This window comes from Schistocerca piceifrons, chromosome 7 (assembly GCF_021461385.2).
Source record: "Schistocerca piceifrons isolate TAMUIC-IGC-003096 chromosome 7, iqSchPice1.1, whole genome shotgun sequence".
In the NCBI taxonomy this organism is placed as follows: domain Eukaryota; kingdom Metazoa; phylum Arthropoda; class Insecta; order Orthoptera; family Acrididae; genus Schistocerca; species Schistocerca piceifrons.
Window position 1 is genome coordinate 536429229 of NC_060144.1, and position 144179 is coordinate 536573407.

Here is a 144179-nt window from a genome sequence, read left to right on the forward strand (position 1 = left end):
GAATGTTATAATATTCTTCTTCTTTTGTTCCGGTAGGCTGTGTTCAGTAAGTCTGCTTCGGCAGCACTGTCTTCGATAGTATCTGCCAGATTTCGAGACAAAGTTTCGTTATGGAAACCGTTATAAGCATCTCGCATTGAAGTCCGCGCTAAATTTCGAGCTTCTGTAAAAGATCGGCAATATTGAGGGTTTTGCGTCTGTTTAAATTTAGCATGTTTATTTCGTTGTTGCTGCAACAGTGTTCTGACCCGTTTTGTGCACCAAGGAGGATCGTCTCCGTCGTTTGTTATATTAATTTGGTATAAATCTCTCGATTACTGCCGATAGTATTTCTCTGAATTCAAGCCACAGCTGGTCTAGACTTACATTATTAATTTGGAAGGAGTGGAGATTGTCTCTCAGGAATGCGTCAAGTGAATTTTTATCTGCTTTTATGAATAGGTATATTTTTCGCTTATTTTTCGAGAATTTGGGGATTACAATATTCAGTTTCGCTACGACAACCCTGTCTACACTAATCCCTGTATCGGTTTTGAAGCTCGTTATTAACTCAGGATTATTTGATGCTAAGAGGTCATGTGTGTTTTCACAACCGTTTACTATTCGCGTGGGGTTATAAACTAATTGCTCGAAATAATTTTCAGAGAATGCGTTTGGCACAGTTTCGGATGATATTTTATGCGTACCTCTGGAATTAAACATGTGTTTTCGCCAACATATCGAGGGTAAATTAAAGTCACCACCAACTATAATCGTTTTAATCGGGAACGTGGATGAAATCAGACTCAAGTTTTCTTTGAACCTCTCAGCAACGGTATCATCTGAATTTGGAGGTTGGTAAAAGGTCCCAATTATTATTTTATTCCGGTAGCCAACAATGACCTCTGCCCATAATAACTAACAATTAGTATCTACTACAATTTCGCGACAAGTTACACTACTTCTTACAGCAACAAACACGCCTCCGCCAACCGTGTTCAGCCTATCCTTTCGGAACACCGTTAGGTTCTTGGCAAAAAATTCGGCTCAGCTTATGTCCGGCTTTAGCCAGCTTTCGGTGCCTATAACGATTTGAGCCTCAGTGCTATGGTACTTTCTCAACACAGCGACGACGATTTACAACTGTTATACCGATGGTTCCTGTATCTACGCCCTTTTCCTGTTCGGCCTGTACCCTTTGTGACTGAAGCCCTTCTTGTGTTTTCCCGAGACCCTCTAGCCTATAAAACCGCCGAGTCCACGCCACACAGCCCCTGGTACCCATGCAGCCGCCTCCTGCGTATAGTGGACACATGACTTATTCAGAGGAACCCGAAACCCAACCACCCTTTGGCGGAAGTCAAGGAATCTGCAGCCTACACGGTCGCAGAACCGTCTGAGCCTCTCATGCAGACCCTCCACTCGGCTCTGTGCCAGAGGTCCGCGATCGGTCCTGTCGACTATGCTGCATATGGTCAGCTCTGATTTCATCTCGCAAGCAAGACTGGCAGCCTTTACCACTTCTGTTATCCGCTCGAAACCAGAGAGAATCTCTTCTGATCCAAAGTGACACACATCATTGGTACCGACGTGAGCAGGCATCCTTTGCTCTTCATGGCATCCGGGAGGACCCTTTTCGCACCTGGAATGACACCACCCGGTATGCACACGGACTGCACGTTGGTTTTCTTACCTTTCTTGTCAACCAAGTCCCTAAGGGGCCCCATAACGTACCTCACATTTGAGCTCCCGACTACCCATAACCCCACCCGGATCTGGCAGGCTGAGTGGTTTTCCCTGAAACAGGATAAGTGACAGCATCTGGCTCAGCGACAGTGTCAGCCACAAACAGCACCTGGAACCTGTTTGTCAAACAGCAGAGGCCTTACGTGCGGCCGCCTGGGAAGTCTTTCGCCGCCTGCTTCGCCCCGGGACGACCTCCCACTCGACAACAGGTGGGGGGTCAACCTCAGAGCGTTTCTGGATGAGGTATCGAATATATTTCTTCCCCCTACTTATACCTCCCGAGGAGATCACGAATGTAAAATTAGAGAGATTCGAGAGCGCTCGGAGGCTTTTCGGCAGTCGTTCTACCCGCGAACCATACGCGACTGGAACAGGAAAGGGAGGTAATGACAGTGGCACGTAAAGTGCCCTCCGCCACACACCGTTGCGTGTCTTGCGGAGTATAAATGTAGATGTAGATGTAGTGCGAGCACTTGGTCACCGGTGAGGACTGATCGGAGGACTCGGACTTGCTGTACGACCGTTGGATCCCCACGGCCGGCCAACAACAGTGGCCCATCCACTGCAGCCTCAAGCTGTGTAACCGAAGCCATCACAGCCTGAAGATGAGAGCGAAGTGTCACCAACTCAAGAGGTATTACGTCGCAGAAGGATAATTTCTTCACTTACTCGTCACCGATGCGCAGATTGGGATTATCAGATAAATGATTAAAGCACAGTGGAATCAGCATCTAAATCTATGTGATTCCTCTGTAGTTCATACTTTAGTGCTTGGTAAAGAGTTTGAAGAAACCCTTTCTCTACCGTTACACTCTCGAATAGCACGAGGGTCAAATGAACTCCATGCGAGCTCTCATTTCTCTTATTTTGTTATGGTGGTCTTTACTCCCTATGCAGGTGATGGTCAGAAAAGGTATTTTCGCGTTGTGAACACTAAGTTGGTGATAGAAATTTCGTGAAAAGATACGGGATACGCCTTTGTTTTAATGACTGCCAACCCAACAGCCGTATCAGTTCCGTGACACTATCTTCCATTTTTCTAGAAAATTGAAAACTAGATGCCCGTTATTGAACTCTTCGACGTCCCGTGTCAACCCTATTTGGTAAAGATCCCATACGGCGCCGCAATAGTGCAGATGAGGACAGGAAGGAGCAATGTAGCAGTCTTTTAGTAGATCTGTTGCCCGTTCTATGCGTTTTATAAACAAAACGTGGTCATTGGATCGCCTTCCTCGCAACATTTTCTACGTGACCGTTACAACTGTGGTTCTGTGTAATAGAAGTCCACAGGCATTTAGCTGAATTGGCAACCTTGAAATATGGGTGATTTATCGTGTAACCTCCCTGTTATGCCTCGCGCTGTTGGATGCTTCGTAAAAATGGTGATCACCAAGTTTTTCGTCAATGTCCTCGATCAAGTTACAAAAGTGTCTGCGGTGTCTCACGGAATGAGGGCCACAGACGCTGCTGAAGGTGATCCGTCTGTCGGAAGAGGAGGTTAAGATCGGCAAACCCCTTTGTGCTGTTCGACAGGAGTGAGCTGCGTGCCTTCACGTCTTCACCATCTCCATTCACTCTTCATCTCGAACGTGACACCACACTCTACACACACACGCATTACAGTCACCTAAATATATGACACACAAATAAAAAATGGCTCTAATAGTTCCAAAAGGAAAGGTGAAAGTGTGCACGAAGGACGAGAGAACCTATACAGTTAAGCAGTTTGGGAATTACCAGCCAATCATGCCTCTTTTAGTGCTGTACTCGTGTGGATAGCCTCACACTTTATTATTTCGTCCATGCAGATACCTCTTTTAAATAATTTTCTTGTTGATTCAGATCTTCTGGCGACTTTCTAGATAGTAAACGACAGAATCATCTGCAATGAATGTGAGAGGGTTGCTCACATTGCCTGCTAAATAGTTTGAATAGATTATGAATAGCAGAAGGCGTATAACACTCACGTGGTGTAACCGACGACTTTCTATCAGTCACTACGAACTGTGATCATTCCGACAGGAGACCACAAATCCAGCGCTAAAATTGCGACGATACTACAAATATGATTAGAAGTCACTTGCGATGAATGTCATCGTAAGTATTCTAGAAATCATGAAAACTGGAATCAATTTTAGATCCCCTGTTGACAGCCGTCATTACTTCTCGTGAATAAAGAACCAGTTACGTTTCACAAGAACGATATTTTCTTAATCCATGCTAAGTATGTGTCAGGTACTGAACGGAACAGATATTGGCAAGGATCGGGATAATGTGATTACAGTGTCTTTTAGAATTGGATAACTGCAGCATCTACTAATAGAAAAGGATGTAGCATACCCATATGTTGACGCTGCCAAATGTGTATACTATTCTGTTTCTCTTCTTTATTCAGGTCATTGTCTGTCTTTCCTATGTTTATCCTTTTGCTACCACCGTCTGCTTCACGCATAACTATTTTTGAATGCCTTAACAGACGTAGTGTTAACCTTTTCTTTTACAACACTGCACCATAACAGAGAAAGTGGTCCCGTCATGGGAAAGCAACGTATATCACTGTTTTACGGGGAGCTGTGCATGTAATATATAGGAATAAACGTGCCTACTTCCCACAACTGTCACATAATGTTACTCCTTTTTCACGATTTGATCTTGATGTATAACTAATGGCTATAGAAATCAGACTACAAATTCTTTTCTTAAGAGTTTTCTAGCTGTTAAAAAGAAACGCAGAGAAAATGCAATAATACTGAATCTAAATCGTTTCTGTACCAACTTCATTAAGTGGTTTATCTAATGGATCTGCGGTCCTCAGACTACCAAGGCAAAGAACTGATGAAGTTTGAGACAAGCATAAGAAGTAAATTTGCCCTACTTTCCTGTTGTTCAATAAAATAAATTCAGAAATAAATATAGCTTTTCAGGATATTGTTCTGAGAAAGCTCAAGATTCTATTAGCTAGTACACCACATACGTATATAGCTTTGATCTGGAAAGGCCACGAATTTTTAATCATCGCTATGTATTAAAATTAATTTGGCCATGGGAGAATACTACATTTGCATTTCTTTCAACCAACAAATGAAATAATTAAATATTCTAATAGCATAATACACAGATTAAAATGTCTTGAGACACTTTTTCTTGTACCTTTCTACCAGCAAATGATCTGTCGGGTGTGATCGTATTGTCAGGACTGGCTCTCCCAAGGTTGTCTGTAGTTCTAACAGAATGTTGTCTACCCCGGGGGCCTTGTTTCGAATCAGGTCTTTCCGTGCTCTGTCAAACTATTCACGCAGTATCGTATCTTCCATTTTATCTTCATCTACATCCTTTTCCATTTCCATAATATTCCCCTCAAGTACATCGCCCTTGTATAGACCCTCTACATACTCCCTCTAACTTTCTGCTTTCTCTTCTTTGCTTAGAACTGGGTTTCCATCAAAGCTCTTAATATTCATGCAAGTTGTTCTCCTTTCTCCAAAAGTCTCTTTAATTTTCCTGTAGGCAGTATCTATCTTACCCCTAGTGAGATAAGCCTCTACATCCTTACATTTGTCCTCTAGCCATCCCTTCTTAGCCATTTTGCACTCCCTGTCGATCTTATTTTTGAGACGTTTGTATTCCTTTTTGCATGCTTCATTTACTGCATTTTTATATTTTCTCCTTTCATCAATTAAATTCAATATTTCTTCTGTTACCCAAGGATTTCTACTTGCCCTCGTCTTTTTACATACTTGATCTTCTGCTGCCTTCACTACTTCATCTCTCAAAGCTACCCATTCTTCTTCTACTGTATTTCTTTCCCCTGTTCCTGTCAATTGTTCCCTTATGCTCTCCCTGAAACTCTGTACGACCTCTGGTTCTTTCAGTTTATCCAGGTACCATCTCCTTAAATTCCCACCTTTTTGCAGTTTCTTCAGTTTTAATCTACAGCTCATAACCAATAGATTGTTGTCAGAGTCCACATCTGGCCCTGGAAATGTCTTACAATTTAAAGCCTGGTTCCTAAATCTTTGTCTTTTCATTATATAATCAATCTGAAACCTGTCACTATCTCCAGGCTTCTTCCATGTATACAACCTTCTTTTATGTTTCTTGAACCAAGTGTTAGCTATGAATAAGTTGTGCTCTGTGCGAAATTCTACCAGACGGCTTCCTCTTTCATTTCTTACCCCCAATCCATACTCAACTACTATGTTTCCTTCTCTCCCTTTTCCTAGCACCGAATTCCAGTCACCCATGACTATTAAATTTTCGTCTCCCTTCACAATCTGAATAATTTCTTTTATTTCATCGAACATTTCTTCAATTTCTTCGTCATCTGCAGAGCTAGTTGGCATGTAAACTTGTACTACTGTAGTAGGCGTGGACTTCGTGTCTATCTTGGCCAAAATAATGCGTTCACTATGCTGTTTGTAGTAGCTTACCCGCACTCCTATTTTGTTATTCATTATTAAACCGACTCCTGCATTACCCCTATTTCATTTTGTATTTATAACCCTGAATTCACCTGACCAAAATTCTTGTTCCTCCTGCCAGCGAACTTCGCTAATTCCTACTATATCTAATTTTAACCTGTCCATTTCCCTTTTTAAATTTTCTAACCTACCTGCCCGTTTAAGGGACCTGACATTCCACGCTCCGATCCGTAGAACGCCAGTATTCTTTCTCCTGAAAACGACGTCCTCTTGAGTAGTCCCCGCCCGGAGATCGGAATGGGGGACTATTTTACCTCCGGAATATTTTACCCAAGAGGACGCTATCATCATTTAACCATACAGTAAAGCTGCATGCCCTCGGGAAAATATACTGCTGTAGTTTCCCCTTGCTTTCAGCCGTTCGCAGTACCAGCACAGCAAGGCCGTTTTGGTTTGTGTTACAAGGCCAGATCAGTCATCCAGACTGTTGCCCCTGCAAGTACTGAAAAGGCTGCTGCCCCTCTTCACGCACCACACGTTTGTCTGGCCTCTCAACAGATACCCCTCCGTTGTGGTTGCACCTACGGTACGGCTATCTGTATCGCTGAGGCACGCAAGCCTCCCCACCAATGGCAAGGTCCATGGTCCACTTTAAGCAACAATATTCGGAAGCGCCAGCAGTCGAACTAGGGAAGCCAGCACATGCATCTATATTGCTTACGTAGCTCACGTGAGATGGCAAATGACCAGCGGAGTTTGTGCATAGCAGGCAGCAGAACGACAGATCAACGAACGAGCAGATGGGCAATGATTCGAAGGGAAACAACGACCAACGCTCTTCGCACATCAGTTGTCAATGTGAAACATCCCCTTAGAAAAATTTATAAATGACTGTGCTGGTAAACCTCTTACGTTACTTGATTTTCAAACAGCTGCGCAAAACTGAACATACTCAGACATTTCTCTCTTTACTTATGCTGATCAACACTAAACTGGCACACAATATTATTTTTAGCGCAACGCAATCTGACTTTCAATAATCCCTATAAAAGTATGGCCATGACTAACAATAACCTATACCTTTCATGAATCACTTACCTCATAAAAATCTTCGTTACTCGAACTACTGCAATACGGCGAGCGCCAATACTGCCAGGTAAATAAAAGATTCTAACTATTGAAGGCACTAACTACTGATAGGCATAGCTAGCAAATGAAAGATTTTGATGGAGAACAAACAATATATTTACCTTAATAGTGTTCAAAACTCATTATATATATATATATATATATATATATATATATATATATATATATATATATATATATATATATAAGTTTATGACATCCAGTCTTACAGATTTCCTTTTTCTGATGGACACGTGTTCAGATCGTCCGCTCTCAAAACTCTGCCATCTCTCCCCCACATCCACCACTGCTGGCGGCTCACCTCCAAGTGCGCAACGCTACGCGTTGTTCACATCCAACTGCCCAACACTACAATAGCAAAATTCCAACAATGGAAATCAGCCACAGACTGCACACAGCACAGTCGGTGATTTTCATACAGTGCGGTACGTGGCGTTACCAACATAAGAACCTAAACAGCCTACTTACATATGCTCCAAGAATTGTCAGCATACTGAACTCACGTGCGTGACTTATCTGACGATGTGGAGGAGGACGACAGGGCAATAACTAGCACGCCAGCGTAGAGGTAAAACAGTGGAAAGCCGGCACGTTTGTCGACATTGGTCACGTTTCTGCCCAACGTGAGAAGCGTAGATCAACGACTGAAGAGTCAGTCGCGGCCTGGAAACTTCACGACATTGGCAAAAACACCAAAAAACGGGTGTAAGGGGGTCCTTTAGGGAGGCCCTTCGAGAGGAGAAAGAAGACACGAAGGAACGTCCCCTGGACGGACGGACCGATGGTTTGTCAGCGGATGTCAACTGCTTAGCCACTATGGTGCTCGATAGAAGGAGGTGTCGATACCGCGCCAATAGGTCAACGCAGAAGATGCCTCACCAAATGGGTCACCTGTGAACCAAGGGGTTGATGCACTGCCAGCAGACACTGAGTCTGAGGGTCGCTGGTTCGATTTCGAGACGGAGCACACCGCGCTACGTCGTAGCTGCTTGTTTATAACGCAGCGAGCGAATCCTCAAGGAGAAATACGCTGACGGGGCTGCAATACGTTAAAAATTCTTAGATTTCTACCTGCCGAAGTGTCAAATGCAGCGACAAGTATCTAGATACCATGCTTAAAATCGCAAAAACTAGCATGGCGATATCATTTATTAACCAGTATAGTGTAAACAGTCGAAACTGACCCCTAATTTCACAACTGAGGCGCATTTTTCAATATATTAGTCTGTCACAGTTGCTGACGGGGGTGCAATATGTTAATAATTCTTAGATTTCTACCTCAAGGAGAAGATGACGCCGCCACCACAGTGTACTGAAAGAATGACTAAAGCCGTCGGTACACGGACCGTGCATCCGAACGTTGAGCGTTGAGCGTGCCGAGTTTCTGATGTCATAGCGTGGAATAGCACACTCGTGAGTCTTTCCGAACGTGCAGAGCAATATCTAGCATGTCAGATATTCTGAGCGTGAGTCTGAGCGTTGACGAATCAGGTGGCACAACGCCACCTACATCACACGCACGGCATCTCCGTTCAGCACGGAGTTGTGAGGCGCCATATTGGCATTCATTTCAAGCTTATACGTATATATGCCATTTCTGAGCACCAGCAAATTGAGACTCACTCGAAAACACGTTATAACTGTGTGATTCATTGGTGTAAAATAATGAGAAACATCATATTCGTGGCAAAAGAATTATTGTAACTTGGGTATTATGGGATAATGCCATTTGAAGGCAAGGACACACTGAGGATCCACCAGAAACGCTTTGTTCTTGGTACAATTTGTTATAATTAAATTTCAATTAGTAACATAGCTACGATTAAATCGTTTGGCAATTAGCAACATGCTAATATTGGCGCCACTATACGGGTTGTCGGTACAGGGTAGTGAGTAGCATGACTGATTCATGAACGACTTGAATGAGATATTCGGGGTTCGCGTCTCCAACCCCACACACCAAATTTTTTCCTAACATTCGCGTTTTTAATAGTTTCTGATGCTTTATTATTAGTTTAATGTAAGTATTTACGATAATATTTGATGTTATTTAAATAGAAGTTCACATTTTTTGAGCAGTGAGTTTGTTCGATTGGCTTAATCTACAGGACAGCTTGCGCTACTTGTATAAAGATATTTAGCTACTTTTCCTTTTACGCTTCGTAATTCACACGTTGCAAGGATTCCGCTACTAGGTAGGAACAGTGATCAAGTAATGATGACCTTGGCGTTATTCTATAATGTGGGAATGATGAAATAATGTTTATCTTATGTGGAGAGCTATTGCAAATTTGGATCGCGGCGTTTGTAATGGAACGTTTGTAAGTCTGTGTGCTTATTGGTTGGACATGGTACTTTCCTTTTCGTCTTAAAACGTGTACATGGACATTGAAGTTTTTGTTTGTGTATATTACATATAGAACAACGTGACTAGCATATGGACAATGGAGGACATGTGCGTTTTAGTAGAGCTAACGTGGGAATTTTACGCGTGCCCATTTAGCAAACAGTGTGATTTACAAACTAGAAACATCCCGCAACTGCCGCTGGAGATCATTGTGATCGCGTATACCACGTTGGGGCCCACTTACCGTATGCACAAGTCGCATCGTTTCAGAGCGTTCACCAGCACATTGGATTCAGCACGTTCTATGTTGACGTTCGACGGCACGGTCCGTGTGCCGACTGCTTAAAGGCCGGTTCCCACTAGGGTTGCCGCACGTCAAAACCGCGCGTCAGCGGCGTGGTTGCCATGGAAATGGCGTCAGCGGCAAGGCGGGGCGGGCTCTGCGTCGCGGTTTGACCATGTCGAACCGCTTCCGCTGCCGCGTGCCGCGCTCCAGGTGCGCGCCGCCAATCACACAACGCGCTGAGCGTGACGTCAGGTACGGATCCCCGGGCCACTCGAACTTTCGCCGAACCGCTGGCGCGGACGCGGCGCCAGCTATGAAATACTTATCCAAGGAAACTATTCGGTAGAAAAATTTGATTATTGGTCATGTTACAGCCTGATATCTTCTCTCGATAAAGGACCGAATTTCTTTTCGTTATTCGTCGTGGTTACTTGCTGTATCGCATTTACGTAAACGTTTACACGAAATTTGAATGAGTGTGCAGAGGTAAAAACGCATTGCGTGGACTTTGCGTACAGTTCATTTTAGGTAATATATTATTGCATATGAAATTTAGTCAACATATCGAAATTGTTTTTAAAGGTGAGAGCAGATCGATAGCTATCACCGTTCTCGAGATATTGAATGATATGTCGGCGGACGGGCTGTGCCGTGACCGCGCGCGTGTTGCTCGCAGCGCGACCGGTACTTCGCCCTGCTCGTCGTAAGCCGTGTGGTTGTATCAACCGCAAATTTCGTAAACGGTTCAAGAAATCTAAACGTGGTTTTTTTTTGCAAACGATAACTTGTGAAAAGTCATGTAATTCGTCGCATGATAAATATCCTAAATCTGTTTATCTACCGAGATGTGAAAGTAATTACAGTTTTTCAGAAGGGACTGATGAATTGTTTTAAACAGCATTTAATAGCATGTGGAATGAGAAGTTAAACCGAAACTAATTTGCTGGTATGTCATAAAATATAATTTACTAAATATCTACAGCTATTGATTATTTCCTTTGGTAAGTAACAAACTTTTTTTTCTTTATCCAGTGAACTTTACTGATTCAATGCGCCTTTCGCCTTTTAATTTAAGGCATCTTCGGTGGAATCTAGAATGATTCAGTTTTGTTTTGATGTGTGATACTTGCACATTATAAAACAGTTCACATCTTTTTTTACGTGAATGACTGATGACTTACAGTGAATCGAGTTTTTGGCGGACATATACGTTTCGCCTCACCTGGTCACATGCTGGAGGTTGAACTAAAACTGAGATTATGGAACATAAGCACATTTTCATGTTTGTTCTTTTTTCTTCTGTCACTAGCTGTAGACGTTTTACCGAAAACTCTGATTTGAAGTCGTAACTACAGTGTGTTCACCTCATGTCCCTTCCTTTCTGGTTTGTTTATGTACACGTTGCCAATCTGCAGAATTATATGCTGAAAACTAATGTTTGTTTATTTTTGTTCTCTTTATATCTGTATGTATGTGTGGCTAGCCAGTGATAATTATAGAAAGTTGAAAGTAAATCCAGTAGTTGTCAGACAGTGGTTGAAAGATTTGGTGTTCAGCTGATTTCAGTTTTGGTTTAAATGTTTTGTGGAGGAGCGCATGGAAGAGTAAGTTCACTGCTTACAGTAATAGATAAAATAGTAGAACAGCATTTCAACAGATGATTATTATCAGAATACTATCACCCAACCCCTTTGTCCTCACTCTTTGATGCCCCATAATACGTCCTGCCAACTAACCCCTATTGTTGTCAAGGTTGTGCCGTAATTTCCTCTTCCTCCTCTATTTAGTTCCGTACTTCTTCTTTAGTCACACGATCCTCGTATCTAATATTCAGCATTCTTATTGATCACCACGTTTTGAAAGCGTCCATTGTCTGCTTGACAGAACTGTTCATCGTCCACATTTCACTTACATACAAGGCTGCACTCCACACAAATACCTTTGTAAAATAGTATCCAACGATTAGAATTTATATTCGATGTGAACAAATTTTCTTTTTCAGAACGCTTTCCTTGCTATTGACAGTCTTCAGTCAGGTTTGCGTCTGCACCAGGAAATACCTTACAATTTAAAATCTGGTTTCGAAAACTCTGTTCCAAATTTATATTATTCTTTCGTGATTCTTAAGCAAGGTGCTGGCGATGATTACATTATGCTCTGTGGGAAATTCTATCAGGTGGCTTCCACTTTCATCCCTTCCACCTAGCCTTTGTGTTCTTTCTGTTTTCGTGTACCTGCTACCGTATCACATTTTAAACTTTTGTCTCGCTTAACTATCTGAATAATCTCTTTTATCATACATTGTTTCAATGTGTTAGGGGATAGTGAACAATCATGAACGGTGGTCATGAAATCTGTTTATGTTGAAATGAGAAAACATGAATAATGAAATATGTGAAAGAGTACATTGTACAGAAAGTGAAAAATTGGTATGTCTTCACACAACTTTGTCTTTCCTTCATGTGGGTGTAAGATACAGTTAATCAAACGCACCGGGCGTTTCAGTGGGTCCCGCCCCGTACCTCAGTGGCTGTCCGTCATTGGCTACCGCTAGCGTCTGCCGCTTCCAGGTGGGAACGCCAATTCCGCGAGCCGCCGCGTCAAAGCGGAAAACGCTTGCCGCTGCCGTTGCCGCACGCCGCGCTGCCGCGCTCTAGTGGGAACCGGCCGTAAGCCACCGGCGCGCCGCAGTTTCACGAGCCGTCGCCGCATCAGCGGTCGCTGCAATCTGCACGCTACTACTCCGCCGATGAGCAGTCGTGAGGAATTGAGCGAGTTGAAAGGTGTGGTATTACTGTGTTTGTTTAAAGGGTCTTACATATCAATAAAGGACCGTTAGTGGAAGCACCAATTTTTCACTCACACCTCACCCACTGAGCCAAGGAAAGCACACGTTTCACAGCCCAGAAAACGTCGCTTCCCTCCCACCATGCCTGACAAAGTAATGACCTTTGCTCCCCTCTGTCACAGACGCTCAGTATCTATTGTCATTAAACCCCAGCCCGCTACACTTCTGTCAGTCTTCACCAGCTGCGACTCTGCGTTATTTCCCCATAAGCCTTATTCTGTGCCAAGTTATTAGCATTCCATGCTACAGCTATTCTAGAGGGAGTAATTAGGAATTGGATAAATTTCATTACAAATCAGAGTAAATCAGAATTACAATAAAAAAGATATTCTTGTGTGAATGAATTTTTGAAACAAACATTATTGTTTGATATCATACTGACGATTAGGCCTTTACTGGAGAGAAACCATCTCCTTTTGGGAAAGGTAAAGCCATTAAATTAGCCGTCCCATTTTTAGAGGAATCTACTCAACAGCAGAATTCATACGCCTTCACATGTGCATTCTTGACAATCCGTTCTAGTGGCTGCACGGGGTCCATTAATGTGCTTCACGCTGTTCGTTGCCCACCAGGCTTTCTGGAAGGTGTCCATTCTTAAGTGAGACGGGGGCATCGTCCCACGCACGCCCCATGTATTTGTAGAACGCCTCTAGTGTCCACGTCTCGGTCGCTCGCCGCATGCAGTCACTCTGGGCCGCTGGTGTTTTGATTCGGTGGAAATAGCCCCATCGGAGGTATCACAGTGTATTTCAGGAAGTAATTACTCACGTATTGCTTTATGAAACAATCGTGCTTCTAAGCAAATTATGCTTCTCTTTAAATGGTTGTTCTGTACATATTTGGCTGAGTACCGCAGAAGTCTTTTCCTGGTTACAGCAGAAAATACACAACATGCGTGTTTGAGAGATCGCGTCGCAAACAGGTAAGTGTTGTAGAGCTCCTGCCCAACACTCGCTACGCAATACAAAGGATACCTCGTTTTGTAAGGGTTCTCTTTGGCTCCCTATCGCCGGCTGGTGTGGGCGAGCGGTTCTAGGCGCTACAATCTGGAACCGCGCGACCGCTACGGTCGCAGGTTCGAATCCTGACTCGGGCATGGATGTGTGTGACGTCCTGACCTCAGAAGTTAACTCCCATAGCGCTCAGAGCCATTTGAACCATTTTTTTGGCACCCTATCAGGTCACATAAGGTTGTGTGACTCTCGTGTTTCACTCCATGAATTTTATTTTCTTCTGTCACTCGATTTCCTGCTCTTTCTTTAGACGTTTCGTTTGCAAACAGCACTTGCCATCTCCCGGTAAATGCTCCATAATCACCAGGTCGTCTTATACTGCTTTCTGTTCCCACCTGCAGCACGGACTTCCTGCCGTAACTTCCGGTCCTCAATCCTCCTTACTTCCCACATCACATACACCCCGTAACCCCTCACCGTCCGTCAGCTCCGGCATTGCTAGAGTCTTCAGTCTTCTGACTGGTTTGAGGCGGCCTGTAACAAATTACTATCCCACGCTAACCTCTTCGTCGCAGAGTAGCATTTGTACCATATATTTTAGGTTATTTGTTGGAGGTATTGAAATCTCTGTTTTTCTATACAGTTTTTACCGACCCTCATTGTTGTTGCAAAAGGAGTGGACCACGAGAACGCAGCGAATATAGTCAGATGGGAGCTAATCTCCTACCTAACTGACAGACTGAAGATGCTCTTCGAATTCTCAACCACCATGCTCCCAAGTTCATCATCCAAATCTTCTCTGAAGACGCACCAAAACTGCAGTTTAACTTTTGAGTGCCAAATCACACTCATGTCACATCCCCTCCCCGCTTTTCTTCCCCCCCCCCTTCCCCCCCCCCCAAACCATCCATGGAAATCTAGCAACACTAATCTAGGGATCTCATCCTTCCGCAACATCTGCGATCAATCCTTTTTAGTCTAATAAATGTAGATCTAAACCGCCTCTCACCAAACCTGAATTGAAAGCACCAATTTGTCTTATCGACTCACCACTTCATCCAAACAACAACTGACTACATACCACTCTCACGGCTGACAACATCATCCGTTTCATTCCCACTGTCTTCAAACTATTCACCCATATGTGTCTCTCCATATGCTCCATTACCTCGGCTACCAGATTTCCGTTTCATTTAAATTCCTGTTTTCTCGGCTAGATCCCCTCATCTAGTACTTTTCACACACCACTTCTCACAGTGTAACTAGATCCCTCCCATTACGACAGCCCTCATAAATTACACCTAACAGCCTGTTTTCAATACTTATAACTCCAACGTCTGCTCCCTATGCTCATCCTTCACCTAAGCACCTTCATATCATCCCATCTACTCATTACCTGCAACTGACCATCAAGTAAGAACTCGGATCAGCATGTTCTTCTGCAACACATAACCACTAACCAGCTCATTACACAGGTTCATTTACACTGAATTAGCATCGCCTTGTATTTAATAAGAAATCATCGTTACCAACCATGAATATTTTTTAATGCGTCCTCAACATCTGAAAGCCTGCACCCTGGAGAGCGGCTATATCGCTACCGCCAATAAAGAGGAAATTTATTTTAGAATTAGTTATACAGTAATATTCGAAACTGCAGTCGCATTAGTTATAAAATAAAATATTTTACATCCGTAAGCGGAAACGACGTTAGACAACTCCTTGAAGGTAGTGCAATGTGGATTCTCTCAAAATCAAATATTTAACGTGAAGTAGCTTGAGAATTTCCAAGAGGCCGAAATTATTTAATTACTAAATAACGAAATAAATTGTTCATTCCAAAATAAAATGAGAGACAACTCCGAAATATGATTTCCTTGTAGAGCTTTATTGAATCTATCGTTGTTTTCTTTCAGTACTACGATTGCAAGCGACGAGGACAGACGCGGCACGTGTATATGTTCAGACTCTATTGTTGCTGAGTAAACACACGAACATGACGATTTGTTGTTCTCAGAGCACACGTGTATTGGCTACCAGCTGCTACTACACTACTGGCCATTAAAACTGCTACACCAGGAAGAAATGCAGATGATAAACGGGAATTCAGTGGACAAATATATTATACTAGAACTGACATGTGATTTCATTTCCACTCAATTTGGGTGCATAGATCCAGAGAAATCAGTACCCAGAACACCCACCTCTGGCCGTAATAACGGCCTTGATACGCCTGAGCATTGAATCAAACAGAGCTTGGATGGCGTGTACAGGTACAGCTGCCCATGCACCTTCAACACGATACCACAGTTCATCAGGAGTAATGACTGGCGTGTTGTAACGAGCCAGTTGCTCGGCCACCATTCACCAAATGTTTTCAGTTGGTGAGAGATCTGGAGAATGTGCTGGCCAGGGCAGCACTCGAACATTTTTTTGTATCCAGAAAGGCCCGTGCAGGACCTGTGACATGCGGTCGTGCATTATCCTGCTGAAATGTAGGGTTTCGCAGGGATCGCATGAAGGGTAGAGTCATGGGTCGCAACACATCTGAAATGTAACATCCACCGTTCAAAGTGCCGTCAATGCGAACAAGAGGTGACCGAGACGTGTAACCAATGGCACCCCATACCATCACGCCGGGTGATACGCCAGTATTGCGATGACGAATACACGCTTCCAATTAGCGTTCACCGCGATGTCGCCAAACACGGATGCAATCATCATGATGCTCTAAACAGAACCTGGATTCATCCGAAAAAATGACGTTTTTCCATTCGTGCACCCAGGTTCGTCGTTGAGTACACCATCGCAGGCGCTCCTCTCTGTGATGGAGCGTCAAGGGTAACCGCATCCATAGTATTCGTGCTGATAGTCGATGCTGCTGCTAACGTCGTCGAACTGTTCGTGCAGATGGTTGTTCTCTTGCAAACGTCACCATCTGTTGACTCAGGGATCTAGACATGGCTGCACGATCCGTGCGGATAAGATGCCTGTCATCTCGACTGCTAGTGATACGAGGTCGTTGGGATCCAGCACGGCGTTCCGTAATACCCTCCTGAACCATATTCTGCTAACAGTCACTGGATCTCGACCAACGATAGCATCAGTGTCGCGATACGATAAACTGCAATCGCGATAGGCTGCAATCCGACCTTTATCAAAGTCGGAAACGTGATGTTACGCATTTCACCTCCTTACACGAGGCATGACAACGACGTTTCACTAGGCAACGCCGGTCAACTGCTGTTTGTGTATGAGAAATCGGTTGGAAAGTTTCCTCATGTCAGCACATTGTAGGTGTCGCCACCAGCGCCAACCTTGTGTGAATGCTCTGAGAAGCTAATCATTTTCATATCACAGCATCTTCTGCCTGTCGGTTAAATTTCGCGTCTCTAAAACGTCATCTTCGTGGTGTAGCAATTTTCATGGCCAGTAGTGTAAGACTTTCTTAGACTCAAAACTGGTAACGACACATTATGGCCGAAGCAGGGAGATATAAGAAGTAGATTGCCACAGGAGAGGAAATTTCTGTCGAAGCAAGGAAGGGGTCAGAAGTACATTGTCACAAGAGAAGTGGTTTGACTTCACTAAAGGATCGTTACTGGTGTAATTCATTCATGTGGAACTGAGACAGATGTTCCAGAAAGTGTAAACTAGAAGCGAGCACAGTGAAACTTGTATCGTTGGTCGAATGGTGTTATCCAAGAAGTTTTGAATTCAAAGGGACAGAAAAAGTAGGAAATGAAGTCCTAAACAACGTAGGTGAAGGAGAAGCTCCATGGGAAGCCTTTACCACAAGAAAGGACAGGTTAATGGCACGCCTGTTAAGGTTTTCAAGAATAATTAACTGTGGCGCACGAAGGGGCAGTGGAAGGGTGGACATAGTAAATACAAACACTTCAGCAAGGAAATGAAATAGGGTACTTCGCCAAATTGTCAAAGTTCAAATATGGCCGAGACCAACGAGAAACACAGGCCACGGCTCTTACGTCACGAAGATAGGCCTGAGCTCGCTCGCTCGCTCAACTCAGCATATAAACTACGCTTATACACCTGTTAACTCGTAGCTAGGTGTGTACGTACAAACGAGGATTGCATCTTCTACTGGAATCCGCTCTTATGTAATCTTACAGTTACTAGTCCCACAATGATCGGAAGTCCATAGGCCTACTTATAATACGTGTACTGGGGTACAACCAAATTAAAATGATGCCAAAATGATTATCAGTTGCGCAATGCACCACTTCATGTACGAAATGAGGACTGTTCAGCAGAAGAGACTACATGCTATAGGAAAAACCGTTATACTGTTTATATCGAGTATTGAGCTTCAATTTAATTCTGTTGTAGTTCTTGATCAGTAAGACTTCATAATAGCAGAGTCCAGTTGAAGATGCAATTCTCGATAGTATGTAAACGCCCATCTGCAAGTTAACAGATTTAGAAACACTTTTTGTCTGCCAAGCTGAGAGAGCGAGCGAGTTCACGACTACCTTCGTGACGCATGCGCCGCGGCCTGTCTTTCTCGTTGGCCTCGAATATGGGCGTGCTAAAACATTTTCGTTTAGTCGAAACCGCAGTTATCCAGTATTAAAAGCAACAGTGATCACATTTCCTGAGCCTTTACAATACCTGTTCCGTTCACTAGCTGACACATAGCACGAATTCAGGAAATATCGTTCTTGTGAAAAATAGCTCGTTCTTTGTTCACGAGAAGTAATAAGGACTGTCAACAGACGAAGTAAAATTGATTCTATTTACCTTGATTTCGGAAATACTTATGACATCGATCATCATAAGTGATTTCTAATAACATAGTCTGCCTTTTGCAGTATCGTGACATTTGCACCACTTTGGTCTTATGTCAGAACGATCACAGTTTGTAGTAACTGATGCTAAGGCATTGGGTTCAAATGGCCCTGAGCACTATGGGACTTAACATCTTAGGTCATCAGTCCCCTAGAACTTAGAACTACTTAAACCTAACTAACATAAGGACATCACACACATCCATGCCCGAGGCAGGATTCGAACCTGCGACCGTAGCACTCTCACGGTTCCGTAATGCATTGGGCTCCCCAAGGAAGTGTTATATAGCCACTGCTATTCCTAATCTATTTTATCTATTTAGGAGACAATTTTAGTGACCATCTTTCATTCATTGCAATGATGCTGTCGTTTACTATCTATAAAAACACAGAAGATCAGAACCAATAGCACAATGATTCAGACAAGATATCTGTATGGTGCGAAAAGTGGCAACTGACTAAATACCACATTAGTACGGTACTAAAAGGAGAAAGTCATACGGCATGGTTGGGTCGTAGTTCGCAAGCTGCTTGATTGTGAAGGTTTTTCTCGTCCTTCGTTCACATTGACACTTGTTCTTTGAGAACTGTGAGAGCCATTCGTTAACTGCGTGTCATATATGTAGATCACTATAATTGGGGGTGTTTGTAGTGTGAGACATTGAAGAGAAGTTTGTAGTATAATACAGGATATTGACGAAAACGGTGGTGGTCAGCATTTTTACGCCACCACCACTTCTCACCTATGACGGAATGGGAAAAGGGAAGCAGCCGACAACGTTTGACGTAACACGGAGGTTACCCATCAAGTGCCGGTCACACCAGGCTCAAAAAAATGATTCACATGGCTCTGAGCACTATCGGACTTAACTTCTGAGGTCATCAGTCCCCTAGAACTTACAGCTACTTACACCTAACTAACCTAGGGATATCACACACATCCATGCCCGAGACAGGATTCGAACCTGCAACCGTAGCGGTCGCTCGGTTCCAGACTGCAGCGCCTAGAACCGCTCGGCCACTCCGGCCGGCGGTCACTCCAGGCATTGCTTAACTTCGGTGATCTCGTGGGAACCGGCGTATTCAACGGGGCAGGGTAGTTGAGTCTCATGAGTTTTAAAATGAATCTCTTAACTTCAGTCAGACGGTTATTACGCATATTTAAAAATTCTCAATTCAGCTAGATGCCTAAGAATTGCAACAACACAAAACTTAAACTTGAATGATCACATAGAAAATGTTGTTTCGAAAGCGAACCAAAGACTGCGTTTCATTAACAAGACACGTAGAACAGACAACAAATATACAACAGAGACTACACACATTATGCTCGTCCGTGGTCTTCTGGAATATTGCTGCGCCGTATCACTTCCTTACTAGATATGATGGACGGGGGACATCGAGAACTTCAAAAGAGAGGAGCTCGTTTTTATCGTCGGGAAAAATGGAAGAGACTATCACGGGAATGGTACGAGCCCTAGATTGGCAGTCATAAAAACGAAGGCGTGTCTTTTTTACGAAATTTCAATCATGAACATTCTCTGAATGCAGAAATATTTTTCTGACTTCCATCTTTATAGGGAAAAATTACCATCTTATGAAAATTATAGTATTCAGGATCATATGGAAAGATTTAAGTGTTCATTTGTCCCACGTGCTGTTCTAGAGTAGAACGACAGAGAAAGTGTTTCTATGAGCCCTGTACGAAGCACTGAAGTGTGAATTGACAAAAAGTCATGTAGATGTAGATATTGATTCCGCTGGGCTTTTACCATTTTCTCCGAAAATTCCTATCTACCCTTCGATGAAGTCTTTGGTACGATGAAGAACCTGAGGCAACATAGGATCTTCTGTTTTGGGAACGATGACTTTTAATACATGTTGTTTCCAGTAAATGTGATGTTTTTCGCAAATTAATACTTCAGATCAGGTATTCTTGTGAATATACTGGTCACACTTGTCTGTTGCATGGTATTTTTTCTTCAACTACATGCGCGTCAGCGATCTTTACATCCGTTTAAGGTTCAAACGAAGGTTGTAAACACATACAGGGTTTTCGCAGATTATATTTTTCAGGAGTGATAGGACAGAAACGTCCCCGTACTTTGAAAGTCGGTTTAAGGCGCTCTGACAGGGCTAGTTCTCTAGCTGGAGCAGGCGATCCCTTTCTGCCACAACGCAATAACCAATAACAGTGATCCTAGTGCAGTTCCGTTGTGACACGTGCCTGCACAAGGTGTTACGTACAGGGGCGAGTATGCGCTAACAAGCACCGCTTGTGATTACTCAGCTGCCAGCTACCTGCACGAGCCTCTTTTGACGGACTCATGTAGATACAGCACAAGTATCCTACGGAACTGTAAGGATGTTTGTACAGGTGAACTCTTAGTTTTTATCGCGCTATGCGTATTGCCCTGAAATGGCTCTATAAAAATTCATGTAAATGTAAGTCAAATAGCTATCTATCTGTATCTCTCTCTCCCCTACTTTTTGGACACCATCTGTCTATAGCCCCAACTGTGCTCCAGAAACCACCCCGCGACATCATCATTTCCTCTATTATTCGGGAATGACGCGTGAAAACGGCTAACGCTAAGCCCTCGTTTGAGGGCTAACATCCCTGATATTCTCAAAAAATGGTTCAAATGGCTCTGAGCACCATGGGACTTAACTTCTGAAGTCATCAGTCCCCTAGAACTTAGAACTACTTAAATCTAACTAACCTAAGGACATCACACACACCCATGCCCGAGGCAGGATTCGAACCAGTGACCGTATCGGTCGCTCGGTTCCAGACTGTAGCGCCTAGAACCGCACGGCCACTCCGGCCGGCTCCCACATGCTAAAATTATACTGCTTATATAAGTAGTTTTTTCTTATTTTTCCATTGTACTGCTAGTGCATATACCATTGTACACAAAATTTCGAAATTCTTATTCCAGCACTTCACCAAATATTGTTCTTTTTGCTGATGATAACAATATATGTGGAACAAATCAAAACGTTTAGTGTATAGAAAAATTTATGATTTACGATACCAGAAACATACGTGCACACCAGATTTCTGTCTCTTAGAAAATTTTTGTAAGGTTTTTTTTTGTAACAAAATCTTACGAGTTCAATAGTTATTCATATTCAAAATATCCGTGTTTAAGAATATTCCAATGTAAAAACATGTTTCATCCCCAAATCCAGTGCAATAACTTTGCAGCAGTGGTATTTCTATAATCTATAATGTACGAGGTGCATTCAAGTTCTAAGGCCTCCGATTTTTTTTTCTCCGGACTGGAAAGAGAGATAAACATGCACAGTGTTTTAAAATGAGGCCGCATTCATTGTCAATACGTCCCAGAGATGGCAGCACCGTACGGCAGATGGAATTTTACCGCCAGCGGCGAGAATGAGAACTGTTTTAAATACTTAAAATGGCGACGTTTTCCTTACTTGAACAGCGTGCAATCATTCGTTTTCTGAATTTGCGTGATGTGAAACCAATTGAAATTCATTGAAAGTTGAAGGAGACATGTGGTGATGGAGTTTTGGATCTGTCAAAAGTTGCGTTCGTGGGTGCAACAGTTTCAGAAAGGCTGAACATCGTGTGACAACAAACCGAAACAACCTCGAGCCCACACAAGCCGGTCTGACGACATGATCGAGAAAGTGGAGAGTATTGTTTTGGGGATCGCCGAATAACTGTTGAACAGATCGCCTCCAGAGGTGGCATTTCTGTGGGTTCTGTGCACACAATCCTGCATGATGACCTGAAAATGGGAAAAGTGTCATCCAGGTGGGTGCCACGAATGCTGACAGATGACCACAAGGCTGCCCGTGTGGCATGTTGCCAAGCAATGTTGACGCACAACGACAGCACGAATGGGACTTTCTTTTCGTCGGTTGTGACAGTGGATGAGACGTGGATACCATTTTTCAATCCAGAAACAAAGCGCCAGTCAGCTCAATGGAAGCACACAGATTCACCGCCACCAAAAAAATTTCGGGTAACCGCCAGTGCTGAAAAAATGATGGTGTTCATGTTCTGGGACAGAGAGGGCGCAATCCTTACCCATTGCGTTCCAAAGGGCACTACGGTAACAGGTGCAGCCTACGAAAATGTTTTGATGAACAAATTCCTTCCTGCACTGCAACAAAAACGTCCGGGAAGGGCTGTGCGTGTGCTGTTTCACCATGACAACGCACCCGCACATCGAGCTAACGTTACGCAACAGTTTCTTCGTGATAACAACTTTTAAGTGATTCCTCATGCTCCCTACTCACCTGACCTGGCTTCTAGTGACTTTTGGCTTTTTCCAACAATGAAAGGCACTCTCCGTGGCCGCACATTTACCAGCCATGCTGCTATTGCCTCAGCGATTTTCCAGTGGTCAAAACAGACTCCTAAAGAAGCCTTCGCCGCTGCCATTGATTCATTGCATCAACGTTGTGAAAAATGTGTACGTCTGCAGGGCGATTACGTCGAGAAGTAACGCCAGTTTCATCGATTTCGGGTGAGTAGCTAATTTTAGAAAAAAATCGGAGGCCTTAGAACTTGAATGCACCTCGTATACTTTTACTAAGGTCACATGTCAGTTTGTTAATAATTAAAATAAGAAAATGTTTCACCATTTTCCGATTGTACAGACTTTGGTGAAACGAAGTTACTTCCCTGCGCATTGTATCTTTTTGTCTTTTTTGTTACTATATCAAATGTAATAGTTTTTTATTTTACCATTATGTAAGTCCTGTAACACGCGCTTCTACTCAGGTGTTTCGGTCAGAGAGTGAAAAAATGTAACAGGACATAGGGAATGCTGTACTAAAGAAATTGAGATATGGAACCTGGGGTTGGAGAAGGCATTTTTAGTAGATATGGACTTTGTCTAGCATTTTTGTCTTCCAGCGTATTTGCAACTAACATGCGTTCAGGTACTGTGCTGTTTATTCACATGTACATTATTTATTTTCTGCAAGAAAACGAGGCTAAGGAGCCTACTTACTAGGAAGTCATGATGCAGGTTTTGTTTACTTTACTAAAGTGCGCGTCATTTACGACGGCGGCCGAGTTTAGGTTCGTTCTGTGCATCTGACGTCACAAAACACAGTTAGCCAATGAACAGAGAACAACGTTGCCAGAGCTCGACTGCAGTGCAGAGCACGGACGAGTGTCTTCAGTTTTAGAAATGTTCTGTTATAACTAAAGTAATCGAACAAAAGCAATGTCTTCATAGCAGACTTTCTATATAAGAAAGTTTGGAAAACGCTTTATTTATACCAATTGCTTCATATTCTATTGATTAATTAAACCAAACAAGCAATAAGCCTCCTAATTCAGGCGACAGCAAGGAAATTCATTCTCACTAACCGTTTTGTCGCAATAAAGAACAGTGGTAATTGTTTATTTCCTATTGTACTTCGACGAAACGTGAGTAATTCTTAGTCATACCAACAGTGTTTGTCGGTATTTTGCGTGATTGATTAAGGTCTTCCAGGAATTCAATTGAATGACGAGCTGCGGTATTTTTTGAAATTTCTAGTGGCAAGTAAAATCGACCATATGGAAAGTATATGCTGTGGACTTTTACCTTTGCAAACTCTTCAAAATTTCGTGCAATGGTTTACTACATTTAATGCTGCACAATAACTGCGTTGAACATCGAAACAAAATTAAGTCATTTATGGGAGGAAGGTACCAGTCAAGAAGATCTGTAAAAATCAAGTTTTTGGGCCAAATAGTTTTTGTGAAATCGAATGATAAGTGTGTCAAAGGAGTCGGAACACCATGTGTCTGCACAGGCGAGCAGTGCAGTGATGACAAAATCGCGCACAGTGCTGAATGCGGGGAGCACGTCTCTGTAGCAGCGAAAGGGTTAACGCCGCAATCTCCCGCGTTTGGGCGGGCACGCGCGAGCCGCTAAGATAAAATAATTGAACTATAGTCCATAAGGTGGCTCTGTTGTATTGTCCCATGACAGAACGTGCTATGAATCGACGATCGACCCATTTATTACTGAGTGCTGTTCTGAGACTTATGGTACAACACGGTGGAGCAGTACCGTTACAGCTTCGCAGAACTCAGTGACTTGCACCTTGTGTATGAGGAAGTACTCTGCCATGCTCTAGCCGCTGAAAGGCTATACAAGGAACGATTTCCTAAGAGGCATCATCCGTCACGACGAGTGTTTATTTCTCTTGATCGACGAATGCGGGACACTGGCTCGTTGGAAAGAACCAACGAGGGACATGGCAACATCAGGACCATTCGCACACCTGGTTTGGAAGAGGAGGTGCTGGAATTTGTTGCAGCGGACGCCACTACAGGCACTCGTATTGGGCGTGAAATGGGCGCTGCACATACTAGCGTGTTGTGAGTACTCCACGAACAACAGTCACACCCATATCACCCACAACGAATGCATGCACTGCTTGTGACTGACTCTTCAGCAAGGGCCGCACTGTGCCAGTGGTTGCTCCGAAAATCGACCAGATTTCCTCCCGATTTTGCTGTTTCCTGACGAAGCCTCTAAACCCTCAGGCTGTAGAGAATCACACCACCAAGTACGTGAATATCTGGCCGGCAATCTCACTGGGGCATGCCTTCTACCTGGCCGTCTAAATGGCCAGCTGTACCTATGTTGGAGCACAGAGTTCTACCTGAGTTGTTGGAGAACGTATCCTTGGCTGTTCCTGAGGGGATATGGATACAACGTAACGACGCACCACCTCACGTCGTTGTGGATGTCAAAAAGCATCCAGGTGCTGCATTTTCCTGTCACTGGACTGGAAAAGGAGGTCCTAATCCATGGCGTGCCAGGTCACCTGACTGAATTCCCATAATTATTTTCTATGAGGATATCTAAAGTCACTTATGTCAGACACCCCAGTGGATCCAAAGATGGAGTTAGTTGCCAGAATTGTAGCTGCCTGTGATGTTTTTCGAAAGACACCAGGGATACATGTCAGGGTGCGTCAGAATATTGTTCGTTGATGTCCTGCTTGAATTGTGGTTGATGACCGTTGGTTTCAGCACATTTTGTACTATAAATTCCAAATGGTACGTTCATTGTATCAATGGTGGCATTTGCAGTTAACTGTAACTAATGTAAATAAAAAAGTACACAATAATAAGACTTTATTCCTATTACCTCCTTAAGATGGCTTCCCAGACCCCGGGTTCACTATCCTAAATTGTTCAGTGGAGCTCACTCTATGTCCTGTAAAAGTTTTTCACTCTCTTACGGAAACACCTGTAAATGGGAGTCGCATACAGGCAAGTAGTAAATTGGAAAACGTATGTGTCATTTCTCAGTCTGTAACGAGCCATCAAATTGGGCATGTCTTAGAGTGCGTAATACCAAGCCCGATGGTCAGTTGTTGTGTACTTCTTACGTTTAGTATTTGACTTTAATTACTGTCGTCATCCGTCACTCATGAGGCGAACTTACTTACCTTCTAGGTTGGCCGTGAAAACCGCAGTTTGTCTTTGGCCTAGCCAATCGGCCACCACTTCATCTTCGGTCCACGTATTCGCATCCCATCTGATCACAACGAGCCATCTCAGCCGTGGTCTTCGACTCTGGATGTTACGTCTGATGTCTTCTTACACCAACTGCTTGGTGATGTGCCCTTCTCGACTCATTCCGTGCCTATACCAGTTCTGTCTCCTCTCTTTAATCGCAGACATGATGTCCTGCCATTTGCACAGTTCTTGTAATTCACGGGTTTTCCTTTTTCTCCACTCATCTCAGTCCTTCACTACTCCAAAAACCTGTCTCATAAAAGGGCGAGCAAACCTTGACCTGTTTCCTGCCAGGATTCTTGCCGTTATTTCCTGGCCTATCTCGTTCCTTTCATTGAGTGCTGCACTAAGACATATGAACTGTTTTACCTCTTTAATGATTTTTGGCAGCCATATACTCGTATAGTGCTCTGTCATCCTCCTCCCTATTCAGTACAAGTGCGGCGGCACGGTTCCTCTCTGGGATTAAGGCAGCACCTACCTATGACCTCGTCACACAATATCGCCGGCAGGAAAGCCGAGCAGAGACTTACCGTACTGCGACTCGCACCAAGCAGTATAAAACGTAATTATTCTAAATATCCGGAAGAGATCTTAAATTTGAATGAAAGGTGGAAATACTGGCAAACTGCTGATTTATTCTGAAGCTGCGAATTACCAGTTCACTGCCAAGCCCGTGCTGATCCTAACACAGTCATGCACAAACCCTTTCACTCACGTTAGCAAGTTTATGGAACGTAATTCCCGTAATCTGAACAGCTACTGAGCACAGATTGTTCATAAACGAAAACGCTCGTCACACTATTAAGTTTATCGGTGTCTAATTCACTCAAGTTTTTGGTCACTGACCTGCTCAATATGCCACGTGGAATTACTGTCTTTTCTCATACACAAAATTACTTTAAAAATCTGTACCTTCTTGGAAACGCACCGGAATATATATGCCTTCACCTTAAAGCACTTTTGTAGCATGTAGCACAACTAAAGCTGGGAAACTATAGGTTCCTTATAGGCTCATACTACACACTATCGTACCATTGAAAGACTAGGATCCACCTACTTCAGACTTCTGTAAGCACTCTGTATCTCCAAGAGAAAAGATGCGCGAACAATACTCCGTTCTAATTGGTCAGTTTTTCCTAAGGCCGATAGAAGAAATATGATTCTTCCGCGTTAGTCCGCGCTTTTCATGATTAACCAATCAACAAATAACACGCGTTCGAACTGTACTTTTTCCCGAAATAAATATTTAACATTCATATGTATTATTTATACATTACGTTATTAGCTATTTTAAATAGCACTGAAAATAACTTTCCTTTTACCATAAACTTATTTACATATTATGATACAAAATTCCCCGTCGTCTGAATTCACACTGTCTTAAAAATTTCTCACGCTAGGTCGTACAGCGTTTGTCAGTATAACAATGATCTTAATATACACTTTAGACCACATTCACGTATCATTCACATGACCAAAAACATACACAAAACTGTACAAACATAAAGAAACAGAAAAACCTTCAGTAAATAAACTAAACAATTCACGAAAACATTCTCTTGAGTGTTTTTTGAAAGTCTCTGTCCGCCACTGTACTCTGGTGGCTGAAAATTAGAACTATGTACTCGACTGAACCTGTGTCAGACCTTCTGTCACTGTGCATGCATGATTCATTCTCCTGATACACAGGCCCCAGACAGAAGCGAAGTTTATGAAGTTTTTTCCAAAAATTTCAGAATTATACAAAATTATCGATCCTGGCTTCAAATTTTAAATCTTTCTAAAACTCTCATTCTTATAAACCAAAATTACAAATTCCTTACTCCAGACTTTGCAGTCTACGACTAATCTAACCTAACTTTTTAATTTATTTATGGAAAATAATTTCTTACTTGACAAAACTGATAAAAATTTTCAAAAGAGATTTAGAGGATTTTAATAACTTTTTCGTGAAAGTCTTTTGAAGTTACCTTTTTTTGCTTTTTTATTTAAAGGCACTGCAATTTGTGTCCTTCCATTTAATAACGATATTTTATCTAACTTAGCACAAGCACATCACAATATTCGTCACTCACATTCCCCACGTTTTTGACTATGGCACCTTTGCACTGTAGCATCCATAACATTTCTCCATTCTCCCCACATCTGTCCTTCCATGGTTCTCATGCAACTTTGTCCCTGAAACCTTATTTCTGTCCAAGAATACTTTCTTTACATACATCATAATACACTATTATTTATTATTGCAAGAAATTACTTACAAATTTTATATTTCATTTAACTTGATTTCAAATGGAAGTGAATTAACAGAGTATTGCTTTGTTTAATTATCAAGACCTAATAAGTTTTTTTTAACTGGTTGCTATTCAAGGCAAATCTTAAACACTTTGTTTCCTTTAACGCAACTGGAGAAAATTTGATTGTGAAAAACACATTTCACACAAAGCAATTATTTAGAAACATTTTATAACAGAAAGTTATCACTTTTATGCAGTGTCTCTTTGCATCACTTCTTCTCCATATTTTTCTACCACTAATGAACAGAACTAAAAAAATTTATTTACAATAATAATAATAATAATAATAATAATAATAATACAATAATAATTTTATAACACCCCACCTGTCAGATATCTGGTTTTGGCGTGTGTTCACCCCTGGTAATTGACTAACAGATCAACAGAGTGTGCAAAACTGCCGCAATATCGGATAACGCAAAGAAAGTAAGAAGGCCCTGTGACTCCTGATTGAACTGCAGTGGCACTGTTGACATTAATTGATTCAGAATTGATCACTTTTAAGGGGCTCCGGAACGCCCTATACTTGCAATGTTAAAATAACGCTTATAAATTACGTCTTTCCTCACAAAGTATTTGAGGTAGGAAGTTGAACTTTTTACAGATTATTTATTGGAATATGGGCTACAACTTAACACAGGGATTTTACAAAATTTTAGTTCAGTTATTAAAGATGATTTTTTTTCAATTGCAATGAAAATTCACAACTTTTTTTGCAAATTTTTATTTATATATTCAAAAATATACAGTTTTTTGGAAAAAGGCTGAGTTAAATTATGCAGAAGGTACTGTGTAACATTTACTGAAAGTTTGAAACAAATATGTTTGGAAGATCCTTAGAAAACATGTAATTAGTATGAGAAAATAAAAGTTTTGGGAATCGAGCGACAAAGATTGGATTAACTTCTTAGTGCATTCCAGGTCCATAGGGTGGATTATCTTCATCCTCTGCAAACTCCTCCTCCAGCTTCCTCTTGTTCCTCCTCCTGTTTACTCTTGCTTGCATTTCTTGACTCTTCACAGCCTTGTCTGCAGCCCGAAGGCATTCCTTGTCTAAAGCAAGCATCGCTCGAAGTTGTGTTCGTAGATTTTGCTACCATTTTCTTCAGTTGCAGTTACTGCAACACTGTTCCAAAAGGTGGTCATGTATGAACACTTATCACATTTCAGTTGTATTTCACTAGCAAGTCCTATGTGCTTTATTATGGAGAGTTCCAGACCAACTTCACTACAATGAATACATCTTACACAGTTTGAAAAAATTCCTTTGAGAACCGACATATCAAATATTTCATTCTCATCAGATTCGCCCATAAAACATTCATAGTTTTCACTCATTGAACCAAGCTTCTTCTGTGAAGTATTTTCTTTCCCACTTTGACTGCTATGGGCAGGTGTACTTGAGAGGTTAGGTTCACTCACTTGGTTATCGTCTTTATTGTTTACAGTAAAAACACATACCTTTGGCTTTCCAACATTTCTCCTTTACTTAAAAGCCTTCAGAGGATGTCTAATAACTTTACCTTTACTCATTATTATACTTCAACAAAACAGAGACTCAAGAAACAGAATTAATTACGAATATTTTCGAGATAACGACAGAGTAAATAAACATGAAACAATCGACAATCACACCAGCGATATGAATGGAACCATCACAGGTTAGCCACAACACATACTTTATCACACATCACTAAAATGTACCTGATGAACACGGACGTTAATAATAACACCATTTGACAGCAGTTTAGCAGCGCCACAGTGGGTCACACCCATGTAGAACACATTTCAAAAAAAATTAAAAAATAGTTGTAGTCTTCAGAATTGAATAAATTATATATCTATTAAAAGGTAATAGTCTGCAGATTCAGAAAACGCAAAAAAGTAAAAATTAAACTTTTCATGATTTTGAGCCTTTCCGGAGCCCCTTAATTAAAGAGGGGTGCACATTGATGTTATGTGCAGCTATTGAACACCAGATGCAATTGTTGAACATAAAATTAATTAAGAAAGTGACTTTGTATTTCAACTACTTGATTGAAAACAGATGCAGTCGATTATCACAAATTTATTTTAACTCACGACCTTCAATCATCACATTACATGACTCTCCTACCAGGCCGTGGTAATAAATTGCGTTTGCATGGAGTGAAGCTCGATAACTCAAAAGTAATTCCTATCGACTGACCCAGGCGTAATGCGAAGTGCAAGAACAATTCTACAGTACACGGCCCATCAAACCCTCGTGGAAACTATTCTGACGTGATCCAACAAATTAATCAGTGGCCGTAGCGGGCGCCATATCACCGAGTACAGCATGGCAGAGTGGCGTCGTTGTGTGGACGTCAGCCAACCTCGTGGTGCTGCAAGGATGCACTCGTTTATTCACTCCTAGCTATCTTGCTCAGTACATAGCTGAACCAAAACTTTCTATACACAAGCTCAATCGTTCCATTTGCTAAGTCCAAAACTGCAGAGATGCTCACTCTTTCTCAGGCAAGCTGAGTAAAGAATGCAACGTCTGCACTCTAGACAAGCTGGGAACGGAAGACCTCTACTGAGACTTCTGCCAGTCCACTCTTTGCCTCAGTTTCCCCTCCAGCAAAATCACTTACGCCAATTGCAGCGCAAGTCACGATAATTATGCATCACTTCCCAGCGCCAACCAATGCCTGCTCTGGGAAGTGAACAAATTCCCACAAAGTTTCCCTTCCTCTCAACTTCTTCTATTTAGCTCCCCCCAGGCCACCCATCAAGGTTAGTGTCTGCACAAACACCAAGTTTTCCAGAATTCTGACTCCCAGGAGAGTACTTCAAATTCCTTGGTCCTATGTTTCCATCGGAGGCTGGCATATTTCAAGCTGTCGCTCTCCATCTGATTTACTTTAGGCTCTGCGGACCGTGAATTCAGTATGAAGTTGCTATAGTCACGAACACGCATATTTTGACCTCTGTTGACCGCTCCACCATAGCTTTGCGCAGCTTTGTTGTATGTTTCACAGAAAACGGGATGTCGGACATTTATGAACAGGCGTGCAAGTTCTCTGTCTGTTTCCCGGTACACCAGCACGGAATAGGGGTCAACCACCCACTCACAGTCACTCATCGTAAGGCGGCTGGAGGCCACACTGCATTACTGCTTTCTCAGAGCTTGAGCTGCCCTAAGCTGCCAATTGTTGCTTCCCTTCGCCATTCCCCAGCTGGTCACTGTCACCCTAAATGCTTCCCTGGGGTAAACTAGCGTCCAGTAAATCGACTCATTTCCACAAAGTTTTCATGTCATGTGAATTACTTTAAAACCATCACCTGACATTAATTATTCCAATACGTCCATGCTATACCCTTTACAAGATGCATGTGCCTTGTGAGTCATTTTTTTTTCAGCCCTACTGTTCGCTCAACATGAGTTAGGTGGTCTTTAATGACTTCATGTAAGGGGCATAGTTCTTGCCATCTTACAATTTACTATAATGTCCACATTCATTCACATTACTTTCTTCTTCTGCTTTCTTCATTTGGGTCATCTAAGAACCACACACTAATTTGAGTGTTTCCTTCTTTGTTGTTTTTTTTTCTTCTTCCAGTATTCTTTCATCTATTCACTGTGTCCTTTTTCTCTCCTTGGACCATTTTGACCCTCTCTTCTTCCCCCTGTTGCCTTGAAATCCTTCCATTTTTACACTTTCCTCTAGAACATCTGTCTTTCTGGTGCATCATTTTTACTTATGTTGGTTCTTTCCAATGCTTTCCTAACGTCTTAAATCCAGGCTATTGCTGAATCCTTGTCCAAAGGTATTTTAAAATCTGCTTGGTTAACCTGTTGCTGTTCATTCTGTGTAAGTGTCCCAAAAATAGCAGTCGCCTCTTTTGTAGTGTTTCATTTATGTTTTCTATCTTGTGAAAAAAACGTATTCATTGCTGTTTAATTTCCATACCTCTGTATTTTTTGGTGGCCCTAGTATTTTTCGAATGATTTTTTCATTCTTTTGTGTAATTTGTATTTTTGTAGTGGTGTATCTGCAAATTTTTAGACAGACACCTTTTGTTGGAGACATTCTTAGTTATTCCATAATCTCTCTCCATTTTATGTAGTCTTTCTTCTACAGCGAATTTTTCTAAACCTTTTCTTGGACAATTTCTCCCAAATATTTAAATTTGTTTACCCTCTTTATATAGTCAATATCTGTTGCTAAGGTTTCTGGAGCATTTTTTAAATATTTGTCATAATTTTTTTTCTACAGATATTCTTAAACCTGCTTTGTTGTTTATTTCTCCTAAGAGACTGATTTGTATTTCAGCACTTGTTAGGTTTTCAGAAAGACTGCCAAAATCATTCAGAAATGCTAACAGTGTATTTAAATACCTTTGTTTTTAGTTCCCAGTCTGATTGGTGACAGCTTCTGTTCTTTTAGTGTTTGTTTCCATTCTCTTACTACTTTCTCTGGCACGCACTTAAAGAGGAGTGGAGATAGGACTTGCCATACACCTGTTTTTATGTTGAATGCCTTCGATATTTCACCCAAAACATTACTTTTTATTTGGTGTCTGTGAGCATTTCACGAACACGGTTTGATAATTTAGATTTGATGCCAAATTCTCCGATCACTTTATCTAGGGTTTCCCTATCAACCGACTCAAATGCCTTTTTAAAATCTAGAAATGTTACAACATTATCTTTGGAATTTGTAAGTCTGTGACGAATTATGGGCGTTAGGTTGAAAATCTGTTCTGAACTAGATCTGTCCTTTCTAAATCCACTCTGATACTCTTCCTAATGGCTATCAACTGTTGCTTCTACCTTTTTTAGTAGTATCGTTGAAAATATTTTATAACCCACTGGCAACAAAGATATAACTGTGTAGTTATATACATTTTGCTGATCACATTTCTTGTGCAAGGGATGGATGAGAGCCACTTTCCAGTCTTCTGGTATCTTTTCATTTTCCCATATTTCTTCAAACATGAGCGTTTAATAAGTTCAGCTGTAATAGAGTCTTCTCCACTGGCTCTGTTGTTTTTCATGGTACTTATTACTTCAGCTGCAGGTGGTGAATCTGCTTCTGTATTTTCATGGAGATCTGGAAATTCTAGCCTACAGTTTGCTGCTTCACAGTTCAATATTTTTTCAAAGTACATTCTTAGTATTTCACAATTGTGGCTGTTGCTTAGGCGTACTATACTATTCACACCTGTGAAGCAAATACTTGGAGCTTGGTAGGCCTTTAGATGACTTTTAAACATTTGATAGAAATTCTGGAAGTTATTTTTTACAAAGTTGTTTTGTATGTCAAGAAGTTGTGATCTCTCAAAAGATCTTTTAGCACTCTTTATTATTCTTGCTCTTTCTTTCCTTTGCACTCTAAATTCATAAAGGAGTTCAGGATTCGGAGAACATTTCCGTTTCTTACTCTGTTTTGTTCTTTCTGTAACTGCTTCTTCACAGATTTCATTCCACCAGACTTTCTTCTTCATTTTCGTTGTTCCAAATACAGATTTCGCTGTCATGTTGATTTCTTTCGATAATTCTTCCCATTTTCCTGATTTAGTTACTTTAATTTCATCCTGAAAATGTTTTATTACCTCTTTGGTGATGTTGAGACTGTCTGCATTATATTTAATTAATATTTGCTGTCTCTTTTGGTTTTTATTGGGGAGAATATTCAGTTTAAGTTTAGTCAAGTAATGATCAAAATCAAATGCCCTATATCTTGCTACTTTTAGATTTATTATTTCTTTAAAATTGCTGTAAAAAATATTCACGTGATCTAACTGGAACTCTCCTAACATTGCATTCGGAGAGATCCATGTTTTTGCCTTTGTTGGTAATTTCTTGAAGAAGTTTAACATTATCTTAAACTGAAATGTTCTACAAAGACTGATTAGTCTTGTGCCATTTTTGTTTGTTCTTTCATTGGCTGGATAATATCCTACTAATTTTTGGAACGATTTTTCCCTTCCTATTTGTACATTAAAATCCCCCAACTGTGTAACAACATTTGATTTTGGAATTTTTGATATTTCTTCTCCTAAAAGTTCCCAAAATGCCGTTACTTTACTCGGATTTTTCTTATTGTTGTCATTAACTGGTGCATGACAATTAACAATGCTATACTGTTTATTTTTGCATTTAACTATGAGAAGAGATAGTCTTTGAGAAGTGGATTTGAATGATGTAAATTCTTATGAACACAGAAAGCAGTACCATGTATTGTCAAGCTATTCATGATATTTATTCCTGGTTTACCCTTAATAATTCTGTGGTTTTTGTTTCTGTAACATTTTCATCCTATACTCTTGTTTCTTGAACTGCTAAAATTTGTATTTCATGCTTATCTAAGAATTTCAAGTTCTTTTTGATCACCAATTTTTAGTAATAAGATTACTTTCAGGGTGCCTGCAAAGACTTTCTTTTCAAACTTGAGTATGGAAAGAAACCAAGGATGCTCCAACTCATCCTCAATGCAGATGATGGGACTCCCCAGAACTCTAAGTCCTGATGCATTGCATAAAGCAAAGGTGTAATCCTTTTCCGAGTTATCAACTTGGGTAGTGTTTTCTTCTGGCAGACTTTCCATTCTGCAATGGAAATTGTCCATTGTACATGGTAGGAAATAAATTCCAAAGTAAGATCGGATTGTTAGTTCGAAATGATTATTTTTGGTGATTTTCTCCATTAGGTTCCTCCTATCTCTCTGCCATTGGGAGTTTTGATTCCTCTTCCACCTTTGAGACTGTTTACCAGGCTTCACCTGTAACCCTAGACAGGGGTCCTCACAGAGTACTATCATCCAGAGCCAGATGAACACAGATTTTTTTATGAGGTGTTACTCCCCCACCCCTTCCTCCTTCCTCACCGCTTGGGAGATGAGGCACTGGCCTTGGTACCAGGAGTAGTGGAGTTCATATTCCTTTCATAATAAATGTTTTTCAACTTTATCCACGTATATTTTTCGTCACATTTGTCAGAGTTGCATTACCTATGTGGCTACTGTATATCATCTTTCTTCATTACAACACGTCTTTTCCTTACCAGTACACTTTAGGGTTCATCATGAAAATTTCCTTTATTATCTGCACTTGTCTCATCCAGTTGCTTTCATTTCCCTATATTAACATAATTATGTTGTAGCTCCATTCCATTACAATTTGACCCCTATTTCTCCATCCATAAAACTTAATTCCTCATAAGACACTATAAATCCGTCTGAAGCTCTCAAACACTTTACCTTCATGGATATAGAAGAGAATTAAAGATGACAGTTTCGGCTCATAATGACAGAAAAGGAAGATTAACAATACGAAAAGAAACTGAAGTAGCACTGTCAGTAACTCGAGCACCTGGTGTTCGTCAAACACCTAGCATTGCATATTTAGCAATGATCTCTGAAGCCTCCAAGTTTAGCTGATATCTAACACTTGACTAATTTATCTTTTCAAGCTGATAACATTTCTTAAGCCCAATTGTTTCATCTCCTCAATATCCAACCCCACATCAGCCCCAAACTAATTGTAGCCCTCTAAATCCTCCATCCTTCTACAATATCTATTTGGTATTCTGGCTACTTCTTCTTTGGTCAAATTATTCTCCCAAAAAAATGTTACCACTACATCTTACCCATTTATTTCAAAAGTTACTATATTTTCATCAAAATTAAATATTTATACATATATCAGGAATTATAAGGAAGTTATGGGGTACTTGCATACCAATTATTTTTACTGGCAACAGAACATAATGTTTAATAGGTTTTCTAAAACGGTTCAATGGCTCTAAGCACTATGGGACTTAAGAGCTGTGTTCATCAGTCCCCTAAACTTAGAACTACTTAAACCTAACCAACCTAAGAACATGACACAAATCCATGCCCGAGGCAGGATTCGAACCGGCGACTGTAGCAGCTGTGTGGTTCTGGACTGAAGCGTCTAGAACTGTGGGCGTCATAGGTTTTCTAACTTCTCCTGTAGCTACAATTGTCTGCACCCCCATTACTGGCATTATTACAAGTTCATTTCTATTGGCAACGATTCGAGCCAACTTTTACTCACAGCACATAAATCACTGCCACCATCTGCTAATCATTGTACTTTTTTGTAACACACTTGCAGACTAATTGCTGTCTGACTCACCAACTTCCTTTCATTGATAGTATCAGAACGCTCCTCCAACAAATCATTCACAACCTCTCTTCTATCGAAAACTTCCTTGTTTCCAGAAATTACATAGATATTTGCAGAATTACCCACAACACTTTTCTCTCACCTACTAACTATTCTGGGCGCTGAAGACCTTGCTGTCGTGCGCCCAAAAACCCCACTACTACCACTACTACTACTAACTATTCTGTCCACAAACGACAGCTCAAAAATTTTTTCCGGCGTTTCGCCATTCTCCCTTTCCTCTCTCTCTCCTCCTTTTTTCCACAATTAGTTGGCTCACCCACATTTTGGTCACCATTTTCCTGCCTCTTCCATAGAACGTCACGTACGTCATCATTTATAGACTCTAGAATTTCTTGTACACTGACATCACTAATCTCCTGTAATACTGCAACTTCTGTACTTTCTTCTTCCCCAGAACATGACTCGACTTCAACTTGGTTGCTAAAGACTTCCTGGAAATCAGATTATGTCACATATTCCGGTAATTCATCAACCATGTCGTCTGCAATTGTTTTTTTGTTTATGTGTGTCCAAAAAAATCCCCAAAACCTCTGTTAAATGTACAGATTTTTATGTTGCTCGTTCCGTCTGTTGTTACTACCTTCCGCTGCTCCTCACTTATAATCCCTGTCTGTTTAGTTCTAGCCGGCTGAAGTGGCCGTGCGGTTCTAGGCGCTACAGTCTGGAGCCGAGCGACCTCTATGGTCGCAGTTTCGAGTCATGCCTCGGGTATGGATGTGTGTGATGTCCTTAGGTTAGTTACGTTTAATTAGTTCTAAGTTCTAGGCGACTGATGATCTCAGAAGTTAAGTCGCATAGTGCTCAGAGCCATCTGAACCATTTGTTTAGTTCCAGTATGTACAAAGGGTTTGGCTGGCGGGTTCAAACTACTACTTCCTGTCTTGTAAACGCTAATACTTTCACAGACGGCATTTAGTTTAATGGATTCTGTGATTCTGTACCATTTATCACGTTTAACCCCATTTGCTGTCGCCTTGGCACATCATCCTCTCGTACCGGAGAATACGATCGATAATTGTGCACCTCCTCTCCATTATTTCGCCTATCATTTGCTGGATACCGCCATCACCTGGTACACGCCAAATCTGTTAACGTTTACATTCTGCCGCGGTTCTGCATCATTTGCTGGTCTACCATTACGATTCGCATGCTCCTCCTCATGCAACAACTTCTTAACTCTCTCCAAATAACTTACGAATTTAAGAACGTATCCCTCGGACGTACAAATAATTTTGTTTCGACAGTTCATGGGCAGTTTACGCTCCAGGCCCATAACAATTTGTTCTGGCTCGATTTTATTGTTTAAACATGACAAATTGGTCATGCATTTTAACGCAAATTTCCTTACACTTTTCTATCAGGGATTAAACTTTTCCCCAACCCAGAAGCTATTTAGCAACTACATTTGTGTTTGCTTGCCCCAATATTCTTTAAAAATGCCTCTTTAAATTTGTGTATAATAAAGTACTGTTCAGTTGCAATAATCCTCCAAATTCTTGCCCCTTCCAAACATTTAGACGTAATAAACCCTATTTTTGTCTATCTGACCACAAAGCTACGTAGAACAATTGCAGAGTCATTCCAAAATTCTTTTGGAAGTACATTTCCTGTCGGATCAAAACATAAAAACTGCCTGTTAGCAACATATGATATATCAGGCGATTCTGCTAGAAAACTACACCCACTACTATCAGTTCCATGTCTGGGGTTAGTCTGAACTTGGCATAATCTACTTCTGTGCTCATGCAACTTATTTTCCACCTCTTCTACCTGATCAGTTAGATGAATAACATTTTCTTTAGACACAGCCACTCGGTCAGACACAGTTTTTCCTTCGTTCATACATTTGGCATATTTAGAACTGATTTTACGTTCTAACAACGTGTTATCGTTTACACATATGGACCCTACCGCCTCTATTTTGACCTCTACTTTCTGCACTCTTTCTTTTACTAAATCTACCTCTCTTTGTTTCCAACGGCAACTTTTTTCAGTGCGTCGGTCAGTTCACTTTTTACTATTATAATGGATTGTTATACTTAACTTGAAAAATTATGCCATCCACTTTACTTTCTAACAACTTTAAATCATTTTTGCACATTTCTTTTAAAACCGAAGTCTGCTTTTCTAGTTTCTCATCAAAATCCATAGTTTGATTTTCAAGTTTTTCTTTAAAATCACTAATTTTCTTTTCAATTTTCTGCCCAATTGTTTCAGATAAATTAGTATGTCCATCTTTTACAGAACCCATTAATGCTGCAAACATTTCTTGCGTACTTCCAGGTTCTATTTTCTGCATTACTGTTCCATGTTTACTTGTTTCCACCGGTACTGTATCAAATTTGGTATCAACATTTGACACATTTGTTTCAGTAACACTCCCCACACTGTCATCACGCAATTGGTTGTTACCGATTTCATGCCTAATGTCGCTTTCAGGATTTACATTAATCTCACTAGTTACATTAACTGACGTACTTGAAGCAGATTCTACTCTACTGTCCGTAAATAACAAAGAAATATCCTCAAAAACTTCTTTTACCTTCGCTTCGTTACAGGATCATTTAGTAATCGCGAAAGCGTTACGGAGATGATAGACAAACTCCAGTGGAAGACTCTGCAGGAGAGACGCTTAGTAGCTCGGTACGGGCTTTTGTTGAAGTTTCGAGAACATACCTTTACCGAGGAGTCAAGCAGTATATTGCTCCCTCCTACGTATATTTCGCGAAGAGACCATGAGGATAAAATCAGAGGGATTAGAGCCGACACAGAGGCAATCCTATTTTTCAACGAACAATACGAGACTGGAATAGAAGGGAGAACCGATAGAGGTACTCAAGGTACCCTCCACCACACACCGTCAGGAGGCTTGCGGAGTATGGATGTAGATGTATATGTAGAACATCTACTCCTTCTCTCCGTCTAGGCATGCTAGTTTGTGAAGCACTTACATTGAATGAGAGTCCTACCACTTCGTTCGTATTTACAAAATCGTTATTAGTTTACATGTTACTCAGTTTTCCTGCACACCCACACAACAAATGTAACCAACTTAGCTTATCTTTCATTGAATGCTGCAGCCTCGGCGTGCAGAAACTGCGAGTCCGACCTCCTTCGTCTGCCGTACCAGTTTCAGGTTCCCCACTTGTCGTGTAAGTTGGCAGCGCTACCCCGCCGTACTGCTGCTTGTTGACACCGCTAAGACGCCGTCTGCTACTTCGATGCGCTCCAGTTGTTGTTGTGCCGGCGCCCCTGTTGTTATTGTGCCGGCTTAGCATCTTCTTTCTTGTATGTCCCTCCAGCGACTCGAAACGTGTTCCGTTCCAAATTCCGCGTGTAACGACTAACAAAATTTTTCGTTATCGTTCACTTTACGGTCTTTCAGTAAATTTGCCTTAACTACGGATTCAATGTACTACGGCTTATTAACTGTTTTCCCGGCCGATGCACCATGTACGCCGGCCGCGGTGGTCTGGCGGTTCAGGCGCTCAGTCCGGAATTGCACGACTGCTACGGTCGCAGGTTCGAATCCTGCCTCGGGCATGGATGTGTGTGATGTCCTTAGGTTCGTTAGGTTTAAGTAGTTCTAAGTTCTAGGGGGCTGATGACCACAGCAGTTAAGTCCCGTAGTGCTCAGAGCCACCATGTACAGTGGCGCGGTACCTTTCTGGGATTAAACCAACACCTACCTGTCGCAGCAAATCGCCGGTAGGAAAGCCGAGCACAAACCTACCGTACCGCGACTCGCAGCAGGCTGCATGCAGCTATTCAAAAAATAGGGAAAAGTTCTTAATTTTGAATGAAAGGTGGAAATACAGGCAAATTGCTGGTTTATCCTGAAGCTGAGAATTACAAGTTCACTGCCAAACCCGTGCTGATCCTAACACAGTACAAACCGTTTCATTCACGTTAGCAAGTTTATGGTTACATATTTCCCGAAATCTGAACAGTTACAAAGCGCAGAGTGTTCTTAAATGAAAATGCTCCTCACACTAGGAAGTTTATCGATGTCTAATCCGATCAAGTTTTTGGTCACCGATCTGCTCAATATGCAACGCGGAATTACTGTCTTTCGTCATACACCAAATTACCTTAAAAAATCCGTTCTTTCTAAAAAAAACGCACCGGAATATATATACCTTCACATTAAAGCACTTTTGAGGCATGTAGCACAACTAAAACCGGCAAACTGTAACTTCCTTCGGAGCTCGTACTACACACGACCGAACCATTGAAAGGCTGGGCTCCGACTACTTCAGACTGCTGTAAGCATTCCATATTTCCGAGGGAAAAGACTTGCGAAGAATACTCCGTTTTGAATGGTCAGTTTTTTTAAGCCCAATACAAAAACATTATTCTCCCGCGTTAGTCCGCGCTTTTCATGACTAACCAATCAACAAGTGATGCACTTTCGAAATGTACTTTCTGCCGAAATAAATATTTATCAATCTGATATTTTATTTACACCTTACTTTATTCACCATTTTCATTAGCACTCGAATTAACTTCCGTTTTACCACAAACTTACTTAACATATTATGATACAAAATTCCTCGTCGTCTGCATTAACACTGTATTAAAAATTTATCACGGTAGTTTGTACAGCATTTATCGGTATAACAATGATCTACATATTTATTTTAGGCCACATTCATGCATCATTTACACAACTTAAAACATATACAAAACTGTGCATTCATAGTCCGCAGCTCGTGGTCGTGCGAAAGCGTTCTCGCTGCCCGCGCCCGGGTTTCCGGGATCGATTCCCGGCGGGGTCAGGGATTTTCTCTGCCTCGTGATGAAGGGGTGTTGTGTGATGTCCTTAGGTTGGTTTGGTTTAAGTAGTTCTAAGTTCTAGGGGACTGATGACCATAGTGTTAAATCCCATAGTGCTCAGAGCCATTTGAACCATTTTGTACAAACATAAAGAAACAGAAAAAACTTCAAGAAATACACTGAACTATTCACAACATAATTCTTTTGACGTGTGTCTTGATTGTCTCTGTCCGCTACTGTACTCTGGTGGCTGAAAATTAGAACTACGTTCTCGACTGAACCCACTTCAGACCATCTCTCACGCTGCACACATGAGTCATATTCCCGATACACAGGCTCCAGACGGGAGCGATGTAAAGGCGTCACGTGTCAAGAAGTATTTGCTCTCAACCGACTTTATCTTCAAACCTACTCTCATTGCCTCTTCCACTAACATTTTTGCCATCTAAAACAGATGCTTCTCGTTCTTTTCTTCTAATACTATATCATCCGCATAGCGCTGGGTATTGAGCCCTCTGTCCAGTTGAATTCCGTCTTCAGGCTTCTTACCTTTCTCAATGCTCCTTCCAGAATTGGATTAAGCAGAAGTCCTCAACTTGAACTTCTCCGGCGACTTTCCATACACTTGGTTGTGTTAATTCTATTAGTTTTCTGAGAAACCCGCAATTTCCAGTTCCTGTGACACTGCCTGCGTGTTTACACTATCATAAACTTTTTGTAAGTCCACTAACAGAAAGTGAACGTCTCCGCGAAATTTCAAGCTTCTAAATAAGAATTTCCTGATTAAATGTAGCTCGTCTACCGTCGACTTTCATTCTCAAAACCCCGCTTGTTGGAACTCAATTTTCTTTTCGTCGTACGGTGTTAGCCGTTTCAATAACCACATGCTTACGATTTTACTCGCTGGTCATAGTACGGTAATTCGTCTACAGTCAGTGCATCGCATTCGCTCTCCTATCTTAAATATTGGGCAGATAACAGACTGCATCCAGTCTGCCCGGTAGCCTCCCTGTCGTCGAAATTGTGACATTTTAGGTTATATAGTCTCTCTTGTAGAATATCTGTTCCCACTTTCAGCACCTATGCAGGTATTCCGTCTATTCCGGGCACCTTTCCTTTATTCAACATTTTTGTGACTTCTATCCGTTTTATGATCGGTATTTCATTCGCCGCTGCTGGTACTGCCACTCTAGCTTGTCTGTATAACTCTTCTTCTTTTTCCGATGCTGCTGTCGCAACTCTGTCGATGATTTCATCCAAATTCAGGAGATTTTCGAAATAGTTTTTCCATTCATGCACAGCTTTCACTTCATCTCTTAACATCTGCCCTGCTTCGCATTTGGCCACATTTATCATTGCGCTATATCATTTCTTGAAGAACCTGCCTGTCCTGTAGAAACATATTGTATTATCTACTGTTCGATCCATTTCTGCCCCTGTTATCTTGCTGATTATATACTCTCGCTTTTCGTTTTGGATGACTTTTCATGATTATCTTGCTTCTTCCATGTATCCCGTCCTTGTTCTTTTATCTTGTTCGTTTGTCAGGAATTACACTTTATCTGTATTTCTCTTGTCCACTGTATCTCTACAGCTACCATTTAACCATGTCCTGTTACTTCTTCTCTCCAATGGGTTCATCACCTTATCTGTGGCGTGTTTGACTTCAATCTTGACACTGGACAGTAACTTTTCTATATCATCTCTTCCGTCTTCCAGGACAATAAACCTGTTTCAGATTCCAATTACCCTTCTGCTCTTAATATGATCCTCTTTCTGTAGATATGCGTTTCTTTTTCGGCTGCTTCTCTTCTCGTGAAAGGATGGCCTGCTAAAACTGCAGGAGAAGGGAAGCAGACCAGAATATAAACGTAGGTGTACTTATTATACAAATATTAATGTTAATTAATGCAACCTGTGAACTTTGTGAACTTCTCCTAGTTTATGTCGTATATCTGTGTACGTTTCTGGTGTTTATTCATACAGCAATGCTGCTCATCTAAAATGATTTTGGTGTTAATGAAATGATCGTATGACACGGGCCGGGTAACCCGCCTCTACGCCCAGACCTACACGACTATTCTGCAATTCACAATTAACTGACTTCCGCAAGGCGTTCGATACAGTTCCCCACAGTCCTTTAACGAACAAAGTAAGAGCATATGGACTATCAGACCAATTGTGTGATTGGATTGAAGAGTTCCTAGATAACAGAACGCAGCATGTCATTCTCAGTGGAGAGAAGTCTTCCGAAGTAAGAGTGATTTCAGGTGTGCCGCAGGGGAGTCTCGTAGGACCGTTGCTATTCACAACATACATAAATGACCTTGTGGATGACATCGGAAGTTCACTGAGGCTTTTTGCGGATGATTCTGTGGTATATCGAGAGGTAGTAACAATGGAAAATTGTACTGAAATGTAGGAGGATCTGCAGCGAATTGACGCATTGTGCAGGGAATGACAGTTGAATCTCAATGTAGACAAGTGTAATGTGCTGCGAATACATAGAAAGAAATATCCCATATCATTTAGCTACAATATAGCAGGTCAGCAACTGGAAGCAGTTAATTCCATAAATTATTTGGGAGCACGCATTAGGAGTGATTTAAAATGGAATGTTCACATAAAGTTGATCGTCAGTAAAGCAGATGCCAGACTGAGATTCATTGGAAGAATCCTAAGGAAATGCAATCAGAAAACATAGGAAGTAGGTTACAGTACGCTTGTTCGCCCACTGCTTGAATACTGCTCAGCAGTGTGGGATCCGTACCAGACAGGGTTGACAGAAGAGATAGAGAGGATCCAACGGAGAGCAGCGCGCTTCGTTACAGGATCATTTAGTAATCGCCAAAGATGATAGATAAACTCCAGTGGAAGACTCTGCAAGAGAGACGCTCAGTAGCTCGGTACGGGCTTTTGTTGAAGTTTCGAGAACAACCCTTCACCGAGGAGTCAAGCAGTATATTGCTCCCTCCTACGTATATCTCGCGAAGAGACGATGAGGATAAAATCAGAGAGGTTAGAGCCCACACAGAGGCATACCGACAATCCTTCTTTCCACGAACAATACGAGACTGGAACAGAAGGGAGAACCGATAGAGGTACTCAAGGTACCCTCCGCCACACACCGTCAGGTGGCTTGCGGAGTATGGATGTAGATGTAGATGTAGATGTAGAGCTGTCTGCCCCCAGATGGTCCATCGGACGACCTTCACAATTTTTCTCTATCAAGAACATAATAGATTTTGTATAAACAGTGCGCTGCTACGAATATTAATTTTTTATTTGAGCTATAGGCCTATTCCAGCAATACATATATCATCAGCTAATATGTATTAGAGCATTTTACAAATTTGGGAGCATTGATTCTATGACGTGTGAGTTACTTATCCATAATATGATTTTACATACATTTACAAATGGGTCTTAGTTCAAATAAAAAGAATAATAATCATATCAGCGTAACTGGTTATACAAAATGTGTGAAGTTCATCCAAGACATTTATTGTGCAGTACGACTACAGGATTACAGATTATTCCTCTGCCATTTAATTAGCGAACAGGGCAAAGGAAAATCGAGCACTTAAACTCTGATTTTTCTTACTTTATTACACTAATTATATGTTCCTGCGTAGGTGCGCACTAGCAGAATAATTACTCATCCAGAAGAGATAGTTGGTGACTGAAATTTCGTGAAAAGATCCCGCCGCAACGTTAAACACCTTTTTTCACTCCAATTCGGTGTCTCATATCCATGTCATTTTGTCGTCTACTCCACGACAGTACAACACGAGTACCCATGATTTGAGCTTTTTCATGTCTTCCGTCAGTCGTATCTGATACGGATCCCATACCTCACAGCAATAATCCAGAAGAGGCCGGACAAATGTAGGGTCAGCTGTATCTTTAATTGACCTAAGGGTCCCACGTTTAAATTTTTATGACGCACCATGTAAACAGAACCTCACGGAATATTTTCAGTAACCATGTGGATGCCCCCACATATTTCATTGACTCTAACTGCCACTTTTCGCAGCATACAGGTATGTTGTATAAATCATCTTGCAATTGGTTATGATCTTCTGATGTGTTTACTAGGCGTTAACCGTCAACATCATCTACAAACTATCTTAGAACGCTGCTCAAATTCTCTCGTAACTCAATTATATGAATTGGCTAGAGCGGAAGTCCTTCTTCTTTGGGTTGCCCTAGTTATTACATCAGTTTTACACGGTGATTTGTCTGCAGCAACCGTGAATTGTTTGACAGGAAATCACGAATCCAGTAGGGAAACTGAAACGACACTACTCGAAACAGACAAGATTTCGCAGATTATTCCGATGATACCATGATCTATATCACGGGCTGTCCGTCAAATGGCTTCGGTTTTCACAGGATTTGTGAACTGGGCCTTTCTATGGTTGCGACCGGACGCCGAGTATCTCCACACTGACATCTGCGTTGAATCCAGAGCACTATGAAGGCACCACGGACGCTTCTGAGATTTCGAATGTGCAGATAATGGACAGATCTTTCCCACACAACGACTCCCCAGAAGCCTGGATTACAGGAGAACGCCTCCATTCCCAGCAGCGTCGTACCCCGGGTGGACCGGGGCCCTCTGCTTTGGAGTCGAGTGGAGAATCTAAACCGGAGGCTACGTCGACTCTGTGACGAAAATGGTTGTAGATTCCTCGACGTGCGCTATGGGGTGGAAGGTTGTAGGACGCCTCTCGATAGACCAGGGGTGCACTACACACAGGAAGCAGCTACATGGGTAGCACAGTACCTGCACATGTTTTCTTTTTTTTAGATTAGGTTCCTCCCCACAGGAGAGAAACCGTTGGTCTGAAAAATTACCAGTTCATGACACTGATGTGGGTGTGCCAACTTTAAAAATTGTTAGTTCGCCTAAATAGGTCATTCCGAAGGATATAAATGTGCTAAATTTCATGTTAGTAACTTGGCGAGGTGTCTGTAGCAAGATCCCCGAGCTACTCTCCGAAATAAATAGTAGCAACGCCAATATTCTATTAGGTACCGAAAGCTGGTTGAAACCAAACATAAATAGCAGTGAAATTCTGACAATGCTTAGGAAGGATAGGACTGATGCTATGGGAGGTGGTGTGTTCATTGCAATTAAAAGCTCTTTAAACGCAGTTCAGATCTATACTGGGTCGGACTGTGAGATGGTCTGTATAAAGCTGTCAAACAAACAAAGATTGACCATTGTATAAGGATGTTTTTATAGACCACCAGCATCCGGAACAAACGACGCAGAACGTTTCAAATTATGTATTAGTTATAGGTGCAGACATTAATCTGGCATCCATTGATTGGGAAAATCACATGTTTATCACAGGGGGTGGAAGCAAAGACTTGTGCGAAGTTATTCTAGAAGCGCTCTCAACATACAACATTGAGCAATTGGTCAGAAAACCAACTCGAAATGGGAACATATTAGATATCTTGGCGACAAACAGACCTGATCTTTTTGAGGAAGTTAATCTAGAAGAAGGCATTAGCGACCGTAATGACGTTGTGACTTCTATGTCAGTGGAAGCTGCAAAACAACGAAAGAAACAGCGTAGAGTTTTCTTGTATGGAAAAGGAAATAAAAGTGTCATTAATGAATGTCTTCATAATCAGCTACAAACGTTCGTCACGAGACACAAAGGTATTGAGCAGCCTTTGTCAGAATTTAAAGGTATGGTCCACCACATGCTAGACAAGTATTTGCCTAGCAAAAATATAGGGGAGGGAAAGGATATACCTTGGTACAACAAACATATTACGACTTACATGGATATGGTGTCGGTTCTTTCGGACATGTCAGAAAGAATAGACACCATATCCGTATATGTACGTAGTTCTGGCAAATCCGATTCAAATGGCTGTGAGCACTATGGGACTTAACGTCTGTGGTCATCGGTCCCCTAGAACTTAGAACTACTTAAACCTAACTAACCTAAGGACATCACACACATTCATGCCCGAGGCAGTATTCGAACCTGCGACCACAGCAGTCGCGCGGTTCCGGACTGAGCGCCTAGAACAGCAAATCCGGCCATGACCTTCCTCTTCTGTGCAGATGCACACATATTACCCGAACTCTTATGGGACTTGGTAAGAATGTCTTCCACGAGTAGTGAGTGTGTTGCGTAGGGACACCTAGAATGTAGTCTTGTAACACCCCACCAGTCACTTTTCGGGTTTCGGTGTGTGTTCACCCCAGGTAACTGACTAACAGATCAACAGAGAGTGCAAAACTGCCGCAATGTCGGATAACGCAAAGAAAGTAATAAGGCCCTGTGACTCCTGATTGAACTGCGGTGGCAGTGTTGACATTAATTGATTCAGAATTGATCCCTTTTAATTATAAAGGGGTGCACATTGACGTTATAGTCAGCTATTGAACACCTCATGCAAATGTTGAACATAAAATTAATGAAGAAAGTGACTTGTGATTTCAAATACTTTATTGAAAACAGATGCAGTCGATTAGCACAGATTTATTTTAACTCACGACCTTCATTCATCACATTACATGACTCTCCTAACAGGCAGTGGTAATAAATTGCGTTTGCGTTGAGTAAAGCGCGATAAATCGTAAGTAATTCCTATCGACTGATCCAGGCGCAATGCGAAGTGCGAGAAGAATCCTACAATACACGACCCATGAAACCCTCATTGAAACTTTGCCGAATAGATCCAACAAATTACTCAGTGGCCGGAGCGGACGCAATATCACCGAATTCAGCGTGGCAGTGCGGCATCGTTATGCGGACGTCAGCCGACCTCATGCTGCTGCAAGGCTGCGCTCATCTATTCACTTCTAGCTATCTTGCTCAGTACATAGCTGAACGAAAACTTTCTATCTCATAGCTCAATCGTTCCATTTGCTAAGTCCTAAACTGCAGAGATGCTCACTCTCTCTCTGGCAAGCTGAGTAAAGAACGCCACGTCCACACACCAGGGAAGCTGGGAATGGAAGACTACTACGGGGACTTCTGCCAGTCTGCTCTTTGCCTCGGTTTCCCCTCCAGCAAAATCACTTACGCCAATTGCAGCGCAAGTCACGTTAATTATGAGTCGCTTCCCAGTGCCGACTAATGCCTGCACTGGGAAGTGAACAAATTCCCACAAAATTTCCCTTCCTCTCAACTTCTGCTATTTAGCTCCTCCCAGGCCACCCATCAAGGTTATCGTCTGCACAAACACCAATTTTTCCGGAATTCTGACTCCCAGGAGAGTACTTCAAATTCCTTGGTCCTATGTTCCCATTGGAGGCTGGCGTATTTCATTCTGTCACTCTTCACCTGATTTACTTCAGACTCTGCAGACTGTGAATTCAGTGTGAAGTTGCTGTAGTCACAAACACGCATATTTTGGCCTCTGTTGACCACTCCACTGTAGCCTTGCACGGATCACTCACATGTTTCACTGAAAACGGGACAATGGACATTTATCAACAGGCGTACAAGTTCTCCATCTGCTTCCCGGCACACCAGCACGGGGTCAACCCCCCCCCCCCCCCCCTCACTGGCACTTTATCTTAAGGAAGCTGGAGGCCGCGCCCCATTACCGCTTTCTCAAGAGTCTGAGCCGCCCTAAGCTGCCTATTTTCGCTTTCCTTTGCTGCACCCCAGCTGCACACCATGGTCAATGCTGAATACTTCCTGGAATGAACTAGCCTCTAGTAAATCGACGCGTTTCCACAAAGTTTTCATATCGTGTGAATTACTTTAAAACCATCACCCAACATTAATTATTCCAGTACGTTTATACTATACCCTCTACAAGATGCATAGTGCCTTGTCAGTCATTTTTGTTCAGCCCTACTGTTCACTCAACGTGAGTTCGGTGATCTTTAATGACTTCATGTAAGGGGCATAGTTCTTGCCATCTTACAGTGTGTGGAATATAAGGTCAGAATGTGGGTCTTGCGGAAGGCATGCGCAAGACAGTCCATGCAGTCGCACTGTTCTTCGTGCCCTCAGTGGATCAGATGGATAGAGTGTCTGCCATGTAAGCAGGAGATCCTGGGTTCGAGTCCCGGCTGGAGTACAAATTTTCACCTGTCGCCATTGATATAGATCAACGTCCATCAGCAGCTGAATGTATTAATATATAATTCTAACATATTAGGAAGTTTGCTGAGAAAGCAGAGAATTTTGCACAGTCGTTTTAAACATAGACACTGCCCTGCTGACAAAAAGAAATAAAGCGAAATGAAAGCTGCTGTCAAAAGGTCAGAGAGAGATTCTTTTAGCGAATTTGAAAGCAATATCTTATCTGCAGCTTCTAAAAGTTACCCCAAAAAATTATGGTTGTATGTAAAATCTATGAACGCGACAAAAAATTCAATACCTTCTCTTGCTCACAGTACAGGTAATGGAAGGGATGATGATAAACAGAAGGCCGGAATTCTGAACCTTCTTTTCAAAAACTCGTTTTCGGCAGAGGACTGCAACATCATTCTCTCTTTCAATTATCGAATAAACACAAGGATAGCTGACATAGTGTCTAGTGTATCTGGGATTGTAAAACAGTTAGGATCCTTAGACGCCAGGAACGCATCTGGCCCAGATGGTATCCCCGTAAGGTTATATGTTTAGTATGCTACAAATATAGCACCATTCTTATCCACAATCTATCCGATATCATTGGAACAGTGGAAAGTTCCACATGACTGGAAGAAGAGCAGGTCATTGCAATCTATAATAAGGGTGGAAAATCGGGTGCACATAATTAATGGCCAATTTCACTGACATCGATTTGTTGTAGAATCGTGGAACATATTTTGTATTCAGACATAATGACAGTTCTAGACTATGAGAAGGTCATCTGCAGAAACAAGCACGTTTTTAGGAAACAGCTGGCCCTCTTTGTGCATGATATACAATAGGCTCTAGATACCGGTCCCCTTGTTGATGCCATATTTCTAGACTTCCTAAAAGCGTTCGACTCAGTTCCGCACTGTCGCTTCCTCCAAAAATTGCGCGCTTACGGCCTATCCGATGACATATGCGGTTGGATAGATAGTTTTCTAACAGACAGAACCTGAACGGGTTGACTTCAAAAGAAACAAGCCTAACTTCAGGTGTGCCCAGGGCAGTGTAATAGGTCCGCTGCATTTTACGATTTACATAAACGATGTGGTTGATGGTACTAACAGCGGCATTAGACTGTTTTCCGATGATGCTGTAGTCTACAGGAAAGTAGTATCACACGAAAGTTGTGAACAAAACAATGAGGATTTGCAGAATATAAGTGCGTGGCGTAATGAATCTCAATATTAGTAAGTGTAACCTACTGTGTATAACAAGCCGAAAATCCGCATTAATGTACGAGTACAAAGTAAACGCCCAGTCGTTAGAAGCGGTAACATCCGTCAAGTATCTGAGTGTTACTATACGAGAGGATCTCAAATGGAATGGTCAGATTACACAAGTAACGGGCAAGGCGAACTCTTGATTGTGGTTTATTGGTAGAATCCTGAAACGATGCAGTCCGTCAACAGAGGAAATTGCTTACAATAAGTTAGTTCGTCCAGTGTTAAGAGTCCTGTACGTCTGTATGGGAGCCTTACCAGTTGGGTCAGAATCAAGAGATTGAGAAGGTCCAAAGAAGAGCGGCAAGATTCGTGACTGGTACATTTAGCCACCGCGAGAGCGTTACAAATCTCATAGAAAGTTTGAAGTGGGACTCACTTTCAGATAGACGACGCCCTAAACGGAAGGGGCTGCTCACTAAATTCCGAAATCCGATCTTCGCCGAGGATGTACAGCATATATATTACCACCAACTTTAAATTGGGCAATAATCACCATTCAAAGATAAGGGAAATTAGAGCTCGTGTTGAAGCTTTCAGACAGTAGTTTTTCCCTCGCGCGGAGAATTATTCGGTCGTTTCGTGAGCACAGAAGTGTCTGCGGTACCTTCATCGAGCTGAGGACCGAACTCAAATATGGTGAGTTGTCGCTTCCGAAGTTGGAGTCGCCCGATTCATAAAAAGAGTGAAATGGGAATTACTGACAACTCATACAAAAAGTACTAAGCGCAGTTCATAGCCGAGTGGTCGCCCATGGCAGCAGGCAAAGCAAACGTCACTACTGTTGCCAGACAGGACATTACAAGTAACGGTAACGAAGAAAATTATTGCACCAATGAAAGTAATGCAACGACCGTCGGAGGAGACGAGTATGGTACTCAAATGATGAAAACAGACCAGTAGTTTCCTTCCGGCGGTTGTTGTTGTAGTCTTCAGTCCAGAGACGGGTTTGACGCAGCTCTCCATGCTACTCTATCCTGTGCAAGCTTCTTCATCTCCCAGTACCTACTGCAACCTACATCCTTCTCAATCTGCTTAGTGTATTCATCTCTTGGTCCCCGTCTACGATTTTTACCCTCCATGCTGCCCTCCAGTACTAAGCTGGTGATCCCTTCATGCCTCAGAACATGTCGTACGAACGATCCCTTCTTCTAGTCACGTTGTGCCACAAATTCCTCTTCTGCCCAATTCTATTCAATATCCCCTAATAAGTTACGTGATCTATCCATTTAATCTTCAGTATTCTTATGTAGCACCCCATTTCGAAAGTTTCTGTTCTCTTCTTGTCTAAACTATTTATCGTCAATTTTTCACTTTCGTACATGGCTAACCACACAAATAATTTCAGAAAGGAATTTACGACGCTTAAATCTACCCTGCATGTTAACACATTTCTCTTCTTCAGAAACGATTTCCTTGCCATTGCAAGTCTACATTTTATATCCTCTCTACTTTGAGCATCATCAGTTACTTTGCTCCACAAACAGCAAAACTCATCTACTACTTTAAGTGTCCCATTTCCTAATCTAATTCAAATGGTTCAGATGGCTCTGAGCACTGTGGTACTCAACATCTGAGGTCATCAGTCCCCGAGACAGGATTCGAACCTACGACCGTAGCGGTAGCGTGATTCCAGACTGAAGCGCCTAGAACTGCTCCGCCACACCGGTCGGCTAATCTAATTCCTTCAGCATCACCCGACTTAATTCGACTACATTAAATTATCCTAGTTTCGCTTTTGTTGATGTTCATATTATAACCTCCTTTCAAGATAATGTCCATTCCGTTCAACTGCTCTTCCAGGCCCTTTTCTGTCTTTGACAGAATTACAATGTCATCGGTAAAGCTCAAAGGTTTTATTTCTTCTTTATTAATTTTAATTCCTACTCAAAATTTTTCTTTTGTTTCCTTTACTGCTTGTTCAATATACAAACTGAATAACATCAGGGATAGGCTACAACCCTATCTCATTCCATTCCCAACCACTGCTTCCCTTTCATGCCCCTCGAATCTTATAACTGCCATCTGCTTTCGGTATAAGTTGTAAATAGCCTTTCGCTCACTATATTTTACCAATGCCACCTTCAGAATTTGAAAGAGAGTATTCCAGTCAACATTGTCAAAAGCTTTCTCTAAGTCTACAAATACTAGAAACGTAAATCTGCCTTTCCTTAATCTATCTTCTAAGATAAGCCGTAGGGTCAGTATTGCCTCACGTGTTCCAACATTTCTACGGAATCCAAACTGATCTTCCGCGACGTCCGCTTCTACCAGTTTTTCCATTCGTCTGTAAAGAACTCGTATTAGTATTTTGCAGCCGTAACTTGTTAAACTAATAGTTCGGTAATTTTTACACCTGTTTACGCCTGCTTTCTTTGGGATTGAGATTATTATATTCTTCTTGAAGTCTGAGGGTGTTTCGCCTGTCTCATACATCTTACTCACCAGATGGTAGAGTTTTGTCAGGGTTGGCTCTCCCAAGACTATCACTGGTTGTAATGGAATATTGTCTACTCCCGCCGCCTTGTTTCGACTTAGGTATTTCAGTGATCTGTCAAACTCTTCACTCAGTATCGTATCTCCCATTTCATCTTCATGTTCGTCTTGTTCCATTTCCATAATATTGCCCTCAAGTAATTCGCCCTTATATAGACCCTATGTATACTCCTTCGACCTTTCTGCTTTTCCTTCTTTGTTTAAAACTGGTGTTCCATCTGAGCTCTTGATATTCATACAAGTGGTTCTCTTTTCTCCAAAGGTCTCTTTAATTTTCCTGTAGGCAGTATCTATTTCACCCTAGTGATATATGCGTCTTCATCCTTACCTTTGTCTTCTAGCCAGCCCTGCTTAGCCATTTTGAACTTCCTGTCGTTCAATTTCGAACCGATTTTAAAAGAAGCTACTAATTAGCTCTATCCGTCTAATAGAGCTAATTACTAGCTCGTTTTATAATCCATTCCAAATTGTCGAAAATCCTTTTTTAAACTACTTTTGATGAGTAATAAACAGATGTACCGAGCATCTCCCATGAAACTTTCTATTAAAGTATAGTTTACTGACACTTACGACACGATTATAGCTCAAGCAACGAAATAAATCCACAATCAGCGCTAGTCTCATACTAAACTGAGCATTATTATGATATTTCCTTCCCTGCTTCCAGTTTTGGATCTTAATTTAATTAAATTATCTTGAAAACAATTCCATTCACTTTTGAATTGACTGAAAAATTTAAAATAGTTCGTACTATTTAATAGCTATACTATTTTCAGTAATTTGTACACTTTCTGCCGTATAATTACTAAATTCAGCTGTTACATTCAATAACGAAAAAACATAAATTAATTTATTAATTATAAAAATATCTCTCGAGATAGTGCCTTTTCTACTGATCAAGTTAGACAGTCGTGCGACGGAGCGTACGTTTGATTGGTGTTCAGTGCTTTTCAAATATCCACAGTACGGCCGTAGTTGCTCCTTGTACTCCAAAGACGTAGTTAACAAGTCTCGTGTAAACACTGCGACTTCACCTGCACCTGACTCCACAGTGCATAGGTGTGATTTGCAAGTGTTTACTTAATTGTCTTTACGACACGTCGGATCTTCGGCCTGCTCTATATAAAGTGAGGCACTGTCGAGGAAAGGCACATTTACTGATCCAACAGCCGTAAGTATTTCAATATCTCAATGTACAGGCGACCATTAACCAAATTACCTCTGCGGCAAATCATTATGGGATGAGTTGTGTACACACTGCTATGCACCTACTTCGTTAAGTCTCGTATAACTTAAACCCTCGTAATAACTATCTGATCAAAAGCTTCCGGACATCTGTCAGTGGTCATCAATACAGGGTGTGTCCGCCCTTCGCGTTGACGGCTAGGCTCTCCTGGCGACTCTTTCAATGACATATCTGAGTGAAACTTCCTCGCAGGTTTAAACTGTGTGCCAGTCTCGGACTCTGACTTGCGACCTTTGCTTTTCGCTCATACTGACCAATCCAAACACTACTCACGACTCGTACTCACAGTTCCAATTTTGCAAGTATCCCACTCCTACGTCCCGAACTTGACAGATGTTCTCCTACGTGCCTTACGGGACCAGCACTAGCGGCAGAAAGGATCTTGTGGAGACACTGTTTACCCGCAACCTCGTTGATTGTTTCTAGAATGAATGTAAGAATGTAGGAGATGATGTACTGGGTGACGAGGAACTGTGATGACAAATTACGAATCGCGCTTGTATAGCTCAGTCGGTAGAGCACATTCCAGCGGAAGGCAAGCGTGCAAGTGCGAGTCCCTGTCAGGTACGTAGTTTTAATTTGCCAGAAAGTTTCAAATCAGCACGCACTCAGCTGCAGAGTGAAAGCTGATTCACGTGGCTGAACGTCTGTGAAGCAACGCCACCACATCGTTCCTCGACAGCCGAACTAGGGAATGTAGTGATGGTGTACGCTGGAGTTTGGAGGGATGTCGACGCGCTGTAACTCATCCCAAAGGTGTTCCTTTGGGTTGACGGTGGAAGACTGGGCAAGCCAGTTCATTTCAGGAATGATATTGTCCACAAACCGTTGCCTCCCACTGTTTGTTTTATGGCAGGCTGTGTTCCTCTACTGTATGCAGTAGAAGAAGACTGTAGTTTTTTAAACGCAATGCCTGGATCACGCACTAAGCGCGGAAAACACCCCTATACCGCAACACAACATACTCTGTACCGCACTGTTGGCAGTACACCTGACGGCAGGTACCGTGGTACCATTCTCCAAGCATTCGCCAAACTGAAACACATCCATCGGCTGTCCACAGGGTATAGCGTGATTCAGCACTCCAAACCACGTTTTGTTTCCAGTCATCCACGGTTCAGTAAGTCAGTCTTCACACCATCACAAGTGTCGCTTAGAACTGACTACAGCTTCATTGAAGGTGTCCGACTATTACGCCCTATGCTTTTTAACTCCATTCGTACAGTCATCGTGCTGGCTAGGCTCAGAATTCCTTTACAACCACCTACTGTAATGCTTGGGGTTCCTGTCCATCTATACCTGAAGTCTGCGTCGTCGTGCATTAACTGTAGTTGTTCATCTTGGACATCCTTACAAGGACTGAAACGCCCTTGATGGATTTGATACTCGGGTGATATTCAGTGACTGGTACTTTTGAAAGCCACTCAGATCTCTTGACCGACCCATTCTGCTGTTGTTGTCTCTATACTGAAAAAGCAATACTCCCCGCCTACTTTCACACTCGCGAGTCCATCTCTCATGACAACTAGTGGTAAATTCCGCAATACGTAATGGCGTCCAGATACTATTGATCAGGTAGTGTACGTTCGGCTCTCGTAGCGGAACAACCATTTGAAATACTTAGATGTGTGTGGTACCAGAACAATAGGTTCGCAGTTCACCCATCCTCTGTTGCTAGCAAAGCGCTTGTGACTTACTTTCCTGATCGCTGGACAGAGGGGGAATGGTTCGAGGTTTCCTCCGCTCCGGGACTGGTCCTTGTGTTATTCTTACGTTCGTATTGTGTCATAATTAACATTAAACCAGCAAGGTGGTTCAGTGGGTACGGTCTGTATGGCTGAAAGTCAACAAAAGGTAAGAGAATGCATTATCAGAAGCTCTGCAGTTTCGACTGATTTGACACCAGTGCCGTAACGTCATCGTGTCAGAGATGTAGGCTATACTCGAGTTCCACGACTCAAGTGGATCCAAACCATTGCGCTATGGCAGCTAGTGCAACGATCATGATGAAGCGTATTCGGTCTGTCTAGATGTCTTCACATAAGAAACAAAGCGACCTGACATAATGCCACGAATAGAGACCTGCATCCCAGCGAACGCTTGTAGAAATACCCGTTCGGCCATCGGCCATTTAGGTTTCCATCATTTAACAAACTCATTTATCGCGAATGTCCATATCTTTCCTCTCAAAGGCCACAGTGGATTTCTTTCCCCAGTCGTAACCGACTTGTCCTAGACGGGACGTATTATCTTCCTTTCATTCTTCAGTGCAAATTGTTTGTGTAATTAGAAGGTGTTCGTTTTGAGCATTTGCTGACGTAAATGCACATAATATTGTTACAACATTTGTACACGTAACTCCCGTATCAGAGGAGGCATATGGAGAAACTGTTGTTTCTACACCTTTCTTAACGTCATTCGAGAGTCTTGAAAAGAGGAGTGCAGTGATGTAACGCTTTTTATTATTGTTGTTGAAATTTATTGTCAAAATATCTGGAAACTGTACTGAAGTTGAGAAGGTGGGTAGCGTGATTAGAATTTACCGGCATAAACACCGTTAGTCTCTTTCAGGCAGGCTACAACAGTATATAAGAGGTAGAAAAATTACAGAAATCAAGTCAAAACTGCACAGTAGCCAGAAACACCCTTCCACTCTTTCACCGACTACGCTGGGTATAAATACCGGACTGCCACATCTAACGATGAACAAAATATCGAAAATCACGAAGCTTATGTAATGAGCCAGATCTGAAGCACTCAACCTAACGTAAAAGCTTCTTCATTTTCTAAGCACATTGACAGTGGTGGTGAAAAAACATATCAGCCAAAAAATTCAGTTATACACAAAGATAGAGAGGAAAACGCCAATAAACACGCACACTTACAAGATAGTGACACTTAAGGAGTTCATATTGCCGTTTGTTCCGAATGTCAAAAACCTTGACCGCGAGGAGGACACGGTAAGTGCCATAATCAGATTTCCCAGAAACTTAGCTCAGTGGAAGAGGGGTCAGAATAAGTGAATACATTTTTCGGCTTATCAATAGATATTCGACCATTTCTGGGAACACGACGGTCAAAGTTTTCGAGGTAACGTATGTGCCTTTTAGGGAGAAAACAGTCCAACCAGAGCGGTAGTCCACTGGGTAGCGACGTGACATCACACTGATCTCTCCGCTTTCGGAACCCTGTTATTATTTTCATTTTTATATTTGTTATTCAGTTATCTACCAATGTGCGTGGAATAATACTACATTAATATTTTCCAAAGTATACCGAAATAAAGATTTCCTTGTTTGTCTTCTAACTGTATGTTGGTTAATGAATTCTAAATTGCTTGAACAACTTTGATGGTAGGTTTTTGAGAATCGGTCTAGTATCTGGAGATAGGTAGAGACCGTGTTCGCTTATTTTTGCTCCTCTTACACTAAGTGAAGTGTCTGGGAAACCGGGTTGTGGCGTTTCCGTGTTTTCCTCGTCAGCGTAGAAAGTCGTTACAACTAAAGAATGACGTATTTCCTATAATGACAGAACTTGAAGAAATGAATTAAAATTTGTGCCATGGCTGGGACATGAACCCATGACTCCTGGTACTATTCCGATTTGCTAACTATTACACGACCATAGCAATGTGCCTAATACAACTGCATGGACTACCCTAAACGAATGCCCTTCCTAACACAAGCTTGAGTTCATGCCTTCAATCCCCTTCTTAAAACATCTGTATTGCCAAGGTTCTACGGTGTTGGAATAGCACCCCAGCCTTATACCTGTTAGGGAGCATATTAGATTGGTTCAAATGGCTCTGAGCACTATGGGACTTAACATCTATGGTCATCAGTCCCCTAGAATTTAGACCTACTTAAAACCTAACCAACCTAAGGACATCACACACATCCATGCCCAAGGCAGGATTCGAACCTGCGACCGTAGCAGTCGCGCGGTTCCGGACTGAGCACCTAGAACCGCTAGACCACCGCGGCCGGCAGCATATTAGAGTAGGATAATCCATTCAGTTGTCTTAGCCGTACTGGTACGCTGGTATAATGGATAGCAAATCTGCGTAGTAACCAGGTCCTTGAGTTCAAGTCCATCAATCGCACAAATTTTAATTCAGTTCTTCAGTTAGCAGGATCCCTGGGTTCAAGCCTTCACCATGACACAAATTTTAATTCAGTTCTTCAGCCTTTATCATTGTCGAAGATGAGACACACATTTCACAAGGTAAATGTAATCCAATCAGCTCAGTTGACGATGCATTTATATCATAAATACTGGAATGAAGGTTTAGGGCACTGGCCTACAAAATCGAGTACCAATAACCTCATCTGATAGGTCCAGGAACGAACTTGATACACAAGCCATTGATATTTAAATGTGATTTGGCGATGAAGATCCTCAGCAGGCGGGACTCTCTCCTTGCAGATGCTGCTGTGGTCGCTTCTCGTCGTGCTGCCAGCATTCTCGGAGGCCTCGCACGTATTTGGATGCTCCCTGCCGCCTCCCTCCACACAACAATTCAACGCGACAACAGTAAGTTGATGCGACGTGCATGCCTTGAGTGACACATGCAAATTATGTCTACAGCTCGGTGCCACCAGTCACGTACGAAACATCACTTTCTCTTTATTAAATATCAAACACTCTGGATCTCGTCTTTAGACGAGACCTACTGAAGCTAGCATGGTGATTTTTAGAGCAGGACACTGGACGTAAGAGGTGTCAGCATAGGCGCCATCGGTGCCATAATACCACTGATAGTTTCCGTTTCGTAAACTTAGAATTTTAATCAGTAATAAATCACCTTTTTCCATCGCAGTCGGGAATTATATGAAATGCGCGTTGCACAGTAGCACTCCATCTGCTAATTCATAAAATAAATTACAAAAAATCGTGAAACTTCTTGGAAAGTTCACCTGACAACTCTTGGTAGAAACACCTGGTGTATTCAACAGCTGAACTACTCGGATCTTGTGCTTATCGTAAAATACTAATTCATCATCGATGTAAAAGCCATCTTAGTTCCACAGATTTCATCCTACATTATCGATATGCTGGGTAAGACAGGAGGAACGGTACGTACTTTTGACGGGTGATAGCATTAGTGGTTCTGAACAAAAAACTTGATGTGGACATATGCTCTACTCCGAATGGTTTCCGAGAGAGAACACTTTCAAAGTACATTTCTATTTCTTTTCTGTATTATTTATTGTCATCTCTTTACAACTTGCCACAATAGTATAGATGAACCTGAGATGAACATTTTGATTCAGGACGCTTGTAGTCTATAAAGTCGGAAAACTACCTCAAACTGGCCTTCAAAAAGTACCTAAGCCACAGCGAACGCCGGTCGCCCGAGATTTCCAATATTCTCATGATCTCTTCGCGCAAACTGTTAGTCCTAGACAAAAGACACATCGGACCTTTCTTGTAGCAAATTTAATCTAGTTTGTGTACTGAGACACGTTTTCGTAGGATGGTGGGATTTTCGAGTTATTCAAGATAAACGTACAAAACTTGTCTGTGTTACACTGAGCAATGAAGTTAAAAGATCACCCATTCGAAAACACGTCATTTTTCCCCACTGAGAGACAGAAGTTTGCTATTTAGCTCAAAAGTGCCTAGAACGTACTTCTGCCGTGGACGTGACACACTATGGAAAGTTCCTCTACATCTCATCTACATCTACGTGATTACTCTGCTATTCACAATTGAGTGCCTGGCAGAGAGTTCGGTCAACCACCTTCAACCTGTCTCTCTACCGCTCCACTTTCGAATGACGTGCGTGGAAAACGAGCACTTAAATTTTTCTGTGCGATCCCTGATTTCTCTTATTTTATCGTAATAATCATTTCTCCCTATGTAGTTGAGCGCCAACTGAATGATTTCGCATTCGGAGGAGAAAACTGGGGATTGAAATTTCAGGAGAAGACCCCGCGTAACGAAAAACGCTTTTGTTTTAATCATTGCCACTCCAATTCACGTATCATGTCTGTAGCACTATCTCCCCTATTTCGCGATAATGCAAAAAGAGCTGCCCTTCTTTGAACTTTTTCGATGTCATCCGTCAGTCCCACCTGATGCGGATCCCACACCGCACAACAATAGTCCAGAATAGGGTGGACAAGTATAGTGTAAGCAGTCTCTTTCGTAGACCTGTTCCACCTTCTAAGTATTCTGCCAATGAATCGCAGTCTTTGCTTTCCTCTACCCAGAACTTTAGCTGTGTGATCGTTCCAAACTAGGTTATTTGTAATTTTAAACCCTAAGTAATTACTTGAATTTACAGCCTTAAGATTTGTGTGACTTATCGCCTGATCGAAATTGAGCGTATTTCTTTTAGTATTCATTTGAATAACTTCACACTTTTCTTTATTCAGGGTCAATTGCCACTTTTCACACGATACAGATACCATATCTAAATCATTTTGCAATTCGTTTTCACCATCTGATGACCTTACAAGACGGTAAATGGTAGAATCATCTGCAAACAATCTAATATGGCTACTCAGATTGTCTCCTATGTTGCTAATATAGATCAGGGACAAAAGAGGATCTATAACATTTCCTTGGGGAACGCCGGATATTACTTCTGTTTTACTCCATGACTTTCCGTTTATTACTACGAACTGTGACCTTCCTTAAAGGAAATCACAAATCCAGTCGCACAACTGAGGTGATATTCCATAGGCATGCAGTTTGGTTAGAAGATGCTTGTCAGGAAAGGTGTCAAAAGCCTTCTGGAAATCTAAAAACATGGAATCAATTTGAAATCGCCTGTCGATAGCACTCATTACCTCATGAGTATAAAGAGCCAGTTGTGTTCTCACAAGAAACCTACTTCCTGAATCCATGCTAACTATGTGTCAATAAATCGTTTTCCTTGAGGTACTTCATAATCTTCGCCTACAAAATATGTTCCAAAACCCTACTGCAAACCGACGTTAGTGATATGGGCCTGTAATTCAGCGGATTACTCCTACTTCCCTTTCTGGATATTGGTGTGACTTGAGCAATTTTCCAGTCTTTAGGTACGGATCTTTCTTCGAGCGAGCCGTTGTATATATTTCCTAAATATGGAGCTATTGTATCAGCATACTCCGAGAGGAAACTGACTCGTATACAGTCCGGTCCAGAAGCCTTGCCTTTAATGAGTGATTTAAGCTGCTTTGCGACACAGAGGAGATCTACTTTTATGTAGCTATCGCTCCGTGAAGGTAATGACTGCGACTTGCCATTGGTATGTTTTATATATAATCAGAATCTCTTTGGGTTTTCTGCCGGATTCCGAGACAGAGTTTCATTGTGGAAATTATTAGAAGCATCTCGCATTGAAGCAAGCGCTATATTTCGAACTGCTGCAAAACTTTGCCAATCTTGGGGATTTTGCGTTCTTTTAAGTTCGGCATGCTTTTTTCGTTGCTTCTGAAACTGCGATCTGACCCGTTGTGTGTATGCAGGGGGATCAGTACCATCACTTATTAATTTATGCGGCATATGTTTCTCAATTGGTGTCGATACAATCTCTTTGAAATAATTCCACAACTTTTCTACGCTTACGTGATCCGATTGGATGGAGTGGAGACTGTCTCTTAAAAAGGCGTTAAGATCATTTTTATTAGCTTTTTAAATAGATTTTAATGTTGTTGCTTAATTTGTTCTGAAAGCGGTGCTGATAGAGAATAAAAGCGGTTTAAAAGCTTGCATTACTGCGCAACTGTTTCACCAAGTATCCAGTCTAGCTTACCAAATTCCCAACCAGACTAACATTAATTATAATATTTTAATAGTCATACGACCACCGGTGATATATATATATATATAAAAAGAGAATTTAAATAAAAAGAAATAAATCAGTTTATATTTGGAAATTTATTTTAACATTCATCATTGAAATTTCAGCATATTGAACTTGATTCATAACTAAACTGGTGCCTTATTTAGGATTGTGAAAATGTGAGATTGTATTCTTACGGATCACATCAAATATGGAGCCAAGATTGGCAGACTGCGTGCAACACTGCATTCACAAAATAACACACGAAGAACGTTGAAGCATATGCAAGAGGAAATTAACCACAACCAACCGATTCAATTTTCACCCAAAGAAGTTACGTTCGTAGCACAATCCTGTCCGTCATGTAGTTACCACACACTGGTATACTAAATTCATACTAACTCACTGTGAAATCTTCCCGAAAAGAATAGCTGAGGGCTACTTTGATGATTACGCCACATGATTCACGTGGTCAACTTGGTTTACACAAAGAGTGTAATCCACAATAATTTTGATTATTAAAATAAATTAGATCGAAAAGCAATTTACAAAAGAAAAACCTCGAACTGGTTGCTATCGTCTTACTACTAACCTGATGGGTCAAACAATTGTATAAGCACGTGGTACTGGTCTCACAAAGTACACCACACGTGGGTTGAACACAAAGAAAAGTTGCTATATTGAAAAATATTGACAAGACGAGACGTTATAATTTCACGCACATTCGCATTTAAGATTGATGATCTTAGTTAGAGTTATTGATCAACACGTGGTTCCACTTTACTCACAAAGTAGTGACAAAGCAACTACCGGAATATATTCTGAACTTCACACTCGAATTACACTGCGTTGCAATTTAAGATAACGTTAGATATCTTAGAGCTAAACCTGAAATAAAGGTGATTAAATTTTCAGGTAGGCTGATCTTAAGAAATCCATTGTCCTACAGACTTAGCAGACACGCGCTTAGCCGGAGATCTTACCACTTCAGACGCTCGCCGCGGACAGACTGACCTGGGCTCCTACCAAGGGTGCTTCCGTATACAAAACGGAAGTAACCAGAGAGGCAGCTTCCTATACCAACATGACAAGGGACGGACAGGACCAACTAAGGTTTGAAACCTCTTTGCTTTTAGAAAGCGTAGCTACCTGTTCCGACGTTGGTCCTACTGTTCTCTAGCAGACAGGCTTGTCTGCTACCATCCAGCATGCAACTAGAAATACATTTGCTCATTCATCCTCTCACACAGAAGGGAAGGGGGATGACAGTATCTTATCATATACAGTATATAAAAGAAAGCGGATGTAGGTTCCGTATGAGACTGTGTGACATGAACTACATATAAACTGTGCTTTAAAGTGTAGTAGTGTGACAGATCGTTCTTGTTTACGTGTAAAAGTAACACGTTTCACTGCTCAGTCTCCTCCCAGATAGTCAGAAATACCACAGTAAATTTAGAAGAGTAATTTATGCCGTAAATGACAACAGATTTCAGAAATTAACATTAAAGGAATCCAACAGAGACCTTTCAGGATGTACTTTGTGTTTCCTTTTAATGGTTGTGGGGGTTTCGGTATTCAGCCTAGCAGTAACTGCCTTGTGGTCACTAATCCCAGTATTCGTCGTGATACTCTCTATCTGTCCAGAATTATTTGTTGGTAAGAGGTCACACCTCCTCTTATCTACATCTGACCCCTCTGCGATGAACGTCAAAACCGCGACTCCCAGTGTTGATCTCACGCGATTTTCTTGTTTGTGGGCGAGGAAAACATTTCAGGTGAACCGCCACACAAATTCGCCATAACGAAAGTGGCCTAAAGGGAGTGAAAGAAACCACCCCTTCGCCTAGGTCGTTCATTTACACACATTTCGTGTTCTAGAATGGCAATATGCAGTGCGATGTGCAAAAGGGGATATTCTTTACAATCTGTGACATTGCTCACACACTCCAAACGACTCAACGCTTCTGTAAGCACATCGTGGGACTACAGCCTCATTTAACGTGATCTGAATCCTTTGGCGTGTAACGCAACCACAATTTTTTCCTGGTGTATAATGTGGAACCAGTAGGGACAATTCAGAATCAATCGACCAGAACTGAAGTTGCTCCAAAGCAGAAAATGATATGTAGCCTTTCACACCCCTCTTCTTTTGCAGCCTCCCGTGGCGTGATCACATGTGTCTGACATTGAAACATGTGTGAATGATACGGCAAAGGGTCCTGCTAACGCCCCGCACTTCGACAACACCCTCAGTGCTACTTCTGCACCTTTGTTGAATCCTTCAAAAACGTACCACCCAGAGACAACCCTTAACCGATTCCTAGGCATCTGCATGCAAGCCAACCTTCGATACCACTGATTCCGCGTACCTGCAAGCAGGTGCTAGAGTGGCAGGAGCGTGTCACTCAGCTGAAGAGTGTCGAGGGGTTGCTAGTCTGCGGGCCTTAGTTGATCAAGGGATGTCTCAGTACAGGCATATTTTAAAAATGCTCAATAAAGGTTGAAAGGAGTATGCTGGGCCACGCTTTTATGTGACACCAGAATAAGATACGAATATTAATAAATGAAACTATTATACTATAAACGATCAGTGTCTCTGATAGGCTCGATAATGCGGATCGCTGACTGTGCACGACCGCAGAGCCAAAGATACTGCTTTGTTGGAGTAAGAGAGCGCTGGGTGCACAGTTGTAGGTAACTGTGAGGGAAAGACGATGGAGCAGGCAGTCTTTTGGGTGTGCTGTGTAAAGCCGCCAAGTGATAGATTCATGGAGTATGTCTATATCGTTGAACATGAGAGCTGAAGTCTTCATGCAACCAAGGTAAACACGTTAAATTATTATGATTTGTGTTTTTTTCAGCGCGTTAGTGTAGATGAGTGGGCTGATAATTTATAATTATTGAGTAAACCCAGAATGAAAGTAAACCGTTTTGATAAAAAGGCTAGTTAGATATTTTACTTTGTAAAGTTTCTAAGATTTGTTAACAGAGCTATATTTATTTTGATGATTTGCGTTTATATTGGATTGATGAAGTTAGAAAATACTTGCTGTTTAAATCTCATTGTTTGTGAATCAATTGTGAGTAATGTAACTTCAATTGTCAGATGTTTCTGAAAAGACAAACATAACTCGCAATACGATTTTTGCAAAAAAAAAAAAAAAAAAAAAAACTCAGTACTAGTAATTCACCACAGTCAGTGCCGCCTCCTGTACAGGTCATATATTTTTCAAAGAATTTGCATTTTCATAAATGTTTTCATTTATCAGCGTAAACAGTTTCAAATGCATTTCAAAGTATTACAGCCAGTACTGCACATCGCTGAACCTTTAACTAGCATATCTATATTTTTTGTGAGAGACCAGAATATATATCGTTACGCCGTTGCTTCTTTAGAGGTAAGGCAATTTAATTTACTTGATATGTGCACAGCGATTTAAGTTATCAGTTTTGAAGAGGGAGAGGTGCTTCATTTCCTAAGGGGCTGAATGTATTTTGCAGTGACTGTATTTCTTTATTGGTACCGGGCGTTGCATTGCTCAGTCAATTTATGTAAAGTTTTGCTAACAATAACACAGAGTAAGCACACCAATTCCACTTACAACACGCAACATGACAATTCGAGATCAGTACTCATTTCACAGATCATACATTCACTCAACGTAATTTTAAAGAAATAATCGTTCTTAATGATAGTTACAAGGTATGTATGTAGCACCGAGGAGGGAGTTATTGGGAAGTCTTAGAGGAACCCTTTGGGTTTTAATTTACGCTCATTCAATGTGCTTTTACCCTCCCATGATCATGCTAAATAGGACCACGAAGCAGGATGAATGAAAGTGCATATAATTCCCTCGCTGACTCACTTCACGCTCAGATGTCTTAGAATGGTTCTGAACGATCCCAAATGGTTAAATACTGTATACTAGAGAAGAAAATACTGTCACTCTTCGCTCCAAAGGGATCAGGTCACGTTAACTGGGGGTACAGCACCACGATGTCTTTAGAGTAGCGCCGAGTAGTCTGGTGGCTGGTATCCTACCGTGGTTCATCGCAGTGTAAAGTGTCGCTTTTGACTGCGAAATGTGTGAAAACGAATTCCCCAAGGAAGCAGGTCGTTACACTAACGCCCTTTGTGCTAGCTTTTGAGGAATTTCTTTATCCATTCTGAACGGCGGTGTGTCTGAAATGTTTTCCTCAGCCACCGTTACGAAAAGCCTGAGATTTCAAGACTGGAAAGCGCGGTTCTGACCTCCACCGCAGAGGCATCAAGAAAAGGTATTACATATACGAGGGCTATTCGGAAAGTGAGGAACGATCGGTCGCGAAATGGGAACCACTTTGAAAATCCGACGAGGCTTTTAACAGACGTTTTGGGCAGTGTCTCTAGTATGCCAGACGATCACATCAAGACGCTTTTTTCAGTTGTGAGCGCACTGTGAACGAGTAAAGGTGCCTAAAACAATAATGTCTCCCGCCAAGCAGGAACGTCCTCTGAGAAGCTTCGCCTTAATGAATGCAGCCCACCTAACACAGCTGCCACGCAGTTCCTTCTTCATGGCAATTTTCAGCCGCACTCTGCAGGGGCAGTGAAGACGCTCCTGCAGCCTTTTCGATAGAACGTATTCAATCACCGACAACACAGCCCTACTTGACTCGTCCTGAGTATCATCTCTGTTCACACGAAACGCTGGATTCGAAGACAATACTTGGACGCAGGCTACGCGCTATAGACCAGCGTAGAGAATTATCGGAAAGCACGGGCGGCTGTCTTCTATTACGATGTTGGAAATTTGGTATAACGCTCCGACAAATGTCTAAGTCGGAGCGGCGACTATGTGGAGAAGTGCCTGGAAGGTGCAGCTAAATGTGCAAAGAAAACAGTTGTGATTTTCACTATGGTTTCCATTTCGTGACCGATCGTTCCTTACTTTCCGAGCAACCCTCGTATTTCTAAGGGACGTCGTGTGACAAGTCCACGGTGGAAATGGGGAGAAATGTGCTAAAACGGGGCTCCAATGTGACTTACACCTCACATACACTTATGAGCTCTGGTCTTCTTCTTGCATGTTTCAATACCTTGCTATTTGAAGTTTCGCCGAGCGCGAGGATTGAAGTCGCAGGGTGCCAAGCTTTCTGATCAATAGAAGGGACCGAAAGGTGGTTGTAGGCACCTTTGAGCCAAATTTCTGAATTCTGCGTTGCATTGGGGGTTTAATTATGAGATTTCAAAAAAGTGAACCTTCAAAACTTTTGCGCAGTGTGTTTATGAACAGTCTTAGACATAGTAACAGACCGTCGGCCGGCCGCCACAGAGATTAAGTCCGAGTCGTTCACTTAAGGTGGCCAATAAAACCGACCGCCCATGACAACGCTAAGTCTGGCCATCTGCACGATCTGGCAACACTGCTAGAAGCAGAAGTGTCAGGAGGAAGTGTTGTCTACTTCCGAGCCGTAGTTCTGTGGGTGAGCCCGAGGTCTAGAGGTAATCGTCGCAAATTCTAAACTTACAGTCACGTGTTCGCGTCAAACTGTATTTTTATTTTTAACCACATTTCGGCCCTCATCTAAAGCTATGAGTCTGATTGAACATCGAAGATAGTTCTCTTCACATTCTACCCACCAGCAATAACAAGCACTTCCAGGAACAATTCCGCAGGACAGCTCGTGGCTGCGTCGCGATCATAACAGCCGCCAGCCACCAGCCGCCGCCTGAAATCCGAAAGGCGTACCAATCTTCGGCATGGCATTTCTCGAACACAGATCTACTATCAACTCTGTCAAAGAAATCACACCCATCAACAATCGACTTATGACTATGCTCATTCAGAGTCCCGATAAAAAATACACACTTTTCAATGCATATGCCCCCACCAACATAGAGGATAAGAAAACACCGAAAATGTTGAAAAATTCTGGCACACACTCGGAAAAACCATCAGCAAAATTCATCAAGACGACGTGTAGATACTAATGGGACCCCTCAGCTCTCTATTTGGGACAGAAAAAACCTATAGATAAACCATTGGCACAAATTCAACACACCGAAACACTTACACCAACGACACACGTCTGACTGACATTTGCCAGCAATTCAACCTCAAAATGATGTCTACACACATCAGGAAAAAAACAGTTCCCATGTAACATGCATGGCTACCAAGTGCAAGCTGCTTTCGTTCGCCTTTCGAAACTCGCTGAAAGCCAGATTTTTTAATTCTTTTGTAGCAGAACTACAAGCAGGCAGATACAAACTCAATAAGGGAATCATAAGACAACCCTCGAGCAAAATTCGTTTTGCTACTTTTACTACCCCTTAGCTTTAGAGCGAAAACCTTACGGTACTGCAAAATTCATGTCACTTTTGTTTTCTTCCGACATATTTTTTGTTGTTGTGAATAAATAATTTTATCTGTGAACTGCCATATTTTCATAATACTTGCGAATGATACAGGACATGAAGTAAATACAGATATTTGCGAAGTCAAAAGTCGGTAATATCCTACTAATTCGTGTTAAAATAGGCTGCCGTCGTGATGTTTCTGTAGTAAGCTGAATTTAATTTGTATTAGTGCAGTGAATATTTTAATTGCGTTTTTCATTAGTTTACTGAACGCAATAGTAATCATCAAAGAGATGTACGATTTTCTGTCACGATATCTAAAACAATCTGACAATGCTAAAGTAGTTCACAAATTCTACATCCGTAGAAACCTAGTGGTTCTAATGACGTCATTAAATCAGTGTAGTTTGAAGAGTATTTTCTTCTAGAAATGGATTGCCTTTACGGTTCATCGATCAATAGTGGTAAAGGTAAATTTTGCGAGTATGTGATGAGAGGGACAAGTGCTTGAGAGAGGACCTCTCTATCAACACAAGTGCCAAAGAGATAAATTTCCTATCAATCTCCTGGACAGTTTTGTTTCTCAAATCATCAGAGTACCTTATCACACGTGATGTAATTTTGTCGTTCGATTTTCTTACACTGCGACCGAAAGGTGTCTCAGTTGTTGGCAACAAATTCCAGCTGTGATGCACATACCCTTGGGGCAGAATTCGTAGCGCAAAACACAATTTTGGAGCTATCAGATGTAAAATATTATGTTCACACTACTCTTTGCTCGAGTTTACGTCTTTTGGTGGGGCTCAGCCTTTCATTTCTTCTTAGGAAGTTAACGATAAAGGCATCATAACTCGTCACCAGTAACAGTACTGCATAGGAATGCTCAATGAGCGACCTGATGACGTTAAATAATAGTCACTCCGTTGATTTTTGTTGTTTCGAATTAGAGCATGCAGTACTCCTACACCAGACTTCTGAACTTTGCCTGTTGAACGCAAATGTCGCATGATGGTTAAATGGTGATCCGTCACATATAGCAGTATTCGAGACTTCCATAATGTGGAAAATCATTCACGCCACAACGATCTTTGTTGAAACAAGAATATCTTTTACTGGCGCGTTTTTCCCAAAAGCACTCGCTCCACACACAGTTCAAATCTTTCTAGCTGCCTCCTCTGCATTCACCCCTCTGTTATACCAAAAGTAAAAATTGTGTTGCAGATGTTACACCTTTCTCCACTTGAGACTCAATTTTACAACGTTTAACTGTTGTTCATGATTTTCAAATATGCAAAATTCAATGCTTAACTGCAAGATGATAACTAGAACTTCGAATTCGAAAATGACAGTTGATACATACACTGACAGCGTCGCGCTGCGTTCACCTGGGCGGCGCCGGATTTCAGGTGGCGGGTGGCGTCTGGCCGGTGGCCGGTAGCCGCTGCAGCTCGAGGAAACTCTCGAGCGTAAACTGTTCTGATCGCGACATAGCCACGAGCTGTCTTGCAGAATTGTTTCTGGAAGTGCTTGTTACTGCTGGACTCATAGCTTTAGATGAGGGCCGAAATGTGGTTAAAAATAGAAATACAGTTTGACGCCAACACGCGACTGTAAGTTTAGAAATCGCAACGATTACCTCTAGACCACCGGCTCACTCAACACAAGCACGTCTCGGAAGTAGACAACACTTCCTCCTGACACTTACGCATCTAGAAGTGTTGCCAGATCGTGCAGATGGCCGGAATTAGCGTTGTCAGGAGTGGTCGGTTCTATTGGCCACCTTAAGTGAACGACTCGGACTTAGTCTCTGTGGCGGCTGGCCGGCGGTCAGTTTTTATGTCTAAGACTATACATGGACAACCTATAGTTCGGTAGTCAGCTTGTCTGATCGCCATGCAGAGAAGCTGCTGCCTGCTCCGACAAGTGCTCCTCATCGGCAGGCCTACAACTGGGCGCACTCAGCTTAGTGGTACTGATTACCTACGTGAGTGAGAAGCACGATCCCCAAAAGCTCTGAAGAAAAAAGACCTTAGGCTCAGGACACCTGTAGCTCTCATAGGGGGACGTCTGTGTGGAGAGGGAGAATAAATTTCAGTAGGAAGTAGCACATATAATGCAGACCTCACGTGAATGATAAAAACAGGTCCCTTAGATGTGGTGTTCGTTCGTGGAGACTGTGACTAAAAAACAAACTATAATGATGTCGAATACAGAATTTTCGGTATCGATAGACTGACTGGTTGCGTTAAACACAGAGGTGTGAGGAGAGGTTAGCAAAGGGTGACGTTTAAGCGTAGGACAGTTGCAGCGTTTAGAGCCAGACTTGGCACACGCATGAAAAAAGGAACTGTCGCTCACTGATCAGCATTTCAGGGCATACCATGAAGCCTAATGAGCAAACCCTCCATGTTGCTTCAGCAACTTACGATCGTAAATGTCATCTTATTTCATCGAGTTCACTAGAGAAAATCTAGGTGTACTTACTTGGATTATCCGTGAGGGTGCCGAAACTTTGCTCACAAATTATTATAACAATGAATAAAGTAAGGAATAGCATTGTAACGCCTCTGCGTTGTGCCTTTACTTTGGCAATCATACCTCGACCCCAGTCGACAAAGTTAGGCATCCAGGCTGTCTACATACTATCCCAGAATACCGAGTGCTGTCCTGTTCTGTGCTACTTCTCAATAAATTTAAAATCCTACTGCACCAGTGCCGTTCACGTAATAATTTATCTCAGTGTATCGGTAGTGAGAACACTCGAACAGTTTTGCCAATTTATTTTTTTCCAGTTAAACAATTTTTTTAAAAATGTCTATAACCAGAAATTTATTTGTTTGCGCAGGCGGAGAAATCTTGGTACCAGCAATACCAGTACCAGGTTCCCATCCTGTCATTCATCGGCTGCGTTACCTACGAGCAGTCGCCTGGTGACAGCGACACCGAGATGTACCTGAATGGCAACTTCAGCAAGTTACCTCTGTAAGTCTACCCGGCTAACCGCTCTGACCCTATCTCCTTGATGAGAACTCACTGCCAGGGTTGCTCGTACAATAAAAAATTGCAGTATTTAAGGTAACAATCTTCAACTGTTCTGTGGGAAAGTTCATAAGGTATTGATACAGGGAAAATCGTAAGAAAATACAAACTGAAATTAACAAAAGGGTAATTTAATTTAAATTGCTTAGGATTACGAGACGTGTTAGCAATACACGCTAATAACATATAAGGTGCTAGAAGTCAAGGAATAAACCAACAAAATACAAGACAGGAAATAATACACGAGATATCATTCGAAAAGACACAGATAAAGGTGACAAATCCACTGGTAACAAACCACATAAATGTCGAGAACAGGAAATTTAAATTATTGAAATGATTTTTGTATCTAGGAAAAATTAAAACATGCATGAATGTGGGAAGTTCGTGCTCAAGAAATGACTTTTTATTTCAAGAAATTATTCGCTAAACAGAAGAACCCAGTGATACCACGGGTAAGCCAAGTAACTTCTAGTTTATGCACTGATTAATACGTATTTGGTCTGTGGAATGAAATATGAAATAATCTAAACCTCAAGATACGGGTTGGGATAGGAAAAGTGTCATATGGAGGGTTGGGTCCACAATTCTTACATCATTTGTCCTTTGAATGATCACATTTACAATGCACATGATAGTAAGAAATAAAATACTGTAAGAACCAAATATCTCTGAACATAAGAAGTTGTTAAATGAAAACAAACCATTTTAAAATTTAACCATAGATTGACATAACTAAACTTTCAATTCTTGCTACCTCCAGGAATCAGAGCCAACAAGAAATAAAAAAGGAAATCCTAACAAACCTCTCTTAAACAATAAGCGCGTAAACGAAAGCTCTTGTACAGTCTTCTTAAACAGTCACCGTCACTACTTTAAGAAATGGTAATTCAGAATAAACATCCTTCCATGGAAGATCTGACAAATTTTCTTACCTCCATAGAACGGATGCACTGGTAAATTAAACTCAAGCAAAGAATAGGGAGCTATAAATAAAAGTAGGAATCTAAGGAGATGGCAATTAGAACTGAAATTATATTAAACCTTTTCTCAGCACACCAAATAAATACCCGAATACATGGACAGGCAGAGGAACTAACTCAGAATTTAATTGCAACATCGCTTACATATAGGCCTTTTGGCAGAATATTTATAAGTTAAAGGAAGTAAATCAGATCCTTAAGAAGCGAAAAGCGAAGCTTAACTTAAAGGAAGCAAGCCGCCAAGGTGAATAGATCCACTGTAGAAACAGCGGACACGTGTCAAACACAGCGGGAAGGCACGTGCAGGAGCACAATAGCAACAGAACCTCGTGGCTGGCAGCCGCAGAAACGTTGGGTTCGTGCTTCACAAGGCTAAGAAGCGCTGCTAACAAAAACACAAAGGTGGGATACAGGTTACAGAAATACGAAGCACATGAACAACATTCGCCACCTTCTTAAGCGATCACGACTACAAGTTCAAAAAAATCCATCATAAAATAAGGTAGTAAATATCACCCCCAAAAAACTGCCTAAAGCAGACGGGTCTTACGTCAGTGGCAAGGGACTATAAAAATATGATAACTAATGTCTCCCAAAACAATTTACGTAAACTGAAGAGCAAAATTACACGGTCAGGTGCCTACTTGAATCAAGCAGAGAGGACAAATAAACGATCAAGCTTACCCCTCCAAGGAAATACTTAATATCTAGGTATTCCAAACAGTATTTCTTTCAATCGGTCCTCAGGCCTAACAGCCATCTAGAACATAGTTTCAAGACACAAGTACCAGGTCTACAACTTTGCTTCCAAATATGATAACTAATGTCTCCCAAAACAATTTACGTAAACTTAAGAGCAAAATTACACGGTCAGGTGCCTACTTGAATCAAGCAGAGAGGACAAATAAACGATCAAGCTTACCCCTCCAAGGAAATACTTAATATCTAGGTATTCCAAACAGTATTTCTTTCAATCGGTCCTCAGGCCTAACAGCCATCTAGAACATAGTTTCAAGACACAAGTACCAGGTCTACAACTTTGCTTCCAAATATGATAACTAATGTCTCCCAAAACAATTTACGTAAACTTAAGAGCAAAATTACACGGTCAGGTGCCTACTTGAATCAAGCAGAGAGGACAAATAAACGATCAAGCTTACCCCTCCAAGGAAATACTTAATATCTAGGTATTCCAAACAGTATTTCTTTCAATCGGTCCTCAGGCCTAACAGCCATCTAGAACATAGTTTCAAGACACAAGAACCAGGTCTACAACTTTGCTTCCAAATATGATAACTAATGTCTCCCAAAACAATTTACGTAAACTTAAGAGCAAAATTACACGGTCAGGTGCCTACTTGAATCAAGCAGAGAGGACAAATAAACGATCAAGCTTACCCCTCCAAGGAAATACTTAATATCTAGGTATTCCAAACAGTATTTCTTTCAATCGGTCCTCAGGCCTAACAGCCATCTAGAACATAGTTTCAAGACACAAGTACCAGGTCTACAACTTTGCTTCCGCCGTTTTCTCTCTAAGTTCGGGGTTTTATTGTGAAAAACTACAAAAAAAAAAAAGATTCATAGTATTGCCCATCGCTGGCCACTACATTCTCCCATCTGCCATATGTCACTGATCGAGAAAGGTGGTAGTCAGAGAGCAGCGTATGTGGAATATGGCGGGAGGGATAGGATTTCTCATTTCAACGTTTCCATGTATATTTTGACGGGTTTTGCGCCATGGGGTAGAGCACTGACCTGCTGCAAAATTACATTTACGTGCCTATCGCTGTTTGTGGCCGTTTGTGTTTGAGTGCTGGGCTCGAACCCATCAACTGCTTTCGATAATGATGTCCTGTGATTGTCTTCGTCTGTTTCAGTAGCTACGGAAACGTTCTGTCTTTCATCGCCATGCTGGTCTTCGACATCAAAATCGCAGTTCTTAAGGCGTTGAAAACATTATCTGCACGTTCTTCCACTAATAGTTCCCTCACCATTGGTCTTACCCAGCATTTTAAGAGCCATCGCCGCAGATTTCTTCATATTAAAGCAGAAAATTAAAACTTCCCGCAAATGGCGAGAAATGGGTACCGGTGCGTAAGTTGACGTACTTAATCGAGAATAACCTTATGATGCGATCACAAATCGACTAACATTTTTATGGCATTATGTTTACACATGCATACGCTTATTGTATTACACCAATGACTAACCACCCGCACCCCAATTTCCACTACTGCCGTCTATTGCAAAACGGCGGAAGAAAAGTTATAGGCCTAATATAAAAAGAGGAATTTCCCCTTCAAATAATTAAAAGCTAAAATGATTAACCTCACAAAACACAAAAAAGTCTCAAATTCAGTGAACAGTAATAAAACCTCACCGTTCAGGACCAAGTTAATAAAACTGAGTAAATAACTTCATTAAACACGAGACTAAAGTTAAGTTTCACTATTAAACCACTGAATTTGAATGCGCCACACCGCTTACAGTGTTAGTAATCCACAGCAAGTAATGGTCTCAGGGGTACAATCTACCACCAGAGCAGGGACGGTCACGAATTTTCACCAAAAATTTCCACCAATAAAACTAACGCAAAGGTACAACTCAGTTGAAAGTCTCTTCGGGTTTACTGCCGAATCCTAAAATCAACTGCGCTCGATATTTCGGCGATCCAACTGGTCGCCACCTTCAAGAGAATGCTGCTCCTGCTGTTGAGTCCCGCTGAGAACTTCACAACCCACTGCCGGCCTATTCCAAACAATGTGAGCCAGCACTCATCTATGAAAACTGCAAGCTAAATTCGTGGTACCTGTCAAAGCCCCGGTGGAAGAAGGAAACGGGAAGACAGAGGTAAAATTAACTGGAGCCTCCACGGCCGAATAATATCTAACACTCTTACTGATATAATCAAGGATGAGTAAACGCATCCGTTCATAAATAATATTAAGTTGGGTGCTTAAATGTAGTGTGCACTACTCTGATCCTTGAGGAACAACACTTCCAAAGAAGCTATGAATATTTCGCTAGTTATGTGAAAGGTATTATTTTCAATGCCTATCTTTTTGATAGATAAGTTCCATTATGGGTTCCTTAAGCCCATAAAAATTAGCTAAACGGCTGCCTCTTTTGACAGTCCTTGAAAAATAGATTAAGTAAAGGCAGTGCAGGAAGGAGGCTGAGTAGAGGGTACACCTGATCAGAGAGTCCTACACACGGTTAGTTACTCCACAGCAAGCACAGTGGTACGCATAACTGTGCGAAGAATTACGCATGGCTTTAACTAGGCAGCTAGAGATGTAGGCAGCGTGGTAACATCTGTTGCGTTCTGTACTTGCATTAACCTGTGAAGAATTTTTGCAGGCTCAGACAAAAAATTGTGGTCAAAATGAAGGAACCATCTTGGTATTAGTCTTGTTGCTATTAACTACATAATTTTTTAAGAAATTCGTTTTTATATGCGATGGCTATTGATGCAAAGTACTATTCCACTGTTCAGACAACTATACCAGTTCCGTCTATCGGAATAATGGACCCTCAGGGTACGTTTGTACGAATGCTTGTATTGTAAGTTGCTTGTGTGGTTAGTCTGGAAAGCACGAACGTCAAAACGTTTACAAATTACAGATATTGTGAATCTAACACTCTTCGTTTTCTTGCAGTTTCCCCTTGTCGGCTAAAGCCACTTTCAACGGGAACCGATTAGACAAAGTCTACAAAGGCATATGTGAGTATAAAAGTGAACGCTTTTATTGGTTACTGCATTCTGTGTGCTGATATGTATGAAAAAAATGGTATTTCAAATTTGCCGTATTCCTTTTTTTGGTTCTAGGAAAGGATAAAGTTAATAACGGGTCTGTTTACCTTGCTTACCAGGTACTGTTGCATCACAGTCAGGAATCGGTATTTGTTTCAGGGTATCCCTTCCTGAGTGGACCGTACAATGTCGTGTACACAGATGCGGATCTCTTCATTGATCATTACTGCTTCTTAGGCAATGGTGAGTATCTTGCTCCAACCAGCACATTCGATTTGAACCATCTTGCTTGCGCTGCTCAAGAATACTTTTGCTCCCTACAACAAGTTTCTGGAGCAGTAAACGTTTCTTGTTAAACAGATCTATATTTATGGAAAACCACAACTCTAAAACTGAATAACTGCAGTGAGGATATTTAAGTGACCACCTTTCATTCTCGAAATCTACATGTTACATTCTTGTTTCAAACTACATTTTTTGGAATCTTGACTATGTGAAATGACGAATTCAAGCCAATGTTATGAACAAGGCTGTTAGCTATCTTCGTGTATGCAATGAAAAGGAGCGATGCATCACAGCACGTTATCGACCAGTAATTCAGTTTCCAAAGGAATTTCAGCCTCGCTTCAGAATAGAACTGCTGCATTAGTGACGTCAAAAATTGAAGCTCACATCGTTATAGCAGTATGTCGGTGATAATGTCATAAATTTCAATGAAAGACTGAGCTACCATTCTTCAATTTCGCATTTCTTTCGGACACAGCTGCATAACAGGCAGTACTCTTTCAGGCGATGATCCGTTCTCTGTGTTCGATTTTCGAAATAACTTACTTTCATCTTACGTATAGCTCTCAAGTTTTATTCTTTATGGTTCGTATTCAGTGTATATGTCAGTCTTCTAAGAGAAACATTTTACTCCTGGCAGTATTTCAGATAATTTTGTCTCTGATGTCCGTGTTAAAGAAGCAAAGGCACAATAATGTTACCAGAAATTATGAAATTAAATTGATATAATTGTTTATTTGTATTCTGTGGCGACTCACAATGACTAGGAATGTGTCAGTAGGTGAGCAAATACATTACAAAATGGCTCTGAGCACTATGGGACTCAACTGCTGTGGTTATCAGTCCCCTAGAACTTAGAACTACTTAAACCTAACTAACCTAAGGACATCACACACATCCATGCCTGAGGCAGGATTCGAACCTGCGACCGTAGCAGTCGCACGGTTCCGGACTGCGCGCCTAGAACCGCGAGACCACCGCGGCCGGCAAATACATTACAGCTCGTCTGTTAAAATACGTATGCATTCAGGTTATTTAAAGTTTTATCCGAATTTAGAATTAAATTCAATAAATCTAATCAAGTCTCATATTGCTATTACCTGGTTAGAAATTCATAAATGGAGTAAAATAACATATCAGACACAAATTACTGAGATAATTATTTACATTTTCATTACGTGTCACGACCCTTCACTCGCAAGGGTGATTATTAAATTTTTTATGTCAGCACAATTTGCTGTTTGCTGACTAAGAGGATGGTAACATTATGTGCTTAGAGCCATTTTTATTCTCAATTTGTAACTCGTTCATCAGGATGAATCTACTGAGAGGTGGTGGTTACCGCAACTAATTTGCTTGTGGTTGCCTCAATAAGGCAATAATGCTCGAAGATCACCATCAGACATTAAAGTTAGAGCTCGTTTCGGTACAATGAATACTTGTGCGGAAGTGTCACAGAAAATTATTCCTTACGAAGTTAAGGATTGGAGGTATACAAATAAGCCAGTATTTGAAATTGAGCTATAGAAAAAGTTCCTAAACTCAAGCATTTCTGAAGATATGTAACACATGATTTCGGGTAAAAATTCTGATCAGTGTGCAGACCCTGGAATTTTGAACTTAAGCTTTTACACATTTCCTTTCCCTCGCGCTCTGTTGTTACGGTCTTGTAATGTAACTGAACGAATTGTCTTTATATGCAATCGCATATAAGTATCTTTATGTCACTTCTTAGAAACCAATTAATTACCTTTCTGAATGTTGAGTTTATTGTTACATCTCTTGTTACATCGAGCTGGACTTAATTATGATGCCTACACTAACTGCAAAGGGCAGGATTTCCGTTTTGTCAGTGTTAAATGGTACGCACAGATATTACTGTTGAAGGCAATAGAATATCAATAGTAATTTTTCACCCTTCAGAAGAACATTAATCATGAATTGGATAGTCTATAACATGATCCTGTGTTTGCACTCAGGTAAACAACAAGGAAACTGTTTACTTACTGTAGCTAGAAAACACATCCTGCGAGTAAATAATGAAGTCACCAACAATCACAGAAGTTTGATATCACATGTGCCAAAATTCCTCTCTCACTATGTGTTGAATTGACGAACTCTCGGTCTCACTTTGGACCGCATAGGCTTGAATCTCACGTATCTACTGTCCAAACTGTGAATGTAATTTGAAAGCTACGGTCCTCATAGCGTGGCTGATAGTCAGTAGTTTAGCGTATCCATATTTTCTAGATATTTCATTCGAGAACTGAATTCATTATTTTCGTCTAAATACAGAAAATGATCTATAACGCCCGCTACGATTCGAAACACTCTTCTTTATATAGAAAATACGGATACGCTGCAAGCAACAGATCATATATCCAACCCGCGCCGAGTCGTCGCTAATTGTAGTATACAGCAAGACAATAATCCCTGCGGTGCCGGGTCAACTACATCTGCCAGTAATCCATAGAACAGCAGTCCAAAGCGCAATCCAGGAAACAGCTAAGTCACGGAAGTACCGTCTAAGAAAGGTAGAGACTTTGCCACAGCATGATAAGAAGTGTCTTGCAGTGGTCAAATGGACTGGTATCGTCTTCGGCTTGACTCAGTGGTCAGGCCAATGCGATGAACCGCTATCGTGTCCCACCAACGGTCGGATTAACCGTCGACACCGGAGATCACAGGGTAGTGACGTCTGTTTTGAATGATAGAGAGATCATTGCAATGGAAGTTTAGAAAACAGTGGGCTGAATGAACTGACCACACGCACATCTGCAAACACGTGTTAGTGTAGATTTAAAGAGGGCGGATAGTGAAAGAGTAAGTTGTGTGGAACCTTACATGTAACCTTTGCTGTGAAACAAAAGCCAATGAAACGCCAAAGTAAATACAGTCTGATCGGAAGTGCTCAGTGAAATCAAACATTAGTTCTGAGTAACGTTAAACACCATTTGCTCCATCCCATGCGATCTAACAACCATGGATACTCCGCGGGACGCTCTTGACCAAGAGTTCAAGACGCTGCTGCTTAATTAGTTCACCAGAAGTCATACACGGTGTGAGGAGGGTTCCTGCTACAAAGCACTACAAGTTCTGACCTGTCTCGAGCATTCCAAGCCGTTTTCCTCCCAGGCACCCCATTTCATTCGGTTGATTCCTGGAGAAATACAGGAAAGTTATCACTACGGCAATAAGCAACGAACTTGTTGTGACGCAAATGATAATTATATGCAGCAGTAAGTTCTAAGGCGACTGGATTCCGAGATAGAATACATTTAGAATCACTTTTGTGCGTTTTCCTTTGATAGCTCGAAAACCGCACACTCCAACGAAAACGTGTCTCGGAACACAATTAAACTAAATTAAGTTTACTACAAAAAAGTTCTATTTATTTTTTGTCTAGGACTAACATTTCGGGCGGAGGAATCGCGAGAACATTGAAAATCTCTCGCGACGAGCGTGCGCCGTAGCTTAGGTAGTTTTTGTAGGCCAGTTTGGGGTAGTTTTCCGACTTGATAGACCACAAGTGTTATGTATCAAAATGTTCGTCTCAACTTCCTCTATGTTATTGTGGTACGTTGTGAACAATGACAATGAATATCACAGAAAATAAATAGAAATGTGCATTAAACGTGTTCTATCTCGGAAACCATTCGGAACAGGGCATATATCCACATAAAGGTTTTGTTCAGAATCATTAATGCTATCACCCGTCCAAACATTTACCTTTCCTCCTGACTCACCCCATAAAACATACTAGCTAAATGCGTGGTTTTCATTAAATGTTGTGCTATTTTGTTATAGATGTCGTTCAAGTCTTTACGAATGTGAAGAATCCCAGTGCCGAAGTGCTGGAGAGAATGTGGAAAGTCGTTGCTGAGAGTCCAGAGGTAAACGAGTCTAAACTGAGGAGAGTCAACTGTTGATTATGTATAGTGCAAATAACCCCGATTTCAAAACATGACTTTTTTAAATTTTTAGAACTTGCCAATTGTTGACAATAGAGGTATTCACCTGCAGGAAACACCAAAATCTACTGTTATACTTCAACTAGAGTCTTCTCTATGAATATTAATGCAGCACATTTTGTACCAGATTATTACATGTCTGAGTCTGAGTTATGTATCAGAAAAAATGCTTAAATCATCAAAACAGCTTTGTAAGAGGAAGATCATACACGTGCTGTATTTAGTATGGCGCAATTAAGTGAAAATATAAATAAATCAACAAACCTATTTTAATGGTCATTATGAATTATGTGAATGTTTGGTCCAGTTTTCATCCATACACTATTGCAAATAATGGAAAGAGATGAGGTCCTAACGCGTTTGGCTGTTAGAATTTTTTATCGAGAAACAGATTTGGGAGCCGGGCGGGCGGCTCTAGGCTCTTCAGTCTGGAACCGCGCTGCTGCTATTGCCGCGGGTTCGAATCCTGTCTCGGGCACGGATGTGTGTGATGTCCTTAGGTTAGTTAGGTTTAAGCAGTTATAAGTCTATGGGACTGATGACCTCCGATGTTGAGTCCCATAGTGCTGAGAGCCATTTGAACCATTTGAACAGAATTTGGACAGGAGATAAACGTACAAAGAAAAGGGAGTATGTCACTGTAAACAGATTTGTAACTTATCACTTGCTTTATTTAACTTTGATGCGATTGACATTGTTCATGACAGAAAAAATACTTAGCTATGAAATTCAATATAAAGCCACGAAACATGACCTTATTTTTTACAAACAGGGAAGTAGTTACAGAATTATAAGATGCCTTGCGGTGCTCTTCCCACGATTAAAACAGAAGTGTGTAGTCTTGTAACATGGTCAGATTGATTTCTGTTATGAAGTTAATAGCTGCGCTGGGGCCAGACACAAAACACTATATCGGACGGCTATGGGCGCATATGAAACGACGAACCCTAATCGACAAAGCACATAGCTCTTTGTTACAGCAGGAGGCAGTTAAGGGGTTGCGGGGTACTATGTTGGCACTGCACTGCCTACCAGTACTTCGTGATTGCTGGCCAGCGTCTCCCCATCCACATATCAGACTTATCTGTCTTTACGGCCAATGCCGTTACCATTACGCTGCCCTTCGAAAACACGAAACCTGCCTAATGCTGCCTAATTAAGTTTTCAACACAGGTGTACTTGGGGAATTTGAATACATCTACGAACGAAGAGAAGCTTATTCTGCTAGAAGAGAACTGTATGATGGGGGACCAGTGTCTTGAAAATAAGTGGCTGTTCATTCGTAATTAGGATGAAACGAAAGATAGCGCTTTTCAGAATTCACATAGCTGGCTCAAATGTGAGTGTGCCGACGCCAGAGGTAGAAAGACTACACACGGAATTTCACTCATGTAACAGTTACGTTTTATTTAGCTAATCAACCGGGTGACCCAAAAGTCCATAAACATTTGAAAAATGCACTAACCCACAAATAATGTAGGTAGAGAGAGAAAACTCGACACATGTGTGTGAACTGGCATGGGGTTTTATTGAAACAGAAAATAACTGAAAAAAACGGCCAGCAGATGGCACTGGACACGAAGGTTTGTTCCGTCGCATGGGAATCGTCAACGTGACGGGTGAGATGTACGCCGATGTGTTAAGACTCGCATCATCCCTATACGGGTCGATAAACACATATTGGGAGGTAGAACTGTTATGCGGATGATGCTCCGCTTCATATTGCTTGCTGCACATGTGAAAGTTATCTTGCACTCATCATTTGGTGGAGGATGACGTACTGAACCGCCACTTCCGTCATGTTTGGTCTGCCAGGTGCACAGACCGCAATCCGTGTCATTACTGGTTAGGGTGCTACTTGAAGTCTCAAGTCTACCGCGATCCACCGGCTCATTACGTATGCTAAAAGAAAACATCTGACGGCAATTTCTCAACGTACCTATACCGTGCTGCTCACAAACTGGTCCTTCGACTGCAGGTACCGTTAGTGAATGACGGCCGACATGTTGAACATTTGTTACAAGGAACATCGTTATTGCTTTTGTATTGTATGAAGCTTCACCTTTCGTCCCCTGGTTTTGGATTCAATAAAACCCTACCTCATTTCAGTCATGTGTATCAGTCAATTTCCAAATACTAATAGGTTTTTGGGTTACATCGTATATTGGGGCACATGCAACTTCTCGCAACTCGCCAGAGTAATTTGGAAAGTCGAAATGATTTATGAGATATTCAGCGAAGCAACAAATGACGTAACTTATGAACGCGACCAAAGGGTCATCAACGATGACAATATTACAACAATGGGCAGGTAACAGTTTGCCAGTAGGCCGCACACCACCAACTTTGCAGCCTGGTGTCTCGCACATGCCATAAGCATTGCTCATTAAATACCTGCGTCTAAGTCTGGGTAGTTTGTCATCAGCAGAAACATACTTAAAACACCGCCATAAAGTTCACTGCATGTAAGACTTAAAAACACTTGATATTTTTCGATTACAGCGCCATCTAGTACGAATGTAAAACAATAGTTTGAGTAAACCGCACGTACTTTTGGCAGTAGAATTGGAACATGTAATAAAAATGCGGGGAGGGGGGGGGGGGGAAGGAGCACAATTGAGGCCAGTTGTGGCACAAACAACAAAAATGTCCCATGTCCCCTTTACTCAGATAAAATTTTCACTGAGTACATTTTTCGTTCAACGCATCGTGTTCAAAGTATTCAGGTGCCTCAAGTTAAAACAAGCAACCTGTATGAATTCCAACTGCCAAACTGTTTTCACCATTCTTTGTACAATAAAGTACTGCCGCAGTTAACAACATTTCCAGGTAAGTACTTTAGTTAGTTATGCTTAATTGTTTAATGAGTTTAATTATTAACTTGAGAGTTTGCAGTGGTGTGACAGCGTTCTGTCACGTCTCAAAAATTAAAATAAGCTTTGATGGAAAAACCCGTGCTGAAAAAGTGACGAAGTTTTATACAACCATGGCACTTCCTACAGTACCTATGGTGAAGAGTTCTGTATCCAGATATGAAATTCTAAATGTAGAATCCAAGTGGCGGAAATGAGGTTCCTGCGCTCTGATTCATGATCCACAAGAAATAATCGCATCCGAAATGGACTTACAGCATTCAGACTGTACTGGATGGCACTGCAGGACGTCAGACGAAATGGGAAAACCTTGTAGAAAGACCGGCCCATCGTTGAGCAAATTGTTGCCTTTAATCTTCCTTTATTTTCTTGTGACAAAGATCACAAAGCATTCTAAAATGCCATAACGACTTTCGACCAGCCGAAGGGTATCCTCAGACAGTTTGCAGAAAGAGTAGAGAAGACATAAATAATACAATTATCATTCCCATTAAAGCCAAAATACACGTCTTGAGACATTCAGCAACTATATTGATATCAACGATAATTCTCATTTATGATTCCGTCTCATTCGCACATTTTTCATTAGGTTCACATTTCAATAACTCAGGATCATCTTCAGATCTAGGTAGTTGCATAAGCAACCCGTCTTGTATACTCAAAACCACTTGTCAGAGAACTGATCAGTACTCTGACAAATGTTTCTGACTAGACAAGAACTGTTGCTGACCCAACTACTTAGATCTGCAGATAACCTGATTGATTGAAACACGTAATCTAATTAAAAATGTATATCTGAGACGGAGCTATAATGAGTCTTTTCGTAAAGATTCGTTTCCTTCTTTCTTCTTTCATTAATCTTCTGTCTCATTTTATGTGGGCTGCCACGGATTCCTCTCCTGTGCTAACCCCTTCATCTCAGACTAGCGTTGCACCCTTAGCCCTCATTTATTTGTTGGATGTATTCAAATCTCTTTCATACAGTTTTAACCCTCTATAACTCTCTGTAGTACCATGGAGCTTAATTCCCTGACGTCTTAACACATCCCCTACAATCCAGCTTCTTCTTCTTGTCAGTGTTTTCCGTATGTTTCTTTCTCCCGTTTATTTTATCAGTTCACCTAATTTTCAACACTCTTCTGTAGCATCACATCTCAGACGCTTCGATTTTTCTCTGTTCCATTTTTCCACTGCCCATGATACACTACCATACAATGCTGTACTCCTAACGTACATGCTGAGATATCTCTACGCCAAATTAAGTCCTATACACTCCTAGTACACTTCTCCTGGCCAGGAATACAATGTTTGCTTTTGCTGGTCCGCTTTTTTATGTACTTATTGCTTTGTCCGTCACGGATTATTTTGCTTCCAAGATAGCAGAATTCCTTAACTTCGAGTACTTCGTAATCACCAATTTTGATGTTAGGCCTCTCGATATTCTGATTGCTGCACCTTCTCATAAGTTTTGTCATTTTGGGGTTTATTCTCAATCAAAATTCTATACTCATTAGACTGTTCATGCTATTCAACAAACCCTGTAATTCTACTGAGGATGGTATGTTTGCATTCATATCCATTCACACTGAATTTTAATCCCAATCATGAACCATTCTTTCATTTCCGTCCTTGCTTCTTCTATGTTTGGATTGAACAGTAGTGATGAAAGACTGTATCCCTCCCTCAAACCTTTACAGCCCGGGCATTTCATTGTTGGTCATCCAGTCTTATTGTTCCCTCTTTGTTCTCATGTGTATTGGATTCTACCCTCTATCCCTGTAGTTTATTTCTATTTTTCTCAGGATTTCGAACATCTTTCACTATTTTACACTGCGAATGTATTTTCTAAGAGGACATATGCACTGGACCTTTCTTGACTTTTGTTAGTTTTGCTCCCATACCGCAACGTCCGAAACTCCTGTTTGGTGCTTTTACCATTCCTAATGCAATTTTATAGCCATTTAACATATCCACTGGACGTTTCTTGATTTTCCTTTAGTATTTCTCACATACCGCAACTTCCGAAACTCCTGTTTGGCGCCTCTACGTTTCTTGAAGAAATTTGATCGCCATTTAACAGAGCCACAATTTTTTTTCATTATACTGTGTATTATCTTTCTCAGCAACTTGGAATTGTGAAGTAAACTATATTTGTCTGATCAGAAATCTAGAAGCCGTTACCTTCTTTCGATTTGACTTCGCTGACCAACTCTATGTATAGAGTGAGCTTTGCGCTTCTCTTTTTTATATTTTGTAACTTCTTTCTTACGTTCAAACTTCTGATATTTCAACCTCTGACTCGTAGAATATTTCTTTCTTTTCTGATGGTCACCTCCCCCTTGGCGGTCTCCTCCCGGAGATACGAATTGAGGCATAATGTGGAGACCGTCATGAAATTTGGTCAATTACAGGGCAAATGTGCTGTGGATATACATCATGTCTCTTTCATGCAATGGTTTCCATTACCTTCTACAGACCTATGGCACTGATCATTACTGATTCTTCCGCCTTGTAGGGGAAATTTCTCACCCAAAGGCCAGAGAGTGCTCTGATCCTCCGTCCGCTCCTCTACTCTCCTCCACAAGGCCGTCCACAGGACGAGGGTGACCTCTTATGCCGAGGTTTCGGCCACCATTGCTGATGTCTTTCATTCAGAACTTAAATTATGCTTGGGATAGAACCTTGAAGGTGCTACGACACACAAAATACGTCCACGTTCGCGCAGCCACCGGATGTACTACGACATCCAGAAAGGCACACATTAAGTTACATATCACAATTTTACGTGAGACACGCGGCAGTTTCTCTGGTGAATCTGAAGCGCAAATGTCTGGCAAAATTTCAACAGCCGAAAAATGGGCAATACAAAAAAGTCTACAATGTGATAATCACACTGATAAAAGTAAACAGTAGAGCTTAAAACTGCACGATAAAAAGAATGGAATGATATAGTCATCTGCTGTTTGAAATGATCCTAGATCGTTTTGAAAGTCATAAGAAAGTTTAAGCTAAACTCAAAATAATTGGCTAGCAAAGATCCTAAGAATTCAGAAATTTAATAATAACAATATTCTTAACGTCTTGGGTAGGGATCCAACGCGCTTAGTCACAAGAAGTGACAATATAACATTGAATGACTTAAATGGAAACTTTGAACTTCAGTTCTCATATTTGTAATGCATCGACCCTCATCTGAACTTGCTGAAACAAGGAGGCCAGGAAAGTCGCGCAGCGAAATCCGTGCTTCCCAGGACACACAAATGTCGTGGGCAGTACTCACCAGTATTCATCAAATTCCTTCTTATATCGGCCAGCGTTGAACGAGGGGGGCACTGCACGATTCCACAGCCAGAGCACCAGTGCGGCCAATGACGGCTTGCGACTGATCGTGCCACTCAGCCCATTGCACATTAAAAACGAAAAGCCTCAAGCCGACACGCTTATTTCCTGTTGTAGTTCGGCATTGCCACAGTGCGCGGCACACTTCCAGCTCTCGTCCAGGGTTGACTCTTCCAAACCGCTCCAATGCGAGGCCGAAAACAGACCCAGTCGAACCGGGACGGCAAGCACGTTCAACTCACAAAAGCAGACAGGGTGGGCCCTCTCAGGACACGCTCCATAACCCGTTGCTGGGCAACCAGCATAGATAACTTATTTAGGAAGACTATCGATATGACAGGCAGGGCTCACTCACTTGGCACTTTGGTTGTCATTCTGGTAACTCAGTATCTATCGCTGGGCCCTAGTACCCATATTTACAATTGGATCGCTAAGCAGCAGAAACTCATTTCGAGTATGTTCCTCCAAAAGATAAATAGTACTACCGTTCGGAATTAGTAATCCTAAAGAGACATATTTTGAAAATATTCCTTTTAATTGATATTGAAATCGTTATGGCAATTTGCCTCTAATGACTTCAGCAATTATTTAGTACCTATAAAGGGAGACTTTCGCTTTCGCAATCAAATTAACGAGTATTTTGGAAAGGAAATAAAGTTACCCATTATATCTTATTTGCTTTTCTTTAAGTTTGAGGAACTAAGTAAGTCAAAATATCAAATGAGTTTTGCAATGCCACCTCTCACAGTTACACTTCAACAATTACGTATTAAAATTGCCATATAAATCTTTATGCTAACAGAAGTACCTTCTTTAGTTTATACACTGCATCTTAAAAGGATTTAGAGAAACTGATGTAAGGTAGGGGAGAGCGTCGTAAATACAATGTAGTGTACAGAGGAATTTATGATGTTTCCTAGTCTGTATTTCAATCTACCGACCGGTTTTGGCATTACATGAAGGACTGTGCACTAGAGAATTCTGTAACCTTATTCCAACAGTTCACACTTTTTTGTGTTGTGAGACATGAAGTTGTGTTCAGGGCCACGTCTTCAATCATTTTGAGTTCTGTGTGTTATCCATAAATTCTTCGATGTTCATCTGTAATTGATACTTTATGGACTCATTATCTTTACATCATAACGAGCTAGTTTTAGCAATTTTACCATTTTGATCTGCTAATGACGGTACAATTTTTTCTAATATTATGCGATGAACTAAATTTCGTAAATCTAGGTTGGTAGTTGTTTGTTCTGCAACATAGTCTACGATATATTATTATGCTGCAAAGGAATAAGGTTTATGTCTACATTAATGTTTTGTTGTTTATGTTTCACTACGGCGTAATACAAAAGTATACACCTTACATATATGTTAGTAGACGTACAAGTATGCTTTGTATTGCAGATGTTGTGATGTACGATATAACATTTCATCCTAGAGCGTTTTTCTCTGTTTTTTTTTTTTAGTACAGTACCTTTCAGGTCATGTTCTTTTGGAAATTTTTGTATGTGATCACATGTATAATAACACTTACATCTGTTAGTGATTACATTTACAGTAACACTTATAAGTGTATGACAGCTATATCCAGTGATGCTTACATGTTTTCAAGTATATTACTCACAGAAAATCAGCGATAATGAGCACTTTATAAGGATTGTTTGACTATAATTTCTTAGCTTCTTGTACAAAGACATTTTTCTTGGGTATTCGATTGTTGAAAATGTATTTTTCCTCTTTTAGGACGTTAATAAAATTTATCAGATTTTTTTTGTTTTAGTTCTGTTCGACCTTAAGGATTTCATTTGGGTATGTGTCTGTGTGAGTGTAGATTTACATTTTCGCTGTATGTCCTTCGGGTACAGCTACTATTTATCAGATTGTTCACATACTCATAGACGACATGCTTCAGATGTATTAGAGGTGGATAGCTGTCGTGGTACAGATGAAGATAGTCCTCATTATTTTAAAGAATCAAATACAGAAAGAGGAATGCCAGTTATGGACAGGCCAAGAACCCTATCATGCCAAAGTTTGAGGATACCAAATTAAGAAATTATGAAAATACAATACACCAGTATAAAACTATCTTGACAAACAGACTTCTTGATGCCCATGAGCAGGGAAGAGAGGATACTGAAGAAGGATGGGAAACGGTTAGGGAAATAATACATGAGACAGCTGAAACTATACTGTGCAGAAAGAAGAAAGTGAGAACCCAGCGATGGTTTGATATAGACTGTAGGAGTAAGATAGAAGAAAGAAATGAGACAAGAACAAGAATGCTTCAGAGGAGAACTAGAGGTACTGTAGAAGAATACGAGTAGAAGATAAGGGAACCAGATAAGGAATGTAGGAGGAAAAAGAGAGAATTAGAAAAATGGTGGATCAATGAATAAGAAGAGAGAAATATTGTTCAAGAAACAAGGAAATTCAGTATGAGGGTTAACGATATAAGGAAAGGATTCCAACCCAGAGAAGTTTACTGTAAAGATAAGGAGGGAAATCTGATTGGAGGAGAAGATCAGATTTTAGACAGATAGATGGAGTATTTTAGTGAAATACTGAATGCAGGAGATGAAAACGAAGGTAGGGTTGATGCCAGTATGGCAGAAGAGGTGGAGCAGAAAGTAAACAGAAATGAAGAGCAGCAGGGATCAGTAGCAGAACCCAAACTGGAAGAAGTTAAAGTTAGTATTAAGTCTCTTAAAAACAGAGCTCTGGGAGAAGACCATATTACAGCAGAAATGATAAAATATGGTGGTGAAAAACTAATAAGATTTTGCATGACATTATAGTGGAAATATGGCGGAAAGAAAATATGCCGAAACAGTGGAGTACAGCGGAGATTATAGAGGAATTGCACTGCTCTGTACTTTATTAGGAAAAATGATGGCTGGATCGTTAAGAACATACGTAGAAAATTATCTAGGACACTACCAGTGTGGTCTCATAACTAATAGATCCATTGCAGATTAGATTTTCGCAGTCAGACAGATCATTGAAAAATGTTATGAGTATAATATCGATGTCAACCTGTTCACTGGTTTCAAACAAGCTTATGATAGTATCAAAAGGGATCGACTTTGGAAGACAATGTAACAATCTAATGAGATTGGTTCAAATGACTTTGAGAAGAACAATAAGCAGAGTAAAGATCAAAGAAACTTTATGAAAGACATTTGAAGTTAACCAAGGACAGCAGCAGGGTGATGTGCTTTCCACTACTCTGTTTAAAGTCGTCTTGGAGAATGCAATGCTAAAGACACAAAGAAATAACTCTGGGAGAACACCGTTCAATAGAGTGACTCAGGAGCTTGCATATGCGGATGATATTGATTTATCATCCAGCAAGAAACAGAACCTGGAAGAAAACCTTGAAAAAGTAGAAAGATACGGTACAGAGATGAGACTGACTATTAATCAGTCGCAGACCAAGTATATTTAACATCTAGGAAAGCATATAGTGAAGGAGAAAGAAGCATGTTTTTGAACAGAAAGGAATATGAACGCTTTGAGAGCTTTAAATATCTTGGGTCACTGATAACTGAGAATAATGACATGAGAGGATTCCAGCTGGTAACAGGAGCTAATGTTGCACTGATTAAAATATTTAAAGCAAGGAGCCTTGGTAGGAATCTGAAGTTGACTGTGTATCGTACAGTAGTTTGACCTGTGGTGATGTATAGTTCGGAGATCTGGACTATGATACAAAATGATGAGGAGTTGTTGCTGAGATGGGAACGGAAGACACTTAGGAAAATCTATAATCCAGGGAATGAGAGGGGTTTTTGGAGAATCGAAAATAATAAGAAGATCAGAGAGTTGTACAACAAACCAGATATCGTGACAGAAATAAAGATTAATAGACTACATTTTTTGGGACATGTAGAAAGAATGGTGGAGAACAGCACAGTCAAGATAGTTTTCAAAGGAAAACCCGGTGGACGTCGTATAAGGGGCAGACCAAGGACCAGATGGTCAGACAACGTGGAGGAGGACTTGATAAGAATTGGAGTTAGAAGATTGACAGCCAAGGCGGCCAGCAGAGAAGAGTGGGCGTAGGTTTTCCGGAATGCCAAGGCCCTACAAAACCTGTAGCGCCAAGGAGTAAGTAAGTGGGAAAGAGAAGTAGTCATAAAAACTTTCCACGATGCAATATTGTAATTTCCATCAAAACGTATGGGATGCCATCATACAGCTAGTAACAGATACATAACACACAATTAAATTTTTGTATTATACTATATTCAAACATATATTAAATAATCCGTCTCTTGTAGCAAATAGTTTATTAAAGCACTTGTTGTAGAAATAATAACTACCAACATAGACATACGCATTACCGTTTTATTGTATGGTACTAGAGAAAAGTCTGCCATCCTTGCAATATCAGTTGCAAATAGCAAAAATTGCTGAAATGAGTTCTTTGTGAGTTATTAAAGTGTCACTTACAGCAAAATTCTTGAAGATTACATGTAATATGTAGTTCTTCGACCTAATACGTTCTTCAGGCCCATTAAAAAGAAAATAAGTAATCTAGTAAAACTGAGTTATACATATTTAACTGATGAATGATATATTAAAATTGTTTTGAGAATATTATGTAATTCTTCAGTTACATACTTCTATGATGAATAAAGTTCCGTATATCTATTTCAGTAATGTGCGAACAGTTAGGTTATACTACTTCAGTCGTTCACTCAGTCATGCACCATCTTGTACTTCAATTGGAAGAACCTTTTAACATGGAACCTCTGACATTTACAAATGAACTCATGTTTTCTTATTGTCTCAACAAGTTTACCTTTCAAAAAAATGGAAATTTTTTTAGACGCATATAAGTTCTCATTCAAAATGCTTATGCCTTATTAGAAGTTTCTGATAGTGGTTCCTCTTCATTCGATTTTAGTTGCTGATTCTTGGAGTGTAGCAAACCTGAGGGTGGCTTCTCTGTCTAGCCTCAAAAACGTGCTGATGCCCGGATTCTAACAGAGTTGCTGTTCGATTTTGGATAAAGATCATCCGCAATGGCGGCCAAAGACTTCTGGCTTAAGAGGTCACCCTCGTTGTGCAAACGGCCTTGTAAAAGAGGTCAGAGGAGCGGACAGAGGGTCATGACACCCTCTTGCATTTCGGGTGGGGAGCTGCCCCCCAAATGTGCCACGATGATCTCTTCATTGGCAAAAGATTCAGAATTAGTGCCCCATTCGAATCTCCCGGAGGGGACTGCCAACGCGTATGTGACCATGAGAAAGAATAACGAACGGATACCATTCTAAGTAATGGTACGTGGAATATCAGAGGTTTGAGATTATTAGGAATCTATAAAATCTAAGGCTCGATACAGATGTTGTGGGAGTCGGCGAAGTTTAATGGAAAAAAGATAAGCATTTCTGGTCAGACAAATATAGGACAATATCAAAAGCAGCAGAAAATGTTATATTCACTGTAGGAGTTTTTATGAATGCGAAGGCAGGGCAGCGAGTGAATATTGTGAACAGCTCAGTGATACGGTTCTTCTCTTCAAATTCAACAGATAGTTAACGCTGACAACCATTGGTCAGATACACGTGCCGACGTGAAGTAGAAGATGAAGCGGCACACAAATTATATGATGATACTGAAAAGATAGTTCAGTTTGTAAAGGGTATGAAAATCTATTAACCATGGAGATTTAGAACGAGGTCGTTGGGGAAGGAACAGAAGAAATGTTTACTGGCGAATACAGTCTTGCGAATAAAAATGAGAGAGGAGAAAGACTAGATGAGTTTTACAATATATTTCAGATAGCAATAGCGAATACTCGCTTCAAGAACCACGAAATGAGCAGGTATATTCGCAAAAGACCCTGAGACACAGGTAGGTAACAGATATATTGCATCATAGTTGCGAAATCCGTTACTCGATTGTTATGTGTACCGCGTAGCTGATATAGACTTTGATCACAATTTTGTAGTGATGAAGAGTAGACTGGTTTTCAAGGGAATGGCCCGGAAGAAACAGCGTGGAAGGAAGAGGGATATTGAAGTAGTGAATTAACGATGAGACAAGTAAGAAGTTTGCTATGGTTATGAATACTGCGACGAGGAATATCAGCGTAGGCAGTTGAGTTGAATAGGAGAGGATATTTCTGAACAGGACAAACTTAGAAACAAGAGAGGTAACTGCAAAGAAATCTTGGTTGACAGTGAATTGCTTCAATTGATCGATGAAAGAAGTAATACAAAAATATTCATCGGAGAGACCGAAGTACAGCAATATAAATCTCTTAGGAGCGAAAACAATGGAAAGTATTGGGCAAACATGGCAAAACAGCACGTCGCTGAAATTAAACGCAAGAGCTTTAAGAGTGCACTGGGAGTTCCATTGGTAGAAACAGAGGGGAGAGCTGTTAGGTGGGAAGTGTACATTGTAGGCCTCCATGACAGAATTGAAGACCTGTAAGATGACGCTCAATTTGGCTTTAGGAAAGGTAAAGGCACCACAGAGTTGCGCTTGATAATAGAAGCAAGACTGAAGAACAATCAACACACTCATAAGATTCGTCGACTCAGAAAAAGTAGTCGAAAATTTAACATCGTGCAAGATTCCGAGAAAAATAGGCGTGAGCTTTAGGGAAAGACAGGTAATATACATGGGTTTAAGTCAGGACGGAAGTTTTCGCCGCTATTGTTCAATTAGTGTATCGAAGAATCAATTACGTAAATAAAAGAAAAATTAAGCATTTGATTAAGATTCAGGACGTAAGGCTATCAATAATAAGTTTCGCTGATGAGACTGTTATTCTCAGTGAAACTGAGGAATAATTACATCATCTTTTCAACGGAATGAACAGTGTGATGAGTAAAGAATATGGATTGAGAGTAAATCGAAGAAAGACAAAAGTAATGAGAAGTAGGAGAAATGGAAACAACTAAAAACTTAACATCATAATTGGGGATCACGAAGTAGACCAAGTTAAGGAATTATTCTAACTTGCAATCAAAATAACCCATGATAAACGAAGCAAGGAGGACATAACAAGCAGACTAGCACCGCCCAATTAGATAAGGAGTTAGGAGGTTCTCCGCAAAATCGGAGAAGAAAGAATGATAATGGTAATACCAGCAAGAAGAAGGGACACGGTTATAGGACTTCAGGGTGTAGCCTCCTTGGTACTAGACGGAGCCCCAGAAGACAAAAACTGTAGAGGAAGACAGAGACTGGAACTTATCCAACAATTAACCGAGGACGTTCGGTGCAAGTGCTACTCTGAGGTAAAGAGGTTAACAATGGAGAAGAATTCGTGGCGGGCCGCGTCAAATTTCGCAGAAGATTGATGACTCAAAGAAGAAAAAATGTCGAGTAACAACGTCACACAAAGGCTGTTAAATACACTATTGAAAAGATATTCTCGCAAGCATGTCTTTTGAATATGAAATATTCCTTTGTTCCCAACTACGTGACCTAGTTTAACATTGGAATCTTTTTTCACATTTGAAACCAATTCACTTCTCCATAGTACGTTTTGCGCTTTCGGAAAAGTCAGCACAATACTTTAAGTGAGTAATATCCTTTCAAAAAGAATAATAAAAGACATTAGATGTCTGTTACAGGACTGTCTACAAGTGGAAGTGCAATACTTTACCATACGTGTAAAACACCTCTTCCAGTTTAATAATACTGCGTTGTTGTCCAAACAGACATCACAATCTCCGTAACATGCGAGTCACTACTGTAATAATTCTAGACACAAAATAGAAATTCGAGAGCTTGCCTTTAAGTCGCAGTGCAGCTGTGCGTATTGTGCAGATTTGCTTTCACTGTATCTTCACGGCCAACTGGCAACCTCTTTAAACAATTCTTAATGTAGATGTGCTTTAACTCTTGAACAGTAGAATTTTACGTGGAAATATCTTGCATCGAAGGGTACTATCTATATGAAACAACTAATCACTGCAAAACGTGCTACATAACCGACTTCCTACACAAGTTACACCATATTTCTCTATAGCTCACCTTGACGTGGACAATGCTCAAACATGACCTTGTAGTTTTTGTTTGCTGTGTTATGCTTCCAGTGCACCTCGCTCGGAGAAAATGGCGTTCAGACACGGAAAAGTGAAATAAAGACGTATCCGTCAACTGCATAACACTTAAATTGAGTAGTAGGTCCCATATTTCGGTAGTTGCAGACACTCTCTTTACATTAAAATAAATAATTTTTCCCTCAGCAGGAGAACATTTGCAGTTTTGATTTGTGAAAATGTTTATATTTTCCGGAAAGTTAAACTTCAATAAGTTATTAAGTACTCAATGTATACACAATAGTCCCAGATCCACAGAAAGAAATACCGATCTTAAGTTAATAGTACTACAAAAAACACATTACATAAAACTAAATGTAATGCTTTTCGGTTTCAAACAGAATTAGGTTTGTATTGGCTTACATCGTAGAATTTTCAATGTAATTAACACAAAATAAATTCAGTTCTTATCTTAAATACTGTATACGTTATTGCACGAGTAGTTCATTATTCGGTCAATGTACAATGAAATATACCATTATTCTTACATCGGGTTTCGCTGTAGGGCACTCCACTCGAAGTAACTTCAGCCATAATCATCGAACACACACTCCTGTTCAGGAAAAACAGTACATCTCGAACGACTAGACAAACGACGTTCACATTCACAGGACATTAGCACGTCTTGCAGAAATGATTAGCATTTCAGCCACTTCGGTTCAGCACGTGTCTAGTTGCCTATCAGGTACAGGATCCGTCATGGACCCTGAAAACTCGTTCCTTGAGTGATGACATCTACGCGTATAAGGCACGAATGGCATCCTGTGATACAGCCATCCTTGCCGCATTCACCTGCTTCCAAAGTTCATCTGTCGCGAAAGGCATTTAGTCACAGCACTGCACCCATTGTTTCACCATATCCCACACAATTTCGATTGGTGACAGGTTTAGTGATCTGGTGGTTCAGGGCAAAGAATTGATATCCTGTGACACCAAGAAGGCAGGGTTTCGTGCAGCAAACATGTGGGTGTGAATTGTCTTGCTGAAAAATGGCGTCGGCGTTATTACACAGAAAGGCTATGGCTAAGAGTCGCAGGATGTAATTCACGTATATCACACCGATCACAGTGACCTGGAAACGCGCCAACTGTGATTTGTGGGTTGTATCCTATAGCACACTACTCATAAGGCCTTGAGTTGGTGCTGTATGTCTTGTGTGAATGCAGTCACTTTGATGCGGCTCCTCTTGTCTATTGCGAACCTAAATGCGGCCATCATTTTCAAACAAAAAGGAATCTGGATTCGTCCTAAAACACTACCTGATGCCATTTCTGTCCCCAGTGACGTCGTTCCATTCACCATTGCCATTTGGATGTTATGCTCATTCGTCAAAGATAGGTGGGCAACTGGGCGACGCGCACGTAACCCACACCGTAATAAACGGCGATGGAGTGTCACCCCCGATAATACACAATGTGTCACACTGTCCCTCAGTTGGGCCAGAGCCGAGGAGGACGTTGAGTTGTCCTGCAATGCCATTCGGATGAGATGTCGATCGTCTCAGAGGGTGGTCTAGTTGGTTGCGACCAGATCCATCCCGTCGTGTTCTACTCCCATCCCTGGACCATTCTGCGCACACACGTTGCACTGCGGAAACACTTCGTCCCACACGAGCAGCAGTTTCCCGGATGAATGCATCGTATTCTCTCACGTCAATATGCACCCCCTTTCAAACTCACTAATTTGATGGTACGATTTGCGCATACGTCTGCGAGGCAGTGCTAATCATTTCTGCAGGCTGTGTTAATGTACATTTCCTGTGAACATGAACGACATATCTCTAGTCGTGCAAGGTGTTCTGTTTTTATCTGAACATGAGTGTACATATACAGCCTTCTGAAGATGCACTTGTGAGTTCGAAACTGTAACACCGCTCTTTGTTCTTAATAAATAGCGCTTTAGCACTGACTGGATACTGTTTCTCTTAATTGTAAGACTGGAAAGAGTTCATGTCCCTATGTAGGCATAGTTTCAGTACATCATACCTTCAACTGCTGTAATTATATCAGCTCGGTTCTAATGATAGCAATTACAGTACTTCGAATTGTTCGTCCGATGTAAGGATTACTGTATCTTGCTCTGGTGTGAGTGACGTTGTGCAATATGGTCAAAGCTTACTGCATTGAAGGAGGCACTTCACGGTGATCTTGATCTCCAAGGTGTGGAATTTGCTTAATATTTGAGCAAAATATAGCGGAAGGATGACGAAATTCGACTTTCATGTTAATATCATGTGCATATTGTGAGAAACATACGTCAAGAGTTATGGAACACAGAAGCTACGCCACCGTGGAATATGAAATACAGTCATACCAAACCTAATAAATTAAGAGGGTAAGGACCAGGGAAAAAATACACTCTGATTTCTTGAACAACATTTCATTTATTTACTTTGAGAGACGTGTGTCTTTAACATTTAACTTTCTCGAATTTAGATCTATCGATTTCAGGGCGAGCGTCGACCTCTTTCCATATCTGGTTGACCAGCTGTTTACTCGGCTTCTTGGCGGTAGTAAAGATGAATGTCATCTCATCTGAAAAAATTTAACAAAATAATATGGTAGATGCAACAGTTAATCCGATGAATATGTTCTGCAATAAAGTTAGACGAGGTGTAATGGAAGAAAACGAAATGAAGGAAATCGAACGAAGTGACCAAAAACCACGGAAGGAATGACAGAGATATTCGTCTTGTCCAAATTTCTCTGTGGTATTTTGATGGTGAATTAGTTTCAAATTCCACTTAACATTTGGGCGACATATCGTAATCATGTGGGACGATTCGTTGACATTACAAATCAATGTTTAAATACGGCTACATGCTTAGTATGTATAGGTTTTATAATTTTTTTAATGAAGTATATACATGCGAGATATAAATTCCAAACCGTCACATTTTTAGACATTACAATAATAGCAATTGCTCTACGGAACAGAATATGTTGTCAAGGAGAAACTTCTTCAGTTTGTTTTCATAATTCATTTTCCGCTTTGCCAGGTATTTTATATCACTTGGAAACTTATCAAACATTTTAATTGCGGCATTGTGCACAGATTTTTGTGCTAAAGGCAACCCTGATGAGGCGTAACGAATGTCATTTTTCCTTCTCGTACTTTCGTCTTGTGCATCGCGTGTTTGTGCAATGAAGACTTTCTTTCTTAAAGACGAGTCACCCCAGAATATTGTCCATTATGTCGTTACTCAATGAAAATATGCAAACCATGTCTACTTACTGGTTTGTTTCTCCCCAAGATTTTCAATGGTTCTAGGTGGAAATATAGTAAGATCTTTTAGGAGTTCAAAGACAAAACGGCCACTGTACCTGGTGGAATAAATAAATGAATCTCTCATCAGTATAGACACCTAAGAATTTTGAAGTTTGCACCCCATTTACTACACTACTGGTCATTAGAATTGCTACACCAAGAAGAAATGCAGATGATAAACGGGTATTTATTGGACAAATATATAATACTAGAACTGACATGTGATTACATTTTCACGCAGTTTGGGTGCATAGATCCTGAGAAATCAGTACCCAAACAATCACCTATGGCCGTAATAACGGCCTTGACGCCTGGGCATTGAGTCAAACAGAGTTTGGATGGCGTGTAAAGGTACAGCTGCCCATGCAGCTTCAACACGATACCACAGTTCATCAAGAGTAGTGACTGGTGTATTGAGACGAGCCAGTTCCTCGGACACCATTGACCAGACGTTTTCTATTGGTGAGAGATCTGGAGAATGCGCTGGCCAGGGCAACAGTCGAACATTTTTTGTATCCAGAAAGGCCCGTACAGGACTTGCAACATGCGATCGTGCATTATCCTGCTGAAATGTAGGGTTTCGCGGGGATCCAATGAACGGTAGAGCCACGGGTTGTTCACATCTGAAATGTAACGTCCACTGTTCAAAGTGCCGTCAGTGCGAACAAGAGGTGACCGAGACGTGTAACCAATGGCACCCCATACCATCACGCCGGGTGATACGGCAGTGTGGGGATGACGAAATACACACTTCCAATGTGCGTTCACCGCGATGTCGCCAAACACGGCTGCGACCATCATGATGCTGTAAACATAACCTGGATTCATCGGATAAAAGTGACGTTTTGTCATTCGTGCATCGAGGTTCGTCGTTGAGTACACCATCGCAGGCGCTCCTGTCTGTGATGTAGCGTCAAGGGTAACCGCAGCCACGCTGATAGTCGATGCTACTGCAAACGTCGTCGAACTGTTCGTGCAGATGGTTTTTGTCTTGTAAACGTCCCCATCCGTTGACTCAGGGATCGAGACGTGGATGCACGATCCGTTACAGCCACGCGGATAAGATGCCTGTCATCTCGACTGCTAGTGATACGAGGCCGTTGGGATCCAGCACGGCGTTCCGTATTACCCTCCTGAACCCACCGATTCCATATTATGCTAACAGTCATTGGATCTCGACCAAGGCGAGCAGAAATGTCGCGATAAGATAAACCGCAATCGCGATAGGCTACAATGCGACCTTTATCAAAGTCGGAAATGAGATGGTACGCATTGCTCCTCCTTACACGAGGCATCTGCTGTTTGTGTATGAGAAATCTGTTGGACACTTTTCTATTGTCAGCACGTTGTAGGTGTTGCCACCGGCGCCAACCTTGTGTGAATGCTCTGAAAAGCTAATTATTAGCATATCACAGCATCTTCTTCCTGTTGGTTAAATTTCGCGTCTGTGGCATGTCATCTTCGTCGTGTAGCAATTTTAATGGACAGTAGTGTATTTCCTCGCCATGGGTTACACTTACCATTGGAGTAGCACTCCTAGACGTGCAGAACTCAATACGATACACCTTTTTAAAATCTAGAGTGGCACCATTCGCTCACTTCTGTAGCGACCGGCGCAGCTGCCCACCGTCCCATGTTGTGTTCTGACACCATAGAGCTGCCGGCGTGACTTTGCACATTGCTTAGCACGGTGAGCAGTCCGTGCCATCAAAGTCCACGTGCTGAATTCAATTCCCACTCCACACTCCAGGGATGGTCCCTGATCGTAGCCGCTTACTATGACAAGACTGCCACTGTACCTGGCGGAATAAATAAATGAATCTCCCATCATCTCTGTGACTTACTCTTGGAAATCCACATACCTCCGTGGACCCCGTATCCAGTTTATCAACTCCAAGATTTCCACAGCCAGCAGAGGGTACGTGATTAGACCAGCCATTCTGACACAGCTACACAGCACTGTGGCCTACAATTTGAGCAACTTGGTTAACTTACAGCATGCACTGATAACTCAAACGTCATGACCACTGACCAGCGCGACATTGGATGCTGCCTGATGGCTTTGCGGACACTTGAGGCGGTAACAAAAGTATCTAAGTGCAACAGACATTGAAGGCGGATGACCCTAGCGAAGATACGGGCTGTAAATGGGAAAATCCATTGAGATAAGCAACTCTGACAATAAGCAGATTATTATTACGCAATGATTGTGGACGAGTGTATCGAAAATGGTGAAGCTGGTGGAACGTGCACGTGCTACTGCCGTGAGAATCTACGAAAATGGGTGGAAGAACAGTGAAACAACAACGAGGCTAAATGGTTGAAAATCCACGGTTCTTCACAGAACGTGGAGTTCAGAGGCTTGTTCGCTCTGTAAAGAATAGATGGTGAGTGACGTCTCTGCCGAATGAGCACAATGCTGGTGCACGCACAAGTATTTCGGAGCACACCGTTCATATTACATTGTCGAACGTGGGTCTCCACAGCAGACCACCCCTAAGATTTAACACGTTGACCCAACAGCATCGTCAATTACTATTGCAGTGGGCATGGAACCATCGGCATTCGACCGTCCATCAAAAGTACCGTTTCGGCTCTTCGGGTGAATCACACATTTGCTACAGTAGGTCGATGTTCGTCTCCACAAACACTGTCATCGAGGCGAAAAATGGTTCGAAGCATGCAACGCGTTGCAGACGCAGGCTGGTGGGAACAGTATTACGCTATGGGAGACATTCTCCTGCGCTTGCATGGGGCCTGTGGTGGTAACCGAAGACCGGCTGACAACAGCGAACCACCTTCATCACTTCATGCGTGATGTCTTCCCCGACGGCGATATCATCTTTCAGCGGTATAATTATTCGTGTCTACGAGGCAGAACCGTGCTAAAGTGGTTTGAGGAGCATTATAGTGACCTCACGTTGGCGTCTCTGCAACCAAATTCACCTGATGTAAATCTTATGGAATCCACTTGGGTCCATACTGGGCGCCGTTATCCCGTACTCAGATCAGCGGCCACTGATTCATGCGAATTACGAGTACATGACTTGCGTGTAGACATCCAATGGCACATACTTCCACAAACCTACCAACAAACTGTTGGATCGCTGACACGCGTGATGAGTGATGCATTTCGTGACAAAGACTGTTAAGTAGGTGGTCATAATGTTTTGGCTTATCAGTGTATATATGAAGTATGTTAATCAAGATGTTGAATAGTGGACACAGTATGGTGAATCACCTACGATGAATGTCCGAAAGCTGTACACGCGTATAAACATTGTCTCTGTTATATTAAGGAAAATAAATTGAGTGGTCAAAAGCTGAGTGAAGGGGTGTCCCATTTAGAAACATACTTTCTAAGACGGGCGAATGATGTGGCATATAGCGTCAGTGTAGACATGGTTATCAGCTCTTATTACAGACAAATGGTGAGTATGCCTGGCCGGTGTGGTATAAATCTGCCAGAGGAGGAGTGTTATAGTGACCTCGCTGAAAATGGAAGGCTAGTTACTGGCTGTGTCAAACCAGCTTCTGTTGATAAACTGTAGTGCGTAGAGACACTGCTTTACCTGACATGCGCCAGGAAGTAGCCGAAAATGCCCAAAGGAAGAAAGTCGAAAAAAATTAGAAGCACTAGCTGTATAGATATACCCCACCCAGATCCTGGATGACGTCTTGGAAGAGATCTGCAGTACATATCTAAGCCAAGAAAGCAATGAAATATGTGGGCACCTAAGATAAGACAGCTCCAAGCTGGGGTAGAGCATGCAGAATGTTTACCAGCCTGACATAACTTGGACTGGATCACATGGAGAAAGCTTAACTGGTTCCACACGGGCGTTGGAAAATCAAAGAACTGTCTAACGAAATAGGTGTACTTAAAAGGGATAACACTGCGTGACCTGGGAGAAAAACAGCCAACGAGACATCTGCATCAATGTATACGTTGTCCTCATTCTTGCAACGAGAAGCCGTCCCAGGGGAGCATAACTGCTGCGGCATTTCGTTGGTTTAGAGCAAATTCCGCTTTATTTAAATTTTGTATGTACGTAAACGAATAAATTTCTTCTGCTACCTGACTTGAATTTGTTAATCCATCGAATCCTATGTGTAGGAACCCGATCGATTAAATACGTAAACGAAATTAACTTATATCAAAACATCAACTCGAATCTTATATTATGAGCACTTATACAATTTTCTCTTCGCAGTAACGTAAATATGGCAAGCATCTTCAGGTAGTATGTATGTTCATAAGCTATATTCTTAACGTTGAAGATGTCTACGATATGAAAGGTCAAGAAATCCGAGCACATACGGAGCTATATGAAATAATTCGGAACAGGAAAAGAAGGGAACTGAAAGTACTCAAAGTACCACGCACCATCTACCAAAAAGTGACTTACGCAGTGCAGATGTAGATCTAAACTTAAGCACTTTGGTAATTTTTCTTATTTACTAAAAGCTTCTGTGCTGCACAAAACTATGCAAAATGCCATACTTTTGGCGAAGTAATTAATAGACAGATGAAAGAAATTGAGATGTGAACCCCAGAATCAGTGTTTACTCTCTGCAATATTGGTTACGTGTTCAATATTTGTTGCACTGTATATGCGTATATAATATAGAGGCTTCTACAAAAGTTTGAGTTCACTATGCAGCTTTTTGTGCAACTTACCTCCAGTTTCCATGCAGAAGTGTTCAATGAAAATGTCTGCGCTTCCATACACGAGGTTACGTTCAGCGGTCAATAATTCACCGTCTAGGACAGACATGTGAGACTGGTAAAGAAAACTTCCACGAGAGCAAAAAAAATAAATAAATACGAAATTGATAACAAATATATCGTAGACATAATGAAGACTATTATTGTTTTCGGAAAATATGGAATCCTGTAGTGAATTTCAGAATTTGTCAAGGACGTATGTTAGTCTCACCACGTCCTAAATACTTACACTTTCCGTAGTAGGTACTGTGAAGGCGGTTTCCCTCGATAGTGACATCGGCCGTGACAGCAGCTCTGAAATTAGGCCGTCATAGTGATTTTTAAATCGGCTGCAAAACACTACCGGTTTAATGACACAAAAGCGTTGCAGAAGGGCAGACTTATGCACACGGAGCTTTTTTGATCTTGCTAAGGTACTCCACTGGGTATGGTGCATCAAGCTTAGCGATATATTTTCAGCAAGAAATATAGTCTGTCAGAGAAGTGCCACATTAGCCCAGAAGAAAACATATAAAATACGGTTGCTCGTTACCACAGCCGTCGTTGAAACTCAAACGACGCCTCATCACATGTAAGGTTAATCGTACAGCAGGCAAGACTTGGAAGTTTAGTATTACTATATGTTACTCTGTTTCTTTGCAGTTTTATCTCTTTAACTTTACTATTCTCCACAAACGATTGAATAAAATTGTATTTTGTATGTACACTGCCTATCTACTGTATGAGCTAATTCTCCACCTCAATTTTGAGGTTTCAAATTTTCTGTCATTGTAGACGATGTCGAAACATCCTGCTAATCTTAAAGGCGAAAGCAACTTCAACGTGATGTGTCACTGACAAGTAACACGGCTCGCTGAAACTTGGAACATACTTAGAACTGCCGCAGTATAGTGCAGAATGTAGCTGACAGAATTACGCAATGAGATGATACTTTTATTCGAAGACAATAACCACACTGAAATGAACCGTGATTAAAGATGGTTCCCTGAACTTTACGAGTGGCAGTACATGTTTCTTATCGGGCTGGTGAGATCACCTCAATCAGCAAGCATTCTCTGCAACGTGGTCTCATGGTAGCCACAAAGACAGTATTAAGTGAGTATGGTGCGGTGTTCCATTCCTCGACCAGCGAGACTGTCAACTGGTGCATGGTAGTTGGTGCACACGTGAACGTGCTGCAATACCCCCACCGCCCTTCCTCCCTCCCTTCCAACGCATCGTAAGCGTATTCGATAGAACTTAAATGGGGCTAACGTGCAGACCAATCCATGGCCTGAACGTTCTCTCGTTTCAAGACCTCCTCCACCTGCACAATTCGCAGTTTACGCAATGTCAGCCTTAAACATGAAGTCAGGGCTAAATGCACTCCTTAAAAGACGCACATGGGGCACCAGTGATTTGCAAGGTTGACTGATGAGTGATCAGTACGTCCATGCAGCATTATGCCTTCCCATGCCATAATTTGTGGACCACCGAAACGATCCCGTAAAACGATGCTGGACCTACCTCATATGGAGAGATGTAGGAAGACGTAATGCAGTGAGGAATATTGCCGAAAATGAACGTTATGGTGCGGGAAGTACTCACCGATCAACATTATTGTATCTTCACAGAAGAGCTTCTGTGAAGCTTGGAAGGTAGGAGACGAGGTAGTGACAGAACTGAAGATGTCAGGAGGTGTCGCGAGTCGTGCTTGGGTAGCTCAGTCGGTAGAGCACTTTTCCGCAAAAGGCGAAGGTCTGGAGTTCGAGTCTCTGTGTGGCACACAGTTTTAATCTGCGAGGAAGTTTCACATCAGCGCACACTTCACAGACTGTGGTTAAGCCATGTTTCAGCAAAAACCTTTCTTCCAGGAGTGCGGGTTCTGGAAGGTCCGCAGAGGAGCCTCTTTGAAGTTTGGAAAGTAGGAGACGAGGTACTGGCAGAATTGAAGCTGTGAGGACATGTCGCGAGTCGTGCTTGGGTAGCTCATTTGTTAGAGCACTTGCCCGCGAAAGGCAAAAATCTCGAGTTCGAGTCTTGGTCCGGCAAGCAGTTTTAATCTGCCAGGAACTTTAACATTATTGTAACACTGTAGTCCTTCACCATCTGTGCGTCCGTTTTTGACCTCATTTTGTGGCTGACAATACCACATCGAACAGCGCAGGTGGATGAGCTCCCGGAACGAGAGGATACTCGGCTGATAGATTGCCGTGCACGTAGCCCCGACGTAAATACTACCGAGACATGTGTGAGACGTGTTGTAGCATGTCAACATTCACAAACTATCACCCTTCATTTGTCAACCGCGCTAGTCGAGGAATGGAGCACCTTACCGAGAGAAATTCTTACCAACCTTGTAGCCATAATGGGAGGACGTTGCAGATATGCACTGCGGTTCGTAGTAATCACACAACCATAGTAAGAACCATGTACCGCCTTTTGTGATATCCAACAGACCATCAAGAATAGAGGTGACTGTATAATTATTGCCTTCGAATAAAAGTGTCGTTACTGTTCGTCTCATTGTGTGTTTCTCCCAGTTACCTCCTGTACCAAGTTGTAGCAGTTCTATCATTCGAGTTTCATCGGCCTGTTTCACTTGGCACTGACACATCATGCGAAAGTTGCTTTCGTCTTTAAGTTTATAACAGGGTATATTGCACAGAATGAACTCGACTACACCGAAATCAATTCTGAGTAGTTTGATATTAGTTGCCTGTCACAGAAAAACTGCAGTTCTTGAGATTTCTTATCCATCTAAATTTCACTGAAAATAAAATCAACAGTGCAGATGACGACAGTTTTTGGTGTTCGTCTTATTTGAAAAATAAAAAAAAAATTCCAGTTGCTCATAGTACTTGCAGCTGGCCAATTTGCTCTTTGCCCTCAAGCCTGCATTCAGCACTGCTATTCTCAGACTGGTATCTGTTTTACGTCAGTTTTACCTACACGTTATCGGTGCTACATAGCAGTATGAATACCTTTGCCGCTGATGAGTTTGCCGAAGTGCAAGAGTGTTAGGATTCACAGAGTTCATTAAACAGATTGACCACATTGTGGTAAAAGTGTATGTGTTTCGTTTGAGCATTGTTGCATTATTCTCTGTTGTCGCACATTCTGGTGATAACGTATTACATGCTTCCTCATTTATGTGCAGCTAGTACTTCAGAACAAACTGTGGTTTGGGTAATAAAACCGAATGAATGAATCCTGCATTATTACTCTGAAAGAAATCACCGTAGAACATAAATCTAAAATATCTCATAATAATTTTTCATATCTCATTGGTGATGTTTTGGTTCACTCTGTGCGTTGTTTGTCTCTTCTCAAATTACTCGAGAGCCTGCAGACGTGATGTAGTCGAATGGTATTCCGGAGGTGCAGCGTTCAAGCATTTGTTGGCATGTCCCCATTAACGTTTTACTTGATGATATCTATTTCACGGGTAACTATAATTTTCCATCTTCATCGGAAGACCGTTTTTCCTCAGTATTCGCAGTCATTTATCCAACTATGAATTTTTTCTTTGCAGTCGGGGCAGGGAAATTTTTGCTTCAGCGTATGAAATGAGACACTTAAAGTAGTAAAGGAGTTTTGCTATTTGGGGAGCAAAATAACTGATGATTGTCGAAGTAGAGAGGATATAAAATATAGACTGGCAATGGCAAGGAAAGCGTTTCTGAGGAAGAGTAATTTGTTAACATCGAGTATTGATTTAAGCGTCAGGCAGTCGTTTCTGAAAATATTTGCATGGAGTGTAGCCATGTATGGAAGTGAAACATGGACGATAAATAGTTTGGACAAGAAGAGAATAGAAGCTTTCAAAATGTGGTGTTACAGAAGAGTGCTGAAGATTAGATGAGTAGATCACATAAGTAACGAGGCGGTATTGAATAGAATTGGGGAGGATTTTGTGGCTCAACTTGACAAGAAGAAGGGACCGGTTGGTAGGACATGTTCTGAGGCATCAAAGGATCTCAAATTTAGTACTGGAGGGCAGCGTGGAGCGTAAAAATCGTAGAGGGAGACCAAGAGATGAATACACTAAGCAGATTCAGAAGGATGTAGGCTGCAGTAGGTACTGGGAGATGAAGAGGCTTGCACAGGATAGAGTAGCATGGAGAGCTGCATCAAACCAGTCTGAGGACTGAAGACCTCAAAAACAACATGGCAGGAAGTTAGCTTTGACCACGTATCTGCAGCTAATATACTGAAGAGGCTTGCACAGGATAGAGTAGTATGGAGAGCTGCATCAAACCAGTCTGAGGACTGAAGACCACAACAACAACGTGGCAGGACGTTAGCTTTGACCACGTATCTGCAGCTAATGTACACTGGATGTGGCCATCAGCTTAAGTAATACGGTTGCACCATGAGTTATTCGCTAACAGAAGGCCGAGGGGCGCGGTGAGAGGAAAGAGACATTCGCTCTTGCACAACGTAACAAGATTCTGGCGGCGAACATCAGGTGTCTCATTGTCAGTGTGGTAAGAAGCCCAAAGTTATAATTCTGGTTGTAGTGCCATTGCTAGCTGACATGCCTGCGAGATGCTGAATTTTCGCGTATAGGGGTACTCACGACGGGTCCCTGCTGAAGGCGCCACTGAGCGTCATCTGGTTAGCAGCCTCGCCAGGGTCCTGTGTGAGGATGAGGCAGCCCAGGCGGTTCACCTCTTTCGAGTGGTAACGGTATTGCTGGTACCACGTCTTGTGGGCCTGCGGACAACACACACAGCACGTCTGCATCTATTGCACAGTCTCGCTAGAGCTTCTAGTACACCTAACAGAAATTTAACTTAATGCTACACACTGATACTGTTTTACATAGGTGATACAGTCTGGAGGATGTACAAAACACATATTGCTCTGCTCTGGAGGTCGTGAGGGCAGCACGAGGAGTATCCTGTACTGCTGTGCATTGTGTCGCAGGGTGTCTGGACACAAGCAGACAGCCAGGCGTCCGGTACTCACTGTGGTGACGTTGAAAGTCTCTGTGGAGGCGTCCGACAGGGTGCAGGACTTAGCCAGGACGTGCCCAGCCAAGAGCAGCGGCACCAGCATCATCACAGAGGAAGCCATCATCTGCACAAGAACAGGTAGCAGCTAGAGCGTCCCAAGGTCAGACTTCGTGTGTGGTAGAGAGGTACAGTCTTTACATTCACCGTACGATTACTCTTGTGTTTACAGGGATTTTAAAGCGTATCCATGAACGTAGATAAATTCATCTTCAGCAGACTTACCGTATCAAATAGAATAAAGACATAAAGTAGAAAAAATTTTAGTATTTCGTGATTCGCTGTAAACAAGTGAATGGAAATTGGTATATGTTATAAAATTTCAGGGGATTTTTAAGTTTCGACTGAAAGTCGAGAGGTCCTTCTTGGTACTGTTGGAATAAAGAGAATGATAATTTCATGAATCTGAAACACAAAGTCAGACACAGCAACACACATGAAATCGTCCTGGCTTTTTTGGTGCTTTTCTCAGGATCTTTGCCAGATGAAGGATTCTCCTTCCACAGTTGATGATGAACTCGAGCCATGGTCACCAACAATCAATGTAAATCTGTGACTTTGCTTGCCAACCACGTTGGTGAAACTTCAGATAAACCATAAAATTTGATCAGTGGTCAAAGATCTCAAGTGGCCAAAGGAAACACGTCAATAAGTGATCGCTACAGTCTCATCAGTTTATATATATATATATATATACATATATATATATATATATATATATATATATATATATATATATATATATATATATATATAGAGAGAGAGAGAGAGAGAGAGAGAGAGAGAGAGAGAGAGAGAGAGAGAGAATTTGAATTTGTGTTAAACTGCGATCATGGGTTTTACATTACGGTCTCTGTGGTGTGTAGTAGCAGAAACGAGTCGTGCCTACCTGACAATACGTTAATATTTTAACAATTAACAAAGACAATACCACCGCAAATAACTACCCCATTGCAGAACAGAGTCGTGCATTTTCAATGAGGACAGACAAAAGCTGTGGAATTTTTCTGTCAGAGCTTTTAAAGCAAACGTCCAGGCGCACAGCGTATTGGGTCAAACTGTGAATCCTTTGTCTGTCTGCGCTATAAGAGAAACTAGTTGATTAAGTAATTCTCGTGGCCATAGACGTTAGTTTCTTAAGCTACATTTTCAATTATGCGAGCCATTAGACATAGGAGGAGGACAGAGAATACTGAGAAACCTGTGTATTCTATAACTTTAAAAAATGATATCCATTGGATGTAATAGAGGAATTCGAATGGGCTGCAAATGAAGAGAAAAGAGAAAATAAATAGTAAATGACAACCTGAACTGTAAATACATGTTTTCAAATATTTCTATAATCTCCAATAACCAAAGAGTTTACATAAACTTCTCAGAAATTTTTCTTTCTTAGTTATCACAATAGTCGAAAAATTGTAAATCGATAATCTTTATTGAAAGGTATCTTTCCTGTAACTAACAGCACTATTAACTAATATTTACTTAAAACGAAAGGAAAATGTGATACGCTAAATAATGTTAGGCTATATCGAGAAGGTTTGGAACATATTAGTGTCACAGTCACTTAGTTAATTGCTTTAGTCATAGAACAAGGATTTTCTGCGCACCATTGTAGAAAATTTAATTGTAAATGGTAAGCTTTATTTAAAAGTATCTTTACTGTAACTAGCAACTCACAATGCCGTTGTTAGTGTGTGACAATCGAAAGAGATAACTTCATGGAAAGAGACTAACACATAGAATACATATTAAAAGATGTAAAATTTAGCATCGCTTGTAAGAACTTAGCTTTTACACTAATTTTACAGTTTAAGTAAGCATAATGCTACTGCCTAAGATGAATGAACATAACCGTCTCAGACTTATACCAGCTACTTAATCAGTGGTAGACCAGTATAATCAAGTACGTCACATCGTCTAGATAAAGTCTCAATGCTGCTTGTGAACATTTGAAGTACCTGCCCAGTACAATTATTAGTGCTCTATGTTGTAAACCCACAACGAATATATCTATCTAACACCGCACTTTAGGAGAAACGAATCAGAAACATTCAGCGCCAGGAAAACAGAGAGTTACTTAGTGTCAGCTCTGCTTTGTCAAAGTGCAACCAAAACACATCAATACTCCTTTTGTATACCGTATGACTTGTAAGTCCCTCTCCCTGATAAAGCCCCACGACCAGCTGAACATACTGAAAGTCAGAAGGCGTACGCCAGATGTGGATTTGGTGATGACGTAAGTACTTGTTTGACTGCGATCAGTTTTCGCAAAGAGACAACAGGACATTATCGATGGTACAGCTGCGAACAGCTAAATTAAATACTTATACTTGATACGGAACTATAGGTATGTATCTGTAAGTAATGAATACAGATTTTGAGCCTTGTTATTTCGCGTTAAGGTCTTTCCCTCTATTTAGTTAATCATGGAGATGTGCGACATGAAATAAATATATTATCATCGTTTTTATTACTTATTTATTCATAGTAAGGGTAAAATTGGTTACATAGAAAATGATATTCTAGATATGTACAGTAAGAGTTCCTTCTTAGATATCTACATCTCGAGGCTGTGTATTTAGGGGAACAATATTTCGGATTTACAATTACTTTTGAGATACTATCTTCTAATCATGTTACTATATTATATCTGGAGAAAGCAAGGATTGCACTCTGTGGCCAAAATATATAATATGTTCTGAGAAGTCATGGATGTTAGAGTTGATTGCGTAGTAAGTGACGTGATTATTACAGCCAGAGGATCACTCACGTCGGCAAGGATAGAGAAAAAAATGCCTTGGTCTGTTCAAATTGGCAATCCCGGTATACCTGTGAAGTGATTTCGAGAAATTGCAGATTGTCTAAAAATGAAGACCGAAGAGGCATTTAAGGCGACAGTATAAAAACAGCAACCAACCACTAATGTAAGGCGTTTTCTTTTAACACATCTTGTTGTCCCTTTCCATTATCGGTAGAATGAAAGAAAGAAGGAAAGGAGAACTGAAGTACCCGCAGTAGCAATATAAATTCCATTATAACGTTGTTGTAGAAGTTGTGCCATACTGCATGAAATCGATACTGAGAATTAGCTCTCTTTTTATAAATATTACTGAATTTCCTTTCTTCCAGCAGTGCTAGTCTCGTAATGTATGCAGAAGAACTTCTGTTGTTTTTGAAAGGTAGGAAGAGTAGAAGGCAGGTCGCGAGTTGTCCTTAGATTGTTCAGTCGGTGGAGCACCTGCCTGTCGAGGCTCAACGTCCCATATACGAGTACCAGATAGGCCCGCACTTGTAATCTGCCAGCAAGTTTCAAATCATCGCACACTCCCCTGCCAAGAGAAAACTCTTTCTTGATTTCTGAATTAATTTCTGCTTCTACATCCACGTCTACATCCGCGTTCTGCAAACAACTATAAAGCGAATCGCAGAATATGCTGAGGAGCGTACAGTATAGCCCTAGACTCATCTTTTACAGCTGGTTCTAGAATTTTATATCTCTTTCGGGATAGTCTGTCTTTCATTAAGCGTCTTTCAGTGTGTTCCTTCAGGCTTTACGTACCGCTATCTCATATGTTAAACACACCTACGACCATTTCTGCTACCGTGCTCTGGATATGCACAGTATCACGAGTTCCACCTGGTGAACTCACTTGAGAAACACTCTAGGATGTGTCGTAAAAGCGATATGCAAGCAGCCTCCCTCGTAGACTGATTTCATTTCCCTAGTATTCTACCAATGAACCGCAGTCTGTCACCCGCTTTACCTACGACTGATGAAAGGTATCTAAATAATAAAAAAATATGGACCGAAGTATTCTGTTTCTGACTGTGAGCCTGAGCTATGATAAATGAACTGTCGTAATGAAACTTGTGCTGTTGTAAGGTGAATGCGAAGCTGTAGTGTAAAAGTAAATAACTGTCAGAATGAAAAGGGAAGTATTTCATACTGCAAAAGCTAGCAATCTGACTGGAAGAATCTTGACACTATAAACTGCCTGAATAATTGACTTTGCAAAATTTGATCACAAAAACGTTCTCTGAATTACATAAGTTGTCCCTGTCTGAATAAATAACAACATCAAAATATTTTCTCCTTACCTCTATTCTGGGCAAATCTGGATAGCGAGTTGCAGTACTGCTCTGTCTTGCACGCCGCTATGCTAAACCTCTAATTTACTGTATCTACAAAGAGACACTCGAGAAGTGCAATGAGTTGTCTCATAATTGCAAATCGAACTGTTTATCGAACGTACTTGGTGGGATGATCCATTAAAAATAATTGTAAGAGATAGGTTGGTAAGACAATGAAATATGTGCATAAACGCAGCATGTCATTCTCATAACTGAAGTAGCTTCAGACCTTAAGTAAATCCCTGCGGTTAGTTTGAACACCACATTACTTTTCTAGGCATATCATGGAGGTGATGGTGGTCCCCCCCCTTGATCTGAGTCCAACACTTCCAGTCGGTATTTCAGGCACCTAAACATTTACATGGATCGTGACACTAGACTGCTTTGAGCGTTTCAGATATGAGAAACTTTTGAGTTAAGGTAAATTTTTAATAGTTGAAAGATGCTGCAAAATTTTGGAGAGTATGTGTGGAGACGTAATAAGAAATAGAGGCCTGATGAAGGAAATAGCAGACTGAAAGATGCTAATTAAAAAATAGCTAAAGCAAATTAGAGTACTCCCGAAACAGCTTTTTCTTCAATTATTTCTACATGAAGTAACATTGGTGGACGCTGTTACGACAAAGGAATATGACATAACAGTACTCAGAAGGTGAGAAACAATTCCCTTTCTCAAATACAGTTGCGGATTTGGGGAGTAAAGCACAGGCTGAAAATCGTACTTTTCTGACAGGGACACATAAATAGATACAGTGAGGGAAAAAAATCGCAACACAAAAAATAATTAGGGTAATGATATTTCTGAAGTACATTTGTGTAGGTATCATATTCCAGTGCTTAACATTGCAAGATCACAGGTTAATATAAGCGCGAAATAGGCCGTTACAAATGTGAAATACGGGTGCATTAATAACCAATATAATCGCCAGAATGTTCAATGCATTGTTCTGCACAGGTGCCGGGTGTCACTTTGTGGGTTGGAGTACCATGCCTGTTACACTTGGCCAGTCAATAGAGGTACGGTTAAGGCTGGTCGTGGGCCACGCTGGAGCTGTCGTCAGATGATATCCCACGCGTACTCGATTGTCAGCAGATCTGGTGATCCAGCAGGCCAAGGCGACAATTCCACACTCGGTAGAGCATGATGGTTACAACAGCGGTATGTGAGCGAGTGTTATTCTGCTGGAAAACAGCTCCTGGAATATTGTTCAATAATGGCAGCACAAAAGCTCGAACCACCAGACTGACGTACGGATTTGCACTCAGGGTGTGTGGTTTTGCCACAAATGCTCCTGCTACCATACAAAATCTCACCGCAGACCGTAATTCCATGTGTAGGTCCAATGTGTCTAGTACGCAGACAGGTACGTCCAGGCCCTCAACTGGTCTGTTTCTATGTTTCTATCCTACACGCGGCCGTCACTGGCACCGAGGCAGAACTAGCTCTCACCATAGAACACAACAGTCATCCACCACGTTCTCCAACGAGCTGTCACTTGACACCATTGAAGGTGCGAATGGCGGTGGTTTGGGGTCAGTGAAGTGCACTCTACAGGCCGTCTGCCTCGGAGATCTCCTTGAAGCATTTGATTTTCAACAGTTCGTTGTGCCACTGTAGTGCCAACTGGTGCTGAGTTCGCTGCTGCAGATGCAGTATGATATACCAGAACCTTAGAATGAACAAGATGGTAGTCCCTCTCGGTAGTGCCGCGTGCTTGTTCGGAGCCAGATCTTCCTGTGACCGTACATTCTCGTGAGCAACGCTGCCAGCTGTCTTGTGCAGTGCCTACATTCCTGCAAACACTTTCTCTAATATCGCTGAAGGAACATCCCACTTCTCGTAGTCCTACTACACGACCTCGTTCAAACTCAGTGAGGTGTTGATAATGACGTCTTTGTCGCCTTACAGACATTCATGACTAAAATCAAATCACCTTGTCCAGTTTTGAAGATAACTAACGCTCACAGCGTGTGTTTAAAGCAAACCTGATTTTCATCCTTATAGTGCTCCTACTAGCGGCACTCTTGTGCTGCTGGTACGAAATTGGAAAAGACATCATCTTTCAGGTGTAGAAACACTCCTATCAACTTTCGTTTATGTCCCACAACTACTACATTATAACAGTCTGGCTTACTAGGGACATTTTAGTTTAGCATAAGAATACTACTCATATAATATGGACATTATGTGGATACAAATTAAGAATTGAATAACAATTTAAAATATTACAAGTTTCACGTCGATTGCACGGAAAAGACAATTGAAATTCTACGGATATTTAGCAAGAACGGATGCCTTGAGAATGACCAAGAAATTCTTTCTTATCGTCAAAGCAACTCGCCAGACCAGAGAGAAACGCAAAATGACATCAAAGAACTCAGTACAGACCCACTAGAAACCATATGGGCTGCGTACAGACAGAAATGCAACTCTCATAAGTTCACGACCAAAAACAAGACGGAAAACCGTCTGAAATTGAAAAACGCATGGACACAAGAAAGAAGACAGGCCCATAGTGAAAGGATGAGGAAGTTTTGGGAAGAAAAGGAGAGCAAGAAAGATAAGAAGACCAGTGCTAACTAATGGTTCCGGGTGGTCCTTAGACGGTGAAACGAATAAATAAATAATTAGTAGTGCCAATAAGAGTGACGTCAACACACTTTATGGCACGTCGGAACAAGATAAATATGAAGTACTGGAGGTGACAATTGACGGTCATACGGCGAAACAGGCACACAGATAAACAGACATTCTGTTAATGACGTCTGACGAATTCTCTTTAGTATGTTCAGCTGTTAGTGACATGTGGCTGCAGGAGAGAAAGTTCGGGACGTATAGTATAAAAAGGTGAATGAGCTCTCACAGTTCATCATTCGAAAGAGCAATCGTTAGCAGTAAGTTGCAGCCTCTTGTTCTTATACAGCGTTTATACTCTTTTCTCGTACTTCATTTCACGTATCGGAGGTATGCTGTTTCTTCTGAACAGGTGTTCTCGCTGTCATGAACGGACTTTAATTTTTCTTAGTATACTTTGGTACCAAACTTTTCGAGTCCTGCTGAAGTTCAATATCGAAGTTGCAGGAGTAAGAAACTTGAATACAAGACGATACTGAAGACCAGCCTAGAATTCCTACCTCTTGTGCGGAGGTGACTTGCCGTGAAATGTTAATGCTGTGTCTGAAGTGTGTATGTCCAGCGTAGAGCTTGTAGTGATTTGAGTCATATTTTTTATGACGGTAAGACAGGGTATGGAGAAATGCCGGCACAGGTTCTATTTCTCTCGAGTATCCCCAATGGGGCCATTGAAGTTAGCATCCCTTTGAGAAGAACCAATCGACACAGACAGTGTCACATCTGTATACCTCATGAGACACTGCGGAGATGCTAGACATTTAATCAAGGACGCTTCCGTGAATTCGTATCGTTAGTAACTGTTTACCTCGGGGGCCACTGCTGTCGCAAAATAATGCTTTCAAATTGACAAAACGTCTGCCCCTGGCCCGTAATTAGATTCACTCATGATCGTGATATCGACCTGTTGAGCCATTATCAGGTGACCGCTGCAACAATATAAATAGCTCAGACCAATTCAGATGGCCTTAACACCAATTCAGACTTCAGAATATACTCGTATACTGCTTTCAAACATATTTCATAAAAATGTGTTTCAAAGTATTTTTCGATGTTTTCCTTTTTTATAAAACTGTTAAGAGGGAAATTTATTCTTATGGATGAATGGTCATTAAGCAACTTACATCGTTACAACTACCAGTTTATATTCGCATTATAGGCAGAAATCGCGATTGAACGTAGTCATGCTTCGGAGACTTTGGCTATGAAAACAGTTCCCGCTATATCAGAGGACAGACGCGATATCTTCGCAACAAAAGTTCTGTAGAAAAAGTTTTCTCGCATAAGCGTTTGCTTCATCGCCCGCTTTCATAACTGCATTGCGCCGATTCTAATATCAGTTCTTACACAAACGAATATGCAGCAGTAGAATATACCTAAATATTAACCACTATAAGCGCATTCACTGACCCATTTTCCAGGACTGCAGTACGAAATTCTCACAGGTGGCGGCCTTTTGTTGTGCAGATGATGGTTTCCTCCATGGTGCTTCTGATTCCGCTGTTGTTCGCTGGGGCAGTTCTGGCCGACACCTGCACCCTGCCGGACGCCTCCACAGAGACCTTCAGCGTCACCACGGTGAGTCACCGTCACCTGGCAGTCTGCTTTTGGCCACGTGCAAAGCAACACAATACGCTTCGCCCCCATCATCTATTGCTGTGTACCTTAATGTGGGATCTGCACTTCCTTCGGTTGTAGTGTGGAACACAGTCCACTGTGCACATTGTTCCTCTCTTCTATGCCTTCAAATGCCTCTGAACACTATGGGACTTAACATCTATGGTCATCAGTCCCCTAGAACTTAGAACTACTTAAACCTAACTAACCTAAGGACAGCACACAACACCCAGTCATCACGAGGCAGAGAAAATCCCTGACCCCGCTGGGAATCGAACCCGGGATCTCTTCTATGGCAGAGTACCTTAATGTGGGCTCTCTAAATCCTACAGAGTACGTGAACTACAGAGAATTGTCTCAGTGTCCCAGCATTAGTTTCGAGTGCTGTTGTACGTTCTTTAAAATCAAGCGAGACATTGTAACTACAGCAGACGTGTTGTGCTTCGTCCGCAGGCCCACAAGAAGTGGTACCAGCAGTACCGCTACTCTTCGACAGTCCTGGACGCCCTGGGTTGCCTCATCCTCACACAGGACCCTGGCGCGGCTGCTAACCAGATGACGCTCAGCGGTGCCTTCAGCCAGGATCCATCGTGAGTACTTCCACACTAGATCTGTATACGACGTCCGTTGTTACGGTGACGGGAGTCTCTTACTATCAACTCAGCTAATGAGTGATTCTGCCTCACATTTGGCTTGGTGATTAAGCACTAGACCACAAGTTGAAAGGAACTTCCTGGCAGAACAAAACTCACTGAAAAACTGGGACTCGAAACCGGAATCCTTCCCTTTCGAGGGCAAATACTTCACCTACTGAACTATCCAGCATAGTTCATGGCCCACAGCGCAACTCTACTTTCATGAGCATTGCTGAAGCGCAGGTCTGGAAACCTTTTTAACTTGGAAAACAGCAACGTTAACTGTGATTGGGGCACCTTGTTCTAGAGCAGGTCTACCTGTGGCTCCAAACGTTCAGTGGTCGGGTTAAGACAAGGGCATACCGCTTCCGACAGCACATTTCCAAGTAAATGATTGAAGTTTCCTTACTTCGGTTTGTGGCCGGCTTTATTTACCTCAGCACCATGGTTCAAATGGCTCTGAGCACTATGGGACTCAACTGCTGAGGTCATTAGTCCCCTAGAACTTAGAACCAGTTAAACCTAACTAACCTAAGGACATCACAACCTAAGGATTCGAACCTGCGACCGTAGCGGTCTTGCGGTTCCAGACTGCAGCGCCTTTAACCGCACGGCCACTTCGGCCGGCCTTCAGCACCATGCTGCAAATAAATAGAAATTATAGATTTTTATTCTAGAAAAGAGAGAAGCATGTAAAATGTACAACCTATAGCAAAGTCTTCAGAGCTCATGGCAACGATGGCCCAAAGTGATCTAGGAAACTTTCCGAAAACATATCTTATTATGTCTTCTTCTTCATCATCCTCTCTTCGGGTAATAGGCGAAGTTTCCTTTAGTGGTACCCAACGTTGCAGTGATCTTCCTGTACAGGCGTTTGGCGATGTTACCGGCTGCGGTACCCATACTTGCAGGGGTCATCATTTAGCTCTTCTTCCTTGGCACTGATCTTTTTTAGCCTGTTAGTCTGTTACTCACCATTCTCTCTCGGCGTTCGTTCAGATTTCTCCTATACTCCACAGTTTATCATTTAGACTAAAAACTTTTAGGTCATCTCTAATATCGTGGCCACTTGGTCTGTCTTTTATTGTGCAAACCTTAACTCGTCTTAGGAATTTCATTTCTTGCGTCTGAATACGGCTTCTTGGTTTTTGGTAACCACCCAGGTGTCGCTTCCATAGAGCAGCGCGGGGATTGCGACCGCTTTGTAGAATTTTATTTGAGTGTCTTTCCTAGTTTTCCAGTTAAGATTTCTGTTAATTGTTCCACATACACGATTAAATTTACTGAGCTTAATTTCTATATATTTGCTACAGCCATATGTCACTTTACATCCTAGGTAACTGAAGTGGTTTACTTACTCTAAAATCTTTTGAACTAACAATATATTGGTTCTAGTGTGTCCTTTCCCCATGAAGGCCAATGTTATTTCTGTTGCTTTCTTAAAGTCAACTTTCGCACTTATTTGTTGCATTATTTAAATTCCTTTCTGAAGGTCCTCTTCTTTATCTACTACGATCACTGCATCTTCAGCATATAGTAAGTTATTTAAAAGACTCGTCCTGTCTAGGTATATACCTTTTTGTAATTCTATTTCCCTATTAGCATTATTTCGCGGATGTAAACGTTAAACAAAGTTGGGAAGATACAGCAGCTTTCCCATACTCCTTTGTTAGTTGGTATCTCATTAGACGCTTTTCCGTTGAGATCTAGAGTGATAGTTGTGTTCTAATATATACTTTTTATCTCATTTATTAGATGCTTTGGATCTCCACGATTCGTCGTTGTCTTCCAAAGTTTATTGACATTGTCAATAGCTTTTTTAAGATCGATGAAAACAATGCGTGTTTCTTTTTTACACTCACTGCGGTTTTGTATTACGTGTTGTAAAATAAAAACTGCATCTATCTTAGCACGTTCCTTCCTTAAACGTATTTGTTCCTCATGTAGTACTGCATCCAATATGTTTTTAAGTCTTTTGTTTAAAATCTTAGCACATATTTTGTTTGCTGAATCTAGTAAACTTAGTCCTGTATAGTTTCTGCGTAGGCTTTTCCCTCCTTTCTTGAAAATTGATATCACTCTAGCAATCTTCCAGTGCTTGGAGATATTTTTTCTATTCCAAAGTCCGTTTAAGAGACGTATCAGCCGTTATGTCATTTCTCCATATTTTAGCAATTCGGCTTTAATACCATCTCTCCTGCCACTTTTCTGTGCTTAAGCGATGTTGAGGCAGATTTTACTTCGTCAGGCTGCGTTTCATATGATCCCGTGTTATGTATTGTTTCAATTTCAGTATCATCATACATTGATACTTTGTAATATTTTATCCACTGTTCTCCTTAAATATTCTTTATTTGTATCTTCTCCTTCTCTGTTGTGTTTAAAGTTTATAAAACCCTATTTTTAGGGCCTTTCTGTCTCAAGTGAACATCATTCTCTATCTTAAAAATATATATATCCCAATGATCTTGGTGTGCTTTTCTGACTACACATTTAGCTATATTTCTTCTCTCTTTATAATACTGTCTTTTCACCAGTGGGATAGCCAATGTACTTCGCATATGCATCCTGTTTTTCTTTAACAGCTATTCTTATATGCTCATTCCAAATTTTTAGGCCCTTTCTTTTCCTTGATTTTTACAGAGGGCTTCTTCTGCTACTCTGCGTATCACGTTCTTTAGAGTTTGCCGTTCTCCTTCTATATTATCTTTAGTTTGCAAGTTTGCTAGATCTTTATTCAATCTGCTTTGGTAAAGATGTTTGATCCTGTCTTCTTCCAGGAAGTATATGTTATAAACGTTTTGACCTTGTTAATTACTTATTTGTTTTGTCGTTTTCTTTGATGGATATATGATGGAGAAAATGATATGACCTAGATCTTGTCCTTTATGAACTCTTGTATCGCTTACTTGACCCACTAGGTTATCATCTACTAAAATGGTGTCAGTTATGGGTCTAAGACTTCTACTGGCCCAAGTATACTGACGCATATCTTTCTTGAAAAGTGAGTTTATCTTTAGATTACTGTATGTGGCTAAACCTCTTAGCGTTTTTCCATTTTCACTACATATCGGTTCTGCAAAAGGCTCATTCGTTACTGACTCATTCGTTACTGGGGTTTTTCCTGCACCCATCGTAATAATCTGATCAGTAGCATTGTATTTATTCGGAGTCTTCTGAAGTTCTTTATAGAAGGTGACAGGGTCACCTTTTTTTTCCTTTTTGTGGTGCATATATGCTTATATTGGTGGCGTTGTCTCTTCTCAGTTTTAGTGTGACTATGAGTATTCTTTCGCTTGTGTATATGCAATCTTTGGTCTCTTTTTTCCATCTCTTACGCAGGAGTAATGTCATACCTTTGTCCGCTCTTTCATTTTGTTGGACTCCACTGCAGAATATAATGTAATCGCCCCCATATTTATTACCTCTCATTTCCATTTTTGTTTCTGTAATTGCTACAACATCGATATTCATATACGAGGGCAGTTCAATAAGTAATGCAACACATTTTTTTTCTCGGCCAATTTTGGTTGAAAAAACCGGAAATTTCTTGTGGAATATTTTCCCGCTTCGTCTCGTGTAGTTTCATTGACTTCCGACAGGTGGCAGCGCTGTACGGAGCTGTTAAAATGGCGTCTGTAATGGATGTGCGTTGCAAACAACAGGCAGTGATCGAGTTTCTTTTGGCGGAAAACCAGGGCATCTCAGATATTCATAGGCGCTTGCAGAATGTCTACGGTGGTCTGGCAGTGGACAAAAGAACGGTGAGTCGTTGGGCAAAGCGTGTGTCATCATCACCGTAAGGTCAAGCAAGACCGTCTGATCTCCCGCGTGCGGGCCGGCCGTGCACAGCTGTGACTCCTGCAATGGCGGAGCGTGCGAACACACTCCTTCGAGATGATCGACGGATCACCATCAAACAACTCAGTGCTCAACTTGACATCTCTGTTGGTAGTGCTGTCACAATTGTTCACCAGTTGGGATATTCAAAGGTTTGTTCCCGCTGGGTCTCTCGTTGTCTAACCGAACACCATAAAGAGCAAAGGAGAACCATCTGTGCGGAATTGCTTGCTCGTCATGTGGCTGAGGGTGACAATTTCTTGTCAAAGATTGTTACAGGCGATGAAACATGGGTTCATCACTTCGAACCTGAAACAAAACGGCAATCAATGGAGTGGCGCCACACCCACTCCCCTACCAAGAAAAAGTTTAAAGCCATACCCTCAGCCGGTAAAGTCATGGTTACAGTCTTCTGGGACGCTGAAGGGGTTATTCTGTTCGATGTCCTTCCCCATGGTCAAACGATCAACTCTGAAGTGTATTGTGCAACTCTTCAGAAATTGAAGAAACGACTTCAGCGTGTTCGTAGGCACAAAAATCTGAACGAACTTCTCCTTCTTCATGACAACGCAAGGCCTCACACAAGTCTTCGCACCCGAGAGGAGCTCAGAAAACTTCAGTGGACTGTTCTTCCTCATGCACCCTACAGCCCCCATCTCGCACCGTCGGATTTCCATACGTTTGGCCCAATGAAGGACGCAATCCGTGGGAGGCACTACGCGGATGATGAAGAAGTTATTGATGCAGTACGACGTTGGCTCCGACATCGACCAGTGGAATGGCACCATGCAGGCATACAGGCCTTCATTTCAAGGTGGCGTAAGGCCGTAGCACTGAATGGAGATTACGTTGAAAAATAGTGTTGTGTAGCTAAAAGATTGGGGAATTACCTGGTGTATTTCAATGCTGAATAAAACCCCTGTTTCAGAAAAAAAATGTGTTGCATTACTTATTGAACTGCCCTCGTATTTCATTATATTTGCTAGTTCTATCTCTTTTTGAGAAATTCCTGTGATATTCCAGATTGCTACTTTGACAAATCCGTCGATCCATTTCCTTTTGTCCTTTTTCATGGCTCTGACATTGACCTTCGAGGCCATCTTGTTTCCGAGCCTCCTTGGGGTATTAGGAGTAGTGAGTGTTTTTCGAGAGTTGGTTGCCTGCCATCTGCTCAACCCCCTTTCTAGGAGGAGCAGTATTTTCTTTCGGGGTTATCTCCATTAGCCGACATGTTCTTGTTATTTAAAGGCGCCAGAAATCGAGTCTTTCATCCTCTCCCGCTGACTGCATAAGGTACAGCCACTGTACGCTAAGCATTGAGTAGATGTCACGCCACTCACATCTTCTTGGACGTGGAAGTAGTAGGTTTTGTAGGCTGGGCTGCCATGAATTCTTCAAGATCTGAATCATTCATCAAATTTCAGTGGATGTTTCTCCTAGTTTTGATTCTGAACGGGTATCGGCAGCCTGAACAGACTCTCAGATCCTTTGCCAATTTTCGCCCATTATTCAAAGGAAAGGAAAGTGAAGGACAACATCGGGCTTCGACGCCTAATATCGCAGAAGTCTGACACTAGTAAATGGAACTAACGTCAGCTAAGCCCTCTCCTCCCCGAGAGGGATTACACTTTATCTGAAATCTCACAAATTGACCAGTCTGCCAGGAGCATTATTCCCGTCAGCGTAGCTCAGCCGAACATTAAGGCACACTAACTGTCCCACCAACCTTGAGGGGGTAGTCCATGGGGAGGATCTTAGCACGTCACTACAAAAATTTTATCCTTACTCTTCCAGAACATGATTCGTTTTTCGTTCTAGAAAGGACGTCTACGACGCTTGAGAAATCTCGACAAACGAAACATATTATAGTGCCTGTCACCTGTGATACGAAGGCCGAAATGTCCACATTATGGAGTAGATTCACCTTGATAACAGTAGATCACGTGATTTTACTTCATTTGGTTACCAAGTACACTTCATCAGTCGTCATCAATTTCTGGAGTGGCTAATTGTGTTGGAATGGATAAGGTGGTATAGAGAAAAACAACATTGAGAAAAAAGAGAAAGATGTAAAACTATTTTTAATCACTGTTACGCGATAATATTTTTACCTGGGGTGATATCTCCTGAGAGCCTTGGAGACAAATAACTACTTAAGTTCCACCTTAAGGTACAGTAGTGTACTTATTAGAAACGTTATATTTCCTCAGTAATAAGCAAAAGAAATTTACCTACTACTAAATTCGCTTTACTTTAATACATATTTGTTAGTATAATACATATACATAATACACTGCATGTACATAGTTGTTAGTATACTGCCTTACAGTAAGATTAAAGCTTGTTATGACCGCATCGTTTCAGAGCTGCTGTCACTGCCGACGTCACTATCGATGGAAACAGACTTCACAGTACCTACTACGGCACGTGTAAGTACCTGTCTCAGAGCTTGCTAACAGTAATGTATTATTTATTGCTCTACAGCGATGAGAAAACTGTAAGAATGTCTTACTTACGTCTGTATATGATACTTTTTCAGCTGTATCGTGTTTAATTTCATAATATTATATATGAGTTTAATATCAGTTTGACACGGTGTATTCCAGACGGTGAAATGTTGACTGCTGAACGCAACCTTGTATATGGAAGCGCGGACATCTTCATTGAACACTTCTGCATGGAGAGTGGCGGTAAGATCCACATATATGTCTCTCAGTTGTATTAATCAGCAGCCTGTCACAATGTTTAATGGTGGAGGTAGGTGTTGGCAACATCACTCAGGTTATTTGTGGTAGTTCAGGACTCTAGGATTCCTATCGTTCTCTACTCAGCAGTATTCGCTGACTCACGAATATTGTTGGAAGATTAGTCTACATAAGGAAACTGCCTTTCGACATAGTACATCATCCGTCAGTTAATCAATCTGTTAGACATTACCTACAACCCACAAGCAGTAAAATTTTCCGTAATTATATCCGGTCATTTCCAGATGATTAAGGAGTAATCTGACAGAAGTACAGCAATCAGTCGAAGGTTAGGTACGAAAAGCGTGGTTAGCTCTTATATTTCTAGTGGACTAATGCCGTATAGTAAAGATAGGTAGAAAAGTTCGGTTTACACCATTAGTGGCGAGAAAACTATATTAAAACATATTTTTTTATGCTGACACTAGCTGTGTCTGCCATTATTATGCGACAACAGTCAACTTTCATTGCAACTTCGTAAGATCTCAGATATTGAAGACTAAATAAATGGTTGCTAACGCCTGTTTCTGTACATCTTAATCCACTATGCAGTGTTTTTCGGAGGCTACTACTAACGTATTAACGGTTTCTGTTTCATTTGCGAATAATGTCAGCGCAGAACAACTCTCGGTAAACCCCCATGTGAAACTGTTTTTTTCTGATTTCACATTATCAACGCTATACGAACTTCATGATTTGGAGTGAAGACACACGTTTTTCCTAGGCACACTCTGTAGTTTTGATGTGGAGAGAGAATAGGTTCTCAAGGTTCATGAAATAAGACTCGCACTATATTTTGTATTGGCAGTGTGCTGCAATAAATTTTTTGAGGACAGATGGAACGTCATACCGTCAACATGAAACTGGACGTATTTACACCATGACAAAAGATTTTTTGCCCGCATTGTAAAGAGATGTGTCTATGGACATCGTGTCTATTACACCCTATTTCAAGATGGGTAAAATGATATCACTCAGTAGCATTTGTACCAAGTATAGACTTTTCATAGAGGATATTTAGTTTGGAAACTAACAAAATCAGAACCAATGTAGACGTAAATAGTGTGCCGGACAAAGAAAGTGAAGCATTCATGAGCGTAGGAGTAAACTATTTGATTACTGTCACATTGAATAAGAAGTTGGCAATAAGAACCCAATTGTCCATATGCCATTGCACTCTCTCTGATATTTGCGTTGGGAAAGATGGCATAAAGCAGCTCTATCCCCTCATGAGGCAAGATGAGTGACCACTGTTGTAACTGGTCGTTGATAGTCTGGGTACTGACACTGGGACGAAGTAAACATCCAAGCTGTCCCACACATATTCTATCGAGGACAGATCTGGGGATATTGCTGGTGACGAGAGAACTGCAGTCTAACACAAACAATTTACAGAGACTCATGCATGTGTGAAAAAGCACTGTCGTATAAAAAAAATCCCACTACAGTACTGTCGCATGAGAAGCAAATCATGAGGACGTAAGATGTCTATGACGTTTAGATGCGCCGTCAGAGTTCCCTCAGTCGCTATCAACCGTAACCATAATTCATACCCGATGTCTCCCCATATCACGATGTGAAGCGTAACACTGGTGTACTTTTCCAAAACGTTGGGAGACTGGGACTCCTCCCCTAGATCGCCGCCATATTCGCAGACAATGATTATCCACGGTAGTGCAGCACCGCGACTCGTCGTGAAACACAACAACACGTAAGTGATCAGCAGTCCACGGTTCCCACTCACATCACCACTCCAATCGCAGCCGTTCGTATTCTGGATTTAACGGCAGCTCAAGAATGGGACTCTCATTCCCTAGTAGGGTCTGATAATTTCTGAGCAATGGTACGAGACGAAATACAATGTTACTGCGATCCATTACTTGCTTCCGGACGGTAGATGCCAATATGAAGGAATTACGATGCTCCAGTTGCACGATGGGTAATGCTCACATTTGTCGGTCAGATGTGGTTGACTGGACTCTTGATTGTGATCAGGCTAAGCTCGCTCTCACGTTCTCATGCAGTCCAATATCCGTGCCCCAATTTTAGATGTTGTACAATTCGACCTGACGCCTGAAGAGAAATCCATATGGAGGCCCTCCGAAAGTCCAATAGCTGCTGATAACGTTGTGTTACACGATTATGTGTCCTTCCTTATGTAGCCCATCAATCTTGTTGACAACACTAAACACAATCAACAGTAATACACTCTGGTCCTATTTTATCAGTCTCAGGGAATTATTTGCATATTCCCTGATCGTGTGCACATGTACAAAATTACATTAACAATCGACCATTGGTACTTCTTTTCCTTTCAGGCGATATATAGACAGGTTTATCCTGATTAAGTATTCTTTATGCTACGATAAATATTTTAACAAAAGTAAACTACATGATTAATCAATTACTTACACATATTCTTTTGTATTGTTTTCTCTAAATTCCTGCTGTGTAACTTAAAATCAACTGAATTTGATGTATAATTTACATCTGATGTACAAAGAGCTGAACGGGACGTTTTCTTTTTCTAAATTTTTTCAGATGAAATGACTTTCATCTTCACCACTGCCGAGAATCCGAGTGACGATCTGGTCAACCAGATATGGGAAGAGGTCGACGCTCGCCCTGAAATCGATAGATCAAAATTCCAGAAAGTCAGTTGTTGAGTGATTCAGACCACTGATTGTAAATAAATGAACTTCAGTAGAAACTACTACTGTTTTTAATTTTACTTCCTAATCCTTAATTTTATTGATGCTGTTTTTCATGTAAGTGAGTAACATTAATTTCGACGAATCATGTTTCCCAGAGGAATGAACACCCCATTTAGAAAAGTTTCCCATGGTTATCATATAGACGGTTCTCTATTTGCCACAACATGGAGGAGGTTAAAGTTCTGCATAGTGTGTTCTCCCCGCGCTGCAGATTTGGCCCTGGATGTCTCCGAAACATTTTGATCACACCGCACAGCCATGTATATGTCATAAAGAAGATGCCAAGCGGGTCATACAACCGAACTGCAGACTCAACAGGACAATATTTATGAAAAGAAATGTAAAGCGTTTATACAGCTATACATGTTTCTGTCAACTTAGAAACCAGTTTTAATACTGAAACATAGAGAATTATTTGTATACTCAACAAACAATTGGCTGTTGTGTCGTTTTTAGATGCTGTGATCTCCCTTCTGTCACCTACAGCATCATAAAAAAAAAAATAGAAATTGAATGGGAGTTATTCGTCTCTGTGGGCTGACATAGCAGATGTAAGTATTCGGTTCAGTATTTTATCTGGCTTCGTTGTATAAATTCGATTTCTTATTAAAAAGAGAATATTTTCCAAATGAATGTTAGCGGGTCCTTTGTCATAATATCTTTATCAGTGTAGTGTTATGTGAAATACCATTTGAACTGGTTGTGTTTTCACAGACAGTCCTCTCTCAATAACAGGTTGGTTGTTGTTCCAAGGAATTTAGATTAGCTCAGAGTAAAAGAAGAAAATGTTTCCTTCCGTCGAACTGATTATCAAAGTCCCATATTTGCATCCAATAACCTGAATGTACGTAGATCAATATCTAACACTCAAAAACTTAAATGGATAATATGTGTTTCTTTTCTTTCCAGTATATCTCTACCTACAAATTAAGTTATACATTGAAGTTTTCAAAATACGTTGCGCTGCACTTCAGAAAGCACTTCGTTTTCTTAATTGGTAAAACTTTGCTTTTAGTCTGTAAATGGTTTTTGGCGCAACTGTTTAACTTTCAGACGAATTTTGTTATGTGACATCCTGTTCATTCAAGGGTAAATGTTTTGCTCGCTGCAAACCGCAGGAAGTCTCATGTGAATCAGCGGGAGAGGAAAAAAATTAATTGTAACTTCTCACTTGTGTGAACGTGCTCGAGGTATTTTGGAAGCTGGAACAGTTTTCATTTTCAGCACAGGCGCCAGTACTAGAATATGAAAAGAAACTCGTGCAACCAGGACATGGGGGGTATTATACAGCTCTTACGAATATCTGGAATTAACTTTCTTCGTGTACGGTTAGAAGGTAGTATTTTGTCTAAAGTTCTCAGGTCCATGTCGCTTTATGCTACAGATGCGAAGTTAAACTGAATGTACCATCGCGTGGCTGTAGTGAGCGCGAAAGACGCACGCCGAAAACATTGCCTGTGAGCAGCGCGGCTACGTAAAGGCGAGGCCACGGCGATAAGACAGTGATTTACCACTCGAAGATAGCCGATCGAAAGCTAGTCGTATTTTAACCACCTGACGCGGCTGGAAGTCGTAGACGATTTTATTGATAAACTGAATGTGTTTCGGAGATAGAATAAATAAGAAATTCCGCTAGAAAGAGTTAGTCGTCCTAAAATAAACTCAACCACGGAGATATGGGGTGTGCGAGTGCTTGTGTTCGTTAACGGCGAGATTGTAGACCCTCGTACAAACATTAGTTGAAAAGAATGGGGCTAAATTGTTTAAAATCTTATAAAACAATTGTGGTGGTGATGGTGCTGTCTCCTCACAGCGTGTTAATGAAGGCACAAGCATTTTCCCGTAACCGCCACAGGCTCTTGTGGACCCATCTTCTCCAACAATGCGCTGGGCGCTATGGGCATGCTCTCCAGCTGGACAGTCTGTGGGGCCGCTCTGTGTGTGCAGCGCATTTCTCTCGAGGCACAGATCACGAGTTCGGCATGCACTGCCCTTCTTAACAGTGACCTTCCTGACCATCTGCGCAAAGTCACAGTTCTCAAATATTTTTCGTATCAAAACACTGTTCACAGTGCTATTTAAACCATTTGCAGCTTTACACTCCAGTTACCTAATTCAGTACGTCTGATTTATAAATTAGATTCAGAACATTGTGCAGCAGCATGCAGTTCGTATAGTTCCCAACAGGCGACACCACCTGCCAGACACATCAGCACCAGATGGCATCACCAGTACATAACTTACGAAAAACAGAAAATCTTATAACGTAAAGATTTTTCAAAGGCGTGTGAAATATGCAAAGAAGTCTCAGCGGCTGTACAGCCCGTTACCCTTAGAAATAAAGTGAGTTTAACTGAATTACAATGATGTTACGAATCTGAGAATGTGATTGCATAAATAAGCACGATTTCAATTATAGTAGTCACGGGCCTATAAACCAGTTAATTAAAAAGTTGATGAAATTAATGGGTTAATCTATGAATTAGAAGCAATTTTCCCCGGCCAACTGGATAGAATGATAGCTCACCTGGGTAGTTCCATTGTATGGAGGAGTAATTTTGGTGTTCACCAGCGAATTAACTCAGAAAATTATCAAGATTGCCAACACGGGTAAATGTTGCAGGCCGTTACTTTCAAATTCAAGCTACAGCCGTATCGACTCGTAAAGGCATCAGTTATGCCCACGTTGGGAGAATTGGCGCTATTCAGTGTTCACCATCAAGAGCACCCGGATGTTAAGGTACCCCACCAGCCAAAAGCAGCAAGAACCATTTTACTCACACCTCCACTTAAGATGGCTACTATAACCATATTCTTGCGGAGAACGCTCGCTGCTCTGCTGCGCCCGAGTTAACAAACCACGGAGAGACAATCCCCAGATACCAAACGGTAGGTAGTCTTCAGTCACTAGGGGACCCTCCACACTGTAAATCATGGATTTTGATGCCCCTCAAATGTGTTGTAGAGGCACTTGCCGTACCTGGCTATCCGGTTTCTTAGCGACGGGCCTTGGTTTTCGAGATAATTGATTTTGAATTTCATTGTGCACCTTGTATACCCGTAACATTACATATATTCCGAACAAGTCAGCATAGGGCAGCGGTAAAGGTTCACGGCTACCACGGTGGAGGTACCGTTTTCGAATCCTGCTCCCATATGTTTTTTTATGTATACAAGAACCGTCTGGAAAATTTGGTCCTAATGTTCAAAAATGAGTAGACGAATTACCTGGGAAATACAGAAACGTTGTCATGTCCTGCACGGAATCCGGTAAGTTCACGAAACGGGTGTACGAAGAATTTTTGCGTTCTGTAATTCTTCCGTGTGTGGGACAGAAATTTTTTTTGTAGACTATCGATTCGTGGGGAGGGAAAAGCAATTCAACTTTGTATGATATTCACTGATGAAAGGAAATCGGGGCGGAAAATAAGTACAGTTGAAGAGTTCAAACGAATGTGCATATACATATGTTCGTTAAAAAATGTTAGTGCAAATTTTGGTTCTCACGTAAGTCTCAGAGGATGATTTCCATACTTAGTGCATTAGTACACTGTTGCACACCAGCGCATTAGTTATAGCTTTTGAACTAATATTCAGTCAGGCATGAGTACATTTTATGCTAGGGAACAAAAATTAGGCTGTTATTATAGCAAAATTATTTTTCACGAAACAGTTCAATCAAGTTTTTATCATCGCTATTTATAGGCGTCGTCAATTTCTTTCACGCAATGAAATTAGCACTGGTGAGATGGTTTACAGTTTTACTTTAATAATAATTTCACTCCGAGCCCCCAATAGCAGTAATGTAGGCTCCTATGACCGAGAGTTACTCAATCAACTCGAACAGAACCGTAAGTCCCACTGTCCTCTTTTTTCTAGCAGTTTTCGCGCGAAGTCAGAGATCGCCACATTTTTACTTACGCCGATGTATACCTCGTAATTCGTAATCATACAAATGATCGTAGCACTTCCAGTTCACCAAATATATGCTTGCACTAATAAACAATACTCTTTGTTGAAATAAATCGGCGCGAGAAATTCTTCCTCAAACGACCACATGGGCCGCCCACAAGTGGGGCTTGCTCGCCACCCACCGGCCAACTCTGCCACCCACACGCTCACCGTCTGCCAAACGACTGCCCCCCGACTCACCAACGACTGCCCAGCGACTGCCCCCCTGGGCAAGATGGCCGCTCGCTTATATAGGCTCGGATGTCAACCCCCACTGGTTATGCAAGTACCCATCTCACCAGTTAAGGTTGCAAATTATGTCACATACATCCCTCAACAGAAATAAGTACACCATCGGAACCGCATTAAAATGTACATCTTATCTACTATATTACATGAATTTCTAGGATTATTCTATCGTTCGTAAACCATGCTTTAGTTTTTTGCAAAATTTCGCCACTTAGCGCAAATTTGTTTGTTTACATCTGTGCTGCAAAGTTTTAACGTAGAACTGCATATAGCACAGTTTTTAGACGTAATCTACAGCGATCTACACAGTGTGCTCATCAAAATCTTCATATCTGTAATTATTAATTATTTATGGGTGATAAATGTTAATAATAATTTGCAAACAATGAAAACTATTGCAAGTTAAGTGGATAATATAACTTAATTAGTTTAAAATACATGTGGTGCCACCGAAAATATTATATAGCGCCGTTCTTTACGTCATGACGTTTGTATTGACTTTTATAAACAATTTCCCATCAAACTTTGTTTATTGCATTTTACGTGCTTAATCATTTATGAATCTTAACATGTGACGACAGCACTCGATCCGCTATGACGAGACGTTTTTAATGAGCGTTCGCTCAGCTGTGTAAGTTGTTATTTATTATTTTTATTAATTTTTCAATATTTGTGATATTAAAAAATTATCAAGTTACCATAACTCTTGCGTCTCGTGACTTAAAACGATGATCGATCTTTCAGAAGGTGCATATTGCTGACCACAATCCACTGCCGCATCGCTCTTCACCGTAAGTTACATAGTTTTCGCGTAATGTGCGAAAAACCAAACAATGCCGCAAGCTGCGGGCCACGTGGCCGTCCCGGCAGGAGAGTCATCCCACCGACACGTGGCAAATCTCGCGCGGGCGCACCACGCGCTTCCGTGAATGGCGCACCATGTCGAGCGCTCGCTCTCCACAAAGCAATCCTTGCACACTAGACCTATTCGTCTAGTAAAGCGGGTTTGTACCCTAACTACCTGCGCCCTAAAAGTGGTCCTACCAATGTGCACTCCATATTGACAGCCCTGCTATTATTATTTTTACCGACAGGAGAAAACCTTCACGAAAATTAGTCAGAATGCTCCCGACTTGATGGAAGACAAAAGGGAGATGGCTTCTAGCGAAGATTCAATAAAATTACATTCGCTAATTCTACATCAATTCAGCGCACCTAATTTTGAAAGCATGATTAGATACGCATGGTTTCCTTCGAAATTTACGAATGAAAGAGAAAGTTTTTGAATGCAAAAGATTTGTGTTTCCCGCTATCGCTCATAAAGAAACCATGCATCTATGAGATGGTTGCTTTCAGGAAATGCGCGGGGTGCTGCGAAAATTTGTGCTTGGTTGTTTCTATGATAAGTGTCACCCACAATATTGTTCTAGCACATCAAGCAATGCGTACGATGAATAATAAGATCATATAATATTGTATGACAGAAAAAGTTAATAACTGAATATGTCTTTTAATTGCACACATCTTACATTGTTTCTTGACATTCTATGAAATAAAATTGAAAAATTCGGTCGATTTTGAAAAAGAAGTACATGAGCAGGATTCGAACACGGTACCTCCAGTGCAGTAGCCGTGAACCTCTACCGCTGCGCTATGCTGACTTCCTCAGGATAAATGAAATGTTAAGGATATATAGAGCACGCAATGAACTTGAAAATCGATTTTCTCAAAAACCAAAGCACGTCGCTAAAAAACCGGATAGTCAGAAATCATGGTAAGTGCCTCTACAACATAAGTGAAGCGCATCAAAGTCCGTGATTTACAGTTGGAGGGTCCCCTTGTCAGTTATAAGTATAGTGCCGGAGTTGTCGCTACTTTATTGTACATATGTAGACTTCCATCAATTTGGAAGCAGGCATTTGTGGACTCAATCAGGTATAGTTACGACGTTTTTCAGTACAATAGTGTCATGATCTCAGTAACGCTAACGCTCGAAGTTTTCTCGGGTTGCCTCATGTTCCTATTACTAACACCTCATTTCCCACCGTTCATTTAGGTTTTTCCGCTTATCATTCTCTCTGCGACCTTGACGAATTGTCAACGTTTCTCACTCGTTTCTCAATGTTTCACATGTATATCCGTCTTGTCTTACAGCAAGCTAACAGCTGAGCATACAACCCGAAATAATGGGTTATCTAAGTTTTAATCTATGTGACAGGAGTACCTCGCAAATGTCGTGGTTTATCGAAAATGTATGTGGCTTATTTTCAATTCACTTTCTGTTAACGATCTGTAGATTCCTTCTCTAATAAATAATCCGGGAAATAGTAACATCACCTATAAGTGAAGGGAGCAGGATATTACCAGGTAAGAGTGTGATCATCTGCTGATAAGGAAAATGGGACAGGTAGCACATCTCACTTCCTTCTGATCACCCAGTAATAAAGCCACCATCTACAATATGATACATACATGAAGTGGTACAGTGAGGTGGCCTAGTGATTATCAAAGTGGACTCGCAATTCGCACTTAGAAGCAAGGCGGTTCAGCACGCCATGGCAATAAACTATCCCCACTAAAATTGGGCACCACATGCCGGAAATGTCGAGGAAAATATTTTACCCAAAAGAGCTATGTGTCAAAATATCACCATGGAAACCTACCCAACGCACGCAAAAATAAAATGAAATAGGTCACTTAGCCCTATGTGATGGGTGTATTCCAACAATGAAGTCTTCCACGACCGGATATCTTAAAAGGCGCTAAATCTTCCGTGTTGTAAGAACTTTTCCATCCCTAACATTTCGTGCAGAGCTGTGCCGTCTTTTCAGCAAGACTCAGCGAAACTACGAACACCTCTGAATGTGTCCAGTGCAGCTCTGGACGAAACATTAAGAACGGAAAAAGTTTCATGGACAACACGGAAGATTGATCAGCAGGGAGATGAGTAGTTTTTTACCGACCGTAGAATATACATATCTATGCTGGAAAACGATTAGCAATTGGAATCGGTTGCTGAAAAACTCGCTAAAATTATTACAAGAACCACCATAAATAAGGCAAACGTGAAACACGATCAGCGATAATACCATAAGTTTCTCTTTGGCGTTAAATAAGAGAAACTTGCTTGGCTTGCTGTACACGAAATTTCCTCTCGCTATACTAAAGGTCTGTTGAAAGGATTCGCCCCATGAGAAGTGGAAGGTTTGTTTGTGATACTGGCCACAAGTAACCCTTTTCGAGGGTGCATGTATGACTGAGGTTCTCCGGATTACAAAGTTTATATTGTTGTCAAGCAGTGAGTCCGAGTGTCAGAGAGACTTGGGTGTCGAGCATGGTTGGAAGCCGACTTGTGTACTAGTGTGTGGGATAATTTCGGAATGCTGTTGCTGTGACTTGGAATATGTTAAGGAAGGTAATGTGCAGCAGCATGCACTAGCTTTACAGAGAGTGGTAAGTCGTATTTAGAGAAGACTTGTAGTTTCGATCTGCAAATCTTTCTAAGATTTTTTGACAATTCGGTACTGTTGTTTCAGGACCACGTAAATACATGAACACATGAGAGGAACGTATCAGCCTTCATCCCTTTTGATTTTTAAATACTAAATATAAATTTTGTAAGGAGGAATTTTCATAGAGCTAAACTTGCGGACTTACTGTTTATTTCCAGATGATAATAATTTACTAATAACGAAGTCCAGTGATGTAAGATGTAATGATTAATTTCTGCCAATGAATATAAATTGAAGTGCAGTTAGTTTTCAAATTATTCAACACTGAGCTTGCACACCGCACTTTCTATCTAAAAGGAGGTGAGCAACCCACAGGTTGTCACTTTAGCACGTAGAACCTCTATTGTGATCCGATACAGGTGTTCAGCGGTTTCTACACACTGTACATCCCGAAATACATGCTTAAACATTACCATCGTCTGTCACTAGTTCTTCTCCAAACGTAAATTTTGTTTGTGTATTGGAGGTAGTATAAAAAATCCACAAAGTTACTGGTGGTAACATAACGTTGAGTCAAATTTCTGGTTGTTCTATTTTGGCTTTGGATGTAGGGTGTTTGCTATTCTTTGCAAAATTTATTAAAGGATCCCATAAAATTAATGTGTCTGACGTAAGGCTGTGTGTTATAGTAAAATGTTCATCTGTTGCAGCCAAGGTATAGTCTCCCATTTACGAGGCCGCCATCTCCCTTACGGCGTTCGCTGTAAAAATGGTTCAAATCGCTCTGAGCACTACGGGACTTGACATCTGAGGTCATCAGTCCCCTAGAACTTAGAACTACTTAAACCTAATTAACCTCAGGACAAGACACACATGCATGCCCGAGGCAGGATTTGAACCTGCAACCGTAGCAGTCGCGCGGTTCTGGACTGAAGTGCCTAGAACCGCTCGGTCACCCCGGCCGGCCGTTCGCTGTAGTCTACAGGGTGAGTCACTATCTATTGCCTCCAAGAATAAGTCGGAAAGTATGATAGTAGCTGAAAAGTCTGTGGGACAAATGTTGCATGGGACAACGGGGGCCAAAACACGACGTTGGTTGCTTGTTGCTAGGTGGGGTCGCGTCAGGGATATGAAGGTCAGTTTTGTTTTTTAAATGGGATGCTGTACTTTGGTACTTATTACCTGACAGCAGCTATCGAGACGAATCCAGTGATGTGTAACAGTAAAGTCTTTGAATGTCAACGAAGGACACAAAGGTGGCATGAACGTACATTTACAGAAGGTGTTCCAAGTGATGAACATTGTTACCAATGCAGTGCTGAAATATTCTTAACATGGACTGAGTGGTATTCCTTATCAATTCGTCAATTTTCGAAGTCCGTGCTCTGAGGATTCTCTCTCACATATCTTCAGGTGTTGTTGGAACGTCTTTACGAACAATGTCTTTTGCGAATCTCCACAAGAAAAAATCCAGAGGCGTCAAGTCTGGCGAACGAGCCGGCTACGACACATTTCCTCCGCGTCCATTCTAACGATTTGGAAATTGTCTCTGCAACTCATCTCTAGCCATCAGCGAAAAATGTGCCGCATCTCCTTCGTGTTGATACCACATTCTGTTCCTTGATCCTAAAGGTATTTCTCCCAATAACAGAACTAATGTTTCTTGCAGGAAAGTGGTGTACTTCCTACCATTAAGATTTCCTTCGATGAAATAGGGGCCTATAATCTGTCCTCCATAATCCCACACCATACATTCACCGACCACTGTTTTTGGTGTGCAACTTGCCGCTGCCAACATGGATTTTCAGTTGTCCAGTAATGCATGTTATGCAAATTAACATTCCCTTGTTTCGTGAATGTAGCCTCGTCAGTAAATAAAATCAAATTCTTAAATGTGTTATCCCTCTTAATCTGAAGTTGAACCCATCGGCAGAACTCGATGCGACGCATACAATCCGTACCAGTTAATTCTTGGTGGAGACCGATATGGTAGGGATGATATTTAAGGCAATGCAGAACACGAACAACTCTGCTGTGGCTCATTCCAGATTCTCTTGCGATGTGACGCAAACAAACACAATGATCTCAAACCAAGTGGCAAGAGTACCAACTTCCGTTTCCTCGTTAGCAACTTTTCTTTGCCAGATATGTTTCCGGCACGTTAAAGATCTAGTTGTTCTCAATTTGTCGTACACATATTTAATTGTAAGACGCGTAGGGTGAGTACTTTGAAGATATCTTTTAGCGTATAAGTCTCTAGTTCTCACTGAGTTTCGTTGGCATTCTCCGTAAATGAGAAGCTTATCGACTTGTCTTCGAAGGAATGCGTCATTTCATTCGCTTGATTCGACGATACTTGAGACTTACCGTTCGTATTAGTGTTGTATTACGAAACCGTCGAATGGTGTTTGCATGTCAGTAGTACCTTAGATGTATACCCCGTATTCGGTGAATATTTACTATTTCCACGATATACGAGAGAGAATTGTCAGAGCATGTGCTTCAAAAAAAGCCAAAGTGATAAGGAATACCACTCAACGCGTGATAAGAAGATTTCAGCACTGAATTGATACCAATGGTCATCACTTCGAACACCTTCTGTAAATGGACGTTTGCCACCTTTGTGACCTTCGTTGACCTTCAAAGACCCTACTGTTACACATCATTGGATTCGTCTCGATAGATGCTATCAGAAAATAAGTACCAAACTATAGCATCCTTTTTTTAAAAAAAAAAAAAGATGAGGTAGACCTTCATATCTCTGACACGACCCCACCTAGAAACAAAAAACCAACGTCGATTTATGTCCCCCGCTGTCCCATGTAACATTTCTCCCACAAACGTTTCAGCTACTATCATACTTTCTGAGTTATACCAGGTGGCAATAGTTAGTGATGTACCCTATGTAGTTCTTGTAGAGTAAAATAAAGGCGAATAGTTTAAAGCTAACGTTTTTACATTTGTGTGTGGTGGGCGTTACTACATGGTTAGACTATTCCCTTCGTGATTCTATGAAGATGTGGCGTTCACCTTTTTGTACTCATGTGCCTCGTTAGAATCTGAGCTTACAGAAAACCATCTACAGTACATCAGGCACCTTTAAGAGCATTTTGCCACTTATTTTAGTACTTGCTTCTCGGCCTGTAGAAATGACATAATTATGTTTCAGTTCAGAATTTGTACTTTCAACAAATGGTTGTCAAGGATATTTGACGGTAGTTTAGTGGGTCACTTCTGATACCATCCTTGTAGACTGCGACCTCTGCTTTCTTCCTGTTACTGGGCATGCTTTATTGTTTGAGGGATCTACAATAGATTATAGTTAAAAGAGGGGCTAGCTCAGCCGCAAATTCGGTATAGGATATAATAGGGAGTCCATCGGGCCCTTCACCTTTATTCAAAATTAGTGATTTCTGCTGTATCCCACAGCACTGACACTAATATCTGTATGTCACGTCTCTGCAGTGATGTGAAAGTGAAATTGGGGCAATACCCGAGAATATTCTTTTGTAAAGAAACATTTAAAAACGAGTTGAGTCTCCCTGCTTTTGCTCCACTACCATTAGTTTCAATCCCTTCATATATGATTAGAATTTCTTTGCGTTCTGTGAGAGATCCTTCGATAATATTCTGCTACGGTAGATGGTAAAGGGTTCACAGATTTCCCTTTTGACATCCAAACGCATTTCATTTAGAAACGTCCTATGTGTAGAACTATGCTTTACGTCACATATACTTCATATGTACGTCGCAGGTAATACAGTTTTAGGAACATCCCCATAGTATTACAAGGTTACTGACTCCTTGAGAAAGAAGCTATTGCTACGAACTGACGTTAACCACACACATCGTCATGAGCAGTAATGGTGAATTTACGCTGCACGTTATGTATGTGGTATGTTATTGTCTGCACGGATCATAATGCCAAATGAAGTGTTACACCAAGACTACATAACGCGTTGGTAACATAACCTTGTGGACTCGCAGAACAACCTGATGCAGAACACGTTACGAACTACATACGAATCAGCAAATATATCTCCGCGATCTCCCGTAGAATATTCTCTAATATCCGGTTTTTTGTTTCTTTATTTAACAGGTTTATTCAGTTATCGCTTCTGTCTTTGTTTCCTCACTTACAGGTTTCTCTAAATACACACAGATGGCAAAAGTCCCTAAATTGTGTGTTTTAAGATAAGATACCAACGGTGAGAGGTGAATATATTAGGTGGTACGATATCTTGAACGAGCTACGCACGAGAGAGAGTTGTTGCGAACTAAATACGTGTTGGCATCGGCAGTGATAACGCTACGTCGGAAATGTTATGTGTGCAAGATGGATCTCTATCCTAATAGTCTAAATAAGTCGTTTTTGTATAGTATGCAACAGACAATAGGGGTGTTTGAATGTGGCACCGAGGCTTAGATGCATTGAGAATGGAGCTCGATGTTTGCAGCTATTGCTAGGAATTTAAGTTGTTACTTTAGGCTGTCAGTTGTTTACGTTAGTTAAGGAAATATTCATAGTGCTATTCAAAAGTTCGTTTGTCGTCTCAAACCAGTCAGTTTAAAAATCGGTGTTATTTTTAAAACTTTGAACTTTAATGTCTGAGACACTGCATGAAATGCTATTTCTGGTAACTGCTGAGCCAGGTATTCGAGAGATGATATATTTCTATGAACGATGTTACAATATACGGTCCTCTTTTCGGCAACCATGCTACATACCTTATTAAAGTAATTAGTCTTCAACATTAAATTAGATGCGTTGCAATTAAGCTTTCCATAAAAGATATCAATGTGCGTCTCCCGACCCCTTTGTGTCTGATGATTAGATTACTGGACCCATGACGCAATTTTCTTTCACACGTTTAATTTTATGAGGGGGCAGGACTCCTTGTTTATCCACACTGAAAACGTATTATATCTGTTTTGTTGATTTTTACGCAGAAAAAGGTCTGCCGCTCAGTTAAGGGATATAAAAACCAGGTTACAGCCCGCTTTCTGCAAGTATATCACATCATCACTACCTCTACTACTTCATAAAATGTGTTTGAAACTTACGTGTTTCGGAACAGTTCTGCAGATCGATTAGACATTTTTCTTTTCTTTACAGGACATTTTCCTTTTCTGTGTACGAACGTACATATTACACTGAACAACCAATTTTAATAAAACTGTGTAAACTCCATAATTTGGAGTTAGTTATGTTTATTTCAGAACGAAATGATACAATATCACCATCTTCATAAATATTTAGCTCTAGCTTTTTAGAAAAAGTAATCTACAGTTTTGTATAAATAACCCACTAACGAAGTATGCATTCATGTTCCAAGATTCGGCATAGCAAATTTTAAGTGAATAATTACTTGAATTATGTTACGTATTATGCATTGATAAATTTCAGTGCCAGTCTGGAAGTACAGAAGTACGTATTTTGTTCAGAGATAAATTCTGAAGATCACCGTTTTCGTTCGGCTTGACATTTATACACATACTTGGGAACATCCCCTATGACGGTCCAGCAGTAATCTGCTAAAACAGGTTCTGGCATACCTCTTCTAAATTCTGGCAATATCTTAATGAAATCGCACCACATGTTCATCATGTACTGCACAACAATCTTTGGAGAAGAAGTCAAGATGACTCTGTAACAAATGCACTTTCAATGACATGTTGCAATCAATTTTCTCATAAGATGACAACATGTTATCTACAATCTCCTTGTAATTTATTAGGCGGTTTTTCCCTAAGAAATGTAAAAAGCCTGTCTTAAAACATTCCCATGCATGCTTTTCATCACCTTGTGTGATTCCATGAAAAGTATGGTCTGCAAAAAGCTTTCGAGTCTGTGGACCTACAAAGATGCCCTCCTTTACCTTTGCATCACTTAAGGAAGGAATTTTTTGCCTTAAGTACTTAAATGGGTCATCATCTTTGTTCGTTCCCTTATACAAAGTTTTAATGAGACCCAACTTTATGTGCGAGGGTGGGAGTAGAATCTTTTTAGGGTCTAATAGAGGTTCACTCTTAATTTTCTTTATACCTGGTTGAAGAAATTTTCTGGTGGGCCATTCATGTTTACTGTAATGAGCTGCACGAGCTCCGCTATCCCACTCACAGAGAAAGCTGCGATATTTAGTATACCCTAAATGCATACCTAATAATAGTGCAACCACTTTCAAGTCACCACATATCTGCCATTGAGACTCATTATACTTGCTGGAATGTAGTAAAATTTTCATGTTTTGGTATGACTCTTTCATATGCACACTATGCCCAACAGGAATAGAAGGCAGCTCTTTACCAATATGTAAAAGCACTGCTTTTAAGCTCAACTTTGACGTATCAATAAAAACTATCCAATCATCATGAATGTAATTGATTATGAGAGCCTTCATTAGACCATTTATGTCTACACATGCCACATGACTATCTTGCATGTTAAAAAGAGGAGTGAATTGTTGCTCTCTTCTGCGGTAGAATGAAACATTTACATTGCTTTACAGAAAATTTCGCTGCTGCAATCTTGATGCTAAAATTTCAGCCTTAGCTTGGGGAGCTCCAAATCTCTTGTGAGATCACATAACACATTTGGTGAAAATTTTTGCGAATCATCAGTTGATGTTATATTTCGATCCTACTTTTTCCTAAAATTGAGATAAATGAATTGATGCTTCACGTAGAGAACTAAAGGCACAAAAATTTATTAAGCAAAAATCGCTCCAATTCTGAGGAGAAGGTCAGTTATCCACTCACACTATTCAACGAGCCCAGGAATAGTTTCTGATTCTCACAGAGGATAGCAGCAGCATTATCGAATATTTTCGTTTAGATCCTTTCCTTGTAAACCTTAGTCCCACCTCTGAATCATTCAGTCTTCGATTCACAAATTTTACAGCAAAGAAGAAAGTCTGAATCCTTCCACCTCTTTTAGCACGAGCACCTCTCCCTCAGTATTTAATTCTTAATGTTCCCTTTTGGTTCTTGTACATACGAGTACATTACTTATATTACCCAACAGTGTGTATCTACTTTTTGGCAGTTTGAAAATTTTGCACCATGTTACACTTTTTCTAGGCAGATAAATCCTGTAAACACGTCTTGATTTCTACTTAGTCTCGTTTTCATTGCCAAACATAATGTGAGATATGCGTCACTGGTAATTTTATAGTTATTAAAACTATACTGATTTCCACTTCTTTTGTGTATGTTATAGCAATATAGTGCAGCCATTCACACACGTCTTCTTGTTAGGCTCTAAAACTTCCTCAGACTTTAGCAATTATTCTAGACAACATTTTCTGGAACAGCTTTTATGCCATCACTGTTGATACTATAGGTTCCAGTTGCCAAAAATTTTGTAGTTTTACTCATACAACCGGTTTAGAAGCAACGGCACATTTTGCTCTTTATTTCGTTCTTAATTGTGCTATTGTGTCCCATCACAATAGCGTGCACTTAACACAAAACCATGGGTGAATATCATTACCTTGTGATGTTATTCCACCTTTAAGGCTTTAACTAAATTCGCAGCACGTTTATAGTGATTTTATCTTCTGCTGAGTGACATTGTGTCTGTTTCATATGCCATATGGTTTCACAGTTCTTATCAGACTGTTTGTAAATATATAAAAATGTTAGTCTTGATCTGGTGCTGACTGCAAGACACATTTCCAATCCTACGCATGCTTGAGAAACACTTAATTTTGAAATTATCAACGAGAAAGAGCAGACCGAGAAAGAATGACCAGGGCAAAGACTCAAGATTGAAGATTCAGTAAAAGAATCGTCACAGAAGACAGCAGGAAGTGATCTTTTACAAGATATTGGAGAGAAGAGTGTCTCAGGCAGTAATCACCACAAGAATATGGATTATGATACATGAGCAATGACTCTGTGCCAAGGAGATAACGACGTCATTCCGTCTTAGAAAAAGTCTGAGATTGTGAACTACATCATAGGTTCAAAATAAGTTACAGAAAGTAACTCTTGGTTGATTTTCGTGCTTAAGCAGGTGGTAAGATTAATAATTGTCAAATTATTTACTGTGAGGTGCAAAGCACGCTTAAAAGCTGACAGTGGATGAACGCTACAGTACTCAAACCGCAAAAAAATCTTCACGTGCTCAATAATTGTTATGTGTAAAAACAAATAATATGTGTATCATTCTGTCCAGAAAAGACTGTCTCACACTACATCCCTGATATTTTGTTATGTTGCTACAGAAAGATGGGGGAAGACTGACAGCGAGAATTAAAAGCAGTTTTAGTAATAGGATCATTTACAACATACCTTGTCGCTATTTTTTTGTTTCCTGCGTCAGTGAAAACATCCCATGCGGTACAGCTCCACCGATGGTCACCTGCTGCTGTTGTTTAATTTCATGTGATGCGGAGAGGTATCACACAGATGTTCCTTTGTAGTCAGACATTCGACCATTACTCATAACTAGACAATAAATGTTTACAACTGGACTACACGTTAGACTATGACCATTAGTTAGAGAGACACAATGAAATAAACACTGAAATTAGAGACAGTTATTTGAGAACAATAATAATACATGAAAACGTATTCTGTTGGCATTCAAACACAGATTTTTCTCACAAAAGTACATTTGGCTCCAATCTGGAACTTGTGTAGTAAAACAATACACTTGACAGGAAGTGTTAAACGGGTTTAATTTTTGGCTGTCTCTATCTTTAGCTAAATTTCAGTTTAAACTAGTTTGTAAATTTCCTTTTTTTGTGTCATTTCGCATCAAATTATACTAACAGGAACAGAACTTGACATACATGAAACCACATATTTAAGTAGTTATCTGCAATAGACACTTCCTCTTATCGTTTCTTTCATAAATTCACTTTTAGATATAGACTGCTAGATATTTTTAGTAATTTACAGCACTCATACATTGTTAGTTTTGCACAAGAAAATGTACTTCAGTTACACTGATACGCAACCATTTAGTCATAACCGACAAGTAACTTATCTGTCTAAATAACTACATATATTTTTCTGTGATTTTGTATTTGTTCTAGTCATATCAATGTGGGACAGCGTGTAGAACTAAGTAACCCGTCATAGGCAAGAGTCAATATGATCTATATAGAGGCAACATTAGCAGATTTGGAGGCAGTATTTGGAGTATTAGTCATTGACAGTGACAGCTAGAAGTACATCAGACATACATGCATCACTTGTGTCATTGAAACAGCAGTATGAATTGCTCTTCAGTAGAGTTCCTCTGTGATTTAGTCAGTCAACCAGAGATATTATGAAAACCGTTTTATGTGACAACCCCGTGGCAACCTGTTTGAGACCAGCTGAAGGGTGCGCGTGTTTTGAAAATGAAAGAGGCCTCGACAGTACTCATAAGATGTGCGAAAAACTCTATGATCTAGGCGCTCAGTCCGGAACTGCGCGACTGCTACGGTCGCAGGTTCGAATCCTGCTTCGGGCATGGATGTGTGTGATGTCCGTAGGTTAGTTAGGTTTAAGTAGTTCTAAGTTCTAGGGGACTGATGACCTCAAATGTTAAGTCCCATAGTGCTCAGAGCCATTTGAACCATTTGAAAAACGCTATGATATTTTGAAGGCATAAATTATGAAATATGTAATCTGCATGAGAATAATGTTAGTAGTACGATCTTACTCGACATATTATATCAAATAATCACACAGAATACAATACCATAAATACAACACAGTGGAAAGCAATGAGGGCTTGCATTTTAAGATATTGCATGTAGTAAATGAATCAATTAGTTTTTAAATGGCGCTGAATGGTTCGAACATGTGTAAACCTTGTGCTCGTACTGTGCACCCCTGCAGTGAGACAATCTCACTTTCCTCAAGACGACTGTGAGCCAGTACTATCACAAATTTCATAACTGTGTCCAGTAGCCCACATAGAGTTTTTATTTATTACTGTTGCACTTCAACCATGGCTCGTAGCTGTAAATGTAATCATCAAAGTGAGTATGACTTCAGTAATTACCTTACATGAGATGGGTACCAGAGAGCATGGTGCATTCGTAGGGATTGTATTAAAGGAAAGTGGGTTTCTCAGCAAATATAGTTATGAAAACTGAGTTTAACAAATATTGTACTGTCAAAAGCGTACAGAAAGAAACTTTTCCAGTGTTGGGTTCACAAGCAGGAACATGTAACTAAAAATCTCAAAAAAAAACTGTCATTTACACTTGAGTAGAGGCAACAGCTTGAATTAATAGTAGCACAATGCGAAATACGTAGCATGTAGTGCACCAGACCGCTTCCAAGCAACCATGGTATAGCAACGAATCTGCTGCTATTTCACTGGGTGGAATCAAGCAATCTGATCTACACAGGGCCCTTAAACATTTCCAAGCGAACCGCACTCGCAGAA

General features: G+C 41.2%; 3 protein-coding genes across 3 annotated transcripts; 2 read left to right on the plus strand and 1 right to left on the minus strand.

Annotated features, from left to right (window-relative positions):
- The first annotated feature begins 12633 nt into the window (after nt 1–12633).
- Nucleotides 12634–80767, plus strand: LOC124805365. Its single transcript, XM_047265918.1, has 6 exons — nt 12634–12711; nt 58809–58916; nt 71352–71488; nt 76191–76255; nt 76445–76528; nt 80378–80767. The coding sequence occupies exons 2-6, from the start codon at nt 58809–58811 to the stop codon at nt 80497–80499; spliced, it is 516 nt and encodes a 171-aa protein (XP_047121874.1). The 5' UTR covers nt 12634–12711; the 3' UTR covers nt 80500–80767.
- A 16421-nt stretch (nt 80768–97188) lies between these two features.
- LOC124805272 lies at nt 97189–109943 on the minus strand. The gene is made up of 6 exons (XM_047265781.1): nt 109903–109943; nt 107775–107885; nt 107383–107519; nt 103051–103115; nt 102774–102857; nt 97189–97359 (listed from the first exon to the last, which is right to left on the minus strand). The coding sequence occupies exons 2-6, from the start codon at nt 107883–107885 to the stop codon at nt 97235–97237; spliced, it is 522 nt and encodes a 173-aa protein (XP_047121737.1). The 5' UTR covers nt 109903–109943; the 3' UTR covers nt 97189–97234.
- A 4876-nt stretch (nt 109944–114819) lies between these two features.
- LOC124805158 lies at nt 114820–126130 on the plus strand. The gene is made up of 6 exons (XM_047265636.1): nt 114820–114847; nt 116052–116162; nt 116655–116791; nt 123041–123105; nt 123283–123366; nt 125962–126130. The coding sequence occupies exons 2-6, from the start codon at nt 116052–116054 to the stop codon at nt 126084–126086; spliced, it is 522 nt and encodes a 173-aa protein (XP_047121592.1). The 5' UTR covers nt 114820–114847; the 3' UTR covers nt 126087–126130.
- Nucleotides 126131–144179: the final 18049 nt, after the last annotated feature.

Bases quoted from the DNA above. Each gene is read 5' to 3' on its own strand.
- LOC124805365 (XM_047265918.1), top strand. From the start codon at position 58,809: ATGCTGCTGTGGTCGCTTCTCGTCGTGCTGCCAGCATTCTCGGAGGCC. The intron at 58,917-71,351 runs GTAAGTTGATGC...TTGTTTGCGCAG, and splicing joins AACAATTCAACGCGACAACA to GCGGAGAAATCTTGGTACCA. The intron at 76,529-80,377 runs GTGAGTATCTTG...ATTTTGTTATAG, and splicing joins TTACTGCTTCTTAGGCAATG to ATGTCGTTCAAGTCTTTACG.
- LOC124805158 (XM_047265636.1), top strand. From the start codon at position 116,052: ATGATGGTTTCCTCCATGGTGCTTCTGATTCCGCTGTTGTTCGCTGGG. The intron at 116,792-123,040 runs GTGAGTACTTCC...GCATCGTTTCAG, and splicing joins GCCTTCAGCCAGGATCCATC to AGCTGCTGTCACTGCCGACG. The intron at 123,367-125,961 runs GTAAGATCCACA...AAATTTTTTCAG, and splicing joins CTTCTGCATGGAGAGTGGCG to ATGAAATGACTTTCATCTTC.
- LOC124805272 (XM_047265781.1), bottom strand. From the start codon at position 107,885: ATGATGGCTTCCTCTGTGATGATGCTGGTGCCGCTGCTCTTGGCTGGG. The intron at 103,116-107,382 runs GTGAGTACCCCT...GCCTAATTTCAG, and splicing joins GCCTTCAGCAGGGACCCGTC to AGCTGCTGTCACGGCCGATG. The intron at 97,360-102,773 runs GTAAGTTGCACA...AAATTTTTTCAG, and splicing joins CTTCTGCATGGAAACTGGAG to ATGAGATGACATTCATCTTT.